Source organism: Nerophis lumbriciformis, linkage group LG36, assembly GCF_033978685.3.
Source record: "Nerophis lumbriciformis linkage group LG36, RoL_Nlum_v2.1, whole genome shotgun sequence".
NCBI classification, from domain to species: Eukaryota; Metazoa; Chordata; class Actinopteri; order Syngnathiformes; family Syngnathidae; genus Nerophis; species Nerophis lumbriciformis.
The window spans coordinates 10,035,124-10,166,445 of record NC_084583.2 but is presented as its reverse complement, the minus strand read 5'-3'; the positions used below and the strand labels follow the sequence as shown (position 1 = coordinate 10,166,445).

General features: G+C 40.8%; 4 protein-coding genes across 7 annotated transcripts in view; 3 read left to right on the top strand and 1 right to left on the bottom strand.

The window, feature by feature from the left end:
• LOC133576757 (phospholipase A and acyltransferase 4-like) overlaps positions 1-747 on the bottom strand; it is a 12,400-nt gene extending 11,653 nt beyond the window's left edge. The window contains exon 1 of the mRNA XM_061930096.1: positions 660-747. The gene's annotated coding sequence lies outside the window, so the exon portion shown is untranslated. The remainder of the gene's footprint in view (positions 1-659) is intronic.
• An 8,922-nt stretch (positions 748-9,669) lies between these two features.
• On the top strand, positions 9,670-39,730 carry LOC133577014 (uncharacterized). The gene is made up of 7 exons (XM_061930491.1): positions 9,670-9,999; positions 10,071-11,646; positions 12,056-12,084; positions 14,045-14,173; positions 26,750-26,816; positions 26,934-27,041; positions 35,680-39,730. Exons 1-7 carry the CDS (start codon positions 9,905-9,907, stop codon positions 36,172-36,174), a joined length of 2,499 nt encoding a protein of 832 aa, XP_061786475.1. The 5' UTR covers positions 9,670-9,904; the 3' UTR covers positions 36,175-39,730.
• Positions 39,731-43,744: 4,014 nt separating this feature from the next.
• rom1b (retinal outer segment membrane protein 1b) lies at positions 43,745-86,260 on the top strand. 2 transcript variants are annotated; one of them, XM_061930066.1, is made up of 6 exons: positions 43,745-44,421; positions 63,701-63,943; positions 69,426-69,613; positions 69,703-69,949; positions 75,722-75,958; positions 83,483-86,260. In XM_061930066.1, exons 1-5 carry the CDS (start codon positions 44,272-44,274, stop codon positions 75,956-75,958), a joined length of 1,065 nt encoding a protein of 354 aa, XP_061786050.1. In that variant the 5' UTR covers positions 43,745-44,271; the 3' UTR covers positions 83,483-86,260. The 2 variants fall into 2 exon arrangements, with proteins under 2 accessions (XP_061786050.1, XP_061786049.1); XM_061930065.1 differs by having other exon boundaries at positions 83,419-86,260.
• A 22,579-nt stretch (positions 86,261-108,839) lies between these two features.
• The window catches only part of ccdc88b (coiled-coil domain containing 88B), a 231,135-nt gene continuing 208,652 nt past the window's right edge, over positions 108,840-131,322 (top strand). For 2 of the 3 annotated variants that reach the window (XM_061930450.2, XM_061930449.2), the window contains exons 1-3: positions 108,840-109,005; positions 116,492-116,622; positions 120,632-120,740. In XM_061930450.2, the coding sequence (XP_061786434.1) occupies positions 108,946-109,005; positions 116,492-116,622; positions 120,632-120,740 (300 nt within the window). In that variant the 5' untranslated portion in view covers positions 108,840-108,945. Of the gene's footprint in view, positions 109,006-111,947; positions 111,954-116,491; positions 116,623-120,631; positions 120,741-131,322 lie in introns of those variants that run through there. The other variant, XM_072912467.1, reaches the window with a different exon arrangement.

The window sequence follows — 131,322 nt, the reverse complement described above, 5'->3', positions numbered from 1 at the left end:
CAAGGCAGGTGGCCAAGTACTTTTGGCAACATAGTGTATTTGTGTCTTGCCGGCATCAAGCATGATGGTCCGAGCTGCATGAGTGCTGGAGAACTGCGGTTCATTGAAGTTATGATGAATTACTGGGGTGACGTTGTAAAAGGTGTGAAGGGACAAACACAAGTAAGTGATGGAGTGGCCAAGTAAAATATGATTGTGTGTGTTGACTTATGAGCTGTGCACAGACTAGTTATTATTATTAAAATCAAAAGTGGGTTCAAATCAATTGAAGAAAAGACATAACTTGTCTTAAACAGGTTGCCAAGTTTCTTTTGTGGGGCTGTTCCTGGAGAAAAACATCATGTCAGGCAATTATTTCCCACAAACAAATACTTTTACAGCGTGTAACACATGCGTTCATTCACTTTTATTACCTCCACTAATGATTATTTATTCTTAGCGTATATAATTGTGAGCAACCTTTAGCGAATTTTATTTTCTTAGCGTGACCTTTGACGGGACTGTGACGTCATTTCCGGTCATTTCCCTTTGTTTCGCATTTTCTTCAGTCGCTCCATTAAAGGCTCCATTGTGTAAAATAGACATACAAGTGTAACCGAGGGTTTAATAGAATTGGATAAAAGCTCAGAAAAAAAGGAAAGGAACTGGAGAGAGACTACCTTGTCAACAAGGACGTCTCTATCCAAAAGCATTCAAGGTTTTGTTGGACCCGTCAGATACTTCCGGTTGCACAACAATAATGCTACGTGTCACATCCGGTCCAACAGCGCTCACAAAATGAAAAAAATGACTTAAAATGCCTCTGTTGGTCGTTTTTTTTTTTTTTTTGTTTATCAATGGGAAATAAAAAGTCATGTTTATTTGAATTTTATTCAGACATTCAAAAAACTGAAAAACGAAAATGTTTTCGTATTGAAAAAGCAGTAAGTACATCTTAAGACGGTTTTACTATCATTTTATACTTACTAAGAAAAACTGTCAGGAAAAAAAAACAGTGTGGTGTTTTATATTATGGTATTTATATATATATAAATAACATTATCATTTGGTCTTTCCAACAGGAAACATCTTCAAACCGTCTTTAAATAGCAACTTCCGGTTTCGGTGTCCGAATATAAAAGAACTTGCGTTTTAGTCCGTTTTTTGTTTCTACTGACTGGTGATTTTAATTGTTGTTACATAAAATAGCAAATGAAAAACAATCCGTATTTTAGATATCATTATTCACGAAAGAAGAAGCACTTTGTATTTCGATTGCATTTTTCTGTATTTCAAAATAAAATTCGAATACACCCTTCGTAGTTTGTTTTATCTGATCCGAATGCAGCTGAGATAGGCTCCAGCACACCCCCGCGACCCCAAAAGGGACAAGCGGTAGAAAATGGATGGATGGATACGAAAATTGAATGACCAAAAACATACACTAAAATACACCCAGTGCTGTACAACAATTATAGTGCACACAAATGTAGAAAACGATTACCCGTCACGAGAAAAGAAAGTTTTTCTTTTTCCCCCCAGGCAGTACAAGAGAAACGTTGCTAAAACTGTGTGTGTGTGCGTGTGTGTGTGTGTGTGTGTGTGTGTGTACACGTGTATTCTGCAGGCCTTTCCCGTAAAACGAAACTGAAAGCCAGACACTAGAAAGTGAAAGCGTAAAGTAAAAAACGGGGATTTTTTTTAAATCTGACACTTTAATTCTCTCTGTTATGTTTCATTTTAGGCAAATATTTTTTTTTTTTTACCAAAAATATGTCTTGGTTCTTGGTGCGATTTAAAACCACCATGGTGACTCACTAAGTCTATGTGATTTTTAAAGCAGCATGAAGCCAAATCAATGATTACTACGCTGAAGTGTCCCTGAACGCACCACATCATGGGTGATAATAACGTCCCTCTTACTTTTCTGCAGAGTTCTGTAGAGAGCAAAGCGCTCTTGAATGTATCTGTTGATAAACAAAGTGGTGTTGTCTCGACATGTTTTTGGATACAACACGAGTGCTGGCACACTGATAAAGAAGGTGAGAAACGATGTTAACGCTCATCCCTGTCAAGAGTCTCCAATAAAGATAAAAGCTACGTAAAATGTTAGTTTATTGCATTTCACTCAACATTTATCTGTAATTGCCATTGTTTTCTGCATGTAGAAGTATAATTATTTATTATATTTTTGGGGGTGTCTGGAGCTGATTAATTCGATTTACATTATTTCCCATGGTAAAATGTGTTTTGGTTTACATACAAAAAAGGAGTTATGTACTAGTTGCCTACATGTTAAATTAAAAAAGGAATGAGTTGGAAAGGATGATTAATTGATTTTACTCAAATTAAGTTGAAAATGAAGTGGATTTGGATATTATTAGCAATGATCAATACACCAGCAACATATAATATTAATAATAGATTTTATTTGTAAAAAGCACTTTATATTGAGTAAACAATCTCAAAGTGCTACAGTGTATTAAAAAAAAAAAAAAAAGATAATAAAGAAATTAAAGCTGCAAGCAGTTATGGACGGGACTGACTTTGAGGGCTCATAAAATACAAACCGGAGCAGTAATTAAAAGTCTTTCATCAACTTTTAATCAGAAGGGTTCAATCTCTCACCTGTGCTAAATTGAAGCCGACACGACAAACGCGCTCAGAGGAGATAATGTTTGATAAAAGGTGACTGTTTTTACACAACTTTTGTTTTGAAGGGGGAATTGCAAACTTCCTGTTGATTTTTGCTGGGTCTTGCCAGTGTATGAAATACAGGTCTAAGTGAGACCTACATAGAGGTTTTTGTTTCATGTCTCTACGACATTCCTACTGGGAGTTACAGGCAGTTTTGTCTGTGTTTTATTCCCAGGGGACGCGAGAGCGGTTTGGTTTTTTGATTAGATCGCAATTTTGGCCATTCTTGATGTGTGTGTCCAATTTGGGGAGTTTTTAAGCATGTCAAGGGGGTCAAATTACAGCTCAAAGAGGCGGTGGTATAATAATAAAATGCTAGAAATACAATAGGGTCCTCTGTCCCAAAGGAACTCGGTCCCTAATAAATAAAAATAAAAACTAGAACAGCCAAATAGCTATAACTAGTATGCATATGCATATATCTAAATAAAAAAAAGAGGCTTTTTTAAAAAGAAGGGCTTTTAAGCCTTTTTTAAAAGCATCCACAGTCTGTGGTGCCCTCAGGTGGTCAGGGAGAGCGTTCCACAGACTGGGAGCGGTGGAGCAAAAAGCCCGGTCTCCCATTGTCCGTAGCTTTGTCCTCGGAGGTTGGAGGAGGTTAGCCTGTCCGGAGCGGAGGTGTCGTGTGGAGGATTTGGGGGTGAGCAGTTCTTTGAGGTAGAGGTGGGCATTTCCATGGAGGCACTGGTGGGTTAGCAGGGATTGATTGATTGATTGATTGAAACTTTTATTAGTAGATTGCACAGTTCAGTACATATTCCGTACAATTGACCACTAAATGGTAACACCCCAATAAGTTTTTCAACTTGTTGCTCCAATGAATGGAAGAATAGTTTCAATGTTGGAATGGTTTGAACGTTGAAGAGTTGCAATTTCCAGGAGAACCGGAATTTAGTTTGGAACTTGGGAAAGGGTTAGTTTGAATGTCCAGGATGAGTGGAATGTGTTGAAGGTGGAATGCTTTGAATGGATTAAAGAATGTGGGAATTTGGACAATTCATTTTGAATGACAAAAATGAAAAAAAATATATATATATTGGAAATCCGGGAATTTTTTTTAGAATTGTTGAAGTAGAGCACACAATTCCCAAACAGGCTGAATATTTAGAAGTTTGAACAGTTTGAATCAGATGAAAAATGTGGGAATTGTGGAACTTTGAAGAATGTCACATTGATTTCAATGGGAATTTACCAAAAATTTGGGAATTTCGGGAAAAGCGGGATTTTTTTTGAAAATGTTAAAAAACCTCAATGGTCTGAAAGAGTTGAAATGGTTGGTGTTGGAATTTTTCAAACCGTTCGATAAATGTTGAAGTTGTAACATGTTGAATTGAGAAATGGTATTACGGAATTCCTGGAATTTCGGGAAAACCGAGAGTTTTTACAGTTCAAAAAACAACTTCGGTTTTTTTGTCCTGATTAAGAGGAGTGTTTTGACGGTGGAACTGTTGAAGTGGGTTGACAAATGTGGGAGGAGTAGTCGCCAGACAAAAAGGGTGGAAAAAGGGCTTTGGAAAAGCAGGAATTCCTGGAAAATCCTGGAAGTTTTTTGAACTTAGAAAACAAGTATAATTGAAATTCCAGGATGGTGGAATGTGTTGAAGGTGGAATGGCTTGAATGGGTGGAAAAATCTGGAAATGGTGAAAGTTTGAAAAATGGCCAATTCATATTGAATGGGAAAAATGTCCCGTAAAACCGGGAATTTGGGGAAATCTGGGAATTTTTTGGAATCGGTCAAGGGAAATCCCGCGAGTCTTGAGTAGGTGAACAGTTTGAAGTTGGAAGGCTTTGAATGGGCTGAAAAATGTGGAAGGTAGAGCGCACCAAAATGTGGAGAAGAAGCAGAAGTTGAATAAATAGATGCATTTTGGTGTAGAAAAGCATATGTGTGCTATAATGCTTTGGAACATTCACACTATAATCACCAAGTACTTCATGCAAAGTGATTTTTCATTTTTGTATATTCAAAATATTGACTCAATTTGGGTGTATTTCATAATATTTTACTGGAGTTTTTAGTCGTAGGGTGAAACTTAATCGAGTGTTATACCATACTTTTTCCGGGAGACTCCCGAATTTCAGTGCCTCTCCCGAAAATCTCCCGGGACAACCAGTCTCCCGAATTTCTCCCGATTTCCAGCCGGACAACTATATTGGGGGTGTGCCTTAAAGGCACTGCCTTTAGCGTCCTCTCTCACCTGAAAAGGAGACTATTATATATGTCTCCATTATCCATAGGTTTATATTCTATAACCCATAACACGGTGGCCAAATGGATATAGTCACTCATGAACGGTCAGAGAAGCACAAGACGGCGGCAATGCAGAATTATGGGCCACCTTGCAAGCAACATCCCGTTCTCATTTGCGGATGTTTTCAACAAATCCGTGAAGGATATGTTCCCAGATTCAGAGATCGCTCGCCAGTACTCAAATGGCAGAACAAAGGCTACTCAAATAGTGAAAGGTAGGTGTTATTTTTTTTTAAAAGTAAGCAGCAAGTACAGTACAGTTAGTAGAACAACTGTGTTTTCATTACTTTATACTGTACTATATATATATATATATATATATATATATATATATATATATATATATATATATAAATACAAACCCCGTTTCCATATGAGTTGGGAAATTGTGTTAGATGTAAATATAAACGGAATACAATTATTTGCAAATCATTTTCAACCCATATTCAATTGAATGCACTACAAAGACAAGATATTTGATGTTCAAACTCATAAACTTTTTTTTTTTTTTTTGCAAATAATAATTAACTTAGAATTTCAATGTTTATAAGAGATTAGTTATAATCTCTAATAATGCAACTAATATTATATTATCATACATTCCAAAAATAAAAGTTAAAATGAAAATAAATACAGTATTTTTCAGAGTATAAATCGCTCTGGAGTATAAGTCGCACCGGCCGAAAATGCATCATAAAAAAGGGAAAAAACATATATAAGTCGCACTTTTGGGGGAAATTTATTTGATAAAAGCCAACAGGGGCGCCGCTAGGGATTTTGGGCCCCATGAAAATAATCTTTACAGGGCCCCCAACACAGCGGCAACATTTTTTGATGCTATTTTACATACAATTATGCATTTTAATGGTATTTTTGACTATCATTACCATATTTTTGAAAGAAGAACAGCATCACAGTTGACATGTACAGTAGGGGAAGAACTGAGCACTCTGAATACAATGGAATTCATTTTGAGTCATTTATTTGCTGCACCACTGATTCTTAAATTGGAAATAAACTCTTCCATGAAAAAATAGCAATTATAGTCAGTGGAGAGAAAAAAAATCTCAGCAAAAACAAAAACGCCATCAGAATACAAAATGGCCATATATGATTTCTCATAATTTAAGTAGAACTTGATATATGAAAGAATGGTGAATATATATATATAATATAACATTGCAGACTGAGTCAAGCTTCCTTTTGCAACCTTTCAATCACTGGTCCTTGCTCAACTTTTCTCACCAAAAGCCCAACGCCGAGCCTTCTCACGTGCAAAATCACTTATCAGGTCTTTGAAGTCCAGCTTTCTAGCCAACTGACTCTCAATTGACAGCATGGCAAAACTGCAAAGTCTTTCCTGAGACATCCATCCATCCATCCATCTTCTTCCGCTTATCCGAGGTCGGGTCGCGGGGGCAGTAGCCTAAGCAGGGAAGCCCAGACTTCCCTCTCCCCAACCACTTTGTCCAGCTCTTCCTGTGGGACCCCGAGGCGTTCCCAGGCCAGCCGGGAGACATAGTCTTCCCAACGTGTCCTGGGTCTTCCCCGCGGCCTCCTACCGGTAGGACGTGCCCTAAACACCTCCCTAGGGAGGCGTTCGGGTGGCATCCTGACCAGATGCCCGAACCACCTCATCTGGCTCCTCTCGATGTGGAGGAGCAGCGGCTTTACTTTGAGCTCCCCCTGGATGGCAGAGCTTCTCACCCTATCTCTAAGGGAGAGCCCCAGGTGGGGGTGGCGGAGGAAACTCATTTTGGCCGCTTGTACCCGCGATCTTGTCCTTTCGGTCATAACTCAAAGCTCATGACCATAGGTGAGGATGAGAACGTAGATCGACCGGTAAATTGAGAGCTTCGCCTTCCGGCTCAGCTCCTTCTTCACCACAACGGATCGATACAGCGTCCGCATTACTGAAGACGCCGCACCGATCCGCATTGTGGACCTAAATATTGGGTGACATATTGTCGACCCTTCAACTCCTTCTCCTCTCTTATTTTCTTTTCCTTTCTTTTTTGGCTGCCTGATTTTTGAGGCATACTGCTGTCTCCTCCGCTTTGCCCGCTGTGGCGCTGTCTGTGACAAATCGCCTGTGCTCTACCTGCAGCTGATCCAGTCGGACTGAACCATTTTACGTAAATAGAGGGGGGAAAGGAGGGCCCTGCAGGGGTTGATGCTTCCAAAACAAATAAAAGGTATTGTTACCAGGACATGGAAAATAAAACATGTGTGATTACATGTTAGTTAATAACTTAGTGTCATTATTTTTTCTGTATTATAATTTCATCATCATTAGGGGCCTCTCTGGGCCCCCCTCCATCATGGGCCCCTAGAATCCGTCTCCTTTACCCCCCCTTTTCGGCGCCCCTGAAAGCCAACACCAAGAATAGACATTTGAAAAGCAATCTAAAATAAATAAAGAATAATGAACAACAGGCTGAATAAGTGAGGCATAAATAACCAACTGAGAACGTGCCTGGTATGTTAACGTAACATATTATGGTAAGAGTCATTCAAATAACTATAACATATAGAACATGCTATACGTTTACCAAACAATCTCTCACTCCTAATCGCTAAATCCCATGAAATCTTATACGTCTAGTCTCTTACGTGAATGAGATAAATAATATTATTTGATATTTTACGCTAATGTGTTAATAATTTCACACATAAGTCGCTCCTGAGTATAAGTCGCACTATGAAAAAAAACTGCAATTTATAATCCGAAAAATACGGTATTTGTTTTGTTTAAAGACACAACAAACTAATCACAATTGATTTATGTAGCTCTTAAAGGCCTACTGAAATGTGATTTTCTTATTTAAACGGGGATAGCAGGTCCATTCTATGTGTCATACTTGATCATTTCGCGATATTGCCATATTTTTGCTGAAAGGATTTAGTAGAGAACATCGACGATAAAGTTCGCAACTTTTGGTCGCTGATAAAAAAGCCTTACCTGTACCGGAAGTAGCAGACGAGTAGCGTGACGTCACAGGTTGTGGAGCTCCTCACATCCGCACATTGTTTACAATCATGGCCACCAGCAGCGAGAGCGATTCGGACCGAGAAAGCGACGATTTCCCCATTAATTTGAGCGAGGATGAAAGATTTGTGGATGAGGAAAGTGAGAGTGAAGGACTAGAGGGCAGTGGGAGCGATTCAGATAGGGAAGATGCTGTGAGAGGCGGGTGGGACCTGATATTCAGCTGGGAATGACTAAAATAGTAAATAAACACAAGACATATATATACTCTATTAGCCACAACACAACCAGGCTTATATTTAATATGCCACAAATTAATCCCGCATAACAAACACCTCCCCCCTCCCGTCCATATAAGCCGCCAATACAACTCAAACACCTGCACAACACACTCAATCCCACAGCTCAAAGTACCGTTCACCTCCCCAAAGTTCATACAGCACATATATTTCCCCAAAGTCCCGTACGTGACATGCACATAGCGGCACGCACGTACGGGCAAGCGATCAAATGTTTGGAAGCCGCAGCTGCATGCGTACTCACTACTCACGGTACCGCGTCGGCGCATCCAACTCAAAGTCCTCCTGGTAAGAGTCTCTGTTGTCCCAGTTCTCCACAGGCCAATGGTAAAGCTTGACTGTCATCTTTCGGGAATGTAAACAATGAAACACCGGCTGTGTTTGTGTTGCTGCAGCCGCCCGCAATACACCGCTTCCCACCTACAGCTTTCTTCTTTGCTGTCTCCATTGTTCATTGAACAAATTGCAAAAGATTCACCAACACAGATGTCCAGAATACTGTGGAATTTTGCGATGAAAACAGACGACTTAATAGCTGGCCACCATGCTGTCCCTAAATGTCCTCTACAATCCGTGACGTCACGTGCCGGCGTCATCATACCGAGACGTTTTCAGCAGGATATGTCGCGCAAAATTTAAAATTGCACTTTAGTAAGCTAACCCGGCCGTATTGGCATGTGTTGCAATGTTAAGATTTCATCATTGATATATAAACTATCAGACTGCGTGGTCGGTAGTAGTGGGTTTCAGTAGGCCTTTAATCACTGCCTCAAAGGGCTTCACTAACTGCGGCATCCCCTAAAGTCAACCCACATCCGGGCAAGAAAAAGTCTTAAATAGTCCCACCTCCCATATAAATATATTTTTAGGTTAAGTGTGGAATCAAGGATTTTTTTTTTACCCGAGTAATATTGGTAACAAATCCAAGGTAAATGAGGAATGTTCCTGCTGTGTAAAATGTGCTAGAGCTGTGTAAGTTCCCAGTGTTGACTGTCAGTGTAACTACATGGCTTATGTTTTCAAAAGCTACTACACTATCCTGGACCTTCATTTACCTAACTAATCTATTTGTGATTCAAGGTCGATGATCAAACACCCCGGATGTTGTCCTGAGGATGGGTTACAGACCCACCCTCCACCCAGCATGTATGAATTGATTGATTTGGCTGTTATGAACAGGATGAGGTCAATACACATTCACGTGATACATGAGCCAAACAATGGTCTTACTTTTAGCGCCTCGACATGTTGGTAAAAGCTAGTTACATCACTCCTCTTATTGAACTTTAATATTGATTACTTTTCCAAATGTCCAAGTTCAATCATCTCTTTCGATTGAGCACCCTTTTTCAGCCAATCCAATGAGCTCCCAGTTGTTACGTCAGCCATGATGTCCAACCAAGCCACCATGCATGTAAGAATTCCTCCATTCCATCCCTCTGTGGCCAGATGATGAAGATGACAAAGCTATCAGGAGTTGGTAGACAGAGACTAGAGAGTTTGTGTCAGCTCGGTCAACACTACTGACTGGTCAGAAGTAAACCGGTCGTTGCCTCGCAGAGATAACAGTCACCTGTAGGAAACTGGAGCATAAGAGCAGCGTAAAGACGGATCACCATCAGTGGCCTCTGTACAGTTGCCTCCAACAAGAAGGCATCCATACTCTACCTCCAGGGAAGAGACAGGTCATGGAGAAGTATTTTAGGCCTGTTCACAGCCCCTCTGGCCAAGGTGAGTTGAAATTGCAGAAGCACCACCATCCCGAAGACCAGGAGTTGCACAGGTAGGATAGTCGGATGTACAGTACAATTTAAAGTTGATGATGTATGTTGAAAATGAGTGTTTGTGTCGCAGGTTTACACTCTTCGAGGACTCTGATGTCAATCATGAAGAAAACCACCACCTCCATGGAAATGATCACTACCTCTACAACAACCCTCACCATCATCCAATGCACCAAACTCCTCACAACGAAGAGGATGAGATACTTTACAACCACGGCACTCCTGTAACTCTCTCCAGAGCTTCATCATCTTCCCTTTCCTCATCCTCCTCCTCTTTCTCCTCATCGTCCTGGTATACAGAGGCAAGCGCCAACAATGCCTTCTCTCTGCGCCACGCTGAACGTCCGCAGCATTCTCTGTCCTGCTCCAACATCCCAGACGTCCGCAGGGTTTTCCGGGAAGACGACAGCAGCGAGCCGGTTGTCTTTGCCACCGTCAATCATGGCAGCCGCAGCAGTGTTGGTTGTCACACTCATGGCAGCTCACAACAGAATACCAACGCTGTTCATTCAGCTCTTGACCGAGGTCATAGCAGAAGCGAGGAGGGCCTTCTGGAGGGTTTTGAAGGACGTGATGGCAGAAAACCATCCAAGGCACCGAGCAGCGGGCAACTGTACAAGACGTCGAGTTTGACTCGGAGCCTGGCTTTCACTGATAAAGACCTTCTCCTAGGAGATTCCAGAGGCCCAAAGAGAGCGGTATCATCCAGTCAGCTTCCCAGCAAAGGAATCCTCAAGAACAAGGAGCCTCATGCTGACATACGAAAAGCTAAATCGATGGAGGTGATATCCCCAAGAGTTCCCACACGACAAGCGCCTAGTGGACAGAAGGGGACAGGCATTGATCCATCTGAGATAGAGCGAGTGAAGGAAAATGTACTTCAAGGAAAGTTGCAATTTTCTGCTTTCCTGGATGAGATAACTAAGCAAGTGATAAGTCCATCGTATCTCACCATGATGGGTGTGAACAATAACAAAACAAGTAACAAGCCTTGCACACTCGACCCAGTTAAGCCTCAACTCCCACCAAAGAAGAACAGGAAGAGCCTTGTCGAGAAGAGGGAAGAGTATCCCAAACACAACAAGAGGCAGGAGAAAGGTGCTAGTAGCGGCTCTGGAAAACACTCGGACTGCTCTAATCCTGACAAACTGATCTCATATGCAGCCTGCAGCCACCAGGTTAGCCCCCCACCCCATCAATATCGCTTCTCCCCAAGTCACAATACTAACCAGGGAAAATCCCGCAAAGACAAGAGGATGTCACCCCTTGGGGGTTTCGTATCTGAGAACAGACTTGGCAGGTTAGGTGTACCCCACCTAACTGATGGAATCAGCTCCAGCCCGGAACCAAGTCAGCCCAAACAGCGGCACCACCACAGCAAGCAGCAAACCACCGCCTTCCATAGTCCACTTACCCAGCACTTCCCTCAACCTCACCAGGGGCATCCTAGTGCCAGCCAACCAGGGCACAGCACCTCGCCACCATCCTCAGCACCGCGTGCAAGACCGGGCCTCGGATCAGAGTCTTCATCTTGTAAGTCAGACTCGTCCAGAACCCGAGACACAGCCTCCAGAGCTACCAGTCCCAGCTCGGAGCACAGCGGGCGGCATCATTCAGAGTTTTCGGTGACCTCAAAGCAATACAGAGTGAGTTCACTTCAATGCTTTCTTTGTATGCTAAAAATATTCTACCATTTGTTCGCTATGCAGATGTAGGAACATTCTGACTACAGCGCTTAGGCCCCCAAGAACAAATCATTAGTAAAGACTAAAATGCCACAATCAATAATAATTCTACCATCATGTCCCCTTTATTGATGCAACGACCCGTCCTGGAGTCATATTGACTTTCAACATGTGAAAACAAACGTTCATGACTACCAGTTTGTTCAATCATTGGTATCTTCAATTGATGCAACTCTACAACCCAACTTTCAGTTTCTGTTCATCAATAATGGATTTGGTGCAAGGTTGTTTGAGGAATGCCTCATTTCTGCAAGCTTGTATTGTTTTGTCATCACAGTAGAAAATCACCTGTCCTGTCTCCTTCCTGCAGGACCGACTGTGTGACTCTGAGCAGCTTCAGTAAGTAAATAAAAGAACAACAATATCATTATAAAGGCTTTAAGACATTTATACCCAACAAAAAATGTCTAAGCAAGATTAAATATCTGTATAATATTTATTTTTTTAATAATCAATTTGCTTATCGAAAGCACTGCATTACTTTTCGGTTGATAAATCTACTTCACTTTCTGCCCAAAAAAAGGAAAGCGCAGGGAACAAAATATAAATACATCTCAATAAGCACATTGAGACTAAATATACACAAAGATTTTGACTGAATTGTACACCTCATAATTAATTCAGAGTACAAACCCCGTTTCCATATGAGTTGGGAAATTGTGTTAGATGTAAATATAAACGGAATACAATGATTTGCAAATAATTTTCAACCCATATTCAATTGAATGCACTACAAAGACAACATATTATCAAACTGATAAACATTTTTTTTGTGCAAATAATCATTAACTTTAGAAATTGATGCCAGCAACTTGTGACAAAGAAGTTGGGAAAGGTGGCAATAAATACTGATAAAGTTGAGGAATGCTCATCAAACACTTCCCACAGTTGAACAGGCAAATTGGGAACAGGTGGGTGCCATGATTGGGTATAAAAGTAGATTCCATGAAATGCTCAGTCATTCACAAACAAGGATGGGGCGAGGGTCACTACTTTGTCAACAAATGTGAGCAAATTGTTGAACAGTTTAAGAAAAACCTTTCTCAACCAGCTATTGCAAGGAATTTAGGGATTTCACCATCTACGGTCCGTAATATCATCAAAGGGTTCAGAGAATCTGGAGAAATCACTGCACGTAAGCAGCTAAGCCCGTGACTTTGGATCCCTCAGGCTGTACTGCATCAACAAGCGACATCAGTGTGTAAAGGATATCACCACATGGGCTCAGGAACACTTCAGAAACCCACTGTCAGTAACTACAGTTGGTCGCTACATCTGTAAGTGCAAGTTAAAACTCTCCTATGCAAGGCGAAAACCGTTTATCAACAACACCCAGAAACGCCGTCGGCTTCGCTGGGCCTGAGCTCATCTAAGATGGACTGATACAAAGTGGAAAAGTGTTCTGTGGTCTGACGAGTCCACATTTCAAATTGTTTTTGGAAACTGTGGGCGTCGTGTCCTCCGGACCAAAGAGGAAAAGAACCATCCGGATTGTTATAGGCGCAAAGTTGAAAAGCCAGCATCTGTGATGGTATGGGGGTGTATTAGTGCCCAAGACATGGGTAACTTACACATCTGTGAAGGCGCCATTAATGCTGAAAGGTACATACAGGTTTTGGAGCAACATATGTTGCCATCCAAGCAACGTTACCATGGACGCCCCTGCTTATTTCAGCAAGACAATGCCAAGCCACGTGTTACATCAACGTGGCTTCATAGTAAAAGAGTGCGGGTACTAGACTGGCCTGCCTGTAGTCCAGACCTGTCTCCCATTGAAAATGTGTGGCGCATTATGACGCCTAAAATACCACAACAGAGACCCCCGGACTGTTGAACAACTTAAGCTGTACATCAAGCAAGAATGGGAAAGAATTATACCTGAGAAGCTTAAAAAAATGTGTCTCCTCAGTTCCCAAACGTTTACTGAGTGTTGTTAAAAGGAAAGGCCATGTAACACAGTGGTGAACATGCCCTTTCCCAACTACTTTGGCATGTGTTGCAGCCATGAAATTCTAAGTTAATTATTAATTGCAAAAAAAAAAAAAGGTTTATGAGTTTGAACATCAAATATGTTGTCTTTGTAGTGCATTCAATTGAATATGGGTTGAAAATTATTTGCATATCATTGTATTCCGTTTATATTTGTAACACAATTTCCCAACTCATATGGAAACAGGGTTTGTATAACATAACATAATATCAACATAGAAAGAGTAAATATATGTTGTTTGCCAAAAATAAGTATTTCTGATTATTTAATTTTGCTTGGACATTAGTAATATGTCTAACATGTGTTCAGGGTGCTCCGAGAGGAAAATAGTGACCTTCACCAGAACTTGCTGCAGACTGTGGTCTGCATCGAGAGCCTGGAGTCGGAGCTGCAGAGGACCAGGGACGAACTGAGCAACGTCAACGAAAAATACAAAAGGTTTGAAATAATAAACTGGAAACAATTAATTTGTTTGTTTGCGATGAAACCGAAGAGTAACATATTTGAAATGGAAGAGAATACATATTATAGAATATATACAGTGGTCATCATGTCATGATTGAGTTTCCAATCATTTCAACAACTCTTATTTTTTTGTGATAGAGTGATTGGAGCACATACTTGTTGGTCACAAAAAACATTAATGAAGTTTGCTTCTTTTATGAATTTATTATGGGTCTACTGAAAATGTGAGTATAAAATAGATAAATACAGCAATGTTAATATTTGCTTACATGTCAGTTGGCAAGTTTCACTGCAATAAGGCGCTTTTGGTAGCCATCCACAAGCTTCTGCTTGAATTTTTGACCACAAAATTGCTGCAGTTCAGCTAAGTGTTGTTTTTCTGACTTGTTTCTTCAGCATTGTCCACACCTTTAAGTCAGGACTTTGGGAAAGCCATTCTAAAACCTTCATTCTAGCCTGATTTAGCCATTAAATCCTCCATTCCTACCGTCAAGCATGGTGGTGGTAGTATTATACTCTGGGCCTGTCTTGCTGCCAGTGGAACTGCTGCTTTACAGAGAGTAAATGGGACACTGAAAAAGGAGGATTACATCCAATAGTATATAGTCAACAGTTGCTAAGTCCACCCGTGCCTCTGCAAATATATTTTTATTGATGGCAGCCATGTTTTTCAGCCAATGTTGCTGACATTTCTTAGACAAGTGCTTGTCAGTGTCTTAAAGGTGTGCACCAAGTTTTGACTCAACACCTTAAAGCAGGGGTGGGCAATTCATTTTTACCGGGGGCCGCATAAGCAACCCGAGCACTGCTGGAGGGCCACACTGACAATATTTCAATTAAATTTTGCTCAATATTATTTTTGATATACCGTAAGATTAATAATAATAATAAAAATAATAATAATAATAATAAAAATAATAATAATAATAATAATTATAATAATAATAATTAATAATAATAATAATAATTTCATTCAACTTAACTTAACTTTATACAAAAGCAGATTGCTTTTGATTGTTTTATTTTTAAAGGGGAACATTATCACCAGACCTATGTAAGCGTCAATATATACCTCGATGTTGCAGAAAAAAGACCATATATTTTTTTAACCGATTTCCGAACTCTAAATGGGTGAATTTTGGTGAATTAAACGCAACACAACGTGACGTCACATCGGGAAGCAATCCGCCATTTTCTCAAACACCGAGTCGAATCAGCTCTGTTATTTTCCGTTTTTTTGACTGTTTTCCGTACCTTGGAGACATCATGCCTCGTCGGTGTGTTGTCGGAGGGTGTAACAACACGAACAGGGACGGATTCAAGTTGCACCAGTGGCCCAAAGATGCGAAAGTGGCAAGAAATTGGACGTTTGTTCCGCACACTTTACCGACGAAAGCTATGCTACGACAGAGATGGCAAGAATGTGTGGATATCCTGCGACACTCAAAGCAGATGCATTTCCAACGATAAAGTCAAAGAAATCTGCCGCCAGACCCCCATTGAATCTGCCGGAGTGTGTGAGCAATTCAGGGACAAAGGACCTCGGTAGCACGGCAAGCAATGGCGGCAGTTTGTTCCCGCAGACGAGCGAGCTAAACCCCCTGGATGTCTTGGCTCACACCGTCCCTTATGCCACCGAAGATGATCAAGAGAAGAATATCGACCCTAGCTTCCCTGGCCTGCTGACATCAACTCCAAAACTGGACAGATCAGCTTTCAGGAAAAGAGCGCGGATGAGGGTATGTCTACAGAATATATTAATTGATGAAAATTGGGCTGTCTGCACTCTCAAAGTGCACGTTGTTGCCAAATGTATTTCATATGCTGTAAACCTAGTTCATAGTTGTTAGTTTCCTTTAATGCCAAACAAACACATACCAATCGTTGGTTAGAAGGCAATCGCCGAATTCGTCCTCGCTTTCTCCCGTGTCGCTGGCTGTCGGTTTCGCTCGCATACGGTTCAAACCGATATGGCTCAATAGCTTCAGTTTCTTCTTCAATTTCGTTTTCGCTACCTGCCTCCACACTACAACCATCCGTTTCAATACATGCGTAATCTGTTGAATCGCTTAAGCCGCTGAAATTCGAGTCTGAATCCGAGCTAATGTCGCTATAGCTTGCTGTTCTATGCGCCATGTTTGTTTGTGTTGGCATCACTATGTGACGTCACAGGAAAATGGACGGGTGTTTATAACGATGGTTAAAATCAGGCACTTTGAAGCTTTTTTTAGGGATATTGCGTGATGGGTAAAATTTGGAAAAAAAACTTCGAAAAATAAAATAAGCCACTGGGAACTGATTTTTAATGGTTTTAGTCCTTCTGAAATTGTGATAATATTCCCTTTTAACACTGTCCTACACAAACTTCCTGATGTATAATACAATGCAAAAATGTCCAATTCTGCACAGGGTTCATTTCTGTCACTTTATCCTGCATTATCCAACATTTTTCCCCGTCAGATTTGGACAACCATTAAAAATAGTTTTTAATCATATTTATTTTATATTGTTTTTTATATTGGTTTTATTTGTAAATATTTTTTGTTTTTATTCAGTCATTGGTGGAGCTAAGGATAATATTTGAATATTGTTTTTAATATTGTTGTGCAGCACTTTGGAAACATTTTGTTGTTTAAATGTGCTATATAAATAAAGTGGATTGGATTGGATTGTCACACCTGCCAGCTTGTCCCTTTTCAGTCCTCACATGTCCAAACACGCATTTACCTATGTGAACAAGTGGTTGTCTCTTTAATTCACTGCATGGCTGCCAGCTCCTTCTTGATTTGAAAGTCTGCAGTTATCCCACGTGAGAAGATGAGCAGCTGGGCGGTGTCACGTGCATCGCAGCTCTCATCCAAAGCCAGCGAAAAACAGTCAAAGTCTCTAGGCATATCAGCGCAACAGAGTCGAAATAAGCACTCCTTAATAAACTCTCCGTCAGAAAACGCCCTACTTTTTTTGGCGATTTTGTGAGAAATGACGAAACTTGTCCTGACAGCTGCATCTCTGGGGGTGTGAAATTTGGCAAAAAGTCCTTGTTTCTCTTTTTAGCGTCTCATCAATTGTCGCTGTGCACTTTCACTCACAGGTTACACACGGACATACGCCCATAAATAACACTTTTCAAAATAAAAGCAGCACAGTTGTATTGCACGCACGACATAGATGTTTTTTAAACTTTATTTTGTAATTTGTGATTGCCGCTGTTCACATTCACCCACAATCACACACGCGGAAGTAATACAAATAACGCTTTTCAAAACAAAAGCAGCACCGTTGTATTGCACACTCGACATAGACACTTTTTTAAATTTATTTTGTAATTTATGATTGGCCTCACGCGGGCCGGATGTGGCCCGCCGGCCGCAGAATGCCCAGGTCTTCCTTAAAGTGACAGTGGGTGTTTTATACAACACATTGATCTATAGGGTGTGAGGAATTAAAGTCAATTTGACCTTTGAATCCAACTCTGGCATTTTATTAAGAGTGCTGCCATGGAGTGTTTGTGGGAAGAGACACAGCACAGTGGGGTGCCACTTTTGACTAAATGTCATCCTTTTGTTTGCATTGCAGTCCAGGAGTGTCAAGAGTCATGGTGTATCCTACTTATCCACAACAGATGGCTTATAAAACACACTTTTGCAATTAATTAAGCCTCCAGTAATGAAATACAACCGCTTGTGTGTGCCTCTGGTGGCCTCACTGTGACCTTACCTTGTACGTAAAGACCTTACAATTATATGTCTGTTCATCATGGATCACATGGGATATCATGATTGACTGTGCAGATTGTGCACACATATTGATTGACAGTGCAGATTGTGCACACATATTGATTGACAGTGTAGATTGTGCACACATATTGATTGCATGGAGAGCCAGAGCAGCTCATATCCTGTGCTGATTAATCTGCTAACGTTGCATAAGTCATTGATCCATGGAACAAACACTGGATGACTTACTGCTGCTACTACTACATGCTTCATGTTCATGCTTCATATTCATGATTCATGTTCATGCTTCATGTTCATGCTTCATGCTTCATGTTCATGCTTCATGTCCATGCTTCATGTTCATGCTTCATGATTCATGTTCATGTTTCATGTTCATGCTTCATGCTTCATGTTCATGCTTCATGTTCATGCTTCATGCTTCATGTTCATGCTTCATGTCCATGCTTCATGATTCATGCTTCATGATTCATGTTCATGTTTCATGTTCATACTTCATGCTTCATGTTCATGCTTCATGTTCATGATTCATGTTCATGCTTTATGTTCATGTTCATGCTTCATGTTCATGCTTCATGCTTCATGTTCATCCTTCATGTTCATGTTCATGCTTTATGTTCATGTTCATGTTTCATGTTCATGCTTCATGTTCATGCTTCAAGTTCATGCTTCATGTTCATGTTCATGTTCATGTTCATGCTTCAAGTTCATGCTTCATGTTCATCCTTCATGTTCATGTTCATGCTTCATGTTCATGCTTCATGCTTCATATTCATGCTTCATGCTTTATGTTCATGTTCATGCTTCATGTTCATGCTTCATGTTCATGTTCATGTTCATGTTCATGCTTCATGTTCATGTTCATGCTTCATGTTCATGTTTCATGCTTCATGGCCATCCTTCATGTTCATGTTCATGCTTTATGTTCATGTTCATGCTTCATGTTCATGTTCATGTTAATGCGTCAAATTCAAGCTTCATGTTCATCCTTCATGTTCATGTTCATGCTTCATGTTCATGCTTCATGTTTCATATTCATGCTTCATGCTTTATGTTCATGCTTCATGTTCATGCTTCATGTTCATGTTCATGCTTCATGTTCATGCTTCATGTTCATTCTTCATGTTCATGCTTCATATTCATGCTTCATGTTCATGCTTCATGTTCATGTTCATGCTTCATATTCATGTTCATGCTTCAGGTTCATGCTTCATGTTCATGTTCATGCTTCATGTTCATGCTTTATGTTCATGTTCATGCTTCATGTTCATGCTTTATGTTCATGTTCATGCTTCATGTTCATGCTTCATGTTCATGCTTCATGTTCATGCTTCATGTTCATGTTCATGCTTCATGTTCATGCTTCATGTTCATGCTTTATGTTCATGTTCATGCTTCATGTTCATGTTCATGCTTCAGGTTCATGCTTCATGTTCATGTTCATGCTTCATGTTCATGCTTCATGTTCATGATTCATGTTCATGCTTCATGTTCATGCTTCATGTTTCATGTTCATGCTTCATGTTCATGCTTCATGTTCATGTTCATGCTTCATCTTCATGTTCATGTTCATGTTCATGCTCATGTTCATGCTTCATGTTCATGCTTCATGCTTCATGTTCATGTTCATGCTTCATATTCATGCTTCATATTCATGCTTCATGCTTTATGTTCATGTTCATGCTTCATGCTTTATGTTCATGTTCATGCTTCATGTTCATGCTTCATGTTCATGCTTCATGTTCATCCTTCATGTTCATGTTCATGCTTTATGTTCATGTTTCATGTTCATGCTTCATGTTCATGTTCATGCTTCATGTTCATGCTTCATGCTTCATGTTCATGTTCATGCTTCAAGTTCATGCTTCATGTTCATCCTTCATGTTCATGTTCATGCTTCATGTTCATGCTTCATGCTTCATATTCATGCTTCATGCTTTATGTTCATGTTCATGCTTCATGTTCATGCTTCATGTTCATGCTTCATGTTCATGTTCATGTTCATGCTTCATGTTCATGCTTCATGTTCATGATTCATGTTCATGCTTTATGTTCATGTTCATGTTCATGCTTCATGTTCATGTTCATGTTCATGTTCATGTTCATGCTTCATGTTCATGCTTCATGTTCATGCTTCATGTTCATGCTTCATGTTCATGTTCATGCTTCATGTTCATCCTTCATGTTCATGTTCATGCTTCATGTTCATGCTTCATATTCATGCTTTATGTTCATGTTCATGCTTCATGTTCATGCTTCATGTTCATGTTCATGTTCATGCTTCATGTTCATGCTTCATGTTCATGTTCATGCTTCATATTCATGCTTCATGTTCATGCTTCATGTTCATGCTTCATGTTCATGTTCATGCTTCATGTTCATGTTCATGCTTCAGGTTCATGCTTCATGTTCATGTTTATGCTTCATGTTCATCCTTCATGTTCATGTTCATGTTCATGTTCATGCTTTATGTTTATGTTCATGCTTCATGTTCATGCTTCATGTTCATGTTCATGTTCATGCTTCATATTCATGCTTCATGTTCATGCTTCATGTTCATGCTTCATGTTCATGTTCATGTTCATGTTCATGTTCATGCTTCATGTTCATGCTTCATATTCATGCTTCATGTTCATGCTTCATGTTCATGCTTCATGTTCATGTTCATGCTTCATGTTCATGTTCATGTTCATGCTTCAGGTTCATGCTTCATGTTCATGTTCATGCTTCATGTTCATGTTCATCCTTCATATTCATGTTCATGTTCATGCTTTATGTTCATGTTCATGCTTCAAGTTCATGCTTCATGTTCATGCTTCATGTTCATGCTTTATGTTCATGTTCATGCTTCATGTTCATCCTTCATGTTCATGTTCATGCTTCATGTTCATGTTCATGCTTCATGTTCATGATTCATGTTCATGCTTTATGTTCAAGTTCATGCTTCATGTTCATGCTTCATGTTCATGTTCATGCTTCATGTTCATGTTCATGCTTCATGTTCATCCTTCATGTTCATGTTTGTGTTCATGCTTTATGTTCATGTTCATGCTTCATGTTCATGCTTCATGTTCATGCTTCATGTTCATCCTTCATGTTCATGTTCATGCTTCATGTTCATGTTCATGCTTCATTTTCATGTTCATGTTAATGTTCATGTTAATGTTCATGCTTTATGTTCATGTTCATGCTTCATGTTCATGCTTCATGTTCATGTTCATGCTTCATGTTCATGTTCCTCATCAGCAGATGTTTTCTCCTGTCACATGGAGAACATTTCAACCATTTATGTGACTGACAGTAACAACCGTGTTTGTGTACTATTTATGTGACTGACAGTAAAAAGTGTGTTTGTGTACTATTTATGTGAGTGACAGTAAGAAGTGTGTTTGTGTACTATTTATGTGACTGACAGTAAAAAGTGTGTTTGTGTACTATTTATATGAGTGACAGTAAAAAGTGTGTTTGTGTACTATTTAGGTGAGTGACAGTAAGAAGTGTTTGTGTACTATTCATGTGACTGACAGTAACAACTGTGTTTGTATACTATTTAGGTGACTGACAGTAACAACCGTGTTTGTGTACTATTTAGGTAAGTGACAATAAAAACTGTGTTTGTATACTATTTAGGTGACTGACAGTAACAACCGTGTTTGTGTACTATATACAGTATGTGACTGACAGTAACAATTGTGTTTGTGTACTATTTAGGTGACTGACAGTAACAACCGTGTTTGTGTACTATTTAGGTGACTGACAGTAACAACCGTGTTTGTGTACTATTTATGTGAGTGACAGTAAGAAGTGTGTTTGTGTACTATTTAGGGGACTGACAGTAACAACTATGTTTGTGTACTATTTATGTGAGTGACAGTAACAACCGTGTTTGTGTACTATTTAGGTGAGTGACAGTAAGAAGTGTGTTTGTGTACTATTTATGTGACTGACAGTAACAACCGTGTTTGTGTACTATTTAGGTGAGTGACAGTCACAACCATGTTTGTGTACTATTTATGTGACTGACAGTAACAACCATGTTTGTGTACTATTTAGGTGAGTGACAGTAACAACCATGTTTGTGTACTATTTAGGTGACAGAGAGAAAGAACTGTGTTTGTGTACTATTTATATGAGTGACAGTAAGAAGTGTGTTTGTGTACTTTTGAGGTGAGTAACAGTACGCAGTGTGTTTGTGTACTATTTATGTGAGTGACAGTAACAACTGTGTTTGTGTACTATTTATGTGAGTGACAGTAACAACTGTGTTTGTGTACTATTTAGGTGAGTGACAGTAAGAAGTGTGTTTGTGTACTATTTAGGTGACTGACAGTAACAACCGTGTTTGTGTACCATACACAGTATGTGACTGACAGTAACAATTGTGTTTGTGTACTATTTAGGTGACTGACAGTAACAACTGTGTTTGTGTACTATTTATGTGACTGACAGTAACAACTGTATTTGTGTATTATTTAGGTGACTGACAGTAACAACTGTGTTTGTGTACTATATAGGTGACTGACAGTAACAACCATGTTTGTGTACTATTTATGTGACTGACAGTAACAACCATGTTTGTGTATTATTTAGGTGACTGACAGTAACAACTGTGTTTGTGTACTATTTAGGTGGCTGACAGTAACAACCGTGTTTGTGTACTATTTATGTGAGTGACAGTAAGAAGTGTGTTTGTGTACTATTTATGTGAGTGACAGTAAGAAGTGTGTTTGTGTACTATTTAGGTGAGTGACAGTAAGAAGTGTGTTTGTGTACTATTTAGGTGAGTGACAATAAGAAGTGTGTTTGTGTACTATTTAGGTGACTGACAGTAACAACTATGTTTGTGTACTATTTAGGTGACTGACAGTAACAACCGTGTTTGTGTACTATTTGTGTGAGTGACAGTAACAACTGTATTTGTGTACTATTTATGTGACTGACAGTAACAACCGTGTTTGTGTACTATTTAGGTGACTGACAGTAAGAAGTGTGTTTGTGTACTATTTATGTGAGTGACAGTAAAAAGTGTGTTTGTGTACTATTTAGGTGAGTGACAGTAAGAAGTGTGTTTGTGTACTATTTAGGTGAGTGACAATAAGAAGTGTGTTTGTGTACTATTTAGGTGACTGACAGTAACAACTATGTTTGTGTACTATTTAGGTGACTGACAGTAACAACCGTGTTTGTGTACTATTTGTGTGAGTGACAGTAACAACTGTATTTGTGTACTATTTATGTGACTGACAGTAACAACCGTGTTTGTGTACTATTTATGTGAGTGACAGTAAGAAGTGTGTTTGTGTACTATTTATGTGAGTGACAGTAAGAAGTGTGTTTGTGTACTATTTAGGTTACTGACATTAAGAAGTGGGTTTGTATACTATTTAGGTGACTGACAGTAACAACCGTGTTTGTGTACTATTTAGGTGAGTGACAGTAAAAAGTGTGTTTGTGTACTATTTATGTGACAGACAGTAAGAACTGTCTTTGTGTACTATTTAGGTGAGTGACAGTAACAACCATGTTTGTGTACTATTTAGGTGACAGACAGAAAGAACTGTGTTTGTGTACTATTTATGTGAGTGACAGTAAGAAGTGTGTTTGTGTACTTTTGAGGTGAGTGACAGTAAGAAGTGTGTTTGTGTACTATTTATGTGAGTGACAGTAACAACTGTGTTTGTGTACTATTTATGTGAGTGACGGTAACAACTGTGTTTGTGTACTATTTAGGTGAGTGACAGTAAGAAGTGTGTTTGTGTACTATTTAGGTGACTGACAGTAACAACCGTGTTTGTGTACCATATACAGTATGTGACTGACAGTAACAATTGTGTTCGTGTACTATTTAGGTGACTGACAGTAACAACCGTGTTTGTGTACTATTTAGGTGAGTGACAGTAACAACCGTGTTTGTGTACTATTTAGGTGACTGACAGTAAGAAGTGTGTTTGTGTACTATTTATGTGAGTGACAGTAAGAAGTGTGTTTGTGTACTATTTAGGTGAGTGACAGTAAGAAGCGTGTTTGTGTACTATTTAGGTGACTGACATTAAGAAGTGGGTTTGTATACTATTTAGGTGACTGACGGTAACAACCGTGTTTGTGTACTATTTAGGTGAGTGACAGTAAAAAGTGTGTTTGTGTACTATTTATGTGACAGACAGTAAGAACTGTCTTTGTGTACTATTTAGGTGAGTGACAGTAACAACCATGTTTGTGTACTATTTAGGTGACAGACAGAAAGAACTGTGTTTGTGTACTATTTATGTGAGTGACAGTAAGAAGTGTGTTTGTGTACTTTTGAGGTGAGTGACAGTAAGAAGTGTGTTTGTGTACTATTTATGTGAGTGACAGTAACAACTGTGTTTGTGTACTATTTATGTGAGTGACAGTAACAACTGTGTTTGTGTACTATTTAGGTGAGTGACAGTAAGAAGTGTGTTTGTGTACTATTTAGGTGACTGACAGTAACAACCGTGTTTGTGTACCATATACAGTATGTGACTGACAGTAACAATTGTGTTCGTGTACTATTTAGGTGACTGACAGTAACAACCGTGTTTGTGTACTATTTAGGTGAGTGACAGTAACAACCGTGTTTGTGTACTATTTAGGTGAGTGACAGTAAGAAGCGTGTTTGTGTACTATTTAGGTGACTGACATTAAGAAGTGGGTTTGTATACTATCTAGGTGACTGACAGTAACAACCGTGTTTGTGTACTATTTAGGTGAGTGACAGTAAAAAGTGTGTTTGTGTACTATTTATGTGACAGACAGTAAGAACTGTCTTTGTGTACTATTTAGGTGAGTGACAGTAACAATTGTGTTCGTGTACTATTTAGGTGACTGACAGTAACAACCGTGTTTGTGTACTATTTAGGTGAGTGACAGTAACAACCGTGTTTGTGTACTATTTAGGTGAGTGACAGTAAGAAGCGTGTTTGTGTACTATTTAGGTGACTGACATTAAGAAGTGGGTTTGTATACTATTTAGGTGACTGACAGTAACAACCGTGTTTGTGTACTATTTAGGTGAGTGACAGTAAAAAGTGTGTTTGTGTACTATTTATGTGACAGACAGTAAGAACTGTCTTTGTGTACTATTTAGGTGAGTGACAGTAACAATTGTGTTCGTGTACTATTTAGGTGACTGACAGTAACAACCGTGTTTGTGTACTATTTAGGTGAGTGACAGTAACAACCGTGTTTGTGTACTATTTAGGTGAGTGACAGTAAGAAGCGTGTTTGTGTACTATTTAGGTGACTGACATTAAGAAGTGGGTTTGTATACTATTTAGGTGACTGACAGTAACAACCGTGTTTGTGTACTATTTAGGTGAGTGACAGTAAAAAGTGTGTTTGTGTACTATTTATGTGACAGACAGTAAGAACTGTCTTTGTGTACTATTTAGGTGAGTGACAGTAACAATCATGTTTGTGTACTATTTAGGTGACAGACAGAAAGAACTGTGTTTGTGTACTATTCATGTGAGTGACAGTAAGAAGTGTGTTTGTGTACTTTTGAGGTGAGTGACAGTAAGAAGTGTGTTTGTGTACTATTTATGTGAGTGACAGTAACAACTGTGTTTGTGTACTATTTATGTGAGTGACAGTAACAACTGTGTTTGTGTACTATTTAGGTGAGTGACAGTAACAACCGTGTTTGTGTACTATTTAGGTGACTGACAGTAACAACCGTGTTTGTGTACCATATACAGTATGTGAGTGACAGTAAGAAGTGTGTTCGTGTACTATTTAGGTGACTGACAGTAACAACCGTGTTTGTGTACTATTTAGGTGAGTGACAGTAACAACCGTGTTTGTGTACTATTTAGGTGACTGACAGTAAGAACTGTGTTTGTGTACTATTTATGTGACTGACAGTAAGAAGTGTGTTTGTGTACTATTTATGTGACTGACAGTAACAACCGTGTTTGTGTACTATTTAGGTGACTGACAGTAACAACCGTGTTTGTGTACTATTTAGGTGACTGACAGTAACAACTATGTTTGTGTACTATTTATGTGAGTGACAGTAACAACTGTGTTTGTGTACTATTTAGGTGAGTGACAGTAAGAAGTGTTTGTGTACTATTTAGGTGACTGACAGTAACAACCGTGTTTGTGTACTATTTAGGTGAGTGACAGTAACAACCGTGTTTGTGTACTATTTAGGTGACTGACAGTAAGAACTGTGTTTGTGTACTATTTATGTGACTGACAGTAAGAAGTGTGTTTGTGTACTATTTATGTGACTGACAGTAACAACCGTGTTTGTGTACTATTTAGGTGACTGACAGTAACAACCGTGTTTGTGTACTATTTAGGTGACTGACAGTAACAACTATGTTTGTGTACTATTTATGTGAGTGACAGTAACAACTGTGTTTGTGTACTATTTAGGTGAGTGACAGTAAGAAGTGTTTGTGTACTATTTAGGTGACTGACAGTAACAACCGTGTTTGTGTACTATTTAGGTGACTGACAGTAACAACCGTGTTTGTGTACTATTTATGTGACTGACAGTAAGAAGTGTGTTTGTGTACTATTTAGGTGAGTGACAGTAACAACTATGTTTGTGTACTATTTATGTGAGTGACAGTAACAACTGTGTTTGTGTACTATTTAGGTGAGTGACAGTAAGAAGTGTTTGTGTACTATTTAGGTGACTGACAGTAACAACCGTGTTTGTGTACTATTTATGTGAGTGACAGTAACAACCGTGTTTGTGTACTATTTATGTGAGTGACAGTAAGAAGTGTGTTTGTGTACGGAGAGAAGACTAGAATAAAGATGGATGACTTGTGTCTTGCAGCCTGCTGGACTCCCACTCAGGAAGCAGGGCAACCAACAACCTGCTGGGGGACAACTTGCACATTGCGGTGAGAGAACTTGCAAGGCAAGAATAAGACCAAAGGGCTCTTCCGTTGCCTGGCAATCAACTGCTTTGTCAGCCAAGCCCAGCTGCTGCCTTGTCAACGTCTCCTGTCTCTCTGCAGTCGGAGAGTGCGAGCAGTGACAGGAAGTACCTCCTCAGTCGAGTGTCCGACCTGACCTCGGAGCTGGGGGACGCTCACAGGACCATCGCGTCTCTGCAGAACATCAATGTGAGCACGCTGCCCCCTGCTGGGCGTCCGTCCTGGTCAAAAGTGTACATAAGAACATCATGTCATGGCTGTCTTGACTTTACAATCATTTCTACAACTCTTATTGTTTTGTGATAGAGTGATTGGAGCACATACTTGTTGGTCACAAAAAACATTCATGAAGTTTGCTTCTTTTATGAATTTATTATGGGTCTACTGAAAATGTGAGGGTCAAAAGTATACATACAGCAATGTTCATACAAACCCCGTTTCCATATGAGTTGGGAAATTGTGTTAGATGTAAATATAAACGGAATACAATGATTTGCAAATCATTTTCAACCCATATTCAATTGGATGCACTACAAAGACAACATATTTGATGTTCAAACTCATAAACTTTATTTTTTTTTTTGCAAATAATAATTAACTTAGAATTTCATGGCTGCAACATGTGCCAAAGTGGTTGGGAAAGGGCATGTTCACCACTGCGTTACATGGCCTTTCCTTTTAACAACACTCAGTAAACGTTTGGGAACTGAGGAGACACATTTTTTAAGCTTCTCAGGTGGAATTCTTTCCCATTCTTGCTTGATGTACAGCTTAAGTTGTTCAACAGTCCGGGGGTCTCCGTTGTGGTATTTTAGGCTTCATAATGCGCCACACATTTTCAATGGGAGACAGGTCTGGACTACAGGCAGGCCAGTGTAGTACCCGCACTCTATTACTATGAAGCCAAGTTCGATGTAACAAGTGGCTTGGCATTGTCTTGCTGAAATAAGCAGGGGCGTCCATGGTAACGTTGCTTGGATGGCAACATATGTTGCTCCAAAACCTGTATGTACCTTTCAGCATTAATGGCGCCTTCATAGAAGTTACCCATGTCTTGGGCACTAATACACCCCCATACCATCACAGATGCTGGCTTTTCAACTTTGCGCCTATAACAATCCGGATGGTTCTTTTCCTCTTTGGTCCAGAGTACATGACGTCCACAGTTTCCAAAAAAAAAATTGGAAATGTGGACTCGTCAGACCACAGAACCCTTTTCCACTTTGTATCAGTCCATCTTAGATGAGCTCAGGCCAAGCGAAGCCGATGGCGTTTCTGGGTGTTGTTGATAAACGGTTTTCGCCTTGCATAGGAGAGTTTTAACTTGCACTTACAGATGTAGCGACCAACTGTAGTTACTGACAGTGGGTTTCTGAAGTGTTCCTGAGCCCATGTGGTGATATCCTTTACACACTGATGTCGCTTGTTGATGCAGTACAGCCTGAGGGATCATAGGTCATGGGCTTAGCTGCTTACGTGCAGTGATTTCTCCAGATTGTCTGAACCTTTTGATGATATTACGGACCATAGATGGTGAAATCCCTAAATTCCTTGCAATAGCTGGTTGAGAAAGGTTTTTCTTAAACTGTTCAACAATTTGCTCACGCATTTGTTGACAAAGTGGTGACCCTCGCCCCATCCTTGTTTGTGAATGACTGAGCATTTCATGGAATCTACTTTTATACCCAATCATGGCACCCACCTGTTCCCAATTTGCCTGTTCACCTGTGGGATGTTCCAAATAAGTGTTTGATGAGCATTCCTCAACTTTATCAGTATTTCTTGCCACCTTTCCCAACTTCTTTGTCACGTGTTGCTGGCATCAAATTCTAAAGTATTTGCAAAAAAAATCAGTTTGAACATCAAATATGTTGTCTTTGTAGCATATTCAACTGATTATGGGTTGAAAAGGATTTGCAAATCATTGTATTCCGTTTATATTTACATCTAACACAATTTCCCAACTCATATGGAAACGGGGTTTGTACATGTTGTTGTGCATTGTTAAATGTTAAAGTGTCAAATCTGATCAAAAGACTAGAGGATTGTAACATTCATGAACAAACAGAACCTACTGACTGCCTCATTACCATCGGATCGTAGTTGTGAGTCGTTCAGCCGGGGTGGGCAGGGATGTGGTTCTGACCGCAGCCGGGACTGCTGCGTGAAGCAACTGCAGCTTTCATGTCTCCAAAACACCCAAAAAGTTGCTAGATTCGTCGCTATTCGCTTTTGAGAAAAAAAAAACGTCGCTAAGAGGAGTTGTAAAGTCACCAAGTTTAGTGAGAAAGTCACCAAGTTGGCAACTTTGTCCTCAGCGTAGCTTAAGACCTACTTCCTCTTTCGACCTACTTCCTGTTCCTGTCGACAGAGCTAAGCCTTCTGGGTAATGTAGTATACAAACCGTTACTTCCTCGATGACATGCATTTAACCTTAGGAACATATTCTTATTTGCAATGCCGACCTAGCAAGGAGGCAGCGTTTCCATGTCAGAGATGTTGAAGCGTGATGATAATCTCTCATCAGAACACGCTACAGATCGCACTTAACTGATCACAAATGTGCTGAAACATAAATTCCCGTTTAAGATTGACAAACACTTTTGAAACATCCAATGAGAATGTGAGGAATTATTTGGTGGTGTTTCTTGTTATATTTATAATGAATGATGACTATTGTTATTTATAATGAAATAAAACAGGCAGCACGGTGGATCAGGGGTTAGTGCATGTGCCTCACAATACAAAGGTCCTGAGTAGTCCTGAGTTCAATCCCGGGCTCGGGATCTTTCTGTGTGGAGTTTGCATGTTCTCCCCGGGACTGCGTGGGTTCTACTCCGGCTTCCTCCCACCTCCAAAGACATACACCTGGGGATAGGCCCCTCCCACCTCCAAATACATACACCTAGGGATAGGCCCCGCCCACCTCCAAAGACATACACCTGGGGATAGACCCCTCCCACCTCCAAATATATACACCTGGGGATAGGCCCCGCCCACCTCCAAAGACATACACCTGGGGATAGGCCCCGCCCACCTCCAAAGACATGCACCTAGGGATAGGCCCCGCCCACTTCTAAATACATACACCTGGGGATAGGCCCCGCCCATTTCCAAATACATACACCTGGGGATAGGCCCCTGCCACCTCCAAAGACATACACCTGGGGATAGGCCCCACCCACCTCCAAAGACATACACCTGGGGATAGGCCCCGCCCACCTCCAAAGACAAGCACCTGGGGATAGGCCCCGCCCACCTCCAAAGACATACACCTGGGGATAGGCCCCGCCTACCTACAAAGACAAGCACCTGGGGATAGGCCCCGCCCACCTCCAAAGACGTACACCTGGGGATAGGCCCCGCCCACCTCCAAAGACATGCACCTAGGGATAGGCCCCGCCCACTTCTAAATACATACACCTGGGGATAGGCCCCGCCCATTTCCAAATACATACACCTGGGGATAGGCCTTTTCCACCTCCAAAGACATACACCTGGGGATAGGCCCCACCCACCTCCAAAGACATACACCTGGGGATAGGCCCCGCCCACCTCCAAAGACAAGCACCTGGGGATAGGCCCCTCCCACCTCCAAAAACATGCACCTGGAGATAGGCCCCACCCACCTCCAAAGACATGCACCTGGGGATAGGCCCCTCCCATCTCCAAAGACATACACCTGGGGTTAGGCCCCTCCCACCTCCAAAGATATGCACCTGGGGATAGGCCCCTCCTACCTCCAAAGACATACACCTGGGGATAGGCCCCTCCCACCTCCAAAGACACGCACCTGGGGATAGGCCCCTCCCACCTGCAAAGACATGCACCTGGGGATGGGCCCCTCCCACCTCCAAAGACATACACCTGGGGGTAGGCCCCTCCCACCTCCAAAGTATTGCACCTGGGGATAGGCCCCTCCTACCTCCAAAGACATACACCTGGGGATAGGCTCCTCCCACCTCCAAAGACATGCACCTGGGGATAGGCCCCTCCCACCTGCAAAGACATGCACCTGGGGATAGGCCCCTCCCACCTCCAAAGACATACACCTGGGGGTAGGACCCTCCCACCTCCAAAGACATACACCTGGGGATAGGCCCCTCCCACCTCCAAAGACATACACCTGGGGATAAGCCCCTCCCACCTCCAAAGACATACACCTGGGGATAGGCCCCGCCCACCTCCAAAGACATGCACCTGGGGATAGGCCCCACCCACCTCCAAAGACATGCACCTGGGGATAGGCCCCGCCCACTTCCAAATACATACACCTGGGGATAGGCCCCTCCCACCCCCAAAGACATGCACCTGGGTATAGGCCCCGCCCACCTCCAAAGACATATACCTGGGGATAGGCCCCGCCCACCAACAAAGAAATGCACTTGGGGATAGGCCCCTCCCACCTGCAAAGACATGCACCTGGGGATAGGCCCCTCCCACCTCCAAAGACATGCACCTGGGGATAGGCCCCGCCCACTTCCAAATACATACACCTGGGGATAGGCCCCGCCCACTTCCAAATACATACACCTGGGGATAGGCCCCTCCCACCTCCAAAGACATGCACCTGGGGATAGGCTCCGCCCACCTCCAAAGACATACACCTGGGGATAGGCCCCTCCCACCTCCAAAGACATGCACCTGGGGATAGGCCCCTCCCACCTCCAAAGACATGCACCTGGGGATAGGCCCCGCCCACCTCCAAAGACATGCACCTGGGGATAGGCCCCGCCCACCAACAAAGACATGCACCTGGGGATAGGCCCCGCCCACCTCCAAAGACATGCACCTGGGGATAGGCCCCGCCCACTTCCAAATACATACACCTGGGGATAGGTTGATTGGCAACACTAAATGGGCCCTTGTGTGTGAATGTTGTCTATTTGTGTTGGCCCTGTGATGAGGTGGCGACTTGTCCAGGGTGCACCCCGCCTTCCGCCCGAATGCAGCTGAGGTAGGCTCCAGCACCTCCCGCCACCCCAAAAGAGACAAGCGGTAGAAAATGAATGGCTGGATGAAAGAAAACAGTACAGTCATTTGACAATAACTTTCACTGCCATTGAGTGTGGACTTTAAAGTGCGGTATAAAACGAGTAAAACAGTATTTGTTTGAACAATTTTAGCTTAAAGTTGCAAGGAACACCTACAACTATGAAACCCATCCATCCATCCATTTTCTACCGCTTATTTCCTTCGGGGTCGCGGGGGGCGCTGGAGCCTATCTCAGCTACAATCGGGCGGAAGGCGGGGTACACCCTGGACAAGTCGCCACCTCATCGCAGAACTATGAAACCAACATCATAAAATCACAATTTGTTGTTTTGGGGAAAAAAACAACAACAACAACATCAAAACATCGCAACTTTTGCCACAATTTCCTAAAAAAAGCTGCTGCAAAGTCAGGCATTTTTTCAGGCAGTTTGCTGGGCGCACATTTCTCCCTGCTGGAGTTTGGACCTTCTGTCAGGATAATGCAGGAACATTTTTGCACTTGGATGTTTGCATACATCTTCCACTGGGCTGTAAAATAAAGGTGATGAGGAGGAAGTCATCATTGACGCTCTATTTTTTCTAGGGATGATGTTTGATAAGAAATTATCGAGTTCGAGCCCATTATCGAATCCTCTTATCGAATCGATTCCTTATCGAATCCAGATAGGTTGTTGTATATGGAAAAAAAACACAATATTTGGTTTAACAAAAGCTCACTTTTATTTTATAAGAAAAAAATAAAAAATAAAAAATAAATATTGACTGTTGTTACCCAAAGTATATTAAGTGGGATTTTTCAGAAAAACAAATATATACAGTAACACACAAACAACCTGTCTCTGTGATCACTATAGGTGTATAAATAATAATATAGTGTTAAATAAAATCAGTCCCTTGGGCACAAAACTAAAAATAATACAGCTCTCCAAAAAGTGCACTTCTGCTGCTATTGGAACATACTAACAACACACACTATGACACTAAGAACACCACAGTCATCAATCAACAATTCTTCTTCCCTTACATGAGAGCGAAGCCTGGCAATAATTGCATATTGCCTGTTCAGCCCTCACTATACGTGTTGAGGTTACACAGCTTGGCAGACAGCTAACAAACAATCCAAAGCAGATTAATCCATTTAGGCTCTTTATTGTTGTTGATCTTGCTTTGTCTTTTCCTATCTTTACTTTTGTCTTGCACTGGACTGTTATTTTATTTTTTTAAACTGAAATACACACAATGACAAATGTATAAGCTATGTGATTCAATTAACATACTGAAATGTAATACACAATATGTAAATATTAGCCTCACACAAATATACAGTACTATCATCAAACATACACTTCTGAGTGTTGAAACTATTTCGATGGTGGAAATACACGACTGGCAGCCATTTTAAGTCCTCAAAACATCCACTGAAACAGTGCACAATAATCGTTTTTCAATAAACATTTTAGTATCAAACTTAAACACTTTCCACCTTAAAGGGGAACATTATCACAATTTCAGAAGGGTTAAAACCATTAAAAATCAGTTATTTTTCAAAGTTTTTTTCAAAATTTTACCCATCAAGCAATATCCCTAAAAAAAGCTTCAAAGTGCCTGATTTTAACCATCGTTACATACACCCGTCCATTTTCCTGTGACGTCACATAGTGAAGCCAACACAAACAAACATGGCGCATAGAACAGCAAGCTTTATCGACATTAGCTCGGATTCAGACTCGGATTTCAGCGGCTTAAGTGATTCAACAGATTACGCATGTATTGAAACGGATGGTTGTAGTGTGGAGGCAGGTAGCAAAAACAAAATTAAACAAGAAACTAAAGCTATTGAGCCATATCGGTTTGAACCGTATGCAAGCGAAACCGACGAAAACGACACGACAGCCAGCGACACGGGAGAAAGCGAGGACGAATTCGGCGATCGCCTTCTAACCAACGATTAGTATGTGTTTGTTTGGCATTAAAGGAAACTAACAACTATGAACTAGGTTTACAGCATATGAAATACATTTGGCAACAACATGCACTTTGAGAGTGCAGACAGCCCAATTTTCATTAATTAATATATTCTGTAGACATACCCTCATCCGCTCATCAGCAGCCCAGGGAAGCTGGGGTCGATATTCTTCTCTTGATCATCTTCGGTGGCATAAGGGACGGTGTGAGCCAAGACATCCAGGGGGTTTAGCTCGCTCGTCTGCGGGAACAAACTGCCGCCATTGCTTGCCGTGCTACCGAGGACCTTTGTCCCTGAATTGCTCACACACTCCGGCAGATTCAATGGGGGTCTGGCGGCAGATTTCTTTGACTTTATCGTTGGAAATGCATCTGCTTTGAGTGTCGCAGGATATCCACACATTCTTGCCATCTCTGTCGTAGCATAGCTTTCGTCGGTAAAGTGTGCGGAACAAACGTCCAATTTCTTGCCACTTCCGCATCTTTGGGCCACTGGTGCAACTTGAATCCGTCCCTGTTCGTGTTGTTACACCCTCCGACAACACACCGACGAGGCATGATGTCTCCAAGGTACGGAAAACAGTCGAAAAAAACGGAAAATAACAGAGCTGATTAGACTCGGTGTTTGAGAAAATGGCGGATTGCTTCCCGATGTGACGTCCAACGATAAAGTCAAAGAAATCTTCCGCCAGACCCCCATTGAATCTGCCGGAGTGTGTGAGCAATTCAGGGACAAAGAACCTCGGTAGCACGGCAAGCAATGGCGGCAGTTTGTTCCCGCAGACGAGCGAGCTAAACCCCCTGGATGTCTTGGCTCACACCGTCCCTTATGCCACCAAAGATGATCGTTTTTTCGACTGTTTTCCGTACCTTGAAGACATCATGCCTCGTCGGTGTGTTGTCGGAGGGTGTAACAACACGAACAGGGACGGATTCAAGTTGCACCAGTGGCCCAAAGATGCGAAAGTGGCAAGAAATTGGACGTTTGTTCCGCACACTTTACCGACAAAAGCTATGCTACGACAGAGATGGCAAGAATGTGTGGATATCCTGCGACACTCAAAGCAGATGCATTTCCAACGATAAAGTCAAAGAAATCTGCCGCCAGACCCCCATTGAATCTGCCGGAGTGTGTGAGCAATTCAGGGACAAAGGACCTCGGTAGCACGGCAAGCAATGGCGGCAGTTTGTTCCCGCAGACGAGCGAGCTAAACCCCCTATCGACCCTAGCTTCCCTGGCCTGCTGACATCAACTCCAAAACTGGACAGATCAGCTTTCAGGAAAAGAGCGCGGATGAGGGTATGTCGCTCTTAGAGCGAATATTAGAAAGGCGTTTAATTCGCCAAAATTCACCCATTTAGAGTTCGGAAATCGGTTAAAAAAATATATGGTCTTTTTTCTGCAACATCAAGGTATATATTGACGCTTACATAGGTCTGGTGATAATGTTCCCCTTTAATATTGAGTTACATAAACAAGTTAAACAGTTTACTTACAGACTTATCTTTTCCAAGGCTTGTAAGAGCTAACACAACTTGTCTACTTCTCAATTGTCTCAACCCGGAAGTGCCCAAACTAATGACGCGTAGTATTTTCATATCGCCACAAGGTGTCAGTAAGAGTCTACAATCAAATGGGCATAACATTGCAGGTCCCACAAGGCATTTCCTGTACGTGGGAAGGGATTCGTTCCCAGGGATTCGAATAAAGAACCAACTCTTTTTCTTTACTATAGTGGCCTCGATAATGGGAACCGGTTCTCAAAAAGGGATTCGAGTCCATGGAATCGGTTCTTTTCTTATCGAACAACCGGGAGAACCGATTTCGAACATCATCCCTAATCTTTTACCGCCTGTCTCCCTTCAGCTTCCCTCCCTGATGAAGGATTTACTGCAGAAGCATCTGAGCTCCACTGAGGCCGTGCCGACAACTCCGACTCCTTCTGCTCCTGCCAGTTCTCCACATGCTCCTCGCACTCCTAAGTGGGAGGACGCCACCCACGCCTGCTTCGCCCAATCAGAGACCGCCGCCACTTTTGCTCCCTTCAAAAAAGAAGCGCGCAAAACCGGCGCCGATCCCTGCCTGCCCGCAGGCCCGCTGGAGGACATCAGCGCCGCCATCTATGAGAAAATACTGGCCAGGTACACGAGTGTCTCCCCTCATGATCACCACAAGTCCTCCGTGGGAGTCCCTCTCAGGCCCCAGCAGCTCCACGGTGCTGACAGCCCGGGTGGGAAGGGAGAAGTCCTGGTGACTCTTCTGGAGCAGGACGCCGTGGACGTGACCTCCATGTCTGCACAGCAGATCCTGGATGAGTTCATGCAGCAGCTGCACACCCACCAGGGGAAGGAGCAGGAGTGATTGGAGCAGGACAGTGATTTCCAGAAGAGGGAATTAATTCATGTAGTTGTTAGGAAGTATTGTAAAAACCTACAAGTATAATGAAGTTTAGTCCTTATCTGTCTAACTGTTCTCGCAGAAAGAAAATTCAATCTGCTTTTTGGAACTTCTTTAATGGATTAGAGTGTGGGTTTTCCATTAGAGTTTTTGAAAGCTGCTGTTGGTGTAGCTTAGAAATGGACAAATGAAGGTAATACTTCTGCAAGAAATGTCTGGTTTCCGTAAGAACTTCATTACAAACTAGAAGAGGCAATTACTGAAGGAATGGCGTGTGAATGCTCCAATGCTGAAGTGGAAGTGAAATACTGACAGAATGTACTTCGAATGGAAGAATAGTTTGAATGTTGGAATGCTTTGAATGTTGAAGAGTTGGAATTTCCAGGAAAACGGGATTTGGTTTGAAACTCGGGAAAGTGTTAGTTGGATGAGTGGAATGTGTTGATGTTGGAATGGTTTGAATAGGTTGAAAAATGTGCAAATTGTGGATGTTTTGATGGTGGAACGGTTGAAGTCGATTGAAAAATGTGGAAGGAGTAGTCGACAGAAAAAAGGGTGAAAAAAAGGGTTTGAAAAAAAGGGAATTCCTGGAATTTTTTTAACTTGGAAAAATGATAGTTTGAATGTCCAGGATGAGTGGAATATGTTGAAGGGGGAATGGTTTGAATAGGTTGAAAAATGTGCAAATTGTGGAAGTTTAAAAAAATGGAAAATTCATTTTGAATGGGGAATATGTCCCTGGAAACTGGGAATTCTTGGAAATCCTGGAATTTTTGGGGGGAATTATTGAAGGAGAGCACACAATTCCCAAACAGGCTGAGTATTTTGAATTTGGAACAGTTTGAGTTGGATGGAAAATGTGGGAATTGTGAAACTTTGAAAAATGTCCCTTTTATTTCAATGGGAATTTCATGGAAATTTGGGAAAAGCTAGAATAATTTGCGAAATGTAAAAAAAAAAAAAACTTGAATATTTTGAATGAGTTCAAGTGGTTGGTGGTGGAATTTTTCAAATCGGTCGAGACATGTTGAAGTAGTAGCATTTTTATATGAGAAATGGTATTAAAGAATTCCAGGAGTTTCGGGCAAAACGGGAATTTTTCCAGTTCAAAAAACAATTTTGTTTTTTGTCCTGATTAAGAGGAATGTTCTGCTGGTGGAACGGCAAAGAATTCCAGGAAGTTTGGGAAAAACGGGAATTTTTCCAGTTCAAAAAACAAATTTGTTATTTGTCCTGATTAAGAGGAATGTTTTGACGGTGGAACAGTTGAAGTGGGTTGAAAAATGTGGGAGGAGTAGTCGACTGAAAAAAGGGTGAAAAAAGGGTTTAAAAAAAAAGAGAATTCCTGGAAAAAATTTTAACTTGAAAAAATTATAGTTTGAATGTCCAGGATGAGTGGAATATGTTGAAGGTGGAATGGTTTGAATCGGTTGAAAAATGTGAAAATGGTGGAAGTTTGAAAAATGGCCAATTCATTTTGAATGGGAAAAATGTCCCGGAAAACCTGGAATTCTGGGAAATTTGGGAATTTTTGGAATTTGTCAAGGAAAAGCCTGCAATTCCCGAATAGGCTGAACAGTTTGAAGTTGGAATGGTTTGAATCGGGTGAAAAATGTGGGAATTGACAAACTTTGAAAAATGTCCCATTCATTTCAATGGGAATTTCATGGAAATTTTGGAATTTTGGGAAAAGCGGGAATTTTTTTGGAAAATGTTAAAATAACTTGAATGTTCTGAATGAGTTCAAATGGTTGGTGTTGGAATATTTCAAATTGGTCGAGACATGTGGAAGTAGTAACATTTTTATATGAGAAATGGTATTAAAGAATTTCAGGAATTTTGGGAAAAAAGGGGATATTTCCAGTTAAAAAAAGTACTTCTTTTTTTGTCCCAATTACGAGGAATGTTTTGACGGTGGAACGGTTGAAATGGGTTGAAAAATGTGGAAGGAGTAGTCGCCAGAAAAAAAGTGTGAAAAAAGGGTTTGAAAAAAGGGAATTCCTGGAACTTTTTTGAACTTGGAAAAATGATAGTTTGAATGTCCAGGATGAGTGGAATATGTTGAAGGTGGAATGGTTTGAATCGGTTGAAAAATGTGGAAATGGTGGAAGTTTGAAAAATGGCCAATTCCTTTTGAATGGGAAAAATGTCCCGGAAAACCTGGAATTCTGGGAAATCTGGGGATTTTTGGAATGTCTCAAGGGAAAGCTCGCGATTCCCGAACAGGCTGAACAGTTTGAAGTTGGAACGCTTTGAATCGGGTGAAAAATGTGGGAATTGAGAAACTTTGAAAAATGTCCCATTCATTTCAATGGGAATTTCATGGAAATTTTGGAATTTTGGGAAAAGCGGGAATTTTTTGGAAAATTTAAAAAAACTTGAATGTTCTGAATGAGTTCAAATGGTTGGTGTTGGAATTTTTCTAATCGGTCGAGGCATGTTGAAGTAGTAACATTTTTATATGAGAAATGGTATTAAAGAATTCCAGGAATTTTGGGAAAAACGGGAATATTTCCAGTTCAAAAAAGTACTTTGTTTTTTGTCCCAATTAAGAGGAATGTTTTGACGGTGGAACGGTTGAAATGGGTTGAAAATTGTGGAAGGAGTAGTTGCCAGAAAAAAGGGTGAGAAAAGGGTTTGAAAAAAAGGGAATTCCTGGAATTTTTTTGAACTTGGAAAATTATAGTTTAATTGTCCAAGATGAGTGGAATATGTTGAAGGTGGAATGGTTTGAATCAGTTGAAAAATGTGAAAATGGTGGAAGTTTGAAAAATGGCCAATTCATTTTGAATGGGAAAAATGTCCCGGAAAACCTGGAATTCTGGGAAATTTGGGAATTTTTGGAATTTGTCAAGGAAAAGCCTGCAATTCCCGAATAGGCTGAACAGTTTGAAGTTGGAACGGTTTGAATCGGGTGAAATATGTGGAAGGTAGAGCGCACCAAAATGTGGAGAATAATAATAATAATAATAAATAGATGCATTTAAGTGTAGAAAACATGTGTGAATGTTTGGAACATTCACACATTTAGTTCAGTCGTCCCTCGTTTCGTCCCTTCTTCCAGACATGACCGCGGTAAAGAAGTTTCCGTGAAGTAGAAATCACTAATAAACATCAAACGCTAGAACATAAAAAGCCTGTTTGCGACCTTTTGAATATGTTTTTAACATTATGAGAGCCCTCAATAAGACCCTTTAGTCAAATTACACTCTTTTAAGACAATACAGTCAAGCTCTAATTGGGTTGGTCTCCACTCTAGTATTGATATTTTGACTTTAGTTAGTCATTTTAAAATAGTCAATTTAGGTGTATGTTTGTGGAATATGCTTTCAAAAAAATTGAGATATTTGAAGCGTGATTTGGCGGGGAACAATTGTATGATCATATTTGTATATATATATATATATATATAGTACAAACCCCATTTCCATATGAGTTGGGAAATTGTGTTAGATGTAAACATAAACGGAATACAATGATTTGCAAATCATTTTCAACCCATATTCAATTGAAGACAACATATTTGATGTTCAAACTGATAAACATTTTTTTTTTTTTTTTGCAAATAATCATTAACTTTAGAATTTGATGCCAGCAACACGTGACAAAGAAGTTGGGAAAGGTGGCAATAAATACTGATAAAGTTGAGGAATGCTCATCAAACACTATTTTGGAACATCCCACAGGTGAACAGGCTGATTGGGAACAGGTGGGTGCCATGATTGGGTATAAAAGTAGATTCCATGAAATGCTCAGTCACCACTTTGTCAACAAATGCGTGAGCAAATTGTTGAACAGTTTAAGAAAAACCTTTCTCAACCAGTTATTGCAAGGAATTTAGGAATTTCACCATCTACGGTCCGTAATATCATCAAAGGGTTCAGAGAATCTGGAGAAATCACTGCGCGTAAGCATATAAGCCTGTGACCTTCGATCCCTCAGGCTGTACTGCATCAACAAGCGACATAAGTGTGTAAAGGATATCACCACATGGGCTTAGGAACACTTCATAAACCCACTGTCAGTAACTACAGTTGGTCGCTACATCTGTAAGTGCAAGTTAAAACTCTCCTATGCAAGGCGAAAACCGTTTATCAACAACACCCAGAAACGCCGTCGGCGTTGCTGGGCCTGAGCTCATCTAAGATGGACTGATACAATGTGGAAAAGTGTTCTGTGGTCTGACGAGTCCACATTTCAAATTGTTTTTGGACGTTGTGTCCTCCGGACCAAAGAGGAAAAGAACCATCTAGGTTGTTATAGGCACAAAGTGTAAAAGCCAGCATCTGTGATGGTATGGGGGTGTATTAGTGCCCAAGACATGGGTAACTTATGCATCTGTGAAGGCGCCATTAATGCTGAAAGGTACATACAGGTTTTGCAGCAACATATGTTGCCATCCAAGCAACGTTACCATGGACGCCCCTGCTTATTTCAACAAGACAATGCAAAGCCACGTATTACATCAACGTGGCTTCATAGTAAAAGAGTGCGGGTACTAGACAGGCCTGCCTGTAGTCCAGACCTGTCTCCCATTGAAAATGTGTGGCGCATTATGAAGCCTAAAATAGCACAACGGAGACCCCCGGACTGTTGAACAACTTAAGCTGTACATCAAGCAAGAATGGGAAAGAATTCCACCTGAGAAGCTTAAAAAATGTGTCTCCTCAGTTCCCAAACGTTTACTGAGTGTTGTTAAAAGGAAAGGCCATGTAACACAGTCGTGAACATGCCCTTTCCCAACTACTTTGGCACGTGTTGCAGCCATGAAATATTCTAAGTTAATTATTATTTGCAAAAATAATAAAGTTTATGAGTTTGAACATCAAATATCTTGTCTTTGTAGTGCATTCAACTGAATATGGGTTGAAAAGGATTTACAAATCATTGTATTCCGTTTATATTTACATCTAACACAATTTCCCAACTCATATGGAAACGGGGTTTGTAAATAGTAGTATATTAACACAATCATAATTATTATTGCTTAAAACAAATAGGGGGCTTGAAAGTGTGACGTGGTAGTAACAATTGTGTATGATGTTTATGTAAATTATGTCTATGTGTAAATGGTGTTTTGATGCTATAAATGTCAGGTATGCTCCTGTCTCCTTCTATTGTGATGTTATTTGAATAGTTAACTATTGTACACATTTATGTCAACAATAAATGCTGCATTTCATTTTCCTTCACCAAGAATATTGTAAATATAAATATAAAAAGAGGCTTGATTTGTGAAAATTACCCCATCCTCTCAGTTTATCCCTCCTGACACACATCCATATTGATTGCAAGGTCAAGGTCAACCACCTGACACACCCCAGGAACCTCCTGGACCCCAGGAAGAATAACCCTAACCTAATGGGGGATCCTTAATAAAGTAAACTAAACAAATGACTCTAAATTAAGTCTTTATTACTTAGAATATGTCATACTTGCCAACCTTGAGACCTCCGATTTCAGGAGGTGGGGCGTGGTTGTGGGCGGGGGCGTGGTTAAGAGGGGAGGTGTATATTGACAGCTAGAATTCACCAAGTCAAGTATTTCATATATATATATATATATATATATATATATATATATATATATATATATATATATATATATATATATATATATATATATATATGTATATGTATGAAATATATATATATATATATATATATATATATATATACATATATACATATATACATATATATATATATATATATATATATATATATATATATATATATATATATATATATATATATATATATATATACATCCTGAAAATATGCAAACAAAACTGTGTTTAGATAATTGATACTTCAAACTTGCATGAATAAATCTTAAGGATATAACATAACTTGGCTTCTGAGAGCTTCAAAATGTAATGAATAAAATGCTAAAATTGTTGATAAACAAGCAATTATTTTAATAATTAAATATGGTCATTTTAAATGAATTATTATGATCATTTAAAATTAATTATTTGATATATGTTTATTTTAATGTATAATTCTATGGCTGGATGTAATAAGGAGTCAGAAAAAATACAAATAAAAACACAATTAATTTTGATGTTTTTAGCAAAATACAGTAAAAATCGATTTAGTTTTTTTTGTAATTAATAAATACATTTATTTTTAGGTAAGATAAATATAATAATATAATTTATCTCTAGTCTGGATGATTTAGTTCTTGTCACCCTGTTGTCCTCCTGTCATAAGGCTGTCCTCACTCCAGCTCCGGCTGAAAATCGGGAGATTTTCGGGAGAATATTTGTCCCGGGAGGTTTTCGGGAGAGGCGCTGAATTTCGGGAGTCTCCCGGAAAATTCGGGAGGGTTGGCAAGTATGGAATATGTTCCCCATACTAAAGTGTTACCAAAAACATATAACTTTGTCTTGAATTTGAATAAAAAAAACATTTTATTTTTCACTAAAGAAGGGTGGGGTTCGGTACCTCCAACAAGGTTAAGAACCACTGTGCTAGAATAACGCCAGTAATTAAGTTTTTTTTTTGGTCCCTTTTATTTTGAAAAGTATGGAAACACATTTTGGTACAGGTACCAACATTTTGGTATGGAGACTGTTGCGTTTTGGACCAGTTGTTCCTCCCAGGGAATTCAAGTCACAAGTCGCTCCCAAGCTTTTTACGACACTTAAAGCTGAGTTGAAAAACCACCAGAGACAGAATAGGTATTTTGTTATATATTTTCAAAGCTTTGCAGATATACTTTCAGACCAGTCCAGCATAGAACATTCTATTGCCCCGCCAAAATGGTCTGTCCTCCCAACCCCAAAACCCTCTCTCTTCTCCCCTCTCCCTAGTCAAAATACATGCACATCGTCTCCCTAGTCAAAACACATTCCAAAGAACTCAAGGTTAACACACACAGTTTACTTGCTGAGAAAAAGAAAGAAAATAAAATGGAAAACACGAGCTGTTTTCAAATATGACTATGAAAGAAAATAAGTAACACTAAAATTCGGATATATGTAAATATCTGCCTCCGACAAGACCAACCTGCTACCTATTACAGATAATAACTTATATTTGAGATTAATTATGAGTTAACTATGGGCAAACTACATATTTGAAGTATTTGACAGCCCTGTGCTGGGGTACATCAATCATGTTCCTCACACCTGTACTGGGGTACATCAGTCATGTTCCTCACACCTGTGCTGGGGTACATCAATCATGTTCCTCACACCTGTGCTGGGGTACATCAGTCATGTTCCTCACACCTATGCTGGGGTACTTCAGTCATGTTCCTCACACCTGTGCTGGGTTGCATCAGTCATGTTCCTCACACCTGTGCTGGGGTACATCACTCATGTTCCTCAGCACCTACAGTGCACAACATGGCTGCCAGGTGAGTCACACCTGTCATAACATGCCCCCCCCCCCCCCCCCCCCCCCCCCCCCATCTGAACAAGTTTGCTGACCAGACACTGGCCTGCTTTCCCATTGGCCCGAGGTTCCTAATAGGATCCCGTCTGGGGGGAGGGATTAGGGTTCCAAACTCTGTACTTTGTCCATCTCTGTGTCCTCCAGCCATGGCTACAGATCTTTAAGGGCCCGCTTCAAAAGAACAACACAAAAAACAGCAAGCTCACACCAAGAGAAGGACATATTTTCTAACAGAGGGGAGGGCTCCACCACAGTCTGACCAAATACTTGGGAGGGGGTCCACCACAGTGGGACCAAATACTTGGAAAAACTAGGCAAGGAACACTTTTAAAAAAAACCCATCTTGGATTATCCTTTGAGGGGCAAATTCAACATCCAAGTGAATTTGTACTTCTGGACTATGGTTTGAGACTGACCTGTCCTCTGGCATCCAAGGATCTACCTGCTGATCCCCTCCACCTGGAACACTTCAGCCTGCTAAGACCTCAACAAGACCTGCTTGGATTATCACAAGACCTCTGTGTGGTTTCTCTCTTAATGCATTCACCAAAAGCTGGGGAGAAAAGTTCACACTCTCTTTACCTTTAAAGTCCTCTCCTCTTGTCTCCGGTGTTTGGAGCTGAACCCAGGAGCCAAGGAGCCAAGGAACCCAGGAGCCATGGTCCTGTTGAAGATGAAGTTCACCCAGCAGAGGAGGGTGCGTCTGGCCCAGGGCTTGTGGCTCTTGTCCTGGATGGCCGTGATGAGCGGCTCCTTCATCTTCTCTCTGGGGGTCTACCTTAAGATAGAGCTGCTACGTAGGGCCGAGGTATGCATTGACTAGTGCACGGGGTCCAAAGTCTGGCACCAGGGCCGTCTGCCGCCCGCAGCTCGTTTTTATTGGGCCGCATAAAATTGTAAAAATAAGTAATTACCGGTTCTCTATGTTATTAGTTAAGTAAAATATGGCATTATTCATGTACATTTAGCTTGAGAATACACCCCAACTGGGCTTTAGATAAATATGTCACCCGGTTTTGAGAATTCAAGTAAAACCTGTAGAAAATGACAATCTAAGAATAAAATAGCATTTTTGTCAAAATATTGGGGTCTCCTTTTAAGGTGGTGGAAATTATGCAAGACATTAATATTTGTGATTAATCGTGATTAATCCGAATTTAAAAGTGTGGTAAATCTGAAATGAATCGTCTGACATACTACATTACAGACTACGCTAATTTGCTTTGTCGCCAATAATAGTGAGCTTTCAGTATTAGGGTTTTCTTTTTTGAAATACATTTTTTATCTTTATTGAATTTTTAAAAATCTGTTTGATTTATTTTGTATTATTTTTGTTATTCCATAGATTTATATTATTTGTTTAATTGTATTTCTTCAATAGTAAAAAATATATGTTTTTTGCGTTTTTTATTAAGGCTTGAACAGCACACAAACCTGCAGCTAGGTGGCAGCAGTGCTCAGACAGCTCAAAAGAATGCCTGATTTTTTTTAAATGTTAAAACTTGTGTGAATAAAGTTAGTATGGAAATTGTTACAAGTTGTTACAGATGTGATATCGTCTGATTTGAGGAGTTAATAGTAGGAACGTGCAGATTGGTAGGTCGAGTATTTGGTCAAATAAGGCATTGACGATCAATACCTTTAACCACAAACACCGATCCCCAATCTATTTATTTTTAGTCCCCCAGCTGACAAGCAGCTAGAAACTAATTATGTGTCTCCATACACTGTGTGGAGTAGGGGTGTAACGGTACGCGTATTTGTACTGAACCGTTTTGGTACGGGGGTTCCGGTTCAGTTCGGAGCTGTACCGAACGAGTTTCCACACGAACATATTAAGTAGCCGCCTCCGCTTCCTTCTGCCTCTGTTTCTGTCAGTACTCTACACAGCACCCAGCATTGTCCCACCCACACAACCATCTGATTGGTTACAAACGGCCAATCAGCAGTGCGTATTCAGAGCGCATGTAGTCAGTGCTTAGCGTTTAGCAGGTAATCATCAGGCTGCGGAATCTCCCCAAATTATAATAAACACCTCCCAGTCAACTACTAGTAACATCACTATGAGCCCGTTGACCTTCTAGAAATATAAACTGCAGCTTAGCTCGCTCGCAGTCCTGGCTTGAGGTGAAGGCTAATTCGCTTTTAGCGTATCGTTAGCTCATTTTGCGGCGTTTTTGATTGATTGATTGATTGAAACTTTTATTAGTAGATTGCACAGTTCAGTACATATTCCGTACAATTGACCACTAAATGGTAACACCCGAATAAGTTTTTCAACGTAAATCTATTCATGGTGTGTGTGTGTGTGTGTGTGTGTTACGGACAGCAAAGCCCTGTCTGTCTGTTATTTCACTTGACCTTTTTCTGTGTTGATTGAGCTGTGTTTGAACATCAAAAAAGGACATTATGTTAAATGAAGAGTTTCTGTCTCTGATAGATGATATAATAATGTACCTGCATCATTAAGCCTACATGAACTCCATGGTGTTCAGGGATGAATAGTCTCTCCTATTGCTATTGCACCATTTTTTCAGCTATAGTTACATTAATCATTAGTAATGGAGTAGCCTAGTTTTGAATGGCAGGGTCCCTGCTATCACATGTTGATACAAATATAACATTTACATAATAAATCAACTACAGGCTTCCCAAATTCTGTAATAAATTAAGCATGATGAGTTGACTTGAAATTGTTTAATGTTGCACTTTTTTTACGTAGAAGAAAAGTTTTGTCATTTTATATAATCTGAGCAACAACTTGAGGCAGTTTAATGTTGATTAACGTGGGCAGAATTATTACAGTGTTCCCAATGTTAAAAGGATAAAGCCATTGTTTACAAATTTAGTAAATAAATAACCAAAAAATATATATTTTGTTGTTTTCTTACTGTACCGAAAATGAACCGAACCGTGACCTCTAAACTGAGGTACGGAATTTTTGTGTACCGTTACACCCCTAGTGTGGAGCAGCTCCCCTAAGTTAATATTGCTACCTCCATGATGGCAAATAAACTGCATTTCCTAGTATTTTAAGTAACATTATCACTGTAGGACAATGCTAAACATGTTACACAAGCCAGGTGAAATCGTTGGTGTCGATACCAAGGGTAGTATCAGTATATGACCAATACTCGAGAGATTAGGTCGATTTTCTAAATGATTTCCTTGTGGTTTTTTGTTAATTTTTACAAACTCTGGGAATAGTTATGTTTTGCTCAAACAGATTTATGTAATAAAAGAGAATAAGAAACTGGTTGAAATGTTGTTATTGCATTCACTTTGAGTAATGACAGTGAATACATGTGATGGATATCACGGATGAGAAGCTCCCCAGTAATGAGTCAGTCGGGAGGTGAGAGAGAACATTATGATGACAGAAGATTAGTGAAGGTTATCACCTCACTGAAGTGATTGACTGCTATAGCAGAGGACATGTTATTGATCAGCACGGCTGTGCAGCAAAGTGTTATTGATCTGCAGCATCGACTCATGCACAATGAATGCTAACAAGTCTGAAGGCTGGCTTCTGATTGGCAGTCTGGTCCTCAGTAGATCCTGCTCAGAAGCTCCCTTTGTCGTGGAAGGGAACGACACCATTACTTTGGTAAACAATAGTGCTGTCCAGATACCAATATTTTGGTACCGGTACCAAAATATTTCCGTACTTTTCGGTACTTTTCTAAATAAAGGGGGCCACAAAAAATATCAGTATTGTCAGGTTCAAACACTGATGAAAGATTGTACGATTGTAAAGATTGTATCTTTTTATTTGGACTTCCCCCGTTTACATAACAACATCTGCTTCCAAAGGAATGGGGAGTATGTAAACAGTCATTGTTTCCGGTCACATTAACACAAAAGAAGAAGATGCCCCTCCCGTCTCCTCCCATCGTACACAATGGAATTTTCCAAGCCTATGCTTGGTGCAACAAAAACAGCCTCTTGTCTGTTCATTGGGAACGCAGAACGGAACGTTTTTTTGATAATTTACATACAATTTTTCTGACAAGTATTGTCTTTATTTGAACAAAAAATCTTAGTGTACATGAAACATATGTTTATTATTGTAATTTAGTCCTTAAATAAAATAGTGAACGTACTAGACAACTTGTCTTTTAGTAGTAAGTAAACAAACAAAGACTCCTAATTAGTCTGCTGACGTATGCAGTAACATATTGTGTCATTTATCCGCCTATTATTTTGTACACATTATGAGGGACAAACTGTAAAAATTGAGTATTAATCCACTTGTTCATTGACTGTTAATATCTGCTTATTTTCTGTTTTAACATATTCTATCTACACTTCTGTTAAAATGTAATAATCACTTATTCTTCTCTTCTTTGATACTTTACATTAGTTTTGGATGATACCACACATTTAGGTATCGATCCGATACCAAGTAGTTACAGGATCATACATTGGTCATATTCAAAGCCCTCATGTGTCCAGGGACATATTTACTGACTTTATAAACATAATACAAATGTTTTAAAAACGAAAGAAGATTTTAGGATGCTAAAAAATATCGATGTAATCATAGTAGTATCGACTTGATAGGCTATTGTACTTGGTATCATTACAGTGGATGTTAGGTACAGATCAACCAATGGCATTTGTTTATACGGTAGCGTCCCAGAAGAGTTGGTGCTGCAGGGAATTCTGGGAATTTGTTCTGTAGTGTTTATGTTATTCTCCCAAAATGTGTTTGTCGTTGTTGTTTAGGGTGGTCTCACTATATGGCACATTTTTATGACAGTGTTGTTTAGTGTGGTTTCACTATATGGCATATTTTTATGACAGTGTTGTTTAGTGTGGTTTCACTATATGGCATATTTTTATGACAGTGTTGTTTAGTGTGGTTTCACTATATGGCACATGTTTATTACAGTGTTGTTCAGTGTGGTCTCACTATATGGCACATATTCATGACCGTGTTGTTTAGTGTGGTCTCACTATATGGCACATGTTTATGACAGTGTTGTTTAGTGTGGTTTCACTATATGGCACATGTTAATGACAGTGTTGTTTAGTGTGGTTTCACTATATGGCACATGTTATTGACAGTGTTGTTCAGTGTGGTCTCACTATATGGCACATATTCATGACAGTGTTGTTTAGTGTGGTCTCACTATATGGCACATATTTATGACAGTGTTGTTTAGTGTGGTTTCACTATATGACACATGTTAATGACAGTGTTGTTTAGTGTGGCCTCACTATATGGCACATGTTTATGACAGTGTTGTTTAGAGTGGTCTCATTATATGGCACATATTTATGACAGTGTTTAGTGTGGTCTCACTATATGGCACAAGTTTATGACAATGTTGTTTAGTGTGGTCTCTCTATATGGCACATATTTATGACAGTGTTGTTTATTCTGGTTTCACTATATGGCACACGTTTATGACAGTGTTGTTCAGTGCGGTTTCACTATTTGGCACATGTTCATGACAGTGTTGTTTAGTGTGGTTTCACTATATGGCACATTTTTATGACAGTGTTGTTTAGGGTGGTCTCACTATATGGCACATATTTATGACAGTGTTGTTTATTCTGGTTTCACTATATGGCACACGTTTATGACAGTGTTGTTTAGTGTGGTTTCACTATATGGCACATGTTTATGACAGTGTTGTTTAGTGTGGTCTCTCTATAAGGCACATATTTATGACAGTGTTGTTTAGTGTGGTTTCACTATATGGCACATGTTTATGACAGTGTTGTTTAGAGTGGTCTCATTATATGGCACATATTTATGACAGTGTTTAGTGTGGTCTCACTATATGGCACATATTTATGACAGTGTTGTTTATTCTGGTTTCACTATATGGCACACGTTTATGACAGTGTTGTTTAGTGTGGTTTCACTATATGACACATGTTAATGACAGTGTTGTTTAGTGTGGCCTCACTATATGGCACATGTTTATGACAGTGTTGTTTAGAGTGGTCTCATTATATGGCACATATTTATGACAGTGTTTAGTGTGGTCTCACTATATGGCACAAGTTTATGACAATGTTGTTTAGTGTGGTCTCTCTATATGGCACATATTTATGACAGTGTTGTTTATTCTGGTTTCACTATATGGCACACGTTTATGACAGTGTTGTTTAGTGTGGTTTCACTATATGGCACATTTTTATGACAGTGTTGTTTAGGGTGGTCTCACTATATGGCACATATTTATGACAGTGTTGTTTATTCTGGTTTCACTATATGGCACACGTTTATGACAGTGTTGTTTAGTGTGGCCTCACTATATGGCACATGTTCATGACAGTGTTGTTTAGTGTGGTTTCACTATATGACACATGTTAATGACAGTGTTGTTTAGTGTGGCCTCACTATATGGCACATGTTTATGACAGTGTTGTTTAGAGTGGTCTCATTATATGGCACATATTTATGACAGTGTTTAGTGTGGTCTCACTATATGGCACAAGTTTATGACAATGTTGTTTAGTGTGGTCTCTCTATATGGCACATATTTATGACAGTGTTGTTTATTCTGGTTTCACTATATGGCACACGTTTATGACAGTGTTGTTTAGTGTGGTTTCACTATATGGCACATTTTTATGACAGTGTTGTTTAGGGTGGTCTCACTATATGGCACATATTTATGACAGTGTTGTTTATTCTGGTTTCACTATATGGCACACGTTTATGACAGTGTTGTTTAGTGTGGTCTCACTATATGGCACATGTTTATGACAGTGTTGTTTAGAGTGGTCTCATTATATGGCACATATTTATGACAGTGTTTAGTGTGGTCTCACTATATGGCACATATTTATGACAGTGTTGTTTATTCTGGTTTCACTATATGGCACACGTTTATGACAGTGTTGTTTAGTGTGGTTTCACTATATGGCACATGTTTATGACAGTGTTGTTTAGTGTGGTCTCTCTATATGGCACATATTTATGACAGTGTTGTTTAGTGTGGTTTCACTATATGGCACATGTTTATGACAGTGTTGTTTAGAGTGGTCTCATTATATGGCACATATTTATAACAGTGTTTAGTGTGGTCTCACTATATGGCACATATTTATGACAGTGTTGTTTAGTGTGGTTTCACTATATGGCACATGTTTATGACAGTGTTGTTTAGAGTGGTCTCATTATATGGCACATATTTATGACAGTGTTTAGTGTGGTCTCACTATATGGCACATATTTATGACAGTGTTGTTTATTCTGGTTTCACTATATGGCACACGTTTATGACAGTGTTGTTTAGTGTGGTTTCACTATATGGCACATGTTTATGACAGTGTTGTTTAGTGTGGTCTCTCTATATGGCACATATTTATGACAGTGTTGTTTAGTGTGGTTTCACTATATGGCACATATTTATTACAGTGTTGTTTAGTGTGGTTTCACTATATGGCACATGTTAATGACAGTGTTGTTTAGTGTGGTTTCACTATATGGCACACATTTATGACAGTGTTGTTTAGTGTGGTTTCACTATATGGCACATGTTTATGACAGTGTTGTCTAGTGTGGTCTCATTATATGGCACATATTTATGACAGTGTTGTTTAGTATGGTCTCACTATATGGCACATGTTAATGACAGTGTTGTTTAGTGTGGTTTCACTATATGGCACACATTTATGACAGTGTTGTTTAGTGTGGTTTCACTATATGGCACATGTTTATGACAGTGTTGTTTAGTGTGGTCTCACTATATGGCACATGTTTATGACAGTGTTGTCTAGTGTGGTCTCATTATATGGCACATATTTATGACAGTGTTGTTTAGTGTGGTCTCACTATATGGCACATATTTATGATAGTGTTGTTTAGTGTGGTTTCACTATATGGCACATGTTTATGACAGTGTTGTTTAGAGTGGTCTCATTATATGGCACATATTTATGACAGTGTTTAGTGTGGTCTCACTATATGGCACATATTTATGACAGTGTTGTTTATTCTGGTTTCACTATATGGCACACTTTTATGACAGTGTTGTTTAGTGTGGTTTCACTATATGGCACATGTTTATGACAGTGTTGTTTAGTGTGGTTTCACTATATGGCACATGTTTATGACAGTGTTGTTTAGAGTGGTCTCATTATATGGCACATATTTATGACAGTGTTTAGTGTGGTCTCACTATATGGCACATATTTATGACAGTGTTGTTTAGTGTGGTTTCACTATATGGCACATGTTTATGACAGTGTTGTTTAGAGTGGTCTCATTATATGGCACATATTTATGTCAGTGTTTAGTGTGGTCTCACTATATGGCACATATTTATGACAGTGTTGTTTATTCTGGTTTCACTATATGGCACACGTTTATGACAGTGTTGTTTAGTGTGGTTTCACTATATGGCATATGTTTATGACAGTGTTGTTTAGTGTGGTTTCACTATATGGCACATGTTAATGACAGTGTTGTTTAGTGTGGTTTCACTATATGGCACATGTTTATGACAGTGTTGTCTAGTGTGGTCTCATTATATGGCACATATTTATGACAGTGTTGTTTAGTGTGGTCTCACTATATGGCACATGTTAATGACAGTGTTGTTTAGTGTGGTTTCACTATATGGCACATGTTTATGACAGTGTTGTCTAGTGTGGTCTCATTATATGGCACATATTTATGACAGTGTTGTTTAGTGTGGTCTCACTATATGGCACATGTTAATGACAGTGTTGTTTAGTGTGGTTTCACTATATGGCACATGTTTATGACAGTGTTGTTTAGTGTGGTCTCACTATATGGCACATGTTAATGACAGTGTTGTTTAGTGTGGTCTCACTATATGGCACATGTTTATGACAGTGTTGTCTAGTGTGGTCTCATTATATGGCACATATTTATGACAGTGTTGTTTAGTGTGGTCTCACTATATGGCACATGTTAATGACAGTGTTGTTTAGTGTGGTTTCACTATATGGCACATGTTTATGACAGTGTTGTTTAGTGTGGTCTCACTATATGGCACATGTTAATGACAGTGTTGTTTAGTGTGGTCTCACTATATGGCACATGTTTATGACAGTGTTGTCTAGTGTGGTCTCATTATATGGCACATATTTATGACAGTGTTGTTTAGTGTGGTCTCACTATATGGCACATATTTATGATAGTGTTGTTTAGTGTGGTTTCACTATATGGCACATGTTTATGACAGTGTTGTTTAGAGTGGTCTCATTATATGGCACATATTTATGACAGTGTTTAGTGTGGTCTCACTATATGGCACATATTTATGACAGTGTTGTTTATTCTGGTTTCACTATATGGCACACGTTTATGACAGTGTTGTTTAGTGTGGTTTCACTATATGGCACATGTTTATGACAGTGTTGTTTAGTGTGGTTTCACTATATGGCACATATTTATGATAGTGTTGTTTAGTGTGGTCTCACTATATGGCACATATTTATGATAGTGTTGTTTAGTGTGGTTTCACTATATGGCACATGTTTATGACAGTGTTGTTTAGAGTGGTCTCATTATATGGCACATATTTATGACAGTGTTTAGTGTGGTTTCACTATATGGCACATGTTTATGACAGTGTTGTTTAGAGTGGTCTCATTATATGGCACATATCTATGACAGTGTTTAGTGTGGTCTCACTATATGGCACATATTTATGACAGTGTTGTTTAGTGTGGTTTCACTATATGGCACATGTTTATGACAGTGTTGTTTAGTGTGGTCTCTCTATATGGCACATATTTATGACAGTGTTGTTTAGTGTGGTTTCACTATATGGCACATGTTTATGACAGTATTGTTTAGAGTGGTCTCATTATATGGCACATATCTATGACAGTGTTTAGTGTGGTCTCACTATATGGCACATATTTATGACAGTGTTGTTTAGTGTGGTTTCACTATATGGCACATGTTTATGACAGTGTTGTTTAGAGTGGTCTCATTATATGGCACATATTTATGACAGTGTTTAGTGTGGTCTCACTATATGGCACATATTTATGACAGTGTTGTTTATTCTGGTCTCATTATATGGCACACGTTTATGACAGTGTTGTTTAGTGTGGTTTCACTATATGGCACATGTTTATGGCAGTGTTGTTCAGTGTGGTTTCACTATATGGCACATGTTATTGACAGTGTTGTTTAGTGTGGTTTCACTATATGGCACATATTAATGACAGTGTTGTTTAGGGTGGTCTCACTATATGGCACATGTTTATGACAGTGTTGTTTAGTGTGGTTTCACTATATGGCACATGTTTATGACAGTGTTGTTCAGTGTGGTTTCACTATATGGCACATGTTATTGACAGTGTTGTTTAGTGTGGTTTCACTATATGGCACATATTAATGACAGTGTTGTTTAGGGTGGTCTCACTATATGGCACATGTTTATGACAGTGTTGTTTAGTGTGGTTTCACTATATGGCACATATTTATAACAGTGTTGTTTATTCTGGTTTCACTATATGGCACACGTTTATGACAGTGTTGTTTAGTGTGGTTTCACTATATGGCACATGTTTATGACAGTGTTGTTTAGAGTGGTCTCATTATATGGCACATATTTATGACAGTGTTTAGTGTGGTCTCACTATATGGCACATATTTATGACAGTGTTGTTTAGTGTGGTTTCACTATATGGCACATGTTTATGACAGTGTTGTTTAGAGTGGTCTCATTATATGGCACATATTTATGTCAGTGTTTAGTGTGGTCTCACTATATGGCACATATTTATGACAGTGTTGTTTATTCTGGTTTCACTATATGGCACACGTTTATGACAGTGTTGTTTAGTGTGGTTTCACTATATGGCATATGTTTATGACAGTGTTGTTTAGTGTGGTTTCACTATATGGCACATGTTAATGACAGTGTTGTTTAGTGTGGTTTCACTATATGGCACATGTTTATGACAGTGTTGTCTAGTGTGGTCTCATTATATGGCACATATTTATGACAGTGTTGTTTAGTGTGGTCTCACTATATGGCACATGTTAATGACAGTGTTGTTTAGTGTGGTTTCACTATATGGCACATGTTTATGACAGTGTTGTCTAGTGTGGTCTCATTATATGGCACATATTTATGACAGTGTTGTTTAGTGTGGTCTCACTATATGGCACATGTTAATGACAGTGTTGTTTAGTGTGGTTTCACTATATGGCACATGTTTATGACAGTGTTGTTTAGTGTGGTCTCACTATATGGCACATGTTAATGACAGTGTTGTTTAGTGTGGTCTCACTATATGGCACATGTTTATGACAGTGTTGTCTAGTGTGGTCTCATTATATGGCACATATTTATGACAGTGTTGTTTAGTGTGGTCTCACTATATGGCACATGTTAATGACAGTGTTGTTTAGTGTGGTTTCACTATATGGCACATGTTTATGACAGTGTTGTTTAGTGTGGTCTCACTATATGGCACATGTTAATGACAGTGTTGTTTAGTGTGGTCTCACTATATGGCACATGTTTATGACAGTGTTGTCTAGTGTGGTCTCATTATATGGCACATATTTATGACAGTGTTGTTTAGTGTGGTCTCACTATATGGCACATATTTATGATAGTGTTGTTTAGTGTGGTTTCACTATATGGCACATGTTTATGACAGTGTTGTTTAGAGTGGTCTCATTATATGGCACATATTTATGACAGTGTTTAGTGTGGTCTCACTATATGGCACATATTTATGACAGTGTTGTTTATTCTGGTTTCACTATATGGCACACGTTTATGACAGTGTTGTTTAGTGTGGTTTCACTATATGGCACATGTTTATGACAGTGTTGTTTAGTGTGGTTTCACTATATGGCACATATTTATGATAGTGTTGTTTAGTGTGGTCTCACTATATGGCACATATTTATGATAGTGTTGTTTAGTGTGGTTTCACTATATGGCACATGTTTATGACAGTGTTGTTTAGAGTGGTCTCATTATATGGCACATATTTATGACAGTGTTTAGTGTGGTTTCACTATATGGCACATGTTTATGACAGTGTTGTTTAGAGTGGTCTCATTATATGGCACATATCTATGACAGTGTTTAGTGTGGTCTCACTATATGGCACATATTTATGACAGTGTTGTTTAGTGTGGTTTCACTATATGGCACATGTTTATGACAGTGTTGTTTAGTGTGGTCTCTCTATATGGCACATATTTATGACAGTGTTGTTTAGTGTGGTTTCACTATATGGCACATGTTTATGACAGTATTGTTTAGAGTGGTCTCATTATATGGCACATATCTATGACAGTGTTTAGTGTGGTCTCACTATATGGCACATATTTATGACAGTGTTGTTTAGTGTGGTTTCACTATATGGCACATGTTTATGACAGTGTTGTTTAGAGTGGTCTCATTATATGGCACATATTTATGACAGTGTTTAGTGTGGTCTCACTATATGGCACATATTTATGACAGTGTTGTTTATTCTGGTCTCATTATATGGCACACGTTTATGACAGTGTTGTTTAGTGTGGTTTCACTATATGGCACATGTTTATGGCAGTGTTGTTCAGTGTGGTTTCACTATATGGCACATGTTATTGACAGTGTTGTTTAGTGTGGTTTCACTATATGGCACATATTAATGACAGTGTTGTTTAGGGTGGTCTCACTATATGGCACATGTTTATGACAGTGTTGTTTAGTGTGGTTTCACTATATGGCACATGTTTATGACAGTGTTGTTCAGTGTGGTTTCACTATATGGCACATGTTATTGACAGTGTTGTTTAGTGTGGTTTCACTATATGGCACATATTAATGACAGTGTTGTTTAGGGTGGTCTCACTATATGGCACATGTTTATGACAGTGTTGTTTAGTGTGGTTTCACTATATGGCACATATTTATAACAGTGTTGTTTATTCTGGTTTCACTATATGGCACACGTTTATGACAGTGTTGTTTAGTGTGGTTTCACTATATGGCACATGTTTATGACAGTGTTGTTTAGTGTGGTTTCACTATATGGCACATATTTATGATGGTGTTGTTTAGTGTGGTCTCACTATATGGCACATATTTATGATAGTGTTGTTTAGTGTGGTTTCACTATATGGCACACGTTTATGACAGTGTTGTTTAGTGTGGTTTCACTATATGGCACATGTTTATGACAGTGTTGTTTAGTGTGGTTTCACTATATGGCACATATTTATGATGGTGTTGTTTAGTGTGGTCGCACTATACGGCACATATTTATGATAGTGTTGTTTAGTGTGGTTTCACTATATGGCACATGTTTATGACAGTGTTGTTTAGAGTGGTCTCATTATATGGCACATATTTATGACAGTGTTTAGTGTGGTCTCACTATATGGCACATATTTATGACAGTGTTGTTTATTCTGGTTTCACTATATGGCACACGTTTATGACAGTGTTGTTTAGTGTGGTTTCACTATATGGCACATATTTATGATAGTGTTGTTTAGTGTGGTCTCACTATATGGCACATATTTATGATAGTGTTGTTTAGTGTGGTTTCACTATATGGCACATGTTTATGACAGTGTTGTTTAGAGTGGTCTCATTATATGGCACATATTTATGACAGTGTTTAGTGTGGTCTCACTATATGGCACATATTTATGACAGTGTTGTTTATTCTGGTTTCACTATATGGCACATGTTTATGACAGTGTTGTTTAGTGTGGTCTCTCTATATGGCACATATTTATGACAGTGTTGTTTAGTGTGGTTTCACTATATGGCACATGTTTATGACAGTGTTGTTTAGAGTGGTCTCATTATATGGCACATATCTATCACAGTGTTTAGTGTGGTCTCACTATATGGCACATATTTATGACAGTGTTGTTTAGTGTGGTTTCACTATATGGCACATGTTTATGACAGTGTTGTTTAGTGTGGTCTCTCTATATGGCACATATTTATGACAGTGTTGTTTAGTGTGGTTTCACTATATGGCACATATTTATGACAGTGTTGTTTATTCTGGTCTCATTATATAGCACACGTTTATGACAGTGTTGTTTAGTGTGGTTTCACTATATGGCACATGTTTATGGCAGTGTTGTTCAGTGTGGTTTCACTATATGGCACATGTTATTGACAGTGTTGTTTAGTGTGGTTTCACTATATGGCACATATTAATGACAGTGTTGTTTAGGGTGGTCTCACTATATGGCACATGTTTATGACAGTGTTGTTTAGTGTGGTTTCACTATATGGCACATATTAATGACAGTGTTGTTTAGGGTGGTCTCACTATATGGCACATGTTTATGACAGTGTTGTTTAGTGTGGTTTCACTATATGGCACATGTTTATGACAGTGTTGTTTAGTGTGGTTTCACTATATGGCACATATTTATAACAGTGTTGTTTAGAGTGGTTTCACTATATGGCACATGTTTATGACAGTGTTGTTCAGTGTGGTTTCACTATATGGCACATGTTATTGACAGTGTTATTTAGTGTGGTTTCACTATATGGCACATATTAATGACAGTGTTGTTTAGGGTGGTCTCACTATATGGCACATGTTTATGACAGTGTTGTTTAGTGTGGTTTCACTATATGGCACATATTTATAACAGTGTTGTTTATTCTGGTTTCACTATATGGCACACGTTTATGACAGTGTTGTTTAGTGTGGTTTCACTATATGGCACATGTTTATGACAGTGTTGTTTAGTGTGGTTTCACTATATGGCACATATTTATGATGGTGTTGTTTAGTGTGGTCTCACTATATGGCACATATTTATGATAGTGTTGTTTAGTGTGGTTTCACTATATGGCACACGTTTATGACAGTGTTGTTTAGTGTGGTTTCACTATATGGCACATGTTTATGACAGTGTTGTTTAGTGTGGTTTCACTATATGGCACATATTTATGATGGTGTTGTTTAGTGTGGTCGCACTATACGGCACATATTTATGATAGTGTTGTTTAGTGTGGTTTCACTATATGGCACATGTTTATGACAGTGTTGTTTAGAGTGGTCTCATTATATGGCACATATTTATGACAGTGTTTAGTGTGGTCTCACTATATGGCACATATTTATGACAGTGTTGTTTATTCTGGTTTCACTATATGGCACACGTTTATGACAGTGTTGTTTAGTGTGGTTTCACTATATGGCACATATTTATGATAGTGTTGTTTAGTGTGGTCTCACTATATGGCACATATTTATGATAGTGTTGTTTAGTGTGGTTTCACTATATGGCACATGTTTATGACAGTGTTGTTTAGAGTGGTCTCATTATATGGCACATATTTATAACAGTGTTTAGTGTGGTCTCACTATATGGCACATATTTATGACAGTGTTGTTTATTCTGGTTTCACTATATGGCACACGTTTATGACAGTGTTGTTTAGTGTGGTTTCACTATATGGCACATATTTATGATAGTGTTGTTTAGTGTGGTCTCACTATATGGCACATGTTTATGACAGTGTTGTTTAGAGTGGTCTCATTATATGGCACATATTTATGACAGTGTTTAGTGTGGTCTCACTATATGGCACATATTTATGACAGTGTTGTTTATTCTGGTTTCACTATATGGCACACGTTTATGACAGTGTTGTTTAGTGTGGTTTCACTATATGGCACATATTTATGATAGTGTTGTTTAGTGTGGTCTCACTATATGGCACATATTTATGATAGTGTTGTTTAGTGTGGTTTCACTATATGGCACATGTTTATGACAGTGTTGTTTAGAGTGGTCTCATTATATGGCACATATTTATGACAGTGTTTAGTGTGGTCTCACTATATGGCACATATTTATGACAGTGTTGTTTATTCTGGTTTCACTATATGGCACATGTTTATGACAGTGTTGTTTAGTGTGGTTTCACTATATGGCACATGTTTATGACAGTGTTGTTTAGAGTGGTCTCATTATATGGCACATATCTATCACAGTGTTTAGTGTGGTCTCACTATATGGCACATATTTATGACAGTGTTGTTTAGTGTGGTTTCACTATATGGCACATGTTTATGACAGTGTTGTTTAGTGTGGTCTCTCTATATGGCACATATTTATGACAGTGTTGTTTAGTGTGGTTTCACTATATGGCACATGTTTATGACAGTATTGTTTAGAGTGGTCTCATTATATGGCACATATCTATGACAGTGTTTAGTGTGGTCTCACTATATGGCACATATTTATGACAGTGTTGTTTAGTGTGGTTTCACTATATGGCACATGTTTATGACAGTGTTGTTTAGAGTGGTCTCATTATATGGCACATATTTATGACAGTGTTTAGTGTGGTCTCACTATATGGCACATATTTATGACAGTGTTGTTTATTCTGGTCTCATTATATGGCACACGTTTATGACAGTGTTGTTTAGTGTGGTTTCACTATATGGCACATGTTTATGGCAGTGTTGTTCAGTGTGGTTTCACTATATGGCACATGTTATTGACAGTGTTGTTTAGTGTGGTTTCACTATATGGCACATATTAATGACAGTGTTGTTTAGGGTGGTCTCACTATATGGCACATGTTTATGACAGTGTTGTTTAGTGTGGTTTCACTATATGGCACATATTTATAACAGTGTTGTTTAGAGTGGTTTCACTATATGGCACATGTTTATGACAGTGTTGTTCAGTGTGGTTTCACTATATGGCACATGTTATTGACAGTGTTGTTTAGTGTGGTTTCACTATATGGCACATATTAATGACAGTGTTGTTTAGGGTGGTCTCACTATATGGCACATGTTTATGACAGTGTTGTTTAGTGTGGTTTCACTATATGGCACATATTTATAACAGTGTTGTTTATTCTGGTTTCACTATATGGCACACGTTTATGACAGTGTTGTTTAGTGTGGTTTCACTATATGGCACGTGTTTATGACAGTGTTGTTTAGTGTGGTCTCTCTATATGGCACATATTTATGACAGTGTTGTTTAGTGTGGTTTCACTATATGGCACATGTTTATGACAGTATTGTTTAGAGTGGTCTCATTATATGGCACATATCTATGACAGTGTTTAGTGTGGTCTCACTATATGGCACATATTTATGACAGTGTTGTTTAGTGTGGTTTCACTATATGGCACATGTTTATGACAGTGTTGTTTAGAGTGGTCTCATTATATGGCACATATTTATGACAGTGTTTAGTGTGGTCTCACTATATGGCACATATTTATGACAGTGTTGTTTATTCTGGTCTCATTATATGGCACACGTTTATGACAGTGTTGTTTAGTGTGGTTTCACTATATGGCACATGTTTATGGCAGTGTTGTTCAGTGTGGTTTCACTATATGGCACATGTTATTGACAGTGTTGTTTAGTGTGGTTTCACTATATGTTACATATTAATGACAGTGTTGTTTAGGGTGGTCTCACTATATGGCACATGTTTAAGACAGTGTTGTTTAGTGTGGTTTCACTATATGGCACATATTTATAACAGTGTTGTTTAGAGTGGTTTCACTATATGGCACATGTTTATGACAGTGTTGTTCAGTGTGGTTTCACTATATGGCACATGTTATTGACAGTGTTGTTTAGTGTGGTTTCACTATATGGCACATATTAATGACAGTGTTGTTTAGGGTGGTCTCACTATATGGCACATGTTTATGACAGTGTTGTTTAGTGTGGTTTCACTATATGGCACATATTTATAACAGTGTTGTTTATTCTGGTTTCACTATATGGCACACGTTTATGACAGTGTTGTTTAGTGTGGTTTCACTATATGGCACATGTTTATGACAGTGTTGTTTAGTGTGGTTTCACTATATGGCACATATTTATAACAGTGTTGTTTATTCTGGTTTCACTATATGGCACACGTTTATGACAGTGTTGTTTAGTGTGGTTTCACTATATGGCACATGTTTATGACAGTGTTGTTTAGTGTGGTTTCACTATATGGCACATATTTATGATGGTGTTGTTTAGTGTGGTCTCACTATATGGCACATATTTATGATAGTGTTGTTTAGTGTGGTTTCACTATATGGCACACGTTTATGACAGTGTTGTTTAGTGTGGTTTCACTATATGGCACATGTTTATGACAGTGTTGTTTAGTGTGGTTTCACTATATGGCACATATTTATGATGGTGTTGTTTAGTGTGGTCTCACTATATGGCACATATTTATGATAGTGTTGTTTAGTGTGGTTTCACTATATGGCACATGTTTATGACAGTGTTGTTTAGAGTGGTCTCATTATATGGCACATATTTATGACAGTGTTTAGTGTGGTCTCACTATATGGCACATATTTATGACAGTGTTGTTTATTCTGGTTTCACTATATGGCACACGTTTATGACAGTGTTGTTTAGTGTGGTTTCACTATATGGCACATATTTATGATAGTGTTGTTTAGTGTGGTCTCACTATATGGCACATATTTATGATAGTGTTGTTTAGTGTGGTTTCACTATATGGCACATGTTAATGACAGTGTTGTTTAGAGTGGTCTCATTATATGGCACATATTTATGACAGTGTTTAGTGTGGTCTCACTATATGGCACATATTTATGACAGTGTTGTTTATTCTGGTTTCACTATATGGCACACGTTTATGACAGTGTTGTTTAGTGTGGTTTCACTATATGGCACATGTTTATGACAGTGTTGTTTAGTGTGGTCTCTCTATATGGCACATATTTATGACAGTGTTGTTTAGTGTGGTTTCACTATATGGCACATGTTTATGACAGTGTTGTTTAGAGTGGTCTCATTATATGGCACATATCTATGACAGTGTTTAGTGTGGTCTCACTATATGGCACATATTTATGACAGTGTTGTTTAGTGTGGTTTCACTATATGGCACATGTTTATGACAGTGTTGTTTAGAGTGGTCTCATTATATGGCACATATTTATGACAGTGTTTAGTGTGGTCTCACTATATGGCACATATTTATGACAGTGTTGTTTATTCTGGTTTCACTATATGGCACACGTTTATGACAGTGTTGTTTAGTGTGGTTTCACTATATGGCACATGTTTATGACAGTGTTGTTTAGTGTGGTCTCTCTATATGGCACATATTTATGACAGTGTTGTTTAGTGTGGTTTCACTATATGGCACATGTTTATGACAGTGTTGTTTAGAGTGGTCTCATTATATGGCACATATCTATGACAGTGTTTAGTGTGGTCTCACTATATGGCACATATTTATGACAGTGTTGTTTAGTGTGGTTTCACTATATGGCACATGTTTATGACAGTGTTGTTTAGAGTGGTCTCATTATATGGCACATATTTATGACAGTGTTTAGTGTGGTCTCACTATATGGCACATATTTATGACAGTGTTGTTTATTCTGGTCTCATTATATGGCACACGTTTATGACAGTGTTGTTTAGTGTGGTCTCATTATATGGCACATATTTATGACAGTGTTGTTTAGTGTGGTCTCACTATATGGCACATGTTTATGACAGTGTTGTTCAGTGTGGTTTCACTATATGGCACATGTTATTGACAGTGTTGTTTAGTGTGGTTTCACTATATGGCACATATTAATGACAGTGTTGTTTAGGGTGGTCTCACTATATGGCACATGTTTATGACAGTGTTGTTTAGTGTGGTTTCACTATATGGCACATATTTATAACAGTGTTGTTTAGAGTGGTTTCACTATATGGCACATGTTTATGACAGTGTTGTTTAGTGTGGTCTCACTATATGGCACATATTTATGACAGTGTTGTTTAGTGTGGTTTCACTATATGGCACATATTTATAACAGTGGTGTTTGGTGTGGTCTCACTATATGGCACATGTATGATAGTGTTGGGGCATTCTGCATGACATGACGGGTGGGGGACCGGTATTTTTTAGAGGTGGTACAGTACTGAATATGATTCATTAGTGTCGCGGTACTCTACTAATACCTGTATACTGTACAACCCTAGTAAACATTAGAGAAAAGTGAGCAGAATGCACATGATATTTTCAGAATGATGTCATAGCAGATATCTTCATAACGTGCATAGAAACCTCCAAGTAAACAAATGTTCACTACCTGTCACCTTTCACGCTCTCCTTCCTTGCCAAGGTGATGGACAACACCGAGATCCACGTGGTGCCCAACATGCTCCTGCTGGTGGGTCTGGCGGCCATCGCCACCAACTGGGTGGCGGGCCGAGTGTGCCAGGACTCCTTGGACCCGGGTCGCTTCCCCCGCTGGAAGGTGGTCCTGCTGGGCTGGTACGCTGCGGCCGCCCTCCTCTGCTGTCTGCTGCTGGCCGTGGTGGTCCTCAGCTACGCCCTGCAGGGCCGCCTGGAGGACTCCCTCAAGGTGACGCAAATCCTGATTTTACACAATAAAGTGTGTTGTCAATTCATCCAACAGGACAGTCATCCTTCGTTGCTAATTGGTTACGGACGAGGACATTTCTGAGTTATAAATCAAACGTTTTTATAGCGAGAGCATTAAAAAAGTTCATAACCTTCTAAATACATTTTGCAACATAATGAGATCTCTTTAGACATTAAAATAACACTTTTACACTTTTCATCCAATATAGTGTTTCTGCCTGAAGATGAGCCAATCAGTGGCCACGATACGGAACAACATTGGTGTGGTCTCACCCAGCCAATAACACTGCACTGTTGATGTTTCGGGTCTACTTAGACGTTTGTAGGCTTGTAAAAGCTTCGTTTAGGGCCCAAAAATGGTGCTGAAAAAGTATTCAATAAATCCACGGACAACTGTATGTGGCATGAAATGTAACAACATATACAGTAGCAGACACATACTATTGGATGAAAAAGTGCATTCAAACTATTGGATCATAAATAATGACATACTGCACAATGATAATTGTAATAATAATAATATAAAAATACATTAAGAAATACATTTATGTTCCAAAATGTCAATAAACTATTTTTTTAAATATATATATATATATATATATATATATATATATATATATATATATATATATATATATATATATATATATATATATATGCAAATATTATAAGATAAGTATGTTCATAATAGTATTTTTTATTAAAATACTGGAAACAAATGGTTCAAGGGGAATGGTACGTTTTTTTTTTAGCATTTTGCCTATAGTTCACAATCATTATGAGCGACATGATGAAGGATGTTTTTTTTTTTTTTTGCATTCTAAATATTAAATAAATGCGTTCAAAAGTTTGCTTACAATGGAGCCTATCGGAGTGGCTCTATAGAGTGCTTAAAAAAATATCTCCATTGAGGTTTTATATACATGATGTAAGTAATTACGTAATGTAGTAACATTTATAATAACATGTAATATATACATGATGTAAGTATATATGTCATGTAGTAACATTCATAATAACATGTAATATGTACATGATGTAAGTATATATCTCATGTAGTAACATTCACAATAACATGTCATATATACATGATGTAAGTATATATGTAATGTAGTAACATTTATAATAACATGTAATATATACATGATGTAAGTATATATGTCATGTAGTAACATTCATAATAACATGTAATATATACATGATGTAAGTATATATGTCATGTAGTAACATTCATAATAACATGTAATATATACATGATGTAAGTATATATGTCATGTAGTAACATTTATAATAACATGTAATATATACATGACGTAAGTATATATGTCATGTAGTAACATTCATAATAACATGTAATATATACATGATGTAAGTATATATGTCACGTAGTAACATTCATAATAACATGTAATATGTACACGATGTAAGTATATATGTAATGTAACATTCATAATAACATGTAATATATACATGATGTAAGTATATATCTCATGTAGTAACATTCACAATAACATGTCATATATACATGATGTAAGTATATATGTAATGTAGTAACATTCATAATAACATGTAATATATACATGATGTAAGTATATATGTCATGTAGTAACATTCATAATAACATGTAATATATACATGATGTAAGTATATATGTCATGTAGTAACATTCATAATAACATGTAATATATACATGATGTAAGTATATATGTCATGTAGTAACATTTATAATAACATGTAATATATACATGACGTAAGTATATATGTCATGTAGTAACATTCATAATAACATGTAATATATACATGATGTAAGTATATATGTCACGTAGTAACATTCATAATAACATGTAATATGTACACGATGTAAGTATATATGTAATGTAACATTCATAATAACATGTAATATATACATGATGTAAGTATATATGTCATGTAGTAACATTCATAATAACATGTAATATGCACATGATGTAAGTATATATGTCATGTAGTAACATTCATAATAACATGTAATATATACATGATGTAAGTATATATGTCATGTAGTAACATTCATAATAACATGTAATATGCACATGATGTAAGTATATATGTCATGTAGTAACATTCATAATAACATGTAATATATACATGATGTAAGTATATATGTCATGTAGCAACATTCATAATAACATGTAATATATACATGATGTAAGTATGTATGTCATGTAGTAACATTCATAATAACATGTAATATATACATGATGTAAGTATATATGTCATGTAGTAACATTCATAATAACATGTAATATATACATGATGTAAGTACATATGTCATGTAATATTCATAATAACATGTAATATATACATGATGTAAGTATATATGTCATGGAGTAACATTCATAATAACATGTAATATATACATGATGTAAGTATATATGTCATGTAATAATAATAACATTTAATATTTACGTATTTTGATCATTTTAAGCATACGGGACGCATTAATTTAAAAAACGCATCACAAGGTTTGCTTTTTTTTCTTCATCACTGATTATTACTGCAGACTTCATGAGAGCCAACACACATAATAAACATCACTTACTGTACAATGTCTGCTGTCATTAGGATGTAGACTGCTAAGATGTCCACATATTCTCATTTAGATGAAGAATGTCTCATAATCCTCGCAAAGAAGCGAGGGGTGGAACCAAGCGTCTTTTTGTGTCGTTCTCGCCATGTCTGGGTCCTGAATGGCTGTCAAAGTGTACCAACTTGTCAGAATACCTACTCAGACTTCTTCTGTCCAGGTGAGAGGCATGATTTAGATAATAAACTTCCAGGGAGCAAGGAAGCAAGGAAACAACTCGCCAGTCAATCTTGTCGAAAATGTACACGGGCTAGTGATCACAGCGTCGCTATAAATAGTTTGTCTGCGTTAGCACTTATAATAACAATATCACTAACACTTGTTAATATTCAAGTCACCAAAGTACTGTTGGTGCTTTTTGAATGTTTATTTATTGGATTTTATGGACAAAATATAGGACCTCCCTTTGGCTCTGTTGTAAGCACACTTTTATTTACGTTTATTTATGAGCTAGAATGCATTAAAAAAAAGAAATCTGTCCGTTGTCATGTCTTTACCCCACCTTGGTATACTATATTGCCAAAAGTATTTGGCCACCCGCCTTGACTCACATATGAACTTGAAGTGCCATCCCATTCCTAACCCATAGGGTTCAATATGACCTTTTGCAGCTATTACAGCTTCAACTCTTCTGGGAAGGCTGTCCACAAGGTTGCGGAGTGTGTTTATAGCAATTTTCCACCATTCTACCAAAAGTGCATTGGTGAGGTCACCCCACGAGAAGGCCTGGCTCTCAGTCTCCGTTCTAATTCATCCCAAAGGTGTTGTATCAGGTTCAGGTCAGGACTCTGTGCAGGCCAGTCAAGTTCATCTACATCAGACTCTTGTCATCCTTGTCTTTATGGACCTTGCTTTGTGCACTGGTGCACAGTCATGTTGGAAGAGCTCCAAACTGTTCCCACAAGGTTTGGGAGCATGGAATTGTTTAAAATGTTTTGGTATCCTGTAGCATTCAAAGTTCCTTTCACTGGAACTAAGGGGCCAAGCCCAACTCCTGAAAAACAACCCCACACCATAATTCCTCCTCCACCAAATTTCACACTTGACACAAAGCAGTCCGAAATGTAGCGTTCTCCTGGCAACCTCCAAACCCAGACTGGTCCATCAGGTTGCCAGATGGAAAAGTGTGATTCATCAGTCCAGAGAAGGCGTCTCCACTGCTCTAGAGTCCAGTGGAGACGTGCTTTACACCACTGCATCCCACGCTTTGCATTGGACTTGGTGATGTTTGGCTTAGATGCAGCTGCTCGGCCTTGGAGACCCATTCCACGAAGCTCTCTGCGTACTGTACGTGGGCTAATTGGAAGGGTCACATGAAGTTTGGAGCTGTGTAGCAACTGACTGTGCAGAAAGTCTTTGCACTATGCTGATCTCTCTGTCAGTTTACGTGGCCTACCACTTAGTGGCTGAGTTGCTGTTGTTCCCAAACTCTTCACGTTTCTTGTAATAAAGTTGACTTTGGAATATTTAGGAGCGAGGAAATTTCAGGACTGGATTTGTTGCATAGGTGGCATCCTATGACAGTTCCAGAGAGCGGCCCATTCTTTCACAAATAATTGTAGAAATGCCTAAGTGCTTGATTTGATACACCTGTGGCCCGGGCCAAGTGATTAGGACACCTGGTTCTCATCATTTGGATGGCTGACCAAATACTTTTGGCAATATAGTGATGACATAGGAAACCTTAGGCAGCATCAAAAAACAGGGAAATTTAAACCATACTTGCCAACCTTGAGACCTCCGATTTCGGGAGGTGGGGGGTGGGGCGGGGCGTGGTTGGGGCGGGGGGCGTGGTTAAGAGGGGAGAAGTATATTTGCAGCTAGAATTCACCAACTCGAGTATTTCATATATATATATATATATATATATATATATATATATATATATATATATATATATAAATATATACATATATATAAATATATATATATATATATATATACATATATATATATATATATATATATATATATAAATATATACATATATATAAATATATATATATATATATACATATATATATATATATGTATATATATATATATATATATATATATATATATATATATATATATATATATATATATATGAAATACTTGACTTTCAGTGAATTCTAGCTATATATATATTTATTTATTTTATTATATACAGTATAAATAAAATAAATACTTGAATTTCAGTGTTCATTTATTTACACATATACACACACATAACACTTATCTACTCATTGTTGTACTTGAAAGTACAATGCAATACAATTCTGGGGCAATGGCACCTATCAAATACACAGTAATGAAAACACAGTTGTTCTGCTAACTGTACTGTGTGTTATGAGAGTAGAGTAAGTGTGTGTGTGGCCCTTTAATAGGTGACAGCATGTGAGGTGAGTGACGTCAGTGAGTGTGTGGGCGAGAGAAGAGAGGGAGCGGTAGCGTAAATGCGGGGAGGGACTAGTTGGTTTTGTGTTGGATTGGCTGTGTGCAAGCAATCAATAAAGCAAGATTTGCAACTAATCGCTGTGGAGACCCACTGCTGGGTAAAGTGAAGGGTGTTGCCCCGAGCATACATCAGCCCTGGAGAAGTGTCTCCACTGCGCTCTTTGACTACGGTCTCGTTCTTCTGCTTCGTCTCCTTGTGTGCGCACACTGGACTCAGGTCCGCATGGAGCTGGAAGGGGCGTGGCCTCCAGCTCCGGCTGAATTCCGGGAGATTTTCGGGAGAAAATTTCTTCCGGGAGGTTTTCGGGAGAGGCGCTGAATTTCAGGAGTCTCCCGGAAAATCCGGGAGGGTTGGCAAGTATGATTTAAACACTCACCGCTGATTCTCTGGTGTCAGGTCGGCTTGAGGAACGGCATCCGCTTCTACAAGGACACCGACGTTCCAGGGCGCTGCTTCCAGAAAGAGACCATCGATCGTCTGCAGATGGAGTTCCGCTGCTGCGGAAACACCAACTTCAGGGATTGGTTCGAGGTGCAGTGGGTCAGCAACAGATACCTGGACTACACCTCCAAGGATATCAAGGAGTGAGTGGCTCAGTCTGACCTGAACTTAGTCAAAGTCTCTCCATTCCAATCCCAAATATTGAGTGATGAAACAACCGCTGCTTCCCCAGTCGCATCCGCAGCAACATAGACGGCCGCTTCCTGCTGGATGGCGTGCCCTTCAGCTGCTGCAACCCGGTGTCCCCTCGGCCCTGCCTGCAGTCCCAGCTGACGGACAACGCCGCCCACTACAACTACGACTTCCAGAGTGAGGAGCTCAACCTTTACAACCGCGGCTGCAGGGAGGCCCTGATCAACTACTACATGGAGCTGATGAACTCCACTGGCCCCGGTGTGCTGTCTGTCATCTTGATACAGGTGGATCACACACCTGCCACTCCCACTACCACACCTGGTCAAAAGTGTACATACACTTGTAAAGAACCTCATGTCATGGCTGTCTTGACTTTATCATTTCTACAACTCCTATTTTTTTGTGATAGAGTGATTGGAGCACATACTTGTTGGTCACAATACACATTCATGAAGTTTGCTTCTTTTATGAATTTATTATGGGTCTACTGAAAATGTGAGCAAATCTGCAGAGTCAAAAGTATACATACAAAAACATTAGTATTTGGTTACTTGGCAAGTTTCACTGCAATAAGGCGGTTTTGGTAGCCATCCACAAGTTTCTGCTTGAATTTTTCACCACAAAATTGCTGCAGTTCAGCTAAATGTGTTGCTTTTCTGACATGGACTTGTTTCTTCAGCATTGTTTACACGTTTAAGTCAGGACTGTGGGAAGGCCATTCTAAAACCTTCATTCCAGCGTGATTTAGCCATTCCTTTACCACTTTTGACGTGTGTTTGGGGTCATTGTGGTCACCTGCTACACTGTAGCTTGCGTTCTGATCAGCAGGGGCTTGTATGCAGGAATTAGCATCACAGATAGATGGTCTGATGAGCCGAGGTGGGGGCGGGGTACAGCTTTAAATGCGTGCTTAATATTGCTGCACACCATGTCCAGCGTGCTTCCACCCCTGGTTGCAAAATTCACGTATCGATGAAAATGTCACACCGCGGTGAGGGAAGTCTTGTCTTGGTTTTTTCTGTCTTGTGATTTACATGTTTTATTTTGAAAAGCAACTCCTCTTGTTTCAGATCACGGGTCCTTCCTCTGCTGAGTCCATACTGGCCAGATTGTACTGTCAGGCTTGGACGAAGGAAGGGACTCAGATGCAGAGATGAGATTCTAAATAAAGCTTTTATTTGGAAAAACTCTTTAAACCTCCAGAGCAGAGTAAATTCAAATACTATGAACCACAAAAATAGATAGCGAAAAAATGTTCCAAAAAGGGAAAAACCGAAAATCACTCCAAAAGGAGGAAATAGAAAAATAAAGACAAATTATAATTAGCACCGTATCTGCTATCAAAAACTTTAACAAAAAACGCTCCAACAGGAGGAAGAAAATAATGACTATAAAAATTACTACTCTAATAAATGTAAACAAAAAATCACTCAAAAACTTTGAGGAAAGATCATTAGGAAAAAATCATAACTCACCACTGCGGTTTGAAAGAAGGCTAAATAACCAAAGTCGTTCTGAGGGAGGAGAAAAAGTTAACTCAAAATTACAGCGTGGGATATTCTGGAAACAAGGACGTAGACGTGGGACAAGGCAAGGCATGGACATGAACATGAACTTGGAACGCAAGACAGGCACGAAAGCTCGAGACAATCTGGCACAGAACAAGGGGAGGCATGGGCTTATATGGAACATGAGGGTAATGGGAAACAGGTGGAAACAATCAAGGGTCAGGAATGACGTCAGACTGGTGACACAAGAGGAAGGACCCGTGATCTGAAACAAGAGGAGTTGCTTTTCAAAATAAAACATGTAAATCACAAGACAGAAAAAAACCAAGACAAGACTTCCCTCACCGCGGTGTGACAGATTTAGCCTTTCCTTTACCACTTTTGACGTGTGTTTGGGGTCATTGTGGTCACCTGCTACACTGTAGCTTGCGTTCTGATCAGCAGGGGCTTGTATGCAGGAATTAGCATCACAGATAGATGGTCTGATGAGCCGAGGTGGGGGCGGGGTGCAGCTTTAAATGCGTGCTTAATATTGCTGCACACCATGTCCAACGTGCTTCCACCCCTGTTTGTAAAATTCACGTATCAATGAAAATGGGGGAACACAGTTTTCATGTTAGCTTGATTAAAGTCCCCTGCCACTAATGCAACAAAATTATGTTCTTATCTGTACTGTAAAGTTCAAATTTGAATGACAATAAAAAGGAAGTCTAAGTCTATGTCTGATTGTCCTGTTGGAACGGCCAACTGCGCCCAAGACCCAACCTCCGGGCTGAGGATTTTAGCTTGTCCTGAAGAATGGTGCGAAGTTGGTAGAGTGGCAGTGCCAGCAATTGGAGGGTTGCTGGTTACTGGGGTTCAATCCCCACCTTCTACCATCTTAGTCACGTCCGTTGTGTCCTTGGGCAAGACACTTCAATCAATCAATCAATCAATCTTTATTTATATAGCCCTAAATCACAAGTGTCTCAAAGGGCTGCACAAGCCACAACGACATCCTCGGTACAAAGCCCACATACGGGCAAGGAAAAACTCACCCCAGTGGGACGTCGATGTGAATGACTATGAGAAACCTTGGAGAGGACCGCATATGTGGGTAACCCCCCCCCTCTAGGGGAGACCGAAAGCAATGGATGTCGAGTGGGTCTGACATAATATTGTGAGAGTCCAGTCCATAGTGGATCCAACATAATAGTAAGAGTCCAGTCCATAGTGGGGCCAGCAGGACACCATCCCGAGCGGAGACGGGTCAGCAGCGTAGAGATGTTCCCAGCCGATGCACAGGCGAGCGGTCCACCCCGGGTCCCGACTCTGGACAACCAGCACTTCATCCATGGCCACCGGACCTGTGCCCCCCCCCCCCTCAAGGAAAAGGGGAGCAGAGGAGAAAAGAAAAGAAACGGCAGATCAACTGGTCCAACAGGGGGGCTATTTAAAGGCTAGAGTATACAAATGAGTTTTAAGATGGGACTTAAATGCTTCTACTGAGGTAGCATCTCTAATTGTTACCGGGAGGGCATTCCATAGTACTGGAGCCCGAATAGAAAACGCTCTATAGCCCGCAGACTTTTTTTGGGCTCTGGGAATCACTAATAAGCCGGAGTTCTTTGAACGCAGATTTCTTGCCGGGACATATGGTACAATACAATCGACAAGATAGGACGGAGCTAGACCGTGTAGTATTTTATACGTAAGTAGTAAAACCTTAAAGTCACATCTTAAGTGCACAGGAAGCCAGTGCAGGTGAGCCAGTATAGGCGTAATATGATCAAACTTTCTTGTTCTTGTCAAAAGTCTAGCAGCCGCATTTTGTACCAACTGTAATTTTTTAATGCTAGACATAGGGAGACCCGAAAATAATACGTTACAGTAGTCGAGACGAGACGTAACGAACGCATGAATAATGATCTCAGCGTCGCTAGTGGATAAAATAGAACGAATTTTAGCGATATTACGGAGATGAAAGAAGGCCGTTTTAGTAACACTCTTAATGTGTGATTCAAACGAGAGAGTTGGGTCGAAGATAATACCCAGATTCTTTACTGATTCGCCTTGTGTAATTGTTTGGTTGTCAAATGTTAAGGTGGTATTATTAAATAAATGTCGGTGTTTAGCAGGACCGATAATCAGCATTTCCGTTTTCTTGGCGTTGAGTTGCAAGAAGTTAGCGCCTTGCTCCTGATGGCTGCTGGTTAGCGCCTTGCATGGCAGCTCCCGCCATCAGTGTGTGAATGTGTGTGTGAATGGGTGAATGTGGAAATACTGTCAAAGCGTTTTGAGTACCTTGAAGGTAGAAAAGCGCTATACAAGTATAACCCATTTATCATTTAACCCATTTAAGCTTGTCCTGAAGAATTTGGAGGTAATCCTCCTTTTTCATTGTCCCATTTAAAGCACCAGTTCCATTGGCAGCAAAACAGGCCCAGAGCATAATACTACCACCACCATGCTTGATGGTAGGCATAGTGTTCCTGGGATTAAAGGCCTCACCTTGTTGTGGTCTCAAAAAAAGGTGACAATCCAAATGCAGATCCGTAAAAATCTCTATTTAATAGTGATGGGTCCGGCAACAGCGATGCATCGGCGCATGCGTCGAGCTCATAGAGCAAAACCCTGTGTCGGTGCGCGTACCACTTTTAGAAAGTCACGTGACCGACCATGAGCTGTTGCGGTCACGTGATCGATACGCGAACTGTGTCGCACTGACGCCTCCTCTGTGCCCTGTGAGCAGGTCTTTTCTACAGCCGGAGAAATAATATCTAAGAAGAGAAATCGTCTAAAATTTAATACGTTGGAAAAACTGTTTTTTTGGAATAAAAATGTGTAAAAAATAAATAAATAAAAATTCCCAGTCCACAAGCATCCTCATTCACAACACATTCTCTTAGATTTCCATGTAATGATACATGTTCACATTATTTATTGACTGTATCTAAAAAAGATACAAATATATTTTTATTCAAATGAAGATATGAAATAATCCAAAATGAAATACAATGACTTGGTTTATATTATTGTATATACTAGGTCATAAAATCAGTGTCAGTTTGTAGGGATTTTTAATGTCCAGCAGATGTCAGTATTTAGTGACACAGTATCCACACAGTATCAATACAGTTTTGCAATGTGTCGAAACGCTTCATGACGCCTCATCAACCCATCACTAGTAACAAAAGATCAGCTCCAGGAAAACCGGGTGAAAAGTCTGTCCTCCACCTGAGGAAATAAGAGGTTCAGGGCAAAAGACAGAGTAAGCGAGCTCAGACTAGATTCTACCGCTGGCAACGGACGAACTGGCACCGGCTGAGTGGAGATCCAGGGTTTAAGTCTGGTGGTTGATTAGCAACAGGTGGGCTCGGATGACTGGCAGCACACCTATAACTAATGACAGGGTAGGAGACTTACAGACACAAGAGGGGTGGGCAGTAGGAAAACAAGAGGAAATTAAAGCTGCAAGCAGCGATGGACGGGACCGACTTTGAGGGCTCATAAAATCCAAACCATAGCAGTAATTAAAAGTCTTTCATCAACTTTTAATCAGAAGGGTTTAATCTCTCTCCTGTGCTAATTTGAAGCCGACATGACAAACGCGCTCAGAGGAGATAATGTTTGAAAAAAGGTGACTGTTTTTACTCAACTTTTGAAGGGGGAATTGCAAACTTCCTGTTGATTTTTGCTGGGGGTTGTCAGTGTATGAAATCTAGGTCTAAGTGAGACCTACATAGAGGTTTCCTACTGGAAGTTACAGGCAGTTTTGTATGTGTTTTCTTCCTAGGGGGCGCTAGAGCACAATTTTGAGTTTTGGGGTTTGGTTTTTTGATTAGATCGCAATTTTCGCCAGTCCTGATGCGTATGTGTCCAATTTGGCGAGTTTTGAAATTACAAATTACAGCTCAAAGAGGCAGCGGTATAATAATAATAACAAAACGCTAGAAATTCAATAGGGTTCTCTGTCCCAAAGGGACATCGGTCCCTAAAAAAGCAGGAGAACTGCCCTCATGACACACCTTTTCTCCTCCAAACATATTGCTGGGTATTGTGGCCAAACAGCTCCATTTTTGTTTCATCTGACCACAGAACTTTCCTCCAGAAGGTCTGATCTTTGTCCATGTGATGTCAGATGAAACAAAAATGAATGTTTTTTGTGACCAACAAGTATGTGCTCCAATCACTCTATCACCAAAAAGTAAGAGTTGTAGAAATGATTGGAAACTCAAGACAGCCAGCCTTTGACCAGGACTGTATAACTAAAGAAGTTGAGCAAGTGACTGCTTCTGAAGTCAACAAACCACAGCAACAATTTACTTACATAAATCACATTATTATTTTGACTTCCAAAAAAGGAGAGGACTCAATGGGGTGCCTTGAGGAACGCCTCCGTGTTCTATGCTAAAATGTCAATGCAAGGATGTGTTTACAGTGGTCCAAGTTAACTCTCTAGTTTTGAACTGAACCCGGGGTGTGTCATGATTTGGCCCCAGTTGAAGAGCCCTGGTATGTTGCCTCCATGTTGGACTCCATGCTGACTGATTGTCCTCATGTTGGCAGCTGTCCATCCTGTTCAGCCTGCGCTACCTGCAGACCTCGGTGGAAGGCGCCATGGCTCAGGAGGATCCGGAGGGTGACAGCCAGGGCTTCCTTCTGGAGAAGGGAGTGAAGGAGACCTTGGAGGAGGCCCAAGTCAAACTCCTGCTCTTGATGAAGTTTGGCCAGGTGGACCCCGGTGCAGCCGAGGGTTCCGCTGACACCCCAGACAAGGACGCCGCCCCGCCTTCTTCCAGCTAGGTGACTGTGGAATGTGAGAAGGATGCTGAAAGTTGGTGTTTAGCGGGGGTTCATGTTTCATGGCTCCTCTTGGTTTTGACACCACACAGGGTGATTCAAAAAGAGTAAGCCAAAATCCTCACACACGTATTCATTTTTAAAGCATTGTAACAGAATCAATGGCCTTTTGATACAGGAGTTATCCAACTTTCATTGTGGTACAATTTCACCGTTGCGGTCATGTCCAATGTTCCCTCTAAGGTGCGCGCCTGTGCAATTGCGCACTGCTCAAGCGTCCTCTGCGCACGGCAAATCTATGCCACGCACAAAATCAAATAAAATTAAAGCTGCAAGCGGCGATGGACGGGACCGACTTTGACGGCACATAAAATCCAAACCGGAGCAGTAATTAAAACTCTTTCGTCAACTTTTAATCAGAAGGGTTCAATCTCTCTCCTGTGCTAGTTTGAAGCCGACACGACAAACGCGCTCAGAGGAGATAATGTTTGAAAAAAGGTGACCGGTTTTTATAAAACTTTTGTTTTGAAGGGGGAATTGCAAACTTCCTGTTGATTTTTGCTGGGGGTTGTTAATATATGAAATGTAGGTCTAAGTAATACTTACATAGAGGTTTTTGTTTCATGTCTCTAAGACATTCCTTCTGGAAGTTACAGGCAGTTTTGTCGGAGTTTTCTTCCTAGGAGCAGTTGTGTCTGTGTTTTCTTCCTAGGGGCCGCTAGAGCGCAATTTTGAAATTTGGGGTTGTTTTTTTTTAGATCACAATTTTTGCCAGTCCTGATGTGTGTGTCCAGTTTGGTGAGTTTTGAAGCATGTTAAGGGGGTCAAATTACAGCTCAAAGAGGCAAAAGTGACTGTTTTTAGTAAACTTTTGTTTTAAAGGGGGAATTGCTAACTTTTTGTTGATTTTTGCTGAAGGATGTTAATGTATGAAATCTCGGTCTAAGTCAGACCTACATAGAGGTTTTTGTTTAATGTCTCTACTACATTCTTACCGGAAGTTACAAGCAGTTTTGTCTGTGTTTATTCCTATGGGGTGCCAGAGCGCAATTTTGAGTTTTGGGGTTTTTTTTTTTTATTAGTTGGCAATTTTCGCCAGTCCTGATGTGTGTGTCAAATATGGTGAGTTTTGAAGCATGTTAAGGGGGTCAAATTACAGCTCAAAGAGGCGGCCGGTATAATAATAATAAAACCTTACAATTACAACAGGGTCCTCTAAAGGGACATTGCGGTCCCTAAAAATAAGCGCATAACAATTTTCGACACGGACACGACAGAGAAAACAGTTTTCGTCATTATTGTTCAAATATTGTAACGTCTGTCGAGACGCTTTGAGGACATGAATTCCATCCATCACTTTACTGAGCAAAACTCTTTATTGTCGGCCATAAACACATCACCAAAACATTAGTAAAAATAATTATATCTAGTAAAACTGGTCATTTTCTGCAGTACAAACCAGACCAAAACCAACTTTGTTACATCAACAGCAGCCGCTCGCTCTTTCTCACTTGCGCCAACACATGCACATATGGCACTTAGCCAGTGATGCGTTTACAGCCACACAAAAAGTCGGACAACTCCAACACCACATATAATGTGTAATTCCAGGTCGTTACACTATGAATTACCAATCAAATGTGTGCTTATTCTAGTGTCATTTATTAGGAATCTTAATTTATAAATATTAATCATGAAATGCTGTTAGTATATTAAATAAATACAAATAAAAATATATTTGTTACAAACAGGAAGTTGCAGGAATGTACACATTAGAGATGCGCGTTTTGCGGACACAACCGCGGAGTCCGCGGATTATCCGCGGGTCGGGCGGTTGAAATAAAAAAAAATTAGATTTTATCCGCGGGTCGGGTCGGGCGGTTGAAATAAAAAAAAAAAAGATTTTAAATAGATTCAGGCGGGTGGCAGTTAAACCAATTCGGAAATATATATACATAGTTAAATGTTGTTACCCACATACGAAAAACGAGCAGGCACCTGCAGCATATGCCACAACAGAAGAAGAAAAAAAAAAAGAGATGGACACTTTTACGGAGCGGAGAAGGGACGCCTCGCCGGGGTCCGGGACCGAGGCCCCTTCCCCCGAGAGGGCCCCACCGGGAGCCGTAGCTGAGGTGATCCGCGAGAAGGGCCCGACGCACGTCCAGGGTCACCACCGCGCCCACCGCACCGACACCCCGCCTCGTCCGCCTTCGCCGCGGCCGGCGTCACGCGCAGCAGGTAAGCAGCTTACCTGCCCGCCACCCCCGTGGCCGGGGGCTCGTAACAGGGGTCACTCCGCGCGCTCCGCCCGCGCAGCTTACCTGCCCGCCACCCCCGTTGCCGGGGGCGCGTAACAGGGGTCACTCCGCGCGCAGTGCGCTCACGAAAGGGGTGGGGCTCACCCTGGTGAGCCGAGTGGGCCACTTTTGGTAAGCAGAACTGGCGCTGCGGGATAAACCGAATGCCGGGTTAAGGCGCCCGATGCCGACGCTCATCAGACCCCAGAAAAGGTGTTGGTTGATATAGACAGCAGGACGGTGGCCATGGAAGTCGGAACCCGCTAAGGAGTGTGTAACAACCCACCTGTCGAATCAACTAGCCCTGAAAATGGATGGCGCTGGAGCGTCGGGCCCATACCCGGCCGTCGCCGGCAGCGAGAGCCGCGAGGGCTAGGCCGCGACGAGTAGGATGGCCGCCGCGGTGCGCGCTGAAGCCTCGGGCGCGAGCCCGGGTGGAGCCGCCGCGGGTGCGAGGGACATCGCACCTCCACGCGCTTGGAGGTGCGCTCAGCGCGGCTCCCAGATGATTGCGCACTGGTGTGCGTCTGGGCTGTGACAGCGTGGCACGCATTGAATGTCTCTGCTGCATTTGGATCAGTCTCCTTTCTTTAACAGGCAAAAGCTTTATAACCTCACTAATGCCTTGCATCGTCTATATTAGATATATAACAACAGGCGGGTGTGGGCGGGTGCGGGCGGGTGCAGTTCTGATTAAATGTTAGTTCGGGTGGATGCGGATGGTTGACGACTTTTGTGATGCGGTTGCGGATGAAATAATTGCCTATCCGCGCATCTCTAGTACACATGATCCCCTGCTTACATCTCATTGTGCAACATGTGAATGTTTTAATGGGAACTAAATGCAATGTCTGAAAGGGGTACAAATTATTTCCAAAGCAGGACCTCCACCCAGACAAACAATACAAGTTCACAGTTCATGAAAAACAATATTTTTTTGTCATTGTCATTGTAAGTGGGCCTAAACACTTATATTAGAAAATAACCTCATGGAAATGCCTGCTGTCATTTGATTATAATAATAAGAGAATGTTGTCTGTCTATCTGTGTTGGCCCTGCGATGAGGTGGCGACTTGTGCAGGGTGTACACCGACTTCCGCCCGAATGCAGCTGAGATAGGCTCCAGCACCCCCCGCGACCCCGAAAGGGACAAGCGGTAGAAAATGGATGGATGGATAGAGATTGAACTTGTTATTTAGTCAGGTTTGGGACAGGTGTGCAGCTGGTGTAGCCACAGTGTGCACGTCTGATGTTGCTCACATGGGCTCCACTCAGGGAGTTTTTGCGTTTGCTCACACACATGAAAAATTAGAGGGAACATGACTCATGTCATCCTTCCGGCGGCGTTCAGTTGTAGGAAGACCACATGTTTATTTGTCCTCAAAATGGCGACTCCTCAACAGAAGACGTTTTGCGTGCTTAAGCGTGCGAACACAAATGCCGTTGTCACGGTGCAGCGTGCTTTTAGAAGAGAATTTGGTGGCGGCAGTGGCGGACCGTGCGTTTCCCACCTAGGCCTTCAGTGATAACTTCAATGATGACCTCTCAAAATAGCATCATTAATGTCACCACATGACCATTGCTGGAGAAATACTATACAGGAACACTTTTACGCACTACAACAGTGTACAAAACGGGTTATTTTCTGGCGCATTTAAAATTCAATTAAACCGCAACAGCAATTCCAAACCCCGTTTCCATATGAGTTGGGAAATTGTGTTAGATGTAAATATAAAAGAAATACAATGATTTGCAAATCCTTTTCAACCCATATTCAGTTGAATATGCTACAAAGACAACATATTTGATGTTCAAACTGATAAACACATTTTTTTTTTTGCAAATAATCATTAACTTTAGAATTTGATGCCAGCAACATGTGACAAAGAAGTTGGGAAAGGTGGCAATAAATACTGATAAAGTTTGGAACATCCCACAGGTGAACAGGCAAATTGGGAACAGGTGGGTGCAATGTTTGGGTATTAAAGTAGATTCCATGAAATGCTCAGTCATTCACAAACAAGGATGGGCCGAGGGTCACCACTTTGTCAACAAATGCGTGAGCAAATTGTTGAACAGTTTAAGAAAAACCTTTCTCAACCAGCTATTGCAAGGAATTTAGGGATTTCACCATCTACAGTCCGTAATATCATCAAAGGGTTCAGAGAATCCGGAGAAATCACTGCACGTAAGCAGCTAAGCCCGTGACCTGTGATCCCTCAGGCTCTACTGCATCAACAAGCGACATCAGTGTGTAAAGGATATCACCACATGGGCTCAGGAACACTTCAGAAACCCACTGTCAGTAACTACAGTTGGTCGCTACATCTGTAAGTGCAAGTTAAAACTCTCCTATGCAAGGCGAAAACTGTTTATCAACAACACCCAGAAACACCGTTGGCTTCGCTGGGCCTGAGCTCATCTAAGATGGACTGATACAAAGTGGAAAAGTGTTCTGTGGTCTGACGAGTCCACATTTCAAATTGTTTTTGGAAACTGTGGACGTCATGTCCTCCGGACCAAAGAGGAAAAGAACCATCCGGATTGTTATAGGTGCAAAGTTGAAAAGTCAGCATCTGTGATGGTATGGGGGTGTATTAGTTCCCAAGACATGGGTAACTTACACATTTGTGAAGGCGCCATTAATGCTGAAAGGTACATACAGGTTTTGGAGCAACATATGTTGCTATCCAAGCAATGTTACCATGGACGCCCCTGCTTATTTCAGCAAGACAATGCCAAGCCACGTGTTACATCAACGTGGCTTCATTGTAAAAGAGTGCGGGTACTAGACTGGCCTGCTTGTAGTCCAGACCTGTCTCCCATTGAAAATGTGTGGCGCATTATGAAGCCTAAAATACCACAACGGAGACCCGCCGGACTGTTGAACAACTTAAGCTGTACATCAAGCAAGAATGGGAAAGAATTCCACCTGAGAAGCTTAAAAAATGTGTCTCCTCAGTTCCCAAACGTTTACTGAGTGTTGTTAAAAGGAAAGGCCATGTAACACAGTGGTGAACATGCCCTTTCCCAACTACTTTGGCACGTGTTGCAGCCATGAAATTCTAAGTTAATTATAATTTGCAAAAAAATAAATAAAGTTTATGAGTTTGAACATCAAATATGTTGTCTTTGTAGTGCATTCAACTGAATATGGGTTGAAAAGGATTTGCAAATCATTGTATTCTGTTTATATTTACATCTAACACAATTTCCCAACTCATATGGAAATGGGGTTTGTAGTGTTTTTATTGCTGTCATATGATTCACTCTTTGAATCAGATTAATCATCATTAATCACAGGTTATTGCGAGCTTGCATAATTGAACTTAACTTAAAAAAAAAAAAGACCCAAATATTAGGACACAAATGTCATGGAGAAACATTTTTTAAATGTTTTACTTGAACACACATCATCTAGGCCAGTGGTTCTTAACATGGGTTTGATCGAACCCTAGGGGTTCGGTGAGTCGGGCTCAGGGGTTCGGCGGAGGTCAAGACACACCCGACTCATCGTGTAAATAAAAACTACATATTCACCATTAATTAGTTCCTTATTAACATGCAAATTAGTAACATATTGGCTCTTAACTAGTCATTATTAAGTACTTATTAATGCCTTATTCGGCATGGCCTTATTATAACCCTTACCCTCTAACCCTGACCCTAACCCTAACCAAATAACTCTAAATTAAGTCTTTGTTACTTACAATATGTTCCCCATCCTAAAGTGTTACCAAAAACATATAACTTTGTCTTGAATTTGAGAAAAAAAACATTTTATTTTTCACTAAAGAAGGGTTCGGTGAATGCGCATATGAAACTGCTGGGGTTTGGTACCTCCAACAAGGTCAAGAACCACTGATCTAGATGCTCAAAACTTAGTAACAACATGAGCTAGATATTTATTTTGGGGTGCCGTGGCTCGGTTGTTAGGGCGGATGTGCCAGCAACTTGAGGGTTTCCAGGTTCGATTCCCGCTTCTGCCATCCTAGTCAAGACACTCAATCAAACTTTATTTATAAAGTGCTTTTCAAACATAAAATAAATGCAACGCAAAGTGCTTTGCAAAGTTAAAACAACGCACATTCTTGTATTTGTTACCTTCTTGAGACCTGAGAAAAATGCCCCCCTCTTTAGGACCACCCTTTCTAGATATATAAAGAAGTGTATTTACAACATTAATAATATATACATACTATGCAAATATAAAAAAGCTTGTTGTGAAAAATGAGTTGGAATTTCACAAGAAAAAGGTCACAATTTCACAAGAAAAACTTAGAATTTTGGCAGTATTATAATAAAATTCCTCATTTTACTCAACGCAAGTCAACATTTTACAAGAAAAACTGAACATTTGTGCAATATTATGATAGAAGTTGGAATTTTACTCAATAACAGTCGCAATTGTACAAGAACAGCTTAAAATGTTGGCAATTTTATGAAAAGAGTCGCAATTTTAGTCGACAAAAGTCACAATTTTATAAGAAAACTTTTAAAATTTTGGCAATTACATAATATTAATCCTAATTTTACTCAGCAAAATTAAGACAAAGGTCGTAATTTTACTAAAATAATTCGCTTTTTTACGAGAACAACAAAAAATTTGGCAATATTGTGATAAAAGTCAGAATTTTATATGACAAATGTCACCATTTTGCATTAAAAGGTAATACTTTTACATAAAAGAGCAATAATTTTACGAGAAAATATTGCAATATTACAGAAAGAGAAAGAATATTAGAAATTGTTCCCAATTTTATAAGAAAAAGGTCGACACATTGTGAGAAAAAGACTGCTTTTAGTACATTTATTAGTTTGTAATTGGTTTTTAATCTTCATTATTTACTTCAAGTTATTACAGTATGTCTCTATATACATATTTATTTATATATTTTTAATACATTTTGTTCAAAGGGGGCGCATTTCAATTCCTTACACACACATGTTATTTCATATGTTGACCAGAGGGGGAGCACTTTTAAAAGCGACACACAGTCAATTTGTAAAATCCCTCCTTTTTGGGACCACCCTCACTTTGACCAGCAGGGGTGCAAATGAGACATTGTCTTTTAGATGCAATGTTATTGGGACCATGATTTATGTCATCACTTGTTCCCACCACCTCATATGGAAGATACTTTTCCTTCTTCATGTCTCCAGTCCACCACCTGACAAGATGTTCCATAGGCCAGTCTACCACCTGACAAGATGTTCCATAGACCAGTCTACCACCTGACAAGATGTTCCATAGACCAGTCTACCACCTGACAAGATGTTCCATAGACCAGTCAACCACCTGACAAGATGTTCCATAGACCAGTCTACCACCTGACAAGATGTTCCATAGACCAGTATACCAGCTGACAAGATGTTCCATAGACCAGTCTACCACCTGACAAGATGTTCCATAGACCAGTCTACCTATCAACAGACAAGATGTTCCATAGACCAGTATACCAGCTGACAAGATGTTCCATAGACCAGTCTACCACTTGACAAGATGTTCCATAGACCACTCTACCACCTGACAAAATGTTCCATAGACCAGTCTACCACCTGACAAGATGTTCCATAGACCACTCTACCACCTGACAATATGTTCCATAGACCAGTCTACCACCTGACAAGATGTTCCATAGACCAGTCTACCACCTGACAAGATGTTCCATAGACCAGTCCACCACCTGACAAGATGTTCAATAGACCAGTCTACCACATGACACAATGTTCCATAGACCAGTCCACCACCTGACAAGATGTTCCATAAGCCAGTCTACCACCTGACAAGATGTTCCATAGACCAGTCTACCACCTGACAATCCATAGACCAGTCGTCCAGCTGACCAGATGTTCAATAGACCAGTCTACCACCTGACAAGATGTTCCATAGACCAGTCTACCACCTGACAATCCATAGACCAGTATACCACCTGACAAGATGTTCTATAGACCAGTGTACCAGCTGACAAGCTGTTCCATAGACCAGTCCACCACCTGACAAGATGTTCCATTGACCAGTCCACCACCTGACAAGATGTTCCATAGACCAGTCTACCACCTGACAAGATGTTCCATAGACCAGTCTACCACCTGACAAGATATTCTATGGACCAGTCTTCCACCTGACAAGATGTTCCATAGACCAGTCTACCACTTGACAATCCATAGACCAGTCTACCACCTGACAAGATGTTCCATAGACCACTCTACCACCTGACAAGATGTTCCATAGACCTCTCTACCACCTGACAAGATATTCTATTGACCAGTCTACCACCTGACAAGACGTTCTATAGACCAGTCTTCCAGCTGACAAGATGTTCTATAGACCAGTCTACTAGCTGACAAGATGTTCCAATAGACCACTCTACCACCTGACAAGATGTTCCATAGACCAGTCTACCACCTGACAAGATATTCTATGGACCAGTCTTCCACCTGACAAGATGTTCCATAGACCAGTCTACCACTTGACAATCCATAGACCAGTCTACCACCTGACAAGATGTTTCATAGACCACTCTACCACCTGACAAGATGTTCCATAGACCTCTCTACCACCTGACAAGATATTCTATAGACCGGTCTACCACCTGACAAGATGTTACATAGACCACTCTACCACCTGACAAGATGTTCCAGAGACCACTCTACCACCTGACAAGATGTTCCATAGACCAGTCTACCACCTGACAAGATATTCTATAGACGAGTCTACCACCTGACAAGATATTCCATAGACCAGTCTACCACCTGACAGGATGTTCCATAGACCAGTCTACCACCTGACAAGATGTTCCATAGACCAGTCCACCACCTGACAAGATGTTCCATAGACCAGTCTACCACCTGACAATCCATAGACCAGTCTACCACCTAACAAGATGTTCCATAGACCACTCTACCACCTGACAAGATGTTCCATAGACCAGTCTACCACCTGACAAGATATTCTATAGACCAGTCTACCACCTGACAAGATATTCCATAGACCAGTCTACCACCTGACAAGATGTTCCATAGACCACTCTACCACCTGACAAGATGTTCCATTGACCAGTCTACCACCTGACAAGATGTTCCATAGACCACTCTACCACCTGACAAGATGTTCCATTGACCAGTCTACCACCTGACAAGATGTTCCATTGACCAGTCTAACACCTGACAAGATGTTCCATAGACCAGTCTACCACCTGACAAGATGTTCCATAGACCAGTCTACCACCTGACAAGATGTTCCATAGAGCACTCTACCACCTGACAAGATGTTCCATAGACCAGTCTACCACCTGCCAAGCTGTTCCACTGACCAGTCTACCACCTGACAAGATGTTCCATAGACCAGTCTACCACCTGCTCCCAGTTCCACCCACACTGGTGTGAATGTAGTTTCCACATGTAGATAATAGTTTCCACTATGAAAGTGGTTTGAGTCACTAGAGAAAAAGCGCTATATAAATACAAATCACTGTTCCTGATCTTTGATTCCTGATCTTAGAGCGTCTCTCAACCTTCCAGGTAACTATTAGGATAAAGAAGCATGTGCAGTACAAACTCATTCATCATGATGAATGCGCTAATCTTGGTGATTAATCGCCAGTTAACTCGTTATTTTTGACAGCCCTAGTACTTTGTAAGTGTTGAATTCTATTTGGTGTGTCCAAACGTTTGGCCTGTACTGTAAATAAAACACGTTATATCAAAATACGTCTGATGGTGATGCAAGTTGGAGCATTACAGGCAAATTTAACGCTCTAACCAACGCAAGACAAATCATATTTGACACCAACATGTCCTCTGTGGAGGACCTCAGCATCATGTGACCATCACAGTTTGTTCACTGGAGTCTAGTTTCTTGTTCTTTCAGCCAAGTAGACTTGAGACGAATACAAGACACATTTGAGCTGATGCAAGCAGAGTATTGATCGCTAGTAGTTTGTACATTGAAATGCTGACTCGAGTGTTGTTAGTGACAATAATAAATAACTATTTTAACCGCCTTGTCGTGTCTGCTTCCGTTTGTACCACAGAAAGAAAATGAAGCTCAGTGAGCAGTGATGTGCGAGGCCATACTCAAATACCCATACTGAAATACCCATACTGAAATATCCATACCAGATCTTTGTGCTGTCAAATCAGAATATACATCAGTGGTTCTTAACCTGGGTTCGATCGAACCCTAGGGGTTCGGTGAGTCGGCCTCAGGGGTTCGGCGTAGGTCGAGACACACCCGACTCATCGTGTAAATACAAACTTCTCCCTATCGGCGTATTACGGATACGGCAACAGCTGACTGATTTGCAGGTGTGTAATTTGTTGTGAGTTTATGCACTGTGTTGGTTTTGTTCTTTGAACAAGGTGATGTTCATCCATGGTTCAATTTATGTACCAGTAAAAAATGGTAACACTTTAGTATGGGGAACATATTCACCATTAATTAGTTGCCTATTAACATGCAAATTAGTTACATATTGGCTCTTAACTAGTCATTATTAAGTACTTATTAATGCCTTATTCGGCATGGCCTTATTATAACCCTAACCCTCTAACCCTGACCCTAACCCATACTTGCCAACCCTCCCGAATTTCAGTGCCCCTCCCGGAAATCTCCCGGGGCAACCATTCTCCCGAAATTCTCCCGATTTCCACCCGGACAACAATATTGGGGGCGTGCCTTAAAGGCACTGCCTTTAGCGTACTCTACAACCTGTCGTCACGTCCGCTGTTCCTCCAAACAAACAGCGTGACGGCCCAGCCATACAGTTCAGACTGAGGGTGGCCGTATAAACAACTTTAACACTGTTACAAATATGCGCCACACTGTGAACTCACACCAAACAAGAATGACAAACACATTTCGGGAGAACATCCGCACCGTAACACAACATAAACACAACAGAACAAATACCCAGAATCACATAGTAACACTAGTATGGGGGACATATTTACCATTAATTAGTTGCTTATTAACATGCAAATTAGCAACATATTGGCTCTTAACTAGTCATTATTAAGTACTTATTAATGCCTTATTCGGCATGGCCATATTATAACCTTAACCCTCTAACCCTGACCCTAAACCTAACCAAATAACTCTAAATTAAGTCTTTATTACTTAGAATATGTTCCTCTAGTGTCCAAATAACTCTAAATTTAGTCTTTGTTATTTAGAATATGTTCCCCATACAAAAGTGTTACCAAAAACATATAAATTTGTCTTGAATTTGAAAAAAACCAACATTTTATTTTTCACTAAAGAAGGGTTCGGTGAATGCGCATATGAAACTGGTGGGGTTTGGTACCTCCAACAAGGTTAAGAACCACTGATATAGATACTTCTGGTGCTTGAGTTCAGGGGTGTCCAGACTTTTTCCACCAAGGGTCGCATACTGAAAAGTCAAAGTTGATATGTTTTCATTTTAAAAAATGCTACAAAACAGAAATAGTATTAGCTTTGTATTATTGGTGACTCAATTTATTATTATTAATTATTAGAACATTTCAGATTTTTGTCATTACCTACCATTTTTTTTTTTCCCCCCTTAAATTTTTACTGTTGTTTTCCCCCATGTAGGAATATAATACAATTATTAATAATACAACTGCATAACATTGTGAGTCAAATATGATGCCCATCCATCCATCCATTTTCTACCGCTTATTTCCTTATGCCTGTACGAAAATATTAATGTTCTTCAGAGTTGTTTTGGTGTTATGTCATTTTTTCAAATTGATTCATAAGTTAGTATTATTTTAGTTTTTAACGAACTAACTGAACTTTGTTTACATTTTAAGTCTATATTACTTTTATTTTGAGAGTGTCTAATATTTTAGGCCAGGGGTGTCTAAACATACAGTAGACTTAGACTTAGACCAACTTTAATGATCCACAAGGGAAATTGTTCCACACAGTAGCTCAGTTACAAAGGATGGAAAGTGTATGGATGGAAAGGACAATGCAGGTATAAAATAGACTAAACATAGTGACAAGTCAGATATGGGGAGGCCATTTGGATATTTTCTAGAACATGCTCAAAACATATATTATATAAATGTATTTTTTTTTTTTTTTTTAAGATATATGCATGCTAGTTCTAGATATTAGGCTGTTCTAGTTTTTATTTTTATTATCTTTTTATTTTTTTTATTTTTATTTATTCATTCATTTTATTTATTTATTTTAATACACTGTAGCACTTTGAAGTTGTTTGCTCAATGTAAAGTGCTTTTACAAATAAAATCCATTATTATTATTATAATTATTGTATAGACAAAATGTTGTGTTATAGGTGAGTATATTATTATTATCAGTTTAAAAAATTCAGTTTTTAAACTAATAATAATAATATACTCACCTATATATGATTTGCCTGAGAGGTTGGACAGGACAAAACAAAAACAAAATAAAATAAAAATAAATAATTTTTTCCTCATTACATTCTAATTTTTTTCTCTTTTTTCATAAATTTTTTTTTTAGATAGATTTGTCATATTTTGAAAATACACAACTTTTTTTAAATTTTAGCAGGCACGTTTGGTTTATTTGCTAAAAGTACCAGATCGGTATCGCCGATACCAGCCTGAATTTTACTTGGTATCGGCTGGGAGAGAAAATCGGTGGTATGACACATGACTAGCAGTGAGTTATCTGGCTGGATTAAGTGTGTAAGTGTGAAAGTGTGTGTGCAAGTGTGTGACCTACATGAAGCTGTCATCTTGTCTGTGATGGCAGCTCAGAGACTATGGGATAATCCCGGGTGTACTTTATCCCAGAAGTGCTGACCAGGCAGTACCATACATATACATATACATATACACACGCACACACACACAGGTGGAGCATGCGTACAAAAGTGCTGCATGTTTCTGAAGCAAAAATCTAATAAAATATGATCGTGGTCTACTTTACGATGCCAGATATGTGCTCTTTTCTTCTTAAGTAATTTACAACACTGAAGGGTTTTACTAATGCAGACAAAGGGTCAGGATTAGGGATGATGCTGTATAAGAAATTATCGAGTTCGAGCCCATTATCGAATCCTCTTATCGAACCGATTCCTTATCGATTCTCTTATCGAATCCAGATAGGTTGTTGTATATGGAAAAAAACACAATATTTGGTTTAACAAAAGCTCACTTTTATTTTATAAGAAAAAAATAAAAATAAAAATAAATATTGACTGTTGTAACCCCCCTAAATAAATAAAATAAAATAAAATAAATAAATATTGACTGTTGTTACCCATGGTATGTTTTTATTTTTTTATGTCATAAAGAAATACAATCATGTGTGCTTACAGCATACTTGCCAACCTTCCCGAATTTTCCGGGAGACTCCCGAAATTCAGCGCCTTTCCCGAAAACCTCCCGGGACAAATATTCTCCCGAAAATCTCCCGATTTTCAGCCGGAGCTGGAGGCCACACCCCCTCCAGCTCCATGCGGACCTGAGTGAGGACAGCCTTTTTTCACGACGGGAGGACAACAGGGTGACAAGAACTAAATCATCCAGACTAGAGATAAATTGTATTATTATGTTTATTTTACCTAAAAATAAATATATTTATTAATTAAAAAAAAAAACCCTAAATAAATGTTTACTATATTTTGCTAAAAACATCAAAATTAATTGTATTTTTATTTGTATTTTTTCCGACTCCTTATTACATCCAGCCATAGAATTATACATTAAAATAAACATGTTTGAAATAATTAATTTTAAATGATCATAATAATTCATTTAAAATGACCATATTTAATTATTAAAATAATTGCTTGTTTATCAACAACTTTAGCATTTTATTCATTACATTTTGAAGCTCTCAGAAGCCAAGTTATGTTATATTCCTTAATATTTATTTATGCAAGTTTGAAGTATCAATTATCTAAACACAGTTTTGTTTGCATATTTTCAGGATATACATATATATATATATATATATATATATATATATATATATATATATATATATATATATATATATATATATATATATATATATCTGAAATACTTGACTTGGTGAATTCTAGTTGTCAATATACTCCTCCCCTCTTAACCACGCCCCCAACCACGCCCTTCCCCACCCCCGACCACGCCCCCACCCCCACCTCCCGAAATCGGAGGTCTCAAGGTTGGCAAGTATGGCTTACGGACTGTATCCCTGCAGACTGTATTGATCTATATTGATATATAATGTAGGAACCAGAATATTAATAACAGAAAGAAACAACCCTTTTGTGTGAATGAGTGTAAATGGGGGAGGGAGTTTTTTTTGGGTTGGTGCACTAATTGTAAGTGTATCTTGTGTTTTTTATGTTGATTTAATAAAAAAAAATTTTTTTTTTAATTTTTTAAAACTTTTTTATTTATTTTTTATTTCTTGTGCGGCCCGGTACCAATCGATCCACGGACCGGTACCGGTGGTTGGGGACCACTGCTTTACAGCATATTACTGTAAAGGTTTTTTTTACGGTAACCTAGCTGCCAATTTTTATTAAACCGTACAATCTGTAGTTGTTGTTTTCACGGTGTATTACTGTATTACTGTCAGTGGAAAAACAGTAGCAGTTTTACTGTAAAAAAGAGTGGTACTGTGGTGTTGTTCCTACAGTAATATGCTGTAAAAATTGGCAGTTCGGTCACCAGAATGTTACCGTAAAAGCTCTTGTCATTTGGACAAAGTAACACTCCCAAGGTGGAGTTTGCATGTCTTCCCCGTGACTGCGTGGGTTCCCTCCGGGTACTCCGGCTTCCTCCCACCTCCAAAGACATGCACCTGGGGATAAGTTGATTGGCAACACTAAATTGGCCCTAGTGTGTGGATGTGAGTGTGAATGTTGTCTGTCTATCTGTGTTGGCCCTGCGATGAGGTGGCGACTTGTCCAGGGTGTACCCCGCCTTCCGCCCGATTGTAGCTGAGATAGGCTCCAGCGCCCCCCGCGACCCCAAAGGGAATAAGCGGTAGAAAATGGATGGATGGATGGAACACATGATGGATAACTTGCTTTAAAATCCCAAGTCAAGTATATATTTCAAGCTTTACAGAATAAAAAGTATATTTGTTGCATTGTTAGATAATATTGCAGTTTAAAAGAGATGCAGTTTGCATGCTTTCTTCTGTCAAAAATAAAAAGAACAAATAGATTTAATAAGAAAAGATCAAGTACTTTATTGACGCTTGCTATTTCCAGGCCTTCGCAGGCAATGTGGCGGACCCCCCAGGGCCTTCACTTTGACCCCTGTGCTGTAGACATTTTATATTAGATATATTATATGTAGACATATTATATTAGACATATTATATGTAGACATATTGTATTAGACACATTATATATAGACATATTATATTAAATTGTTACAGGTGGCCCTCTGAGAGCAGTGTGGCCCTCAGTGACACCCCTGGTCTGCAGTGTATGAAACATATGTGGTTAAAATTGGTATGGTTTGGGGTGTATACAAATCCCATAATGTAGCTAATTAAAAAACAAAAACAAAACCTAGTGTCAGGTTTCTCACTGATTTGGTTTTTCCTCTGTGTTTTGTGTTTTATTTCCTGTCAGCGCTCTTATTTTGGTTCCTTTTCCTGCTTGTCTCCCTGAGCGCTTGTTTCCCTGATTGGCAGTCTGGCACACCTGGTGGCAATTGCCAATCAGGCCACTATTTACACCTGCCTCGCCCTGCAGTCCGTGCTGGAGTACTGTAGCTCTAAGCTGTATGCTGTGGACTGTTTGCAGCTTGCTGTCTTCTTGTTCCTCCTTTCCTGTTCGCTGGTTCCTGTTTCCAGTTTGCCCGTTCCTGGTTCCTGGTTTGTATTTTTCCCTGCATTTTTTTTGGACATTAAATCATGTTTTCCTGCACTAAGCCTGCCATCTAGTGATGGGTTGATGAGGCGTCATGAAGCATTTCGACACATTGCAAAACTGTATTGATACTGTGTCGATACTGTGTCACTAAATACTGACATCTGCTGGACGTTAAAAATCCCTACAGGCAACCTATGGACCGACTCAACTGACACTGATTGTATGCCCTAGTACAGGGGTCACCAACCTTTTTGAAACCAAAAACTACTTCTTGGGTACTGATTAATGCGAAGGGCTACCAGTTTGATACACACTTAAATAAATAAATATATTGTCATTTGTAAGTTACACATAAGTGTGATTTAAACAAGAATAGCTAAATAAATACATTTAAATATATAAAAAAATGGGTATTTCTGTCTGTCATTCCGTCGTACATTTTTTTTTCCTTTTACGGAAGGTTTTTTGTAGAGAATAAATGATGAAAAAAAAACACTTAATTGAACGGTTTAAAAGAAGAGAAAACACGAAAAAAATTAAAATCAAATTTTGAAACATAGTTTATCTTCAATTTCGACTCTTTAAAATTCAAAATTCAACCGACAAAAAGAAGAGAAAAACTAGCTAATTTCAATCTTTTTGAAAAAATTAAAAAAAGAATTTATGGAACATCATTAGTTATTTTTCCTGATTAAGATACATTTTAGAATTTTGATGACATGTTTTAAATTGGTTAAAATCCAATCTGCACTTTGTTAGAATATTTAACAACTTGGACCAGGGGCGTCACTAGCTTTTAAGGACAGGGGGGGCTTAGCCCCCAGGAGATGCACAGGATGCGAGCGAACGTAGCGCACGAGCACAAAACTACACAAACGGCTAACAAAGACTTAGAAATGATTCATTGTTATTAGTATTATTTAAAAAAATGCACGGAACGAAATGAAATGCTCCCCGGGACGATGGCTTTTAACCATTTTTTTTCTTTTTCTTTTAATGTATTTATTAATTTGACATTTTATATTAAATGTCTTGGTTTTTCCTCCCTCTGAAAATCCTATGAAATGTTTAACAAGCCATTTAGTTATGCGAATATAGTTGTACACGTTGGCTCCAATGACACTAGAATGAGACAGTCAGAGATTACAAAGAGAAACATAGCCAGGACTTGTGATCTTGCTAGAAAGATGTCCAGGCATCGAGTAATTGTCTCTGGCCCCCTGCCTGCGAGAGGCAATGATGAGAAGTATAGCAGATTAGTCTCGCTTAACAAGTGGCTGGCTAGCTTCTGTAGACAACAGGGACTAACGTTTATTGATAATTGGCCCTCTTTCTGGGGCAAACCAGGCTTGCTGATGAGAGACGGCCTTCACCCTAACCAGGAAGGCGCCATCATCCTGTCTAAAAACATAGACTACTGTTTAAGTCACATTTGACTAACTACACTAGAGCAAGCCCGGTCACAGGCAATTACAGAGCCTGCTAGTCCGGGTGAGGAGTCAGTTAAGCTAGAACTAGCCAGCGCCAGGCTGGATAATTCCTGTACGCATAGCAATTTTCTTAGAATAACACACAACTCACATAATGTGTTTTCTGTTGTAAATGTGTTAGGGGTAGATATGCATTCTACTGAGGTGGCAAATCATGATGCGTTCAGTCGATCGCAGCATCAAGCAAACAATCTGAAAATTCCCGTCGTATCAATTCCTAGATATGGTCGAAACTATTTAAAGTGCACTACGTATAATAAACGCAACATTATTAATATTGCTACTACGGATAATTTAAACAAAAACTCGTCAAAACCGCCCAATACTTATAATATGGGCTTTTTAAACATAAGATCATTGTCTCCCAAGACGTTATTAGTTAATGAGGTCATTAGAGACAACAATCTTAACGTCATTGGTCTTAGCGAAACCTGGCTCAAACCAGACAATTTTTTTGCGCTAAATGAGGCATCTCCTCCTAACTATACGAATGCGCATATTGCCCGTCCCCTTAAAAGGGGTGGGGGGGTCGCACTAATATACAATGAAAACTTTAACCTTACCCCTAACCTAAATAATAAATACAAATCGTTTGAGGTGCTTACTATGAGGTCTGTCGCACCGCTGCCTCTCGGTATGGCTGTTATCTACCGCCCCCCAGGGCCTTACTCGGACTTTATCAATGAATTCTCAGAGTTCGTTGCTGATCTAGTGACGCACGCAGACAATATAATCATAATGGGGGACTTTAATATCCATATGAATACCCCATCGGACTCTCAGTGCGTGGCGCTCCAGACTATAATTGATAGCTGTGGTCTTACACAAATAATAAATGAACCTACGCATCGCAACGGTAATACGATAGATCTAGTGCTGGTCAGGGGTGTCACCACCTCCAAAGTTATGGTACTACTGTATACTAAAGTAATGTCCGATCATTACCTTATAAAATTCGAAGTTCTTACTCATTGTCAACAAACTAATAATAATAATAACTGCTATAGCAGCCGCAACATTAATGCTGCCACAACGATGACTCTTGCTGACGTACTGCCTTCGGTAATGGCACCATTCCCAAATTATGTCGGCTCTATTGATAACCTAACTAACAACTTTGACAATGCCCTGCGCAAAACCATTGATAGTATAGCACCGCTAAAACAAAAAAGGGCCCCTAAAAGGCGCACCCCATGGTTTACAGAAGAAACCAGAGCTCATAAATTATCATGTAGAAAGTTGGAACGCAAATGGCGCGCGACCAAGCTTGAGGTTTTCCATCAAGCATGGAGTGATAGTTTAATATCGTATAAACGCATGCTTACCTTAGCTAAAGCTAAATATTACTCAAATCTCATCCGCCTCAACAAAAACGACCCTAAATTTTTGTTTAGTACAGTAGCATCGCTAACCCAACAAGGGACTCCTCCCAGTAGCTCCACCCACTCGGCAGATGACTTTATGAATTTCTTTAATAAGAAAATTGAACTCATTAGAAAGGAGATTAAAGACAACGCATCCCAGCTACAACTGGGTTCTATTAACACAGATACAACTGTATCTACAACGGATACTGCAATACAAAATAGTCTCTCTCTTTTTGATGAAATAACATTAGAGGAACTATTACGGCGTGTAAGTGGGATAAAACAAACAACATGTTTACTTGACCCACAATATTATAAACTTATCACTTTCCTCTGGCACTGTTCCCCTAGCATTCAAGAAAGCGGTTATTCATCCTCTGCTCAAAAGACCTAACCTTGATCCTGACCTCATGGTAAACTACCGACCGGTGTCCCACCTTCCCTTTATTTCGAAAATCCTCGAAAAAATTGTCGCACAGCAGCTAAATGAACACTTAGTGTCTAACAATCTCTGTGAACCTTTTCAATCCGGTTTCAGGGCAAATCACTCTACGGAGACAGCCCTCGCAAAAATGACTAATGATCTACTGCTAACGATGGATTCTGATGCGTCATCTAGGTTGCTGCTTCTTGATCTTAGCGCTGCTTTCGATACCGTCGTTCATGATATTTTATTAGAGCGTATCAAAACACGTATTGGTATGTCAGACTTAGCTTTGTCGTGGTTTAACTCTTATCTTACTGACAGGATGCAATGCGTCTCCCATAATAATGTGACCTCGGACTATGTTAAGGTAACATGCGGAGTTCCTCAGGGTTCGGTTCTTGGCCCTGCACTCTTTAGTAATTACATGCTGCCGCTAGGCGACATCATACGCAAATACGGTGTTAGCTTTCATTGTTATGCTGATGACACCCAACTCTACATGCCCCTAAAGCTGACCAACACGCCGGATTGAGTCACACATTCAGAGTGTTACTAAAACGGCCTTCTTTCATCTCCGTAATATCGCTAAAATTCGTTCTATTTTATCCACTAGCGACGCTGAGATCATTATTCATGCGTTCGTTACGTCTCGTCTCGACTACTGTAACGTATTATTTTCAGGTCTCCCTATGTCTAGCATTAAAAGACTACAATTGGTACAAAATGCGGCTGCTAGACTTTTGACAAGAACAAGAAAGTTTGATCATATTACGCCTATACTGGCTCACCTGCACTGGCTTCCTGTGCACTTAAGATGTGACTTTAAGGTTTTACTACTTACGTATAAAATACTACACGGTCTAGCTCCATCCTATCTTGTCGATTGCATTGTACCATATGTCCCGGCAAGAAATTTGCGTTCAAAGAACTCCGGCTTATTAGTGATTCCCAGAGCCCAAAAAAAGTCTGCGGGCTATAGAGCGTTTTCTATTCGGGCTATGGAATGCCCTCCCGGTAACAATTAGAGAATCTACCTCAGTAGAAGCATTTAAGTCCCATCTTAAAACTCATTTGTATACTCTAGCCTTTAAATAGCCCCCCTGTTAGACCAGTTGATCTGCCGTTTCTTTTCTTTTCTCCTCTGCTCCCCTATTCCTTGTGGAGGGGGGGGGGGGGGGGGGGGGGCACAGGTCCGGTGGCCATGGATGAAGTGCTGGCTGTCCAGAGTCGGGACCCGGGGTGGACCGCTCGCCTGTGCATCGGCTGGGAACATATCTGCGCTGCTGACCTGTCTCCGCTCGGGATGGTGTCCTGCTGGCCCCACTATGGACTGGACTCTTACTATTATGTTGGATCCACTATGGACTGGACTCTCACAATATTATGTCAGACCCACTCGACATCCATTGCTTTCGGTCTCCCATAGAGGGGGGGGGGGGTTACCCACATATGCGGTCCTCTCCAAGGTTTCTCATAGTCATTCATATCGACGTCCCACTGGGGTGAGTTTTTCCTTGCCCTTATGTGGGCTTTATACCGAGGATGTCGTTGTGGCTTGTGCAGCCCTTTGAGACACTTGTGATTTAGGGCTATATAAATAAACATTGATTGATTGATTGATTCTATAACAATACAACAGCTATTAATGTAACAATACAATAAAACAAATATATTTAATGTTTTTTTCATTGTTTTAACATTAGACTAATGTATATTACTTTCTATAGATTCTACAAGAGTGATGTGGGCATTTTCTATATGAACAAGTGGAATGGATTGGATACCGACACACTAAAGGGGCTCTCTCCCTTAAAGTACCAATGATTGTCACACACACACACACACACACACACACTAGGTGTGGTGAAATGTGTCCTCTGCATTTGACCCATCCCCTTGTTCACCCCCTGGGAGGTGAGGGGAGCAGTGGGCAGCAGCGGTGCCACGCCCAGGAATAATTGTTGGTGATTTACGCTATGAAGTGAGGGGAAACTGAGTGAATAATGACAGGTTATATGATTAATTTATTTAAACTCATATTCGGGCCACTTTATAATGAATATGTTGGCATGTATTTGTTAAAAAAAAAAAAAAAAAAAAAAAAAAAAATATATATATATATATATAACACCAAATTATTTAGGGGGGCTTAAGAACATTTTAGGGGGGCTTGAGCCCCCCTAAAATAGGCCTAACAACGCCAATGAATTGGACCAAGCTATATTTCTAACAAAGACAAATCAGTATTTCTTCTAGATTTTCCAGAACAAAAATTTTAAAAGAAATTCAAAATAAGATTTAAATTTGATTCTACAGATTTTCTAGATTTGCCAGAATAATTTTTTTGAATTTTAATCATGGTAAGTTTGAAGAAATATTTCACAAATATTCTTCGTCGAAAAACCAGAAGCTAAAATATTTATTATTCTTTACAATAAATAAAAAATTTTTTTACTTGAACATTGATTTAAATCGTCAGGAAAGAAGAGGAAGAAATTTAAAAGGTAAAAAGGTATATTTGTTTAAAAATCCTAAAATCATTTTTAAGGTTGTATTATTTTCTCTAAAATTGTATTTCTAAAAGTAATAAGAAGCAAAGTAAAAAATAAATGAATTTATTTAAACAAGTGAAGGCTCATCCATCCATCCATTTTCTACCGCTTATTCCAAGTGAAGACCAAGTCTTTAAAATATTTTATTGGATTTTCAAATTCTATTTGAGTTTTGTCTCTTTTAGAATTAAAAATGTCGAGCAAAGCGAGACCAGCTTGCTAGTAAATAAATACAATTTAAAAAATAGAGGCAGCTCACTGGTAAGTGCTGCTCTTTGAGCTATTTTTAGAACAGGCGAGCGGGCGACTGATCTGGTCCTTACGGGCTACCTGGTGACCGCGGGCACCGCATTGGTGACCCCTGCCCTAGTATATACAATAATATAAACCAAGTCATTGTATTTCATTTAGGATTATTTCATATCTTCATTTAAATAAAAATATATTTTTATCTTTTTTAGATACAGTCAATAAATAATGTGAACATGTATCATAACATGGAAATATAAGAGAACGTGTTGTGGATGATTGTGGACTGGGAATTTTTTTAATTTAATTTTTTTACACATTTTTATAAAAAAAAAAAAAAAAAAGTTTTTCCGACGTATTACATTTTAGACGATTTCTCTTAGTTATTATTTCTCCGGCTGTAGAGAAGACACGCTCACAGGGCACAGAGGAGGCGTCAGTGCGACACATTTCGCGTATCGGTTACGTGACCAAAACAGCTCATGATCGGTCACGTGACTTTCTAAAAGCGGTACACGCACCGACACAGGGTTTTGCTCTATGAGCTCGACGCATGCGCAGTGCCATCTCTGCATCTTGGGGTTTGTCACCACCTTTACTTGACACCTATGTTCATAAGAAATATGCTTAAAAACTTTTTTGAAGCAAAATCAGAGAATCTGTCCATAGAAATGAATGCATTGTTTTAAAATGTGATAACAATATGAGTAGGGGCGTAGCACCAAATTTTGGGTCCACATTCCACCCGAAACCCAACATCGCCGCACCACACACACACACTTAACCCTGTGAGAGCCAAATATAGAAAAACCTAAAAAAAAAAAAAATGTTTACCTTTTTAGATGTTGTTGTAGGAGGCATTTGAACACAACACAAGGGTAGAATGCAGGGGCGTCACTAGCTTTTAAGGACAGGGGGGGCTTTGCCCCCAGGAGATGCACAGGATGCGAGCGAATGTTACGCACGAGCACAAAACTTCACAAACGGCTAACAAAGACTTAGAAATTATTCATTGTTATTATTATCATTTTTTTTTAAATGCACGGGACGAAATGAAATGCTCCCCGGGACGATGGCTATTAACCATTTTTTCCCCTTTTTCTTTTTATGTATTTATTCATTTTACATTTTATATTAAATGTCTTGGTTTTCCCTCCCTCTGAAAATCCTATGAAATGTTTAACAAGCCATCCTATAATAATAAAACAGCTATTAATGTAACTATACAATAAAACAAATATATTTAATGATGATTTTTTTCATTATTTTAACAATAGGCTTATGTATATTACTTTATATAGATTCTACAAGAAACACAAAACTTAAAAAATAAATGATTTACAATTGCACACACAAGGTTTTGTGCAGCTTCACTCATTGTAAAGGAAGATAATGTGCTTCGTACACCTGCAGGACCGCAAGCAAGGTCGCAGAGAAAATGCGGGCTGTAATTTGAGTGATGTGGGCATTTTCTATATGAACAAGTGGAATGGATTGGATACCGACGCACTAAAGGGGCTCTCTACCTTACGCTACGAAGTGAGGGGAAACTGAGTGAATAATAACAGGTTATATGATTATTTATTTAAACTCATATTTGGGCCACTTTATAATGAATATGTCAGCATTTATTTCTAAAAAAAAACAAAAAAACACCAAATTATTTAGGGGGGCTTAAGAATATTTTAGGGGAGCTTGAGCCCCCCTAAAATACCGTATTTTCCGCACTATAAGCCGCACCTAAAAACCACAAATTTTCACAAAAGCTGACAGTGCGGCTTATAACCCGGTGCGCCTTATATATGGATTAATATAAATATTTATTTTCATAAAGTTTCGGTCTCGCAACCAGTGTTGGGACTAACGCGTTACAAAGTAACGCGTTACTGTAACGCCGTTACTATCGGCGGTAACTAGTAATCTAACGCGTTATTTTTTTATATTCAGTAACTCCGTTACCGTTACTACATGATGCGTTACTGCGTTATTTTGCGTTATTTTTTATGTAGTATCGGCTAGAAACTGAGAAGATCTGAGTGTTGCAGCGCTGCTGAAGAGGCGACAAAAAAGAGGCGCGCCGCGCACTGTCTGTGTGTACGTGTGTGTGTGTGAGTGTGTGTGTGTGGGAGGGGGCGTGTCTGTGTCTACTATCAAGACGTCATGGCGAACCCCGAAGCCGAGTTTCTTAAAATGGAGATATTTTCAGTACGTTTCTTTTATCGACCACAAAGAAAAGAACATTTTAGTTGAATGTAAGTTTCAAATATGCTGAAACAGCGACAAAAACAACATGCTTCGACGAAGCTAGTAAAGAGACACACACTTCACCTCCACGTCCAACAGCGGCTGGATTTTAATGAGGCACTGCACACTGAAGGTACACACACTCTGTCAATTCTCTTATATACTCTTTCATTTTAAACTTTTAGAGTGTTTGATTATCACATCACTCTAAATGTTTAGACTATAAAGTTCACAAACCTAAAGAAGGATACTAGTGGGCCAGGCTAATATTTCCTTTTCTCTAACCTAAGTGGGGAAATGTGTAGAGTGTTCTGGGCTTCAGACATGATTTTATTTCAGAATTCCTTGAGAAAACGCCTGGTTAGGCTTTATGTATGTAGTGTGTGCCTTTCTTGTTTTACAGCTATGTTGTTATTATGCTGTTTGTTACTTATGTATGTTAAGTTGCAGCTATTTAAAATAGTTTTGTCAATTTGTTCTGGTCTGAAACAAATTGGCCCTTTAAAACATATCTTTGTCTTTGTGTGTTGTATGTAGAGCACATTGCTTAGCAGAGTTCAGTGATGCAAATGCATGTCAAGTTGATCAACAGATTGTATTATTCTCCAGTGCAATAACAGTACTAAAATGAAGGCTAAAAGTGCATTAAATGGGGCCTTAAAATAAAAAAAAATATATATATAAGTAACTAAATAGTTACTTTTCACAGTAACGCATTACTTTTTGGTTTAAGTAACTGAGTTAGTAACTGAGTTACTTTTGAAATAAAGTAACTAGTAACTGTAACTAGTTACTGGTTTTCAGTAACTAACCCAACACTGCTCGCAACTACGGTAAACAGCCGCCATCTTTTTTCCCCGTAGAAGAGGAAGCGCTTCTTCTTCTATGGTAAGCAATCGCCAAGGTAAGCACCTGCCCCCATAGAAGAGGAAGCGCTTCTTCTTCTACTGTAAGCAACCACCCGCCCCCATAGAAGAAGAAGCCCCCGGATATTGCGTTTCATTTCATTTGTGTGTTTACATCTGTAAAGACCACAAAATGGCTCCTACTAAGCGACACGCGTATAACGCAGAATTTAAACTTAAGGCAATATTTAACCAAAGAACTCCAACCGCTCGATATTGGTGTCAACAGGGCATTTAAAGCACGACTGCGAACGGCGTGGGAACAGTGGATGACCGAAGGCGAACACACCTTCACTAAGACAGGGAGACAGCGCCGGACGACATACGCCAACATCTGCCAGTGGATCGTAAATGCCTGGGCGGATATTTCGGTCACAACTGTGGTCCGAGCTTTCCGGAAGGCAGGATTCACAGAACTGCGACGAGACGGAGCCGGCCATTTTGGATCCCGTATTCGCCCAACTTTTTAATTCGGACACCGAAGGAGAAGAATTCGAGGGATTTATGAATGAAGAATAACTTCAGAAAGTGAGCGTTATGTTTATTTTGTGTGTTGTGACATTAACGTTCGAGCAACATTAAGTTATTGATGCTTATTGTTTGCACATTTGCACATTACCATACATTTTGGGAGTGAACAGAGTTGTTAGAACGCTGGTTTTTAATATATTATTAAAGTTTGACTGACCTATCTGGCCCTGCGATGAGGTGGCGACTTGTCCAGGGTGTACCCCGTCTTCCGCCCGATTGTAGCTGAGATAGGCTCCAGCGCCCCCCGCGACCCCAAAAGGGAATAAGCAGTAGAAAATGGATGGATGGATGGTTGGATGACCTATCTGACTGTTTTTTTGACATTCCATTTAGCGCAGTTAGATGCGGCTTATAACACGGGGCGGCTTATAGGTGGACAAAGTTTTGAAATATGCCGTTCATTGAAGGCGCGGCTTATAACCCAGGGCGGCTTATGGTGTGGAAAATACGGTAGGCCTAACAACGCCAATGGTAGAATGTATACTATCCATGTAAAGAGAAAATACTTCAGGCAGTTATGTAGTGGAGGGAATACAACCTGTTTGAGCCCACTGCAACAAGCCAGCTATTTTGACTACCACAGTCACCCAGTGTTGTATAATTGCAACAATTATATAACAAGCTCTAAATGAAAATTGATACATCTGTTCCACAATAACTACAAATGTACATGCTCTAGACCAGTGTTTTTCAACCACTGTGCCGTGGCACACTAGTGTGCCGTGAGATACAGTCTGGTGTGCCGTGGGAGATTATCTAATTTCACCTATTTGGGTTAAAAATATTTTAGTGTGCAAATGATGTGTTGTTGTTGAGTGTCTGAGCTGTCTAGAGCTCGGCAGAGTAACCGTGTAATACTCTTCCATATCAGTAGGTGGCGGCCAGTAGCTAATTGTTTTGTAGATGTCGGAAACAGCGGGAGGCAGCGTGCAGGTAAAAAGGTGTCCAATGCTTAGACCAAAAATAAACAAAAGGTGAGTGCCCCTAAGAGAAGGCATTAAAGCGTAGGGCAGAGGTGGGTAGTAACGCGCTACATTTACTCCGTTACATCTACTTGAGTAACTTTTGGGATAAATTGTACTTCTAAGAGTAGTTTTAATGCAACATACTTTTACTTTTTCTTGAGTATATTTATAGAGAAGAAACGCTACTTTTACTCCGCTACTTTTATCTACATTCAGCTCGCTACTCGCTACTAATTTTTATCGATCTGTTAATGCACGCTTTGTTTGTTTTGGTCTGTCAGACAGACCTTCATAGTGCCTGCGTTTCAACAAATACAGTCACTGGTGACGTTCACTCCGTTCCACCAATCAGATGCAGTCACTGGTGACGTTGGACCAATCAAACAGAGCCAGGGGTCACATGACCTGACTTAAACAAGTTGAAAAACTTATTGGGGTGTTACCATTTAGTGGTCAATTGTACGGAATATGTACTGTACTGTGCAATCTACTAATACAAGTTCCAATCAATCAATCAAAAGTGTGAAGGAAAAAATACAATTTTTTACTTCAACCGTAAGCCTAAAGACTGACTGCACAGTTCCTGTCTTCACAATAAAAGTGCCGCTCCATCGCGCCTGCGCTTTCAAAATAAGAGTCTCCGAAAGCCTGCGCAAACAAGCTAGCAAGCTACGGAGTTTGCCGCCAATGTATTTCTTGTAAAGTGTATAAAAACGAATATGGAAGGTGGACATATAAGATGCCAAAAACCAACCACTTTCATGTGGTATTAGACAGAAAGGAGGAACTTTTTTTCTCCTCCATTTGAAAACCTGGACGTTTGTCATCACTACTGTCTGATTACAATCAATGCAAGTCATCAGAATCAGGTAATACACCAACTTATATTCTTGTCTTCATGAAAGAAAGGAATCTATATGTTAAACATGCATGTATATTCATTAAAACACTATTAACATGTAAACAAAAACGGCAAAAAAAAAATAAATAATTATATACTGTATATATCTATGTATATATATATATATATATGTATATGTGTGTGTGTGTATATATATATATATATATATATATATATATATATATATATATATATATATATATATATATATGATATGTGTGTGTATGTTACTCATCAGTTACTCAGTACTTGAGTAGTTTTTTTACAACATACTTTTTACTTTTACTCAAGTAAATATTTGGGTGACTACTCCTTACTTTTACTTGAGTAATAAATCTCTAAAGTAACAGTACTCTTACTTGAGTACAATTTCTGGCTACTCTACCCACCTCTGGCGTAGGGGAGGCTATGCACTGAACTGGCTGAATGCTGGACGACAGCAAAGACTTACTGTGGAGCAAAGGCAATGTACATTCGAACATGACATGACAATCAACAATGTCCCCACAAAGACGGATACAAACAACTGAAATATTCTTGATTGCTAAAACAAAATAGATGCGGGAAATATCGCTTAAAGGCAGACATGAAACTGAAAATACCCCCCAAAAAAGAGAAAAAGCCACCAAAATAGGAGCGCAAGACAATAACTAAAACACTACACACAGGAAAACAGCAAATAACTCTAAATAAGTCATGTTGTTACAGTACACCTACTTTGAGACAAGAGCTATATTGATAGTTATGCTTTAAATTCATATCCAACAATTGCAACAACGACTTTTTACTGTCAACTGAGTTTTGTTTTTTAATGATTTCTGCTGGTCGTGTGCCTCCGGATTTTTTTCAACACTAAAAATGTGCCTTGGCTCAAAAAAGGTTGAAAAACACTGCTCTAGACATTGTAATAACAACCCCAAAAAATATAAAAGACATTTTACTTACTTGAATCTGATGAATCCAGTCCAATGAAACAAATAGATGTTGTTCGAAGGAAACCTTGAGAGGTTGTGTGAGTTCATGGCCAGAAGGCGTGACTTATAAACAAATTTAAGATCCAATAGCCTTGTGAGACTGAACAATAGGACCCAATGACTATGCAAATGTGGTAAAAAAATAAAATATATATAACGGATTGTTTTTTAGGATGGTTAAAGGTAACGTAATTTTACAACAAGGGGTTTTACAGGGTTAAAACACACTTTTTAAAACACACTTTTTCAAGACATGATTATTTTATTTAGATAATTTGGCTTTGTTTAAAAAAAATTGAATACAAATCCACCAGAATATGGATTTAAATAATTATATAACCCGTCAATATTCGTTTAAATATGATTAAAAATACATCAAGTTTTCCTTGACTTTAGCGTGTAAAGTAGAGATAAGCTCATCCACACAGAATTACCATCTCTAGATCATCATGTTAGTACATTTCCTGTCTTTAAAGCCTCTGTTTCCAACTTTCACGGAGGGTCCTTGAACGCAACACAGTTATTAAGGTGAGCAAGTGAAATGTATCGACAAGGCAGATAAGTAAAGATATTTCTTTTATCACCTCAGCCTTGTTCCAAAATGTTGGTGTTGTGTTTTTAATGCTACTGGGTGAACTTTGATGACGTTATGTGAAGTGTTCCAAGCGAGGTTTGCCTAGCTTGTGTTCCAGGTACCTGAAATTAATCACAATTAAATGATGGTTTGATGTTGATAGATGGTCCTTGAATACTTCTAGAACTACATTCCTGTTGTTTTTGTAGTAGTAGGAAAGGTGTGGATGGTGTCGGAGGCATATATTTACATATATCCGTATTTAAGTGTTACTTCTTTAATTTCATAATCATATTACAAAACAGCCAGTGTTTTTCTTTCAATTGTGGTCTTTTGGTTGTCTGCAAAAACTGTCTGCTAACCTTGGGTATGGAATGTAAGGAGGAGAGATACTCCTTCTTTTATCTCTTCTTATGTCCAGGTGCGGAGGACAATGGGCATGTGTTTGGGCTGGAAAGACAAGACAGCGAGGGTGGGAGGGAGAGAGACTTTATAGAATAGAAGGTTTCCATTTTTTTAGGGCAGATCATCTTAGCTGCGCGGTTGAATGTTCTATGCTGGACTGGTCTCATTATATTTACAAAGATTTGCAAATATATTACAAAATACCTATTCTGTCTCTGGTGGTTCTTTTACTCAGCTTTAAGTGTCGTAAAGAGCTTGGGAGCGACGACCAGAAACTTGAATTCCCTGGGAGGAACAACTGGTCCAAACGCAACAATGGCTAATTTTATACGTCAAAGGAGGTGAGATTCAAAGAACAAAGGAATAGGAGATCAAGTTTTTGGGGGTTATGATAAATGAAAATGTGTCATGGAAATTACATTTAATCAATCAATCAATCAATCAATCTTTATTTATATAGCCCTAAATCACAAGTGTCTCAAAGGGCTGCACAAGCCACAACGACATCCTCGGTACAAAGCCCACATAATTTGCTTTGCAGCATTTAAATGCTGCAAAGGTTAAAATATCTAAAACTATTTTATTAAAAGTAGAGGAATAGCTAAAAAAAAAAAAAAAAAGCATTGTATATTTTTGTTGATTTCACTGACAGAACAGGATCAAACATTACAGGGAGACAGAACAGGATCAAGCATTACAGGGAGACAGAACAGGATCAAACATTACAGGCAGACAGAACAGGATCAAACATTACAGGCAGACAGAACAGGATCAAACATTACAGGCAGACAGAACAGGATCAAACATTACAGGGAGACAGAACAGGATCAAACAGTACAGGGAGACAGAACAGGATTAAACATTACAGGGAGACAGAACAGGATCAAACATTACAGGCAGACAGAACAGGATCAAACATTACAGGCAGACAGAACAGGATCAAACATTACAGGGAGACAGAACAGGATCAAACAGTACAGGGAGACAGAACAGGATTAAACATTACAGGGAGACAGAACAGGATCAAACATTACAGGGAGACAGAACAGGATCAAACATTACAGAGAGACAGAACAGGATTAAATATTACAGGGAGACAGAACAGGATCAAACATTACAGGCAGACAGAACAGGATCAAACATTACAGGGAGACAGAACAGGATCAAACAGTACAGGGAGACAGAACAGGATTAAACATTACAGAGAGACAGAACAGGATCAAATATTACAGGGAGACAGAACAGGATCAAACATTACAGGGAGACAGAACAGGATCAAACATTACAGGCAGACAGAACAGGATCAAACATTACAGGCAGACAGAACAGGATCAAACATTACAGGGAGACAGACCAGGATCAAACATTACAGGGAGACAGAACAGGATCAAACAGTACAGGGAGACAGAACAGGATTAAACATTACAGAGAGACAGAACAGGATCAAATATTACAGGGAGACAGAACAGGATCAAACATTACAGGGAGACAGAACAGGATCAAATATTACAGGGAGACAGAACAGGATCAAACATTACAGAGAGACAGAACAGGATCAAATATTACAGGGAGACAGAACAGGATCAAATATTACAGGCAGACAGAACAGGATCAAACATTACAGGCAGACAGAACAGGATCAAACATTACAGGGAGACAGAACAGGATCAAACATTACAGGCAGACAGACCAGGATTAAACATTACAGGGAGACAGAACAGGATCAAACATTACAGGCTGACAGAACAGGATCAAACATTACAGGCAGACAGAACAGGATCAAATATTACAGGCTGACAGAACAGGATCAAATATTACAGGCTGACAGAACAGGATCAAACATTACAGGCTGACAGAACAGGATCAAACATTACAGGCAGACAGAACAGGATCAAACAGTACAGGGAGACAGAACAGGATTAAACATTACAGGGAGACAGAACAGGATCAAACATTACAGGGAGACAGAACAGGATCAACCATTACAGGGAGACAGAACAGAATCAAACATAACAGGGAGACAGAACAGGATCGCTGATGGGTCAAGGTGGAACAAAACTAAGCAAATTTATTTCTGTATTTAAAAAAAAGATAAACATGATGACTAAAATGTTGGATTTAGAGTGAATTATTGTTTATTTTGTTGATACAAAATAGAACTATTGCCATAGTAACTTTTCTGAGCTGCGCAACAAATGTAAATGTGTGAATAGGGGGCAGATAATATAGGTTTATACTTCTTTCTGCTCCTTTTTAGTCTTTTTTTTTTTTTTTACTTATCATTTTGACCTTCAATGAATTAAATAAAAACAAAAATGAAAATTAACAAACTAGTTTTGCAGTTTTGATAGAAGTTGACTCTCTTAATTGGATTTGAGTAACCTATTATTGAACTCTATATGTATATTATGTTAACATTAAAATCATTTTTTTATCATTTAAAAAGCAAAAAAAATAAAAAATATCCAAACTGTACAAAAGTTTAGGGGCCACCTTGCGCTTGAGGCCCCCGGTACATCATCCCCACAATATAAATGCAGCTACACCATCTAACAAGATCCAATACAACACACGTATCAATATTTATTTATTTAAGTTTTGACAATATTGTCAAGGAACACTCATAAGGCTCTCATTAGTTTGGGCAGGTTCAATTGCATGTTATTTGCACTTTCACCAGCAGAGAGCGCCATCGCACAGTGTGTGGACACAGCTTTCACCAGCAGAGGGCGCCATCACACAGTGTGTGGACGCAGCTTTCACCAGCAGAGGGCGCCATCACACAGTGTGTGGACGCAGCTTCAGGCCATGAAGCAACAATGTAGAAACATTCTTTATGGTTTCTAATGTCTGACTGGAACGGACAGAAAGTGAGCATAAAGCACTTCTGGGAGATCAGTATGAAAACATGAGTAAATGAAACATAATAATGGTTTGTGTTTTACCAAGCATGAATGAGGAAATGAGGCCCGGTCACGAGGTGTCATGATTCACCCAACAGAAGTGGCACACCACGTGTGTTATGACCGTTAATAGCAGCAACAATATGTAGGTGGTGTGGAAAGAAGGCAAGCACAATAAAGCTGGTGACACAATTCCGGTGTGGTTTTGCAACGAAACTACGAGTCACAGTCAGACAGGAAGAGGACGTGTCAGAAAGGGGAGGAGCTACAAGGCCCACCAAGTGTCAAAGTAGTTGAGGTGACAGAAGATGGACCCTGTGTGAAATATTGCTGTTCCACACCCGAAATATTGTTGTTCCACACCTGAAATATTGTTGTTCCACACCTGGACTACGATGGACTCCAGTGTGATGGCGATGATGGAAGACTTCATGGAGAGCGCGGTGGTGCAGTGGGTAAGTCACCTCTGGTTCCTCACTCGCCTGTAGATAAGGTCATCATTGTCCCTCTGACAAGAAAGTCTATGATAGTTTGCTATTAACTTGGACAACAGAATTGTTCTTTGTGTGCGGAAAAATAAACGGCTGCACTTCTCCTTTTTCTTCTTCTTTTTTTATAAAGCTTCCTTTGTCGCTTCATAACCGCTTTTTGTTGTTCTTTGTGTAACATGTTGAGTTGTCACACTTCCGTGTCCTTGGACGCACTTTGTAAAAGTACTTTTCCACATGAGGGCCAATCAGCCTGCAGGATCCTGCTGCTGGATGAAGACTATTTAGCATGCAAACACAACCTTGCTGGGTGACTTAAAGAGTCAGAGTTGGGGTGTGCAAGTAGCTCTACAAGTCTGCAGGGTGACTTAAAGAGTCAGAGTTGGGGTAGTAGCTCTGCAAGTCTGCAGGGTGACTTTCAGAGTCGGGGTGTGCAAGTAGCTCTACAAGTCTGCAGGCTGACTTAAAGAGTCAGAGTTGGGGTGTGCAAGTAGCTCTGTAAGTCTGCAGGGTGACTTAAAGAGTCAGAGTTGGGGTAGCAGCTCTACAAGTCTGCAGGGTGACTTAAAGAGTCAGAGATGGGGTGTGCAAGTAGCTTTACAAATCTGCAGGGTGACTTAAAGAGTCAGAGTTGGGGTAGTAGCTGTACAAGTCTGCAGAGTGACTTGAAGAGTCAGAGTTGGGGTTGTAGCTCTACAAGTCTGCAGGGTGACTTAAAGAGTCACAGTTGGGGTGTGCTAGTAGCTCTACAAGTCTGCAGGGTGACTTAAAGAGTCAGAGTTGGGATAGTAGCTTTACAAGTCTGCAAGGTGACTTAAAGAGTCAGAGTTGGGGTAGTAGCTCTACAAGTCTGCAGGGTGACTTAAAAAGTCAGAGTTGGGATAGTAGCTCTACAAGTCTGCAGGGTGACTTTCAGAGTCGGGGTGTGCAAGTAGCTCTACAAGTCTGCAGGGTGACTTAAAGAGTCAGAGTTGGGGTGTGCAAGTCGTTCTACAAGTCTGCAGGGTGACTTAAAGAGTCAGAGTTGGGGTGTGCAAGTAGTTCTACAAGTCTGCAGGGTGACTTAAAGAGTCAGAGTTGGGGTAGTAGCTCTACAAGTCTGCAGAGTGACTTGAAGAGTCAGAGTTGGGGTTGTAGCTCTACAAGTCTGCAGGGTGACTTAAAGAGTCAGAGTTGGGGTAGTAGCTCTACAAGTCTGCAGGGTGACTTAAAGAGTCAGAGTTGGGGTGTGCTCGTAGCTCTACAAGTCTGTAGGGTGACTTAAAGAGTCAGAGTTGGGATAGTAGCTTTACAAGTCTGCAGGGTGACTTAAAGAGTCAGAGTTGGGATAGTAGCTATAAAAGTCTGCAGGGTGCCTTGAAGAGTCAGAGTTGGGGTGTGCAAGTAGCGCTACAAGACTGCAGGGTGACTTAAAGAGTTAGAGTTGGGGTCTGCAAGTAGCTCTACAAGTCTGCAGGGTGACTTAAAGAGTCAGAGTTGGGGTGTGCAAGTAGCTCTACAAGTCTGCAGGGTGACTTAAAGAGTCAGAGTTGGGGTCGTAGCTCTATAAGTCTGCAGGGTGACTTAAAAAGTCAGAGTTGGGGTAGTAGCTCTACAAGTCTGCAGGATGACTTAAAGAGTCAGAGTTGGGGTAGTAGCTCTGCAAGTCTGCAGGGTGACTAAAAAAGTCAGAGTTGGGGTGTGCATGTAGCTCTACAAGTCTGCAGGGTGACTTAAAGTCAGAGTTGGGGTAGTAGCTCTCCAAGTCTGCAGAGTGACTTGAAGAGTCAGAGTTGGGGTTGTAGTTCTACAAGTCTGCAGGGTGACTTAAAGAGTCATAGTTGGGGTAGTAGCTCTACAAGTCTGCAGGGTGACTTAAAGAGTCAGAGTTGGGGTGTGCTCGTAGCTCTACAAGTCTGTAGGGTGACTTAAAGAGTCAGAGTTGGGATAGTAGCTTTACAAGTCTGCAGGGTGACTTAAAGAGTCAGAGTTGGGGTAGTAGCTCTACAAGTCTGCAGGGTGACTTAAAGAGTCAGAGTTGGGGTGTGCAAGTAGCTCTAAAAGTCTGCAGGGTGACTTAAAGAGTCAGAGTTGGGGTAGTAGCTCTACAAGTCTGCAGGGTGACTTAAAGAGTCAGAGTTGGGGTGTGCAAGTAGCTCTACAAGTCTGCACTATGATAATCTAATTAGTTACTATGGTCATCTAATCAGTTACTATGGTAATCTATTTAGTTACTTTGGTCATCTAAGTCTCAGCAGCTCAGACGAGGTACCAAGCAGTGTGGGTGGGGAGTGTTTCCACAGAGTGTTTCCAGAGCCTGAAATGTGGGTGTCAGGGACAGACGCGGAAAGAGATTTTTACAACAAAGTTCTAAATCTTAGTGATCACATATCTCAGATTGTAGGTGGGTTTTTTAAATGTTTTTTTTCCCCTTCGCGTTCATATTTCGCTGTGTTTCTTGCATTTTTGTTGTGTTTCGCTTGATTGTAAAATATGTGGATGGAGAGGGGGGGTGACGTTCATATGTTGTCAATATTCAGTGTTTTATCCTTCATAGTTAATATTGTAAATCCCACATTCTTTATTCTCATGTACATTCTGGGTGTCTCATTCAGTAAAAATATGTAAAATTGCATTCCGTTTTTTAAGGCGCTCTGTCATAAAGTTTTTAGCATTCAGACATTATTGTGAGGTTTTGTATTAGTGTTCCTAAAAATACATATACCGGCACCCAGATACATTTTTTTCTCTAAATTTGGCCCCCCAAGTCAAAATAATTGCCCAGGCCTGGTATAGAGTGTTTACAAATACATATGTTCACTTACTGTCTTCTCTTTGTAGCACAATGACATCGTTGAATGATCATACAGCAGTTCTTGTAATAGATAATGAAGTCAGTCATGATGAACATACTGAGATGAAGATGAAGGTTGAAGGTATTTCTCATAGTTCTTCTTCTTTGTACTTTGTACAAAACTGGATCATATAAGTACTTTGTTTGGTTAATCCATTCCAGCATTTAATTCCACATACTGATATGCTAAAGGTCTTAAGTGTTGTACATGCGTACACATGTTTTAAATTAGACTTTCTCTAAGGTTATATTTCTCTTCTTTTGTTGAGAAGAATTGTCGTACATTCTTGCTTTGTACATCATTTTAGAGGTTTGCAATTTTACCAAATCATTGAATTTCAATAATTGTGATTGAATAAATAAAGTTGTTCTCTATAGCCAACATTATGTACTATTATAACTCATATTTTTTGTAACACAGTCAGTGACTGAATTGTACTTTTGTAGTTATTTCCCATATTTCTACACAATAGTGTGAATTACATTTATATAGCGCTTTTCTCTAGTGACTCAAAGCACTTTTACGTAGTTAAACCCAATATCTAAGTTACATTTAAACCAGTGTGGGTGGCACTGGGAGCAGGTGGGTAAAGTGTCTTGCCCAACGATACAACAGCAGTAACTAGGATGGCGGAAGCGGGGATCGAACCTGGAACCCTCAAGTTGCTGGCACGGCCACTCGACCAACCGAGCTATACCGCCCCAATAAGTCAGATATGTAACACTAGTGAGCAGTAGAGAATATGAAGTGATTTTTGGTCTAGAACATGTTTTGTTTCATTTCTTATTGACTTGTTTGCCACTTTATATTTTTTACATGAGATTTCCATTTCATTTCATCATCTATTATTACAGTGGCAAGGCCCCGGGGGTGGATGAGATCCGCCCAGAGTTCCTTAAGGCTCTGGATGTTGTGGGGCTGTCTTGGTTGACAAGACTCTGCAACATCGCGTGGACATCGGGGGCGGTACCTCTGGATTGGCAGACCGGGGTGGTGGTTCCTCTCTTTAAGAAGGGGAACCGGAGGGTGTGTTCCAACTATCACACTCCTCAGCCTTCCCGGTAAGGTCTATTCAGGTGTACTGGAGAGGAGGCTACGCCGGATAGTCGAACCTCGGATTCAGGAGGAACAGTATGGTTTTTGTCCTGGTCGTGGAACTGTGGACCAGCTTTATACTCTCGGCAGGGTTCTTGAGGGTGCATGGGAGTTTGCCCAACCAGTCTACATGTGCTTTGTGGACTTGGAGAAGGCTTTCGACCGTGTACCCCGGGAAGTCCTGTGTTGAGTGCTCAGAGTGTATGGGGTAACGGACTGTCTTATTGTGGCGGTTCGCTCCCTGTATAATCAGTGTCAGAGCTTGGTCCGCATTGCCGGCAGTAAGTCGGACACGTTTCCAATGAGGGTTGGATTCCGCCAAGGCTGCCCTTTGTCACCGATTCTGTTCATAACCTTTATGGACAGAATTTCTAGGCGCAGTCAGGGCGTTGAGGGTATCTGGTTTGGTGGCTGCAGGATTAGGTCTCTGCTATTTGCAGATGATGTGGTCCTGATGGCTTCCTCTGGCCAAGATCTTCAGCTCTCACTGGATCGGTTCGCAGCCGAGTGTGAAGCGACTGGGATGGGAATCAGCACCTCCAAGTCCGAGTCCATGGTTCTCTCCCGCAAAAAAGTGGAGTGCCATCTCCGGGTTGGGGAGGAGACCCTGCCCCAAGTGGAGGAGTTAAAGTACCTCGGAGTCTTGTTCACAAGTGAGGGAAGAGTGGATCGTGAGATCGACAGGCGGATCGGTGCGGCGTCTTCAGTAATGCGGACGCTGTATCGATCCGTTGTGGTGAAGAAGGAGCTGAGCCGGAAGGCAAAGCTCTTGATTTACCGGTCGATCTACGTTCCCATCCTCACCTATGGTCATGAGCTTTGGGTTATGACCGAAAGGACAAGATCACGGGTACAAGCGGCCGAAATGAGTTTCCCTCCGCCGGGTGGCGGGGCTCTCCCTTAGAGATAGGGTGAGAAGCTCTGTCATCCGGGGGGAGCTCAAAGTAAAGCCGCTGCTCCTCCACATCGAGAGGAGCCAGATGAGGTGGTTCGGGCATCTGGTCAGGATGTCACCCGAACGCTTCCCTCGGGAGGTGTTTCGGACACGTCCAACCGGTAGAAGGCCACGGAGAAGACCCAGGACATGTTGGGAAGACTATCTCTCCCGGCTGGCCTGGGAACGCCTCGGGATCCCCCAGGAGGAGCTGGACGAAGTGGCTGGGGAGAGGGAAGCCTGGGCTTCCCTGCTTAGGCTGCTGACCCCGCGACCCGACCTCGGCTAAGCGGAAGAAGATGGATGAATGGATGGATATTACAGCCAACAATGTGTTTTCTTTTACCCTTTCAATGTCTACTCCGTCTATTTGTATTTGTGTTTGACTTTCTCTTCGACTGTTACCAAATAGCATTATTTTACTTTTACTGAGATTGGAAGGTCTGTTTCCCACATTACTAAACAAATGTAAGGGCCAAAAAAGAGAGTTTTGATTGATTGATTGAAACTTTTATTAGTAGATTGCACAGTACTCTACATATTCCGTACAATTGACCACTAAATGGTAACACCCGAATAAGTTTTTCAACTTGTTTAAGTCGGGGTCCACGTTAATCAATTCATGGTAAGGACTTAAAGGGGTGCCTTGAGGATAAACTGAGTGATGTAATGTCAGGTTCAAACACTGATGACATCTTTTAAACAGACAAGAAGCAAGGAATCATGCAGAGACAGAGTTCAATTTGGCTCAATGAGGAGAGACGTTTGGGGCTGCACACTCAGTTACAATCTCCCAGTCCCACGTGCTCTATTTGATTGGGAGGTCCCTGGTCACATCACTGAGGCTGCTTCTGAAGGAAGGGGGGTATTTTCAGCAGCCCCAGTTGGACACAATATATGATTATTCAGAAATGGAAATGTGCTGACACTCGTGATATCGCCCTGTCTCTGCTTTGTCTGCGTCACGGTACTCGATGTTCTGGTCAAAAACACTGATACGAGACGACTCGCAATCTTGGATTGCAAGTTGTCCCTTTGCCATACTTGCCAACCTTGAGACCTCCGAATTCGGGAGATTGGGTGGGGTGGGGTGTGGGCGGGGTTTGGGGGAGGGGTCGGGGTCGGGAGGCGGGTTTAAGATGGAGGAGTATATTTATAGCTAGAATTCACTGAAATTAAAGTATTTCTTATGTTCATATATATATATACATATATATATATAGTACAGTAATGAATCTACTACTAACTGTACTGTACTTGCTGCTTACTTAAAAAAATAACACTTACCTTTCACTATTTGAGTAGCTTTTTGAGTGCCATTTGAGTACTGGCGAGCGATCTCTGAATCCGGGAACATATCCTTCACGGATTTGTTAAAAACATCCGCAAATGAGAACGGAATGTTGCTCGCAAGGTGGCCCATAATACTGCGTTGCCGCCGCCTTGTGGATGTTGTGTGTCAGTGTATTAACGTGCCGGCTGGAATAAACACATGCTGAGAAATAGCTCCGTGCCTGCCTACTTTATGGGTTATAGATAAACCTATGGATAACGGAGACATATATAATAGTCTCCTTTTCAGGTGAGAGACGACGCTAAAGGCAGTGCCTTTAAGGCACGCCCCCAATATTGTTGTCCAGCTGGAAATCGGGAGATTTTCGGGAGAATGGTTGTCCCGGGAGATTTTCGGGAGAGGCACTGAAATTCGGGAGTCTCCCGGAAAATTCGGGAGGGTTGGCAAGTATGCCCTTTGCACAGATAGAAAAGTACAACTTCAGCACAATTGATGATAACTATAGTGAAGTGAATTACATTTATATAGCGCTTTTTCTCAAGTGACTCAAAGCGCTTTACATTGTGAAACCCAAAATCTAAGTTACATTTAAACCAGTGTGGGTGGCACTGGGAGCAGGTGGGTAGTGTCTTGACCAAGGACACAACGGCAGTGACTAGGATGGCGGAGGCGCGGATCGAACCTGCAACCCTCAAGTTGCTGGCACGGCCGCTCTACCAACCGAGCTATACCGTCCCACTATAGCAACGGCCTTTAAGCATAAGAGTTGTGTGATAACTTACACATAATTATTATAAATGATAAATGATAAATGGGTTATACTTGTATAGCGCTTTTCTACCTTCAAGGTACTCAAAGCGCTTTGACAGTATTACCACATTCACCCATTCACACACACATTCACACACTGATGGCGGGAGCTGCCATGCAAGGCGCTAACCAGCAGCCATCAGGAGCAAGGGGTGAAGTGTCTTGCCCAATTGCTGGCACGGCCACTCTACCAACTTGGCCACGCCGTCCCTATAACATGTAAAGCACAAGTTTGGACCCCAGTGTTTGCTAGCAAAGGTTCAAATGTCAACACAAGGATCTGCCAATGTGTTCAAGGTGGTCCAAGTTCCTCCAAACAACAGGAGCACTCTGCTAATTTTAGGAATTTGCTGCAAAATGTTTGTCTCCCAAGTTTTAAACTGAACCTGGTATGAGGTCATTTCCAGGCAGGATTTGGCCCCTGAACTTCTGTAAAGGCAACAAGTGACATGTTTGTGTTGGCTTGACGGTGATTCTCTCCTCCAGGTGCAGCTCTTTGAGAAGATGGTGGCAGCAGAGAAAGGTGTCCCAGTCTACATGGAAGGTTCCCACGATGCCAAGAACTGCTACCTCAGGCTGACCAATGGCATTTTCCTCAACGAGGTCATGAGGATCATGTAAGACTGTTATGTATTTACACGCACACCAAATGTTTGGTTAATACATCACCTTAACAATCAAGTATTGAAATGAACAAGACATTTTCTTATTGCCCTGCATGAACTTGAGACAGCATTTATCACGTTTACGTCCTTAATGCTTGCATTGTTCCACCGTCAAGTTGATGAATGGCATGAACTTAGGGTTAGAGTTAGGGTTGTCACAAGTATCCAGCCAATCGTGAAATGGTTCTGCTGACACCCGTCTGCGTTGTCGTCCTTATCAGGACGTTCCCATGTGGGCACATTAGAGCCAGATCTTCTGTCAGTATTTGGCCGATTTATCTGGCCTGGCTGAACCTCTGTTATGTCATTAAAATGTCATTGACTGGCTCCATAGATGCAACACTGAACGCAGATTTTTCCATCAGGGGTGGGAGATGTTTGACCAAGCTGCATGCAGAGGTTTCCATCAGGGGTGGGAGATGTTTGACCAAGCTGCATGCAGAGGTTTCCTTCAGGGGTGGGAGATGTTTGACCAAGCTGCATGCAGATGTTTCCTTCAGGGGTGGGAGATGTTTGACCAAGCTGCATGCAGAGGTTTCCATCAGGGGTGGGAGATGTTTGACCAAGCTGCATGCAGAGGTTTGCATCAGGGGTGGGAGATGTTTGACCAAGCTGCATGCAGAGGTTTCCTTCAGGGGTGGGAGATGTTTGACCAAGCTGCATGCAGAGGTTTCCTTCAGGGGTGGGAGATGTTTGACCAAGCTGCATGCAGAGGTTTCCATCAAGGGTGGGAGATGTTTGACCAAGCTGCATGCAGAGGTTTCCTTCAGGGGTGGGAGATGTTTGACCAATCTGCATGCAGATGTTTCCTTCAGGGGTGGGAGATGTTTGACCAAGCTGCATGCAGATGTTTCCATCAGTGGTGGGAGATGTTTGACCAAGCTGCATGCAGAGGTTTCCTTCAGGGGTGGGAGATGTTTGACCAAGCTGCATGCAGAGGTTTCCTTCAGGGGTGGGAGATGTTTGACCAAACTGTATGCAGATGTTTCCATCAGGGGTGGGAGATGTTTGACCAAGCTGCATGCAGAGGTTTCAATCAGGGGTGGGAGATGTTTGACCAAGCTGCATGCAGAGGTTTCCTTCAGGGGTGGGAGATGTTTGACCAAGCTGCATGCAGAGGTTTCCTTCAGGGGTGGGAGATGTTTGACCAAGCTGTATGCAGATGTTTCCATCAGGGGTGGGAGATGTTTGACCAAGCTGCATGCAGAGGTTTCCATCAGGGGTGGGAGATGTTTGACCAAGCTGCATGCAGAGGTTTCCTTCAGGGGTGGGAGATGTTTGACCAAGCTGCATGCAGAGGTTTCCATCAGGGGTGGGAGATGTTTGACCAAGCTGCATGCAGAGGTTTCCTTCAGGGGTGGGAGATGTTTGACCAAGCTGCATGCAGATGTTTCCTTCAGGGGTGGGAGATGTTTGACCAAGCTGCATGCAGAGGTTTCCATCAGGGGTGGGAGATGTTTGACCAAGCTGCATGCAGAGGTTTCCATCAGGGGTGGGAGATGTTTGACCAAGCTGCATGCAGAGGTTTCCTTCAGGGGTGGGAGATGTTTGACCAAGCTGCATGCAGATGTTTCCTTCAGGGGTGGGAGATGATTGACCAAGCTGCATGCAGATGTTTCCATCAGTGGTGGGAGATGTTTGACCAAGCTGCATGCAGAGGTTTCCTTCAGGGGTGGGAGATGTTTGACCAAGCTGCATGCAGAGGTTTCCTTCAGGGGTGGGAGATGTTTGACCAAGCTGTATGCAGATGTTTCCATCAGGGGTGGGAGATGTTTGACCAAGCTGCATGCAGAGGTTTCCATCAAGGGTGGGAGATGTTTGACCAAGCTGCATGCAGAGGTTTCTTTCAGGGGTGGGAGATGTTTGACCAAGCTGTATGCAGATGTTTCCTTCAGGGGTGGGAGATGTTTGACCAAGCTGTATGCAGAGGTTTCCTTCATGGGTGGGAGATGTTTGACCAAGCTGCATACAGATGTTTCCATCAGGGGTGGGAGATGTTTGACCAAGCTGTATGCAGATGTTTCCATCAGGGGTGGGAGATGTTTGAGCAAGCTGAATGCAGATGTTTCCATCAGGGGTGGGAGATGTTTGACCAAGCTGCATGCAGAGGTTTCTTTCAGGGGTGGGAGATGTTTGACCAAGCTGCATGCAGAGGTTTCCTTTAGGGGTGGGAGATGTTTGACCAAGCTGTATGCAGATGTTTCCTTCAGGGGTGGGAGATGTTTGACCAAGCTGTATGCAGATGTTTCCATCAGGGGTGGGAGATGTTTGACCAAGCTGCATGCAGAGGTTTCCATCAGGGGTGGGAGATGTTTGACCAAGCTGCATGCAGAGGTTTCTTTCAGGGGTGGGAGATGTTTGACCAAGCTGTATGCAGATGTTTCCTTCAGGGGTGGGAGATGTTTGACCAAGCTGTATGCAGAGGTTTCCTTCATGGGTGGGAGATGTTTGACCAAGCTGCATACAGATGTTTCCATCAGGGGTGGGAGATGTTTGACCAAGCTGTATGCAGATGTTTCCATCAGGGGTGGGAGATGTTTGAGCAAGCTGAATGCAGATGTTTCCATCAGGGGTGGGAGATGTTTGACCAAGCTGCATGCAGAGGTTTCTTTCAGGGGTGGGAGATGTTTGACCAAGCTGCATGCAGAGGTTTCCTTTAGGGGTGGGAGATGTTTGACCAAGCTGTATGCAGATGTTTCCTTCAGGGGTGGGAGATGTTTGACCAAGCTGTATGCAGAGGTTTCCTTCATGGGTGGGAGATGTTTGACCAAGCTGCATACAGATGTTTCCATCAGGGGTGGGAGATGTTTGACCAAGCTGTATGCAGATGTTTCCATCAGGGGTGGGAGATGTTTGACCAAGCTGTATGCAGATGTTTCCATCAGGGGTGGGAGATGTTTGACCAAGCTGTATGCAGATGTTTCCATCAGGGGTGGGAGATGTTTGAGCAAGCTGAATGCAGATGTTTCCATCAGGGGTGGGAGATGTTTGACCAAGCTGCATGCAGAGGTTTCCATCAGGGGTGGGAGATGTTTGACCAAGCTGCATGCAGAGGTTTCTTTCAGGGGTGGGAGATGTTTGACCAAGCTGTATGCAGATGTTTCCTTCAGGGGTGGGAGATGTTTGACCAAGCTGTATGCAGAGGTTTCCTTCATGGGTGGGAGATGTTTGACCAAGCTGCATACAGATGTTTCCATCAGGGGTGGGAGATGTTTGACCAAGCTGTATGCAGATGTTTCCATCAGGGGTGGGAGATGTTTGAGCAAGCTGAATGCAGATGTTTCCATCAGGGGTGGGAGATGTTTGACCAAGCTGCATGCAGAGGTTTCTTTCAGGGGTGGGAGATGTTTGACCAAGCTGCATGCAGAGGTTTCCTTTAGGGGTGGGAGATGTTTGACCAAGCTGTATGCAGATGTTTCCTTCAGGGGTGGGAGATGTTTGACCAAGCTGTATGCAGAGGTTTCCTTCATGGGTGGGAGATGTTTGACCAAGCTGCATACAGATGTTTCCATCAGGGGTGGGAGATGTTTGACCAAGCTGTATGCAGATGTTTCCATCAGGGGTGGGAGATGTTTGACCAAGCTGTATGCAGATGTTTCCATCAGGGGTGGGAGATGTTTGACCAAGCTGTATGCAGATGTTTCCATCAGGGGTGGGAGATGTTTGAGCAAGCTGAATGCAGATGTTTCCATCAGGGGTGGGAGATGTTTGACCAAGCTGCATGCAGAGGTTTCCATCAGGGGTGGGAGATGTTTGACCAAGCTGTATGCAGATGTTTCCATCAGGGGTGGGAGATGTTTGAGCAAGCTGAATGCAGATGTTTCCATCAGGGGTGGGAGATGTTTGACCAAGCTGCATGCAGAGGTTTCCATCAGGGGTGGGAGATGTTTGAGCAAGCTGAATGCAGATGTTTCCATCAGGGGTGGGAGATGTTTGACCAAGCTGTGTTTGTGTGTCCCAGAGACCCCAACCCCAGGGTGGAGAGGCTGCATGACAGCCAGACAGACGACTGCATGCAACGCATCCAGAACTTCTCCATTTTGAATCGACACCTCAGAGCCTTCTACCAGGTAGAGAAGGGGCGGGGCCACGGGGGAGATGACATCATCTGGAGGGAAAGCAACAGATTTAATAGAACTTTTCTCTGCAGTCATGTTGCTTGTTCAGACTCCTGGCAATGGTTTTTAGTACAGTCCTAGGCTGGACTACAGCCTGGCTTTGGGAGTTTGTGGACATTGAAATGTAGTGCAAGAGTTGCAGAAGGTCATTGGTTTCAACAACAGCAAAATGTCAACAATTCACACACGGGCTATCGTGCATTTTAGTATTCATTCTACAAAAACTATTCATTTATTTTACTGAAAGATCTCCTCGAAGCGTGGAGGATGCCCTCAAACCTGCAGCCTTGCTCAGGTCTTCAGTCTTTGTGGTTGTAGAGGTGACCGTGTTGATGCTGATGGTTTATATTTACTTAGAACAGGTTTCAGGGCAGCACAGTGACACAGGGGTTGGTGCATGTGCCCCACAATACGAAGGTCTTGAGTCCAATCCCGGGCTCGGGATCTTTCTGTGTGGAGTTTGCAGGTTCTCCCCGTGACTGCGTGGGTTCCCTCCGGGTACTCCGGCTTCCTCCCACCTCCAAAGACATACACCTGGAGATAGGCCCCTCCCACCTCCAAAGACATGCACCTGGGGATAGGTTGATTGGCAACACTAAATGGTCCTAAGTGTGTGAATGTGAGCGTGAATGTTGTCTGTCTATCTGTGTTGGCCCTGTGATGAGGTGGTGACTTGTCCAGGGTGTACACCGCCTTCCGCCCGAATGCAGCTGAGATAGACTCCAGCACCCCCCGCTACCCCGAAAGGGACAAAGCGGTAGAAAATGGATGGATGGATGGATGGAGAACAGGTTTCATATTTACTTCCAACATGATACATCACATATTTCATAACATGTCTAAGAAGAGTAGGAAGAAGCAGATCTTATTTAATCCCATACTCATTTTTGTTTGTTCACTACCTTTTCTCAACTTGTAAGTTAAATACATACATCATTATTACAGTTCTCATGTATAAATAGTTGTTTATAAGTCGTAATTCACATAATCAGATCTCATTTTTCAATAATGTTCAAGATGCTTATCAAAATTATTCTTCCTAGTACTTTGTACAGTTTGAACAGTTTCTTAAACTGGATCATGTTAGTACATTGTTTGGTTAATCCATTCCATAATCTAATTGCACATACTGATATACTAAAGGTTTTAAGTGTTGTACGTGCATACACATGTTTTAAGTTAGATTTTTCTCTAAGGTTATATTTCTCCTCTTTAGTTGAGAAGAATTGTTATCCATTCTTGGCTAGCAGGTTATAGTTTGCTTTGTGCATCATTTTAGATGTTTGCAATTTTACCAAATCATTGAATTTCGATATGTTTGATAAAATGTTAGAATTTTCTCTATAACCAACATTATGTATTATTCTAACTGACCTAGTCTAAATGACTAGTTATACAAATATTTTTTTGTAAACCAGTAATTATAGTCTGCAAACGATGTGTTGTTGTTGAGTGTCGGTGCTGTCTAGAGCTCGGCAGAGTAACCGTGTAACACTCTTCCATATCAGTAGGTGGCAACCGGTAGCTAATTGCTTTGTAGATGTTGGAAACAGCGGGAGGCAGGGTGCAGGTAAAAAAGGTGTCTAATGCTTAAACCAAAAATAAACAAAAGGTTAGTGCCCCTAAGAAAAGGCATTGAAGCTCAGGGAAGGCTATGCAGAACGAAACTAAAACTGACAAAACGGACTAAACAAAAACAGAATGCTGGACGACAGCAAAGACTTACTGTGGAGCAAAGACGGCGTGCACAATGTACATCCGAACATGACATGACAATCAACAATGTCCCCACATTTAGGTATGGATCCGATACCAAGTAGTTACAGGATCATACAATAAAATATAATACCTAATAAATTAATAATAATATGGTTAAGAAATACTGATGTAAAGGGTAGGTGTCACACTGTTTTCTGTTTTAACATGTTCTATTTACACTTTTGTGAAAATGTAATAATCACTTATTCTTCTCTTCTTTGATACTTTACATTAGTTTTGGATGATACCACACATTTAGGTATGGATCCGATACCAAGTAGTTACAGGATCATACATTGGTCATATTCAAAGTCCTCATGTGTCCAGGGACGTATTTTCTGACTTTATAAACCCAACGCTCTTGTACTTGGTATCATTACAGTGGACATCAGGTGTAGATCCACCCTTGGCATTTGTTTACATTTTGACGCTGGTGAGCTACTGTATCCTCCTACGGTGTGTAGTGAAGCATGTTTAGCTATTCCTCTCCTCTACTTGTAAGAAACTTACTTTATTTGTCGCCATGGAGACAAGAATTAGTGATTTAGAAGTAGATAAAACACTGTGGATGGATGTTAGCCGCTACCTAGCTAGCCATGTCTTAAAGCACCTCTTCCTGAGGGTGTTTCAGTGTTATAACGTCACCTTTATCTTTACTTTTTACTTTTTACGCCAAAATGCGTCCATACTAAAACAACTTCTAGCTCATTCTAAATAGAAAGGCTCTTAAAAGGCTGAAAGATAACATAAGTGAGGACTTGAAGGGAGCAGCTTGTTTCTTGCTGTAAGCCAGCAAGAACAAACCACAGGATGGAAAAGTGAAGCCAGTATTAGTCAAGATTATCCCTGCTAGGGATGTTGTAAATAAAGTCAAGTATTAGTCTCCACACAAGAACATCCCTGCTAGGGATATTTTAAATAGTGCACTCGGGGGATGCACCAACAAGAAGATGAAACAGAACATTTCCTTCCTGGGCGTCCTCGCCTGCTATGAAGCAAATTGGATGATTTTCTTGAGGCCGCTCTGGTGGTGGAGGAGTGGAGTGGAGGAAGCAATCGAGCAAAAAGGTAGCATGCATGTTTTTTTGGTGTCATTTGAGGTAATGACACACTCCGAAACCTCCCTGGTCAGATACTAGCAACATAGCAACATAGTAGTTGGTGTCATTTGAGGTAATGACACACTGGCCTCCATCCAGAAGGACTTAAACCTACCTGGTCAGATGGTAGCAACATAGCAACATAGTAGTTGGTGTCATTTGAGGTAACGACACACTCTTAAACCTACCTGGTCAGATGGTAGTAAAATAGCAACATAGTAGTTGGTGTCATTTGAGGTAATGACACACTGGCCTCCATCCAGGAGGACTTAAACCTACCTGGTCAGATGGTAGCAACATAGTAGTTGGTGTCATTTGAGGTAATGGGACACTGGCCTCCTTCAGGAGGACTTAAACCTACCTGGTCAGATGGTAGCAACATAGTAGTTGGTGTCATTTGAGGCAATGACACACTCCTAAATCTCCCTGGTCAGATGGTAGCAACATAGCAACATAGTAGTTGGTGTCATTTGAGGTAAAGACACACTGGACTTGCTCCAGGAGGACTTCAGCCTCCCTGGTTAGATGGTAGCAACATAGTAGTTGGTGTTATTTGAGGTAAAGACGAACTGGACTCCCTCCAGGAGGACTTCAGTCTCCCTGGTCAGATGGTAGCAACATGACATCATAGTAGTTAGTGTCATTTGAGGTAATGACGCACTGGCCTCCATCCAGGAGAACTTAAACCTCCCTGATCAGATGGTAGCAACATGGCATCATAGTAGTTGGTGTCATTTGAGGTAATGACACACTGGCCTCCATCCTGTAGGACTTCAGCCTCCCTGATCAGATGGTAGCAACATGGCATCATAGTAGTTGGTGTCATTTGAGGTAATGACACACTGGCCTCCATCCTGTAGGACTTCAGCCTCCCTGGTCAGATGGTAGCAACATAGCAACATAGTAGTTGGTGTCATTCGAGGTGATGACACACTGGCCTCCCTACAGGAGGACTCCAGCCTCCCTGGTCAGATGGTAGCAACATGCTCATTTGAGGTAATGACACACTGGCCTCCCGACAGGAGGACTTCAGCCTCTCTGGTCTGATGGTAGCAACATAGCAACATAGTAGTTGGTGTCATTTGAGGTAAAGACACACTGGAATCCCTCCAGGAGGACTTCAGCCTCCCTGGTCAGATGGTAGCAACATGGCAACATAGTAGTTGGTGTCATTTGAGGTAATGACACACTGGCCTCCCTCCAGGAGGACTTCAGCCTCCCTGATCAGATGGTAGCAACATGGCATCATAGTAGTTGGTGTCATTTGAGTTAATGACGCACTGGCCTCCATCCAGGAGGACTTAAACCTCCCTGATCAGATGGTAGCAACATGGCATCATAGTAGTTGGTGTAATTTGAGGTAATGACGCACTGGCCTCCATCCTGTAGGACTTCAGCCTCCCTGGTCAGATGGTAGCAACATAGTAGTTGGTGTCATTTGAGGTAAAGACACACTGGAATCCCTCCAGGAGGACTTCAGCCTCCCTGGTCAGATGGTAGCAACATGGCAACATAGTAGTTGGTGTCATTTGAGGTGATGACACACTGGCCTCCCTCCAAGAGGACTTCAGCCTCCCTGGTCAGATGGTAGCAACATAGCAATATAGTAGTTGGTGTCATTTGAAGTGATGACACACTGGCCTCCCTCCAGGAGGACTTCAGCCTCCCTGGTCAGATGGTAGCAACATAGTAGTTGGTGTCATCTGAGGTAATGACACACTGGCTTCTCTCCAGGAGGACTTCAGCCTCTCTGGTCAGATGGTAGCAACATAGCAACATAGTAGTTGGTGTCATTTGAGGTGATGACACACTGGCCTCCCTCCAGGAGGACTTCAACCTCCCTGGTCAGATGGTAGCAACATAGTAGTTGGTGTCATTTGAGGTAATGACACACTGGCTTCCCTCCAGGAGGACTTCAGCCTCTCTGGTCAGATGGTAGCAACATAGCAACATAGTAGTTGGTGTCATTTGAGGTGATGACACACTGGCCTCCCTCCAAGAGGACTTCAGCCTCCCTGGTCAGATGGTAGCAACATAGCAATATAGTAGTTGGTGTCATTTGAGGTGATGACACACTGGCCTCCCTCCAGGAGGACTTCAGCCTCCCTGGTCAGATGGTAGCAACATAGTAGTTGGTGTCATCTGAGGTAATGACACACTGGCTTCTCTCCAGGAGGACTTCAGCCTCTCTGGTCAGATGGTAGCAACATAGCAACATAGTAGTTGGTGTCATTTGAGGTGATGACACACTGGCCTCCCACCAAGAGGACTTCAGCCTCCCTGGTCAGATGGTAGCAACATAGCAATATAGTAGTTGGTGTCATTTGAGGTGATGACACACTGGCCTCCCTCCAGGAGGACTTCAACCTCCCTGGTCAGATGGTAGCAACATAGTAGTTGGTGTCATTTGAGGTAATGACACACTGGCTTCCCTCCAGGAGGACTTCAGCCTCTCTGGTCAGATGGTAGCAACATAGTAGTTGGTGTCATTTGAGGTAACGACACACTGGCCTCCCTCCAGGAGGACTTAAACCTCCCTGGTCAGATGGTAGCAACATGGCATCATAGTAGTTGGTGTCATTTGAGGTAATGACGCACTGGCCTCCATCCAGGAGGACTTAAATGTCCCTGGTCAGATGGTAGCAACATAGCAACATAGTAGTTGGTGTCATTTGAGGAAATTACATACTGACACACTGGCCTCCATCCAGGAGGACTTAAACCTTCCTGGTCAAATGGTAACAACATGGCAACATAGTAGTTGGTGTCCTTGAAGGTAATGACACACTGGCCTCCATCAAGGAGGACTTCAGCCTCCCTGGTCAGATGGTAGCAACATAGCAACATAGCAACATAGTAGTTGGTGTCATTTGAGGTGATGACACACTGGCCTCCCTCCAGGAGGACTTCAGCCTCCCTGGTCAGATGCTAGCAACATAGCAACATAGTAGTTGGTGTCATTTGAGGTAATGACACACTGGCCTTCATCCAGGAGGACTTAAACCTTCCTGGTCAAATGGTAACAACATGGCAACATAGTAGTTGGTGTCATTGAAGGTAATGACACATTGGCCTCCATCCAGGAGGACTTCAGCCTCCCTGGTCAGATGGTAGCAACATAGTAGTTGGTGTCATTTGAGGTAATGACACACTGGACTCCCTCCAGGAGGACTTCAGCCTCCCTTGTCAGATGGTAGCAACATAGCAACATAGTAGTTGGTGTCATTTGAGGTAATGACACACTGGCCTCCCTACAGGAGGACTCCAGCCTCCCTGGTCAGATGGTAGCAACATGCTCATTTGAGGTAATGACACACTGGCCTCCCGACAGGAGGACTTCAGCCTCCCTGGTCAGATGTTAGCAACATAGCAACATAGTAGTTGGTGTCATTTGAGGTAAAGACACACTGGACTCCCTCCAGGAGGACTTCAGCCTCCCTGGTCAGATGGTAGCAACATAGTAGTTGGTGTCATTTGAGGTAATGACACACTGGCCTCCATCCAGGAGGACTTCAGCCACCCTGATCAGATGGTAGCAACATGGCATGATAGTAGTTGGTGTCATTTGAAGTAAAGACACACTGGACTTCCTCCAGGAGGACTTAAACCTCCATGGTCAGATGGTAGCAACGTAGCAACATAGTAGTTGGTGTCATTTGAGGTAATGACACACGGGCCCCATCCAGGAGGACTTAAGCCTCCCTGGTCAGATGGTAGGAACATGGCATCATAGTAGTTGGTGTCATTTGAGGTAATGACACACTGGCCTCCATCCTGTAGGACTTCAGCCTCCCTGGTCAGATGGTAGCAACATAGCAACATAGTAGTTGGTGTCATTTGAGGTAATGACACACTGGCCTCCATCCAGGAGGACTTAAACCTACCTGGTCAGATGGTAGCAACATGGCAACATAGTAGTTGGTGTCATTTGAGGTAATGACACACTCCTAAACCTCCCTGGTCAGATGGTAGCAACATAGCAACATAGTAGTTGGTGTCATTTGAGGTAATGACACACTGGCTTCCCTCCAGGAGGACTTCAGCCTCCCTGGTCAGATGGTAGCAACATAGCAACATAGTAGTTGGTGTCATTTTAGGTAATGACACACTGGCCCCCATCCAGGAGGACTTAAGCCTCCCTGGTCAGATGGTAGCAACATGGCATCATAGTAGTTGGTGTCATTTGAGGTAATGACACACTGGCCTCCATCCTGTAGGACTTCAGCCTCCCTGGTCAGATGGTAGCAACATAGTAGTTGGTGTCATTTGAGGTGATGACACACTGGCCTCCCTCCAGGAGGACTTCAGCCTCCCTGGTCAGATGGTAGCAACATAGTTGTTGGTGTCATTTGAGGTAATGACACACTGGCCTCCATCCAGGAGGACTTCAGCCTCCCTGGTTAGATGGTAGCAACGTAGCAACATAGTAGTTGGTGTCATTTGAGGTAATGACACACTGGCCCCCATCCAGGAGGACTTAAGCCTCCCTGGTCAGATGGTAACAACATGGCATCATAGTAGTTGGTGTCATTTGAGGTAATGACACACTGGCCTCCATCCTGTAGGACTTCAGCCTCCCTGGTCAGATGGTAGCAACGTAGCAACATAGTAGTTGGTGTCATTTGAGGTGATGACACACTGGCCTCCCTCCAGGAGGACTTCAGCCTCCCTGGTCAGATGGTAGCAACATGGCAACATAGTTGTTGGTGTCATTTGAGGTGATGACACACTGGCCTCCATCCAGGAGGACTTAAACCTCCCTGGTCAGATGGTAGCAACATAGTAGTTGGTGTCATTTGAGGTGATGACACACTGGCTTCCCTCCAGGAGGACTTCAGCCTCCCTGGTTAGATGGTAGCAACGTAGCAACATAGTAGTTGGTGTCATTTGAGGTAATGACACACTGGCCCCCATCCAGGAGGACTTAAGCCTCCCTGGTCAGATGGTAACAACATGGCATCATAGTAGTTGGTGTCATTTGAGGTAATGACAAACTGGCCTCCATCCTGTAGGACTTCAGCCTCCCTGGTCAGATGGTAGCAACTTAGTAGTTGGTGTCATTTGAGGTGATGACACACTGGCCTCCCTCCAGGAGGACTTCAGCCTCCCTGGTCAGATGGTAGCAACATAGCAACATAGTAGTTGGTGTCATTTGAGATAAAGACACACTGGCCTCCATCCTTTAGGACTTCAGTCTCCCTGGTCAGATGGTAGCAACATAGCAACATAGTAGTTGGTGTCATTTGAGGTAATGACACACTGGCCTCCCTTCAGGAGGACTTCAGCCTCTCTGGGCAGATGGTAGCAGCATAGCAACATAGTAGTTGGTGTCATTTGAGGTGATGACACACTGGCCCCCATCCAGGAGGACTTAAACCTCCCTGTTCAGATGGTAGCAACATGGCAACATAGTTGTTGGTGTCATTTGAGGTGATGACACACTGGCCTCCATCCAGGAGGACTTAAACCTCCCTGGTCAGATGGTAGCAACATAGTAGTTGGTGTCATTTGAGGTGATGACACACTGGCTTCCCTCCAGGAGGACTTCAGCCTCCCTGGTTAGATGGTAGCAACGTAGCAACATAGTAGTTGGTGTCATTTGAGGTAATGACACACTGGCCCCCATCCAGGAGGACTTAAGCCTCCCTGGTCAGATGGTAACAACATGGCATCATAGTAGTTGGTGTCATTTGAGGTAATGACACACTGGCCTCCATCCTGTAGGACTTCAGCCTCCCTGGTCAGATGGTAGCAACTTAGTAGTTGGTGTCATTTGAGGTGATGACACACTGGCCTCCCTCCAGGAGGACTTCAGCCTCCCTGGTCAGATGGTAGCAACATAGCAACATAGTAGTTGGTGTCATTTGAGATAAAGACACACTGGCCTCCATCCTTTAGGACTTCAGTCTCCCTGGTCAGATGGTAGCAACATAGTAGTTGGTGTCATTTGAGGTAATGACACACTGGCCCCCATCCAGGAGGACTTAAGCCTCCCTGGTCAGATGGTAGGAACATGGCATCATAGTAGTTGGTGTCATTTGAGGTAATGACACACTGGCCCCCATCCAGGAGGACTTAAGCCTCCCTGGTCAGATGGTAGCAACATGGCATCATAGTAGTTGGTGTCATTTGAGGTAATGACACACTGGCCCCCATCCAGGAGGACTTAAGCCTCCCTGGTCAGATGGTAGCAACATGGCATCATAGTAGTTGGTGTCATTTGAGGTAATGACACACTGGCCTCCATCCTGTAGGACTTCAGCCTCCCTGGTCAGATGGTAGCAACATAGTAGTTGGTGTCATTTGAGGTGATGACACACTGGCCTCCCTCCAGGAGGACTTCAGCCTCCCTGGTCAGATGGTAGCAACATAGTTGTTGGTGTCATTTGAGGTAATGACACACTGGCCTCCATCCAGGAGGACTTCGGCCTCCCTGGTTAGATGGTAGCAACGTAGCAACATAGTAGTTGGTGTCATTTGAGGTAATGACACACTGGCCCCCATCCAGGAGGACTTAAGCCTCCCTGGTCAGATGGTAACAACATGGCATCATAGTAGTTGGTGTCATTTGAGGTAATGACACACTGGCCTCCATCCTGTAGGACTTCAGCCTCCCTGGTCAGATGGTAGCAACGTAGCAACATAGTAGTTGGTGTCATTTGAGGTGATGACACACTGGCCTCCCTCCAGGAGGACTTCAGCCTCCCTGGTCAGATGGTAGCAACATAGCAACATAGTAGTTGGTGTCATTTGAGGTGATGACACACTGGCCCCCATCCAGGAGGACTTAAACCTCCCTGTTCAGATGGTAGCAACATGGCAACATAGTTGTTGGTGTCATTTGAGGTGATGACACACTGGCCTCCATCCAGGAGGACTTAAACCTCCCTGGTCAGATGGTAGCAACATAGTAGTTGGTGTCATTTGAGGTGATGACACACTGGCTTCCCTCCAGGAGGACTTCAGCCTCCCTGGTTAGATGGTAGCAACGTAGCAACATAGTAGTTGGTGTCATTTGAGGTAATGACACACTGGCCCCCATCCAGGAGGACTTAAGCCTCCCTGGTCAGATGGTAACAACATGGCATCATAGTAGTTGGTGTCATTTGAGGTAATGACAAACTGGCCTCCATCCTGTAGGACTTCAGCCTCCCTGGTCAGATGGTAGCAACTTAGCAACATAGTAGTTGGTGTCATTTGAGGTGATGACACACTGGCCTCCCTCCAGGAGGACTTCAGCCTCCCTGGTCAGATGGTAGCAACATAGCAACATAGTAGTTGGTGTCATTTGAGATAAAGACACACTGGCCTCCATCCTTTAGGACTTCAGTCCCCCTGGTCAGATGGTAGCAACATAGCAACATAGTAGTTGGTGTCATTTGAGGTAATGACACACTGGCCTCCCTTCAGGAGGACTTCAGCCTCTCTGGGCAGATGGTAGCAGCATAGCAACATAGTAGTTGGTGTCATTTGAGGTGATGACACACTGGCCCCCATCCAGGAGGACTTAAACCTCCCTGTTCAGATGGTAGCAACATGGCAACATAGTTGTTGGTGTCATTTGAGGTGATGACACACTGGCCTCCATCCAGGAGGACTTAAACCTCCCTGGTCAGATGGTAGCAACATAGTAGTTGGTGTCATTTGAGGTGATGACACACTGGCTTCCCTCCAGG

What these genes read in the sequence shown, in the direction of transcription:
- LOC133577014 (XM_061930491.1), top strand. Translation starts at nt 9,905, where the DNA reads ATGGAGAAGTATTTTAGGCCTGTTCACAGCCCCTCTGGCCAAGGTGAG. An exon ending in GAAGACCAGGAGTTGCACAG is followed by an intron (nt 10,000 to 10,070) that starts GTAGGATAGTCG and finishes TTTGTGTCGCAG; the next exon opens with GTTTACACTCTTCGAGGACT. An exon ending in GGGACAACTTGCACATTGCG is followed by an intron (nt 26,817 to 26,933) that starts GTGAGAGAACTT and finishes GTCTCTCTGCAG; the next exon opens with TCGGAGAGTGCGAGCAGTGA.
- rom1b (XM_061930066.1), top strand. Translation starts at nt 44,272, where the DNA reads ATGGTCCTGTTGAAGATGAAGTTCACCCAGCAGAGGAGGGTGCGTCTG. An exon ending in AGCTGCTACGTAGGGCCGAG is followed by an intron (nt 44,422 to 63,700) that starts GTATGCATTGAC and finishes TTCCTTGCCAAG; the next exon opens with GTGATGGACAACACCGAGAT. An exon ending in GCCTGGAGGACTCCCTCAAG is followed by an intron (nt 63,944 to 69,425) that starts GTGACGCAAATC and finishes CTCTGGTGTCAG; the next exon opens with GTCGGCTTGAGGAACGGCAT.